This window comes from Saccopteryx bilineata, chromosome 1 (genome assembly GCF_036850765.1).
Source record: "Saccopteryx bilineata isolate mSacBil1 chromosome 1, mSacBil1_pri_phased_curated, whole genome shotgun sequence".
Taxonomy (NCBI): domain Eukaryota; kingdom Metazoa; phylum Chordata; class Mammalia; order Chiroptera; family Emballonuridae; genus Saccopteryx; species Saccopteryx bilineata.
This window is the reverse complement of record NC_089490.1, coordinates 153,928,924-154,071,443: the sequence shown is the minus strand read 5'-3', so window position 1 is coordinate 154,071,443 and position 142,520 is coordinate 153,928,924. Positions and strand designations below refer to the sequence as shown.

Sequence of the window (142,520 nt, the reverse complement as noted above, 5' to 3'; positions counted from 1 at the left end):
CTCCCTCTAGTCAAGAGATGGATCTTTGTATTCAAGAGCAAATGTGTATTTTGAGTATCCCTAGAAGCCCCAGATAAAATCTTTTGCCCTCCACTCTGCTGACTGAATTTGTCAATATACATAATGCTTTTACTTGGTCCTTGCTGGGCTGTTCAGCCTCTTGACTCTTCATAAATTTGGGATTTAATTTTGAAACACCAAAGAGTACTGCAGAACAATTTAAATAAAAGCACATCTTCCATTGGCATTACATGAAACTGGCTTGAATTGCTTGGTGCTGAGTTTTCTTTTCTTAGGGTTTTTGCCTGTTAAAAAACAACTTTGAAAGATTTTTGATGGACTGACCAAGCAGTAGCACAGTGGATAGAGCATTGTCCTGGGATGCAGAGGACCCAGGTTCAAAACCCTGAGGTTGCTGGCCTGAGCGTGGGATCATAGACGTGACCCCATGGTCACTGGCTTGAGCCAGAGGTCGCTGGCTTGAAGCCCAAGGTTGCTGACTTGAGCCCAAATGTCACTGGCTTGAGCAAGGGGTCACTGGCTCGGCTGGAGCCTTACCCCGCACCCCCAGTCAAGGCACATATGAGAAAGCAATTAGTGAACTAATGTGCCACAACAAAGAACTGATGCTTCTCATCTCTTTCCCTTCCTGCCTGTCCCTATCTGTTCCTCTTTCTGTCTCTTGCTAAAAAAAAAAAAAAAATTATTATAGTTGACAGACAATATTATATTAGTTTTAGGTGTACTGCATAGCGGTTAGACATTTATGTAACCTATGATCTCTGATAAGTCAAGTACTCACCTGGCACCATACAGTTATTGTAATATTATGACTGTATTCTCTATGCTATATTTTATATCCCTGTAACTGCTATATTTGTACTTCTTAATCCCTTTACTTTTTTTCATCCAGCCTCTCAATCCCCTCCCATCTGGTAGCCATCAGTTTGATTTGTGTATTATTCAATTTTGTCTTTTAGATTCCACATATAAGTGAAATCATATGGTATTTTTCTTTCTCTGACTTATTTCACTTAGCATAATTCCCTCTAGGTCTATCCGTGTTTTTGTAAATGGTAAGATCTCATCCTTCTTATGGCTGAGTAATACTCCACTGCATATATCTATCACATTTTCATCCATTCATCTGTTAATGGGCACTTAGGCTGCTTCCATATCTTGGCTACTGTAAATGATGCTGCAAGGAACATCGGGACACATATGTCTTTTCAAATTAGTGTTTTTGATTTCTTTAAATACCCAGAAATGCAATTGCTGGATCATATGAGTACTCTATTTTTAATTTTTTGAGGAACCTCCATACTGTTTTCCCTAGTGGCAGCACCAGTTTTCAATCCTATCAACAGTGCACAAGGATTCCCTTTTCTCTTCATATAGTACTTGTCAATACTTGTTGATATATTGATAACAGCCATTCTGACAGGTATGAGATGCAATCTCATTGTAGTTAAAAAATTTTTTTATTCATTGATTTTAGATAGAGGAAGACAGAAAGAGAAATATCAATTTGTTGTTCCACTTATTTATGCATTCATTGGTTGATTCTTGTATGTGTCCTGACTGGGAATCAAAACCGCAAATTTGGCTATTGTGATGACATGCCAATCAACTGAGCTACTGCTTGAGGGCTTGTTGTTCTGATTTACATTTCCCTGATGATTAGTGATAGCATCATTTCATGTCTGTTGGATATCCATATGTCCTCTTTGCAGAAATGTCTATTCAGATCCTCTGCCTATTTTTTAAATTGGATTGGGGTTTTGTTGTTATTGTTGTATGAGTTCTAGGTTTATACCATTGTGACTGAAAAAAATTTTTTTTTAAGTGGGAAGAGAGGAGATAGTGAGACATACTCCCACATGTGCCCTGACCAGGATCCACCCAGCAAGCCCTATCTGGGGCCAGTGCTCGAATTAGCCAAGCTATTTTTAGCACCTGAGGCTGACATGCTTGGACCAACTGAGCTATCCTCAGCACCCAGGGCCAATGCTCGAACCAGTTGAGTCACTGGCTGCAGGAGGAGAAGAGGGAGAGAAGGTGAGAGGAAGGGGAAGAGAAGCAGATGGTTGCTTCTCTTATATGCCTAGACTGGGAGGGAATTGAACCCAGGACATCAATATGTTGGACTGACACTTTATCCACTGGACCAACTGACTAGGCATGATTGATTATTTCAAACTTAAATTTATTGAAGCTTGTTTTGTGGCCTAACGTGATCTATCTTGGAAAATGTTCCATGTGCACTTGAAAAGAATGTATATTCTGCTGGTTTGGGATGAAATGTCCTAAAAATACTAATTGAGTCCATCTGGTCTTATGTGACATTTAAGGCCAGTTTTCTTGTTGATTATTCTGCCTGGAAGATCTATCCATTGATGACAAGTCCCTACAATCACTGTATGTTGATCTCTATCAAATGTCCGTCAATATTGGTATATTTATATATTTAAGTGCTCCGACATTGGGTATATAGATGTTTACAAGTTATGTCCTCTTATTGGATTGATCACTTTATCATTATGAAATGGCCTTCTTTGTCTCTTGTTACAACTTTTTTTTAATGTATGTTTATTTTAGAGGGGGAAAGGGGAGAGGGAGAGAGAGAGAGAGAGAGAGAGAGAGATATTCCTGTATGTGCCCTGACCGGGAATTGAACTGGCAACCTCTGTGCATTGGAATGATGCTCTAACCAGCCGAGCTATCTGGCCAGGGTGTGTAACCCATGTTTTAAAGCCTATTTGGTCTGACAGAAGTATTGCTACCCCAGCCTTTTTTTAATTTCCATTTCCATGAAATATGTGTTCCCATCCTTTTACTTTTAGTCTCTGTGTGTCTTTTTTTTTTTATGGCATTTATTTTTTTTTTTTTACATTTTTTAAAAATTAATTTTAATGGGGTGACATTGATAAATCAGGGTACATATGTTCAGAGAAAACATCTCTAGGTTATTTTGACATTTGATTATGCTGCATTCCCATCACCCAAAGTCCAATTGTCTTCCGTCACCTTCTAACTGGTTTTCTTTGTGCCCCTCCCCTCCCCCAACACCCTCCCTCTCCTTCCCCCAACCCCGTCACTCCCACACTCTTGTCCATGTCTCTGAGTCTCATTTTTATGTCCCACCTATGTATGGAATCATATAGTTCTTAGTTTTTTCTGATTTACTTATTTCGCTCAGTATAATGTTCTCAAGGTCCATCCATGTTGTTGTAAATAATCCAATGTCATCATTTCTTATGGCTGAGTAGTATTCCATAGTATATATGTACCAAAGCTTTTTAATCCACTCGTCCACTGATGGACACTTGGGCTGTTTCCAGATCTTTGCTATTGTGAACAATGCTGCCATAAACATGGGGGTGCATTTCTTCTTTTCAAACAGTGCTATGGTGTTCTTGGGGTATATTCCTAAAAGTGGTATAGCTGGGTCAAAAGGCAGTTTGATTTTTAATTTTTTGAGGAATCTCCATACTGTTTTCCACAGTGGCTGCACCAGTCTGCATTCCCACCAGCAGTGCAGGAGGGTTCCCTTTTCTCCACATCCTCGCCAGCACTTATTCTGTGTTGTTTTGTTGATGAGCGCCATTCTGACTGGTGTGAGGTGATAACTCATTGTGGTTTTAATTTGCATTTCTCTAATGATTAGTGTTGTTGAGCATTTTTTCATATGCCTATTGGCCATCTGTATGTCCTCTTTGGAGAAGTGTCTATTCATTTCTTTCGCCCATTTTTGGATTGGATTGTTTGTCTTCCTGGTATTGAGTTTTACAAGTTCTTTGTAAATTTTGGTTATTAACCCCTTATCCGACGTATTGTCAAATATATTCTCTCATTGTGTAGTATGTCTTTTTATTCTGTTCTTATTGTCTTTAGCTGTGCAGAAGCTTTTTAGTTTGATATAGTCCTATTTGTTTATTCTGTCTTTTATTTCACTTGCCCGTGGAGATAAATTGGCAAATATATTACTTCGAGAGATGTCAGAGAGCTTACTGCCTGTGTTTTCTTCTAAGATGCTTATGGTTTTACGGCTTACATTTAAGTCTTTTATCCATTTTGAGTTTATTTTTGTGAATAGTGTAAGTTGGTGGTCTAGTTTCATTTTTTTGCAGGTAGCTGTCCAATTTTCCCAACACCATTTGTTGAAGAGGCTATCTTTACTCCATTGTATGCTCTTACCTCCTTTGTCAAATATCAGTTATCCATCTGTGTGTCTTTTGATCTAAAGCAAGTATTTTGTAGACAGGATATGTAAGGAATTTTTCTTAACCATTCAGTCACTCTTTGTCTTTTGATTGGAGCATTCAGTCCATTTACATTTAAAATAACTATTGATAGGTATATAGTTATTGCCATTTTAGTATTTTCTGATCATTTTTGTAAGTTCTTCTCTGTTCCTTTTTATTCTCTTGCTCTCTTGTTTTTGTCTTTTTTTTGTTTTTTTTACAGAGACAAAGAGAGAGTCAGAGAGAGGGATAGATAGGACAGACAGACAGAAACGGAGAGAGATGAGAAGCATCAATCATTAGTTTTTTGTTGCAACACCTTAGTTGTTCATTGATTGCTTTCTCATATGTGCCTTGACCGTGGGGCTACAGCAGACCAAGTAACCCCTTGGTCAAGCCAGTGACCTTGGGTCCAAGCTGGTGAGCTTTGCTCAAACCAGATGAGCCCACACTCAAGCTGGCAACCTCAGGGTCTCGAACTTGGGTCCTCCACATCCCAGTCCAATGTTCTATCCACTGTGCCACCACCTAGTCAGGCTCTCTTGCTCTCTTGTGCTGATGACCTTCTATAGTGTTGTTTGGATTCTCTTTATTTCTTGTATATCTCTTGTAGACTTTTGATCTGTAATTACCATGTGCTATGTACATACCAAGCTATGTTTCCAACAGTCTATTTTAAGTTGATGGTTGTGAAATTCAAACATTCTAAAATCACTACAATTTTTACTCAACTCTCCACATTTATGTTTTTGTCATTATTTTTTATTTCTTTTGTGTGTATCCTTAATTTATTGTTGTAATTATACCTAATCCTATTTTTGTCTTTTTTGTTTTTGTATTTTTCTGAAGTGAGAAGTGGGGAGGCAGAGAGACAGATTATTGCATGTGCCTGACTGGGATCCACCAGGCATGCCCACTAGGGGGCGATACTTTGCCCATCTGGGGTTTTGCTCCGTTGCAACAGGAGCCATTCTAGTGCCTGAGGTGGAGGCCATGGAGCCATCCTCAGCTAACTTTGCCCAGGCCAACTTTGCTCCAGTGGAGCCTTGGCTGTGGGAGGGGAAGAGAGAGAGAGAGAGAGAGAGAGAGAGAAAAGAGAGGGGGAAGGGTGGAGAAGCAGATGGGCACTTCTGTGTGCCCTAACTGGGAATTGAACCTGAGATATCCACAAGCTGGGCCAATGCTCTACCACTGAGCCAACCAGCCAGGGCCAACTTTTGTCTTTTAATTTTTATACTAGCTTTACATTTGGTTGACCCATGGCTTTTACTATTTGCCCTTGTCAGTGAGATATTTTTCTATATTTTCTTTTTCTTCTTTTTTTTTTAAAGTCAGCTCCATTTTTTAAAAATGTTTTGTTTGTTTGTTTGCTTTTTAGATTTTATTCATTTTTAGAGAGAAAGGAGAGAGAGAAGGGGGAAGGAGCAGGAAGCAACAACTCCCATATGTGCCTTGACCAGGCAAGTGCAGGGTTTCAAACTGGCAACCTCAGCATTCCAGGTCAACACTTTATCCACTGCGCCACCGCAGGTCAGGCTCTTTTTCTTCTTTTTAAGTGAGAGGAAGGGAGATGAGAGACTCCCACATGTGCCCTGACCAGGATCCACTAGGTAACCTCCACCTGGGGCGGATGCTGGAGTCAACCGAGCAATTTTTAGTACCTGAGGCTGATGTGCTCAGACCAACCAAGTTATCCTCAGTGCTGGGGCCACACTCAAACTAATCAAGCCACTGGCTGGGGGGGTGGGGGGTGGTAGAGAAGCAGATGGTCACTTCTCTAGTATGCTCTGACTAGGAATCAGACCCAGGACATCCATATGCTCTATCCACGGAGTAAACCAGCCAGGGCCACTTTTCTACATTCTCTTTTTTTTTTTTTTTTGCCACAGCAACAGAGACACAGAGAGGGACAGAGAGGCAGGAAGGGAGAGAGATGAGAAGTATCAGTTCTTTGTTGGAGCTCCTTCATTGTTCATTGATTGCTTTCTCATATGTGCCTTGAGTGGGGGACTACAGCAGAGCAGAGTGACCCCTTACTCAAACCAGTGACCTTGGGCTTCAAGCCAGCAACCATGGGGTCATGTCTATGATCCCATGCTCAAGCTGGTATGTCTGTGCTCAAGCCAGTGAGACTGTGCTCAAGCTGGTGACCTGGGGGTTTCAAACCTGGGTCCTCTGTGTCCCAGTCCTATGCTCTATCCACTGCCCCACTGCTTGGTCAAGGTCTACATTTTCTTATATTTTTTTTCTAATCAAGATCCTTTAATATTTCATGTAATACTGGTTTGATGGTGATGAACTTCTTTAGCCTTTCTCGTCTGGGAAATTATTTATCCTTCAATTCTAAATGATAGCTTTGCTGCGTAGAGTAAGCTTGTGTATAGGTCCTTTTCATCCCTTTGAATATTTTGTGCCAGTCATTTCTGGCCTGCAAAGTTGCTGTTGAGCAACTCCCTTGTAGGTAACTAACTGCTTTTAAGATTCTGTGTTTAAGCCCTGGCCAGTTGGCTCAGCGGTAGAGCGTCAGCCTGGCATGTGGGGGACCCGGGTTCGATTCCCAGCCAGGGCACATAGGAGAAGCGCCCATTTGCTTCTCCACCCCCCCTCCTTCCTCTCTGTCTCTCTCTTCCCCTCCCGTAGCCAAGGCTCCATTGGAGCAAAGATGGCCCGGGCGCTGGGGATGGCTCCTTGGCCTCTGCCCCAGGCGCTAGAGTGGCTCTGGTCGCGGCAGAGCGACGCCCCCGGAGGGGCAGAGCATCGTCCCCTTGTGGGCGGGCCGGGTGGATCCCGGTCGGGCGCATGCGGGAGTCTGTCTGTCTCTCCCCGTTTCCAGCTTCAGAAAAATACAAAAAAAAAAAAAGATTCTGTGTTTAATCCTTTGGCATTTCAATTACTATGTGTCTTGGTGTGGGCCTCTTTGAGACTGTGCTTCCTAGAATTATGTCTATTTCCTTCACTAGGATAGAGTTTTCCATCATTTCTTTTTTTTTCTTTTTTCTTTTTGTATTTTGGAAGTTGGAAACAGGGAGGCAGTCAGACTCCCGCATGCGCCCGACCGCGATCCACCCGGCATGCCCACCAGCAGGCGATGCTCTGCCCATCTGGAGCGTTGCTCTGCCACAACCAGAGCCATTCTAGCGCCTGAGGCAGAGGCCATAGAGCCATCCTCAGTGCCAAGGCCAACTTTGCTCCAGTGGAGCCTTGGCTGCAGGAGGGAAAGAGAGACACAGAGAGGAAGGAGAGGGGGAGGGGTGGAGAAGCAGATGGGCACTTCTCCTGTGTGCCCTGGCTAGGAATCGAACCCGGGACTCCTGCACGCCAGGCCGATGCTCTACCACTGAGCCAACTGGTCAGGGCCTTCCATCATTTCTTCAAATAGGTTTTCAATCCTTTGTTCACTCTCTCCTTCTGGTACCCCTATAGTATTAATGTTGGTATGCTTGATGTCCCAGAAGTCCCTTAACTATCCCTACTTTTAAAAACTTATTTTTTTTTTGCACTGACCCAATTGGGTATTTTCTGCCACCTTGTCTTCCAAATTACTGATTTGATCCTCTGCTTCATCTAGTCTGCTGTGGATTCCCTCTAGTGTGTTCATTTCAGTTACCATATTCTTCATTCTGATTGGTTCCTTTTGTTTTCAAACCCCCTTTGAAGGTTTTAAATCTTTTTGTTGAAGTTTTGAGTTCATTTTTCCCCTAAGTTCACTGAACATCCTTATAACCAGTGTTTTGAACTCTGTATCTGACAGATTATCTCCATTTCACTTAGTTCTTTGTCTGGTGTTTTGTCCTGTTCTTTCACTTGGGACATGTTTGTCTTCTCAGTTTGGCTGCTTCCCTGTTTCTATGTATTATGTAGATCTGTTCACTCTCCTGTCTTGACAGAGTGGCCTTATGTAGTAGGTGTCCTATGGAGCCCAGTGGCATGGTCTCCGTGGTCACCTGAGCTGAGTGCTCCAGGGGTGTCCTGTGTGGGTTAAGTACATCCTCCTGTTGTAGTTGGGCCTTGACTGCTGCTGGCACATCAGTGGGTTGGGGTTGACCTGCAGTCTGATGGGCTATGAGGGCTGGTTGTGACTACAGTGTATGAGCTGTTGTGAGGGCCAACCCCTTGGGGCGGGAGTCACTTTAGCAGAGCTCTAGTCTAGGCTGAAGCCAGCCACATGGTGTGTTGGGTCTGGAGCCTCTAGGGAGGAGCTCTATCTAGCACAGGCCAAGATCAGTTGCAACCTGAGCTTGGCTTTGGGGCCACTTGGTGGGCGCTACAAAGTGGTATGTGGTAAGTTGCTGATTATACTGCACTTTGAGGCACTTGGGAGAGGGTATGCTATGAACTGAGGCTGGCTGACACCTGCACTGGGCATGGGACCCTGTGGAGGACACCACAGTGTGAGCTGAGGCCATCTGTTACTTGTGTCAGATTTATGAGTGGTTGGTTGAAGCTATGTTCCAAGCCAAGATTGGCTGCCATATATGGCAGGCCTGGGGCCACCTGATGGGAGTTAAAATTCAAGCTGAGATTGGCCATGCATTGTGCAGGGTTTGGGACCACTTGGAAGTCGTCATGATGCATGCCAAGGCCGGCCACTGCTTGTTTGGGATTTGCAGAACTTTGAGATGTCTGCAGCATGGGCCAAGGCAGGCTGCTTGTTGGGAAAGCTGCTGGAAGCAGATAAGGCTGGGTGAGCAAGTTGGATAGGGTGGGGCCTCAAAGTATCACCAGGGTGGGGTGAATGGTGTTAGCCAGGTTAATGGAGAACACAGGTTTGGTGCCTACCTGGGACTGCCAGTGGGGTTTAGGGGGAGCTCAACAAAGGAGCAGTGGTGTCTATCAGCATCCTACACTGGAGCTTAGTGAATGAGTGTGAGCAAATGAGTGCATTCTTAAGCCCTTGAAGAGCACTGCCTCTCTTTAGCTGCCCTTTTTCTCTCCTGGAGGCAAACCCTGGTTTTTATAGCCAGATGTGAAAACACTGGTACCCCTCGCCCAGTACAGGGATGGGACCTTTTGCTCCTCAAGGCTCCCCTGCAGTCAAGATATCCCTCCCAATTTTTTTTTCTTTACAGAGAGAGAGAGAGGGATAGACAGGGACAGACAGGAACGGAGAGATGAGAAGAATCAATCATTAGTTTTTCGTTGTGCATTGCAACACCTTAGTTGTTCATTGATTGCTTTCTCATATGTGCCTTGACTGTGGGACTTCAGCAGACCGAGTAACCCCTTGCTCAAGCCAGCAACCTGGATCCAAGCTGGTGAGCTTTTGCTCAAACCAGATGAGCCCGCGCTCAAGCTGGCAACCTTGGGGTCTCGAACCTGGGTCCTTGGCATCCCAGTCCGACGCTCTATCCACTGCGCCACCGCCTGGTCAGGTATCCCCCCCCAATTTTTTTTTTTTTTTAATTTTAGAAAGGAGAGAGAGAGACAGAGAGAGAGAAGGGGGGAGGAGCAGGAAGCATCAACTCCGTATGTGCCTTGACCAGGCAAGCCCAGGGTTTCGAACCGGCAACCTCAGCATTACCAGGTTGACACTTTATCCACTGCGCCACCACAGGTCAGGCCCCCCCCAATTCTTAATAGCCGCCACACATAGGTGTGGGACCTGCCCATTCCTTGTCTCTACCCTTCCTACCAATCTCAACATGGCTTCCTGTGTGTGTGTGTGTGTGTATTTTTCTGAAGTGAGGAGTGGGAAGGCAGAGACAGACTCCAGCATGAGCCTCACTGGGATCCACCCAGCATGCCCACCAGGGGCGATATTCCGCCCATCAGGGGCGTTACTTTGTTGCAACAGGAGCCATTCTAGCACCTGAGGCGGAGGCCACAGAGCCATCCTGAGTGCCTAGGCCAGCTTGCTCCAGTGGAGCCTTGGCTGTGGGAGGAGAAAAAAGAAACAGAGAAAGGCCTGACCAGGCGGTGGTGCAGTGGATAGAGCGTCGAACTAGGATGCGGAGGACCCAGGTTCGAGACCCCGAGGTCGCCAGCTTGAGCGCGGGCTCATCTGGTTTGAGCAAAAAAGCTCACCAGCTTAAACCCAAGGTCGCTGGCTCCAGCAAGGGGTTACTCGGTCTGCTGAAGGCCCGCGGTCAAGGCACATATGAGAAAGCAATCAATGAACAACTAAGGTGTTGCAATGCGCAATGAAAAACTAATGATTGATGCTTCTCATCTTGCTCCATTCCTGTCTGTCTGTCCCTGTCTATCCCTCTCTCTGACTCACTCTCAGTTTCTGTAAAAACAAAACAAAACAAAACAAAAAAAAAAAAAAAAAAAGAAACAGAGAAAGGAGAGGAGGGAGGGGTGAAGAAGTAGATGGGCACTTTTCCTATATGCCCTGGCTGGGAATCGAACCCAGGACTTCCACATGCTGGACCTATGCTCTACCACTGAGCCAACCAGCCAGGGCCTGCTTCCTTATTTTTTAATTTTTATTAATTTTAATTTATTGTGTTGACATGGATTCAAGTGTCCCACTGAATATAACACCCTCACCCCCCACCACTGTGTCCCTATTTATACCGCCTTTGCTCCCCTCCACCTAACTCCCCTCCCCCCTTCCCTCTGGGATTTGCTGTCCTGTTATCTGTATCTCTGTGTTATGTATATATAATTTCACTAATCCCTTCACCTTCTCTGATCCCATCTCCTCATCCTTCTTCCCTCTGACCGCTGTCTCTCTGCTCCCTGTGACCCCCACCTTTACCTCTATTCCATTCCTCAGTTCACTTTGTTCATTAGATTCCACATATAAGTGAGATCATGTGATATTTGTCTTTCTCTGCCTGGTTTATTTCACTTAGCATAATAATCTCCAGGTCCATCCATGCTATCACAAAAGGTAAGATTTCCTTCTTTTACATGGCCGTGTAGTATTCCATTGTGTATATGCATCACAGCCTTTTAATCCAATCATACACTGATGAACATTTGGGCTGTTTCCATATCTTGGCTATGGTAAACAATGCTTCAATAAACATAAGGTTATATATCTTCCTTAGAAGAACATTTTATTGGCTGCTAGTGCTTAGCTGTGGATTGTTGATGTCATCTGAGGCAGCAGTTGGGGTTACCAGAGTTGGTTTTTTCATAAACGTGTGATCAGATTCACTTTCTTCTTCGTACTTGTTCATTGATTGCTTTCTCATATGTGCCTTGACCAGGGGGTTACAGCAGAGCGAGTGGCCCCTTGCTCAAGCCTTGGGCTCAAACCAGTGACCATAGGATCATGTCTATGATCCCATGCTCAAGCCAGCACCCCTGCACTCAAGCTGGTGAACCCATGCTCAAGTCGGATGAGCCCGCGCTTTTTTGTGTCGAGATCAATGGCCTTTCTTTCCTTCTTGGCAGGCTGAGGCGTAGATAAAGACAATTTCCTCTTGGTAGACGTCTTGGGAGGGGTTTGGTGAAAAATATCCAAGAGACAAAAAACAAATTGCTGTACTGAGTCTGCGATAACAGTTGAAGTGGTGCACGCGGAGATGGTAGTGCTACCGGAAGCTGGTCCACACTGTTGCATACCCAGCTGGGCAATGTTTGCGCTGCCAGACGCAGAGCAGTCGTGGCTAGCGATTGTGGTCGTAAAGTTGAATGGTCGTAAGTTGCATAGGTCGTAAGTCGATCAATATCTGTATTGATCTCTGATCGTTATTATTTCCTTCCTTCTACTTCCTCTGGGCTTTATTTGTTGTTCTTTTTCTAGTTTTTAGGTGCAGGGTTAAGTTGTTTATTTGAGCTTTTTCTTGCTTCTTATGGTATGCCTGTAATGCTGTGAACTTCCCTCTCAGGATTGCTTTTGCTGTGTCCCATAAATTTTGAGTTGTATGTTCATTTTCATTTGTTTCAAGAACATTTTTTATTTCTTCCTTGATCTCATTGTTAACCCATTCGATATGCTATTTAGCTTCCAAGTGTTTGAATGTTTTTCAGTTTTTCTATTATAGTTGATTTCTAGTATCATGCCATTGTGATCAGAGAAGATGCTTGATATGATTTCAGTCTTAAATTTATTTGAAACTTGTTTTGTGTCCTAACGTGGTCTATCCTAGAGAATGTACCACGAGCACTTGAAAAGAATGTATATTCTGCTGCTTTGGGGTGAAAGGATCTGAAGATATCAATTAAATCCAGTTGATCTAGTGTGTCATTTAGGCTACTGTTTGTTAATTTTCTGTCTGGAGAATCTATCCATTTATGTTAGTGGGGTATTAAAATCCCCTGCTATTATATTATTGCTGTTGATCTTCCCTTTATGTCCATCAAAATCTGCTTTATATATTTCGGTGCTCCTATATTAGGCACATAAATATTTACACTGGTTATATCCTCCTGTTGAATTGCTCCCTTTATCATTATGTAGTGACCTTCTTTATCCCACACTATAGCCTTTGTTTTAAAGGCTATTGTGTCAGATATAAGTATTGCTACCCCAGGTACTTTTCATTTCCATTTGTGTGAAATACTTTTATCCATCCCTTCACTTTCAGTCTATGTGTATCTTTTATTCTGAGGTGGGTCTCTTGTAGACAGCATATGTACAGGTCCTGTTTTCTTACCCATGCAGACTACCCTATGTCTTTTGCTTGAAGCACTTAATCCATTTACATTTAAGGTTCTTATTGACATGTACTTATTTATTGCCATTTTATTCTTTAAATCTACATTCTCTTTTTCTCTATTTCTTTTTTTTTCCTTTGCTCTTTTTACAGCAGGTCCCTTAACATTTCTTGCAGTAATGGTTTGGTCGTAATAAATTTCTTGAGGTTTTTTTTTGGGGGGGGGGTATTTCTCTTTCAATTTTAAATGATAGCTTTGCTGTACATTCTTGTTTTGCATCACTTTGAATATTTCTTGCCAATCCCTTTTACCTCAAGTGTTTCTGTTGAGAAATCAGATGTCTTCCTTATGGGGGCTCCTCTGTAGGTAATTAACTGCTTTTCTCTTGCAGTTTTTAGTATTTTCTTTGTCTCTTAACTTTGGCATTTTAATTATGATGTGTCTTGGTGTAGGCCTCCTTGGTTCCTCTTTAATGGGACTCACTGTGCTTTTTTTTTTTTTTTTTTTTTTTTTTTATTTTTTGTATGTTTCTGAAGTTGGAAATGGGGAGGCAGAGAGACTCCCGCATGTGCCCAACTGGGATCCACCCGGCATGCCCACCAGGGGGCGATGCTCTGCCCCTCTGGGGCGTTGCTCTGTTGCAACCAGAGCCATTCTAGCGCCTGAGGCAGAGGCCACAGAGCCATCCTCAGCGCCCGGGCAAACTTTGCTCCAATGGAGCCTTGGCTGTGGGAGAGGAAGAGAGACAGAGAGGAAGGAGAGGGGGAGGGGTGGAGAAGCAGATGGGCGCTTCTCCTGTGTGCCCTGGCCGGGAATCGAACCCGGGACTCCTGCACGTCAGGCCAATGCTCTACCACTGAGCCAATTGGCCAGGGCTCACTGTGCTTCTTGAACTTGTGTGCCTTTATCCTTGATCAATTTAGGGAAATTTTCAGCTATGGTTTTTTCAAATAGGTACTCTATCTCGTTTGTTCTCTTCTTCAAGAACTCCTATTATGTAGATATTGTTTCTCTCCATGTCACAGGCTCTCTTAGTTTACTCAGTCTTTTTGCACCACTCTTCGTTGTGCTGCTCTACTTTTGTGCTTATGTTTATCTTGTTTTCTAAATCCCTGCTTCGATCCTCTGCTTTATCCAGCCTGCTGTTGATTCCTTCTAGTGCACTCTTTTTTTTTTTTTTTTTTTTTTACAGAGACAGAGAGTCAGAGAGAGGGATAGATAGGAACAAACAGGAACAGAGAGTTGAGAAGTATCAATCATTAGTTTTTTGTTGCACATTGCAACACCTTAGTTGTTCATTGATTGCTTTTTCATATGTGCCTTGACCGCGGGTCTTCAGCAGACTGAGTAACCCCTTGCTCAAGCCAGCAACCTTGGGTCCAAGCTGGTGAGCTTTTGCTCAAACCAGATGAGCCCACATTCAAGCTGGCGACCTCGGGGTCTTGAACCTGGGTCCTCAGCATCCTAGTCCGACGCTCTATCCACTGCGCCACTGCCTGGTCAGGCTCCTTCTAGTGCACTCTTAATTTCTGATATTGTATTTGTTATTTCTGACTGGTTCTTTTTTATTATTTCAATGTTCTTTTTGATGCTTGCTATATTTTTATTTAGGTTCTCATTATGTCCATTTATTATTGCTCTAAGATCCTTGAGCTTCCTAAAAATCATTATTTTAAACTCTGCATCTGGTAGTTTGGTTGCTTCCATTTCATTTAGTTCTTTCTCTGGGGATTTCTCTTGACTAATTTGGGTTGCATTTGTCTACCCATTTTGTCTGTGTATTAGGTAGCACTGTTTTTGAAATTTTTGTGGTGTCTTTATGAGGAAGACGGGCTTGGTGGTACTGATCTCCAGGCCACCTGTTTTCCTTGTTCTAGGAATGCTCTTGAGGGTATTATTTTCCCTCCTGTTGTGAGTATTGAATGCAGTTGGTCCTTTCGTTGGTAGTTATTCCTTCAGGCTGGCTGGCTCTAAGGGTCAACCTTGATCATGTGTATTATACATTTTACAATGTCTGTCCTACTGGGCGTATTTATTCTCCAGTGTCTGGTGCCTGCTAGACTGCTCCTATGCTGCTCGTGTAGCTACTGAGTCTAGGGTTGGTGCTGTCTGCCACCAACTACCTGTTGTGTTGGTTCTAGATCTTCTTGGGTTGGCGTCAGCTGTTGTTTGTAACCCACTGTGGGCTACTTGTCTGCAGCTACTGCTCTTTTCACTGTTTCTGCATTTTCTGTGCCTGGGCAGTGTGGGGATGGGGGGTAACCTGTGTATAAGCATCAGCTTCCTCCTGCTTAGGAGATGACAGCTGCTTTGTAAAAGCCCCAAGCTTCGTTTAGATTTGCCTCCACTTTTCAGCTGCTCCACCTCCTCTTGCAGCTGCCTGGTCTTCCCAGAGTCTTCTGTAGAAAGGCTGTAGTGAGGGCCCAGAATGGCCTCACCCAAACAACCCCTCTACAGGTTGCAACTTGTTTGTTGGGTTAGGGCAGCTGAAGTTGGGAATACAATGTTAGTGGGACCCCTACTTCAGGGGTCTCTTGGTCAGTAGCGCCGTTATGTGGAATGTGGCCCCTACTCCAGAGCCTAATCCTTCAGCTATTGCTGGATAATCATATTTTATTTCTCCCCAACAAAGTGAGCAGCAGGTCCAGATCAAGTGGGGCCGTCAGTCCCCTCTGCAGAACTTCTTACAGCTGGTGAGACCCTGGGGTTGACTGTGCCCCCCCCAGAAAGTGGCTAAGCCCCTTGACCAGATGCAACAATAGGCTCACAGGGACCCACACTTTAAATATCCATGCTCCAAGCCTCTCTCCCTTCCCCCTGTGGAATCTAGCCCAGCGGGGCAGGATATCCAGCACCCAGGTTGGCTGACTATGAAGTTCCACCTTATCCAATGCACATGAGCCACTGTACTGGTGCTTATCAGAGAGCAGAACTTGCCTCAGCTGGGCCAGGTGTGAGAAGCCCTTCCTTTGGATACCGCTCTAGCAAGGATTGTTAAGTCCTGAACCAATGCTTTCTGCAGCTGGCCACTGGATGTGCCAGCACTGGGCCTCCCTGGCTAGAACCTAGCACAGACCAGTGGTAGATACTGCCCTCAGCAGTATCTGAGGTAGCAGACTAGCCCTCAGCAACCTTCTTGGAGCTACAAGCTATCCAGAGTTTATGGCTGCCTCTGCTGGGCCCAGATACACATGGAAATACCAAACTGCACACCTAGGCTGGCTTTTACCCACACTGGGCCTGGGGGAAGGTTCCCTGACTTACACCTCCTGCAGCCTCTGTCTGCTGGCCACTTGTTGGGCTCAGCCACTGAAAAAACCTCTGGTAGAGTTGAGCCTGTGGCAATTCAGGGATTAGGAAGGGTGGTGGATGGGGTGTGTCTCCGCCCCTTGGCCCTAGTTGTATGTCCAGACTTTTTTCACAGAACTCAGTAAGGTGTGGCCTCAGGAGTCTGGTGCGTATGGCCTCTGAGACCCAGAGGTGTTGCCTACCCATACTCTGGATAGTTTCTACTGAGTCTCCCATGGAGTGGAATTATTAGTCTTGGACTCAGGAGCATGTGGGGGAAAGCTCTGGCTTTAGCACGAGAAAATTGTCATTGATGTGCCCCTTACTTCCTGGCTTCTCAGCACAGTCGCCATGACTGGAGCAGGAGAGACTCCCAAGGGTGGAGCAGTTGTTTCTCCCTAGGCTGATGCTGCTCAGAGGGGACTGCTCCACTTCAGAAAGAGGGCAACTGCAGTACTGGACAATGACTCAGCACAGGGGTTCCGGTGGCCATCCCCATACTTTCTCTCCCTGGGCCTCCAACTTTACATTCTCCTCATGCAACTCTAGTCCTCTCAATTCTCCCTCTGCCAGAGCCCCGGGTAAATGGCTGTGAAAAAGATTTTCTGCGCAGGCCCTTTAAGGTGGAGTCTGTGTCTCCGAGAGCTCCGTCTCTTTCTTGCAGACAGAAACCTGGCTCTTTTCACCTCCAAATGCTGTGTGAGCTCCTCTTCTAGGTTCTGGGGCTCTGGGCCTGGGACTGAGGACCCTCCTCTCTCAGGGCAACCCTCCCTGCAGTGAGAGTCCCTCTGGACCCTTAGCCACTGCTTGTTCCTAGGATCTGGGCAGTCCCCTTCATGTCTCTGCCCTTACTACCAGTCTTGATGTGGCTTCTTCTGTGATCCTTGGTTAGACTCTTCATTTAGTCCAAAGTTGGTTTTTCAAGATGATTCTTCTTAAGTTGTAATCCAGTTTGGTCCTGGGAGGTGGCAGTTGGAACATATGCCTACCCCATCACCATCTTGTAATCCTCTCAACATGGCTTCTTCACATATTTATTTTTTGTATTTTTTTATTTTTTGTATTTTTCTGAAGCTGGAAAGGGGGAGAGACAGACAGACTCCTGCATGCGCCCGACCGGGTTCCACCCGGAACACCCACCAGGGGCGAGGCTTTGCCCACCAGGGGGCGATGCTCTGCCCCTCCGGGGCGTCGCTCTGCCGCGACCAGAGCCACTCTAGCGCCTGGGGCAGAGGCCAAGGAGCCATCCCCAGCGCCCGGGCCATCTTTGCTCCAATGGAGCCTTGGCTGCGGGAGGGAGAGAGAGACAGAAAGGAAGGGGGGGGGTGGAGAAGCAAATGGGCACTTCTCCTATGTGCCCTGGCCGGGAATCGAACCTGGGTCCTCCACACGCCAGGCCGACGCTCCACCGCTGAGCCAACTGGCCAGGGCCTTCTTCATATATTTAAAGGAGTTTTGTTGGCCTGACCTGTGGTGACGCAGTGGATAAAGCATCAACCTGGAAATGCTGAGGTCGCCGGTTCAAAACCCTGGGCTTGCCTGGTCAAGGCACATATGGGAGTTGATGCTTCCAGCTCCTCCCCTCCGTCTCTCTCTCCCTCTCTCTCCTCTCCAAAAATAAATTAAAAAAAATAATAAAATAATAAAAAATAAAAAAAATAAAGGAGTTTTGTTTAGTTGGTCTTCAGGTGGCTCTCAAGAATAGTTCTGTAATTTTGATGTGGTTGGGGTGAGGAGTGTTTCCTATTCTACCATCTTGATCAGTTCAACCAGTTTTTGCTTTTCAAATTGAGGTTGCAGGTGAATGTTGCACATCTGTGGTCTTGCTCAGAGGTTTAACTTTTGCTGCATCTGGTGCTGTGACAATTGTCTAGTGGAGTGGCTGAGCTTGGCTTCTGCATGGCTAAAGTCAGGTTTAGTTCAGCTCCTCCTGACAGAAGGTCCTGGTACCAGTGTGGCTTTGTTCTTGAAAGTAACTGAAAGCTATATAAACATGCGTGTGTCACATGGGGGGAAGGGGAAGCTTGCGTCCAGAGATGTCCTCCTGTGTCCTGGTGCGCTGTACCCACTGTTCTGCATCTTTGGTGACACCCAGGGATTCAGTAGTGGTGACTGAGCTGAATGTGGAAAAACCCCCTTCTGTCTGCTGACTCCTCAGGCTCAGTGTCCAACTCCCAATTTGGCAGGAGGGCCTAGGCGGTCATCCCTTGGGCCCTATTGCAACCTGCAGTCAGCCAGGCTCAACCAACGAAGCTGGGCCATTCTTAGTTGAATGGCCTTCACTGTGCACATGTAGAGCCTTCAGAACTGCTCTCATCAGGTGGCAGAATACATGCGCTTAAAAGTTAAGGCTGGCTGATTCTCTTCCCTGAACATCATTAGGAACTGAGGTCCTTCTTCAATGGTTATCTGCTCTGAGGACAGATACTCTTCAGTCACACATCTCAGCCTAAAACTGGTCTAACTGGGCCCTGGCCGGTTGGCTCAGCGGTAGAGCGTCGGCCTGGCGTGCGGGGGACCCGGGTTTGATTCCTGGCCAGGGCACATTGGAGAAGCGCCCATTTGCTTCTCCACCCCCCCTCCTTCCTCTCTGTCTCTCTCTTCCCCTCCCACAGCCAGGGCTTCAATGGAGCAGGATGGCCCGGGCGCTGGGGATGGCTCCTTGGCCTCTGCCCCAGGCGCTAGAGTGGCTCTGGTCGCGGCAGAGCGACGCCCCGGAGGGGCAGAGCATCGCCCCCTGGTGGGCAGAGCTTCGCCCCTGGTGGGCGTGCCGGGTGGATCCCGGTCGGGCGCATGCGGGAGTCTGTCTGACTGTCTCTCCCCATTTCCAGCTTCAGAAAAAAAAAAAAAAAACTGGTCTAACTGCAGGACCCCTGGGCATGTGAACCAATGAGAGTTCACTCTGCTTCCTACAGGTGTGAGGCTTGGGTGGGAACCCTAATGTCCTTGGCCCACTGCTGCTCTGGCAAATGAGGCAGGCATAGTGCCCAGGTTCTCAGGTTGGCACAAGGTGAGTAAAAGGTAGACAGGCCTTCATTAATCCAACACAGTGATTCCAAATAGGAAGGACCCAACTTCACAGCTGCCATGCTTTCTTTTCCTCTTGTTTGCTCCTGAAGACATGGTCAGAGGTGAGGCTGGAGGTCAGACACCCCCCCCCCTCCCCCGCTGCCGTGCTGGGAGACCAGGACCCCTCAGAGGGCTAGGCCATTTTTGAGTTTCATTTATTTTTGTGTGTCTGTGGGTGTATTTTTTAATCATCATACTGCAACCTGGCTTTAAAAAGCTAAGGAAAGCTACCACCCAGATCAAGGGCCAGGAACCTTTTTCGCTGAGAGAGCCATGAACACCACATATTTTATTGATTTTTTAATTGATTTTTAGAGAGAGGGGAGAGAGAGAGAAGGGGGAGGAGCAGGAAGCATCAACTCCCATATGTGCCTTGACCAGGCAAGCCCAGGGTTTCGAACCAGCAACCTCAGTGTTCCAGGTCGACGCTTTATCCCACTGCGCCACCACAGGTCAGGCGAACACCACATATTTTAAAATGTAATTCCGTGAGAGCCATACAACGACCCATGTACATTACACATTATCCAATAAAAATTTGATGTTGTCCTGGAGGACAGCTGTGATTGGCTCCAAACACCCACAACCATGAACATGAGCGGTAGGAAATGAATGGGTTGTAATACATGAGAATGTTTTATATTTTTAACATTATATTTTTATTAAAGATTTGTCTGCCATCAAAAGAGCCATATCTGGCTCATGAGCCACAGGTTCCTGACCCCTGATCCAGATCATATGAATAGGTCTGCCCTGGAGCACGCACCCTCTGCCAGGGCCACCAGTGTGATGGGAGGGGTGTGCTCAGGGAGTTGCAGTTCCCAGCCCCAGGAGCAGGCTATGGTATGGCTGCCCGCCTCAGGGCCTCCTGCTTCTGTACCTACAGAAAAGTTGTGCCTGCAGATTCTGTGTCCTAGGGGACACAGCCTGCCTATTTCCAACAGAGAAGAGGAAGTGGGGATAGCTAGCCCCCCACTGTTGTCTACCAGGTGCCCAGGCTATGCAATTCCTTTTTAACTCTTTATTTATTTAAATACAAAAGAACATTTCATTTCTTCCCAGTTAGTGCGGAAGGTGGTCTCCTGGGGAAATTGTAAGAAAACAGCTGGGGTCAGAGGACAGTAGGACAAATCTTCCCCCGGCTGTCTGGAGTCTGGCCTGATCCTAAGAAGACACACACTGGCTTCAGCAAAGCTGTGGCCCCCACTCTATAACGGCCTCTCCTGGTTAAGACAAGCAGCAGGGCTCAGGCCCACACTCTGTGTTCAGAAGAACAAGGGGGCAGTGGGGCTGGGGAGTGTGGCAGGTTGGGGGAGGGCCCAGCACACCCTCACCCTCCTGCCCCCTGGACTTTGTCCCAGGGCATCAGCTACCCTGCAAACCCCTCCAAGGGGTAAAATCAGCTAGGACAGAAAACCCCCTAAAAAACCAATAATGTGCCAGCTCTCACAGGACTCAGCTCCGTTAGTACAGATGAGGGAAAGCTGTCCTCAGTAGGGATGCAGGTCACAGCTCACTGTGTGATGCCTTGGCCACGATCACCAGTTTGGACAGTTCAGCCTTGAATGCCCCGGGCCTGTGGTACACTGCAAAATAAGAAACACATGGTAGGCCCTCGTGACTCCACACCTGCTCCGGGGCCAAGGTGGGGCCCAGAGTGCTCTTGGCAGAGCAGGGGAGCAGTCCCCTTGGGAACTGCACATGAAAAGGACTCTAGCCCCAAAGGACTAAGAGGGCAGAGACAAAACAGAGGCGGAGAGGTTGGTGGGCCTGTCCTGAAGGCAGTGGGACTCCACAGGAAAGTTCAAAGTGGGGAGAACTATGGTCATTTTGCCACATTGACAACAAATGGGGGTTGAGGCCGAGCTGCATAACCTCCTGCTCACAATTGTACTTGTTCGAGGGCACTTTTACAGCAGGGCCAGGGAGTCTGCAAACACCACCCACCAGAGCTAGCCAGACCCTGAATCTCTATGCACCTTCTACTGTGCACCCTTGGGCTCATGGTCTGCCTGCCAACCAACATCCTCTGTCCTTAACCTCTGAAATGCGATACCCATGCCCTCAAGGGCCTGCACATGGGGCTCCATTCAGACCCAGGCTCCTCCTCCTCCCTAAAGCCCCTGCCCATGCCATCCCTTTCCCAAGGGTTTCATGCCTGGTGATGTCCACAGCCACATGGGTTCCTTTACCTCATCTTTTCCCTGAAACTCAGGACCCTCAGGGCTTCCCTCCACTTAACTAGCTTCTGTGTCCACTGTCCTAACCACTCACCTATCCGCCCTTGCTCTGGAATGCCAAGCCCCAATTCCAGAGCTCCTCACCCGTCTTTCTGTCCAGCTCTGCCCTTCATGGCTGAATGGTTCAGCGGACTGGGTGGGGGCTCTCAGGAGATCCCAATCCTGAGATTATTGCTGGTCACAGAGCCCAGGGCAGCCAGGCCGTGTGGCGGTCACAGCCCTCCCATAAAGCAGGATGGCTCTCATACTCTCAGCTATCTCTATCAGGGATTGTTGGCACAGCATGCTCTGCCACCCTTGAGGTAAGGGCATTTTAACATTTTTTAAATAGGTTTAACAAAAATCTAAAGAAAATGGTATTTTGTGATATGTCATTTATGTTTCCAAGTCCATAAAGTACTCAAGTTTTGTCTGAACACAGCCACACTCATGCACTGACACATGACATGGCCTTGGCCTGATGGAGACGGGTTGAGTCGTTTCAACATAGGCCATCTGCCCACAAAACTGAGAATACTTAGCCTGACCTGTGGTGGCGCAGTGGATAAAGTGTCAACCTGGAATGCTGAGGTCGCCGGTTCAAAACCCTGGGTTTGCCTGGTCAAGGCACATATGGGAGTTGATGCTTCCTGCTCCTCCCCCCTTTCTCTCTCTATCCTCTAAAATGAATAAATAAATAAAAATTAAAAAAAAAACACCCCAGAATATTTAATATGGGGTCCAATTCAGGACCAGATTGCAGATGCCAAGCCTACAGTCCAGATGTTCACTGCAACAGTAACCCTCACGGCCCTCTGTTGTCTTCTCTCACCTACCTCCCGAGTGTCTGGGTTCCATGGCCACAATCCATTGTTACATACCTGCTGTTTTGGTCACTTCAAATTCCTCGTTTTTCAGGGGAACGTCACTCTCTCTCTCAAATGCAGCTTTAGACTGAAAGGGAAAAAGTGAAAACTTTCCTAGCCAGGGAAGAACATGACTTGGTTTGCTTTCTGAAGCACAGACTATAAAGCCTTGTGCTTTTACTGAAAAGCCAGGTGACACTTTTTCTGAGCACATATGAGAATCCAGAAGTTAATCCATTTAAGAGATTGATAACTGGCTTAAAACTTCATGTTTTCACTGCAAATCCTAGGAATAAGGTATTAAAGTTTTTAATTTACAAAAATGAGATAAGCATAGCAGTCTCTTGAACATAATTTTTAAAAATCAGAATTGTGCATCTCTCAAATCAGCTAAAATAACAGTTTTAAAGAAAGGACCCTGGAAAATAATTAGTTCAAAGGTATGACAGTCAGTCTGATGTGTCTGTCACCTTGGAGCAGCCACATCTGTCACTAGGTACTGGTGCAAAGGTATTCTGTACATGTGATTAAAGTCTATCCTGAGCTGAGTCTTCTGGATGACCCAGGTAGGTCTGAATCAATCTTTGGGAACGGCTGTCAGAGCAGAGCTGTGGCTTCCCTGAAGAAGAAATCCCGCTTTGCCAGCCTGCCTGGCCTATGGACTCTGGAGTTGCCTCATCAGTCTCCTGTGGCAGAAGCCAATTCCTGGCAATACATGTCTCAATGCCCGTCTTCTACTTGTTCTGCTTCTCAGTTGAACATGGACTGATACAAGTTGTTTTCAAACCTTCTGACCCAAAAGCACAAAGAGTAGGCTCTGCAGAGTGGCTGCTTCTGTCAAGAGCTGTGAGGTCAGGAGCATGGCAGAGGATGCTGCCCAAGCCGTGAACCACAGATCCCTGGGTCCAAGGGATATGGGCCCCTACACACATCCCAGTGAGCCACACTGCCTGTCCCTCCAGGGCTACTGCCACCCTTGCTGTCCCTTTTTCTGTCCCAGAGTTGAGCATCAGGCCACCCTGCCCTCTAGCTTCCTTTTGACTTCCAATGGAGAGGGCACCAACAGGAGGCCAGCAGGCAGCAGGAGAGAGACACCAGTACGTCCACTTCCTGCTCTGCCTCCTGCCAGGTCTCTAGGGGACAGCAAGGTCCCTCTCTGGACACCACCTCTGCCTCTCTGTGCGCCTCCAGACCTGGAGGTCTGCAGTGTCCCATGTTCTTCTAAGTTATGTCCCTCTCCTCATCCTGCCTGAACTCCAAGGCTCTGAAAGGTGCTGCCCACAGTGGGACGCCCCAGCAGCTACCCCAGTGTGCACAGCTGATACTCACATAGGCCATGCCGTACTCAATCTCAGCACCCCGCACCTCTGCCTTGAACTGTGTGAAGTACAGGTAGGACTTGCCCTGGGGCCTGCAGAGAAAGGTCGGGTGAGGGGTCAGCCCTGGGCCATGTGTCTAAGCATTGCTGACTCTGGGAAGTATGGACAGGGCCCCTCAACATCGACCCCTTTCCTTTACCAGAACGTTCTTCTGCTTGTTCACTGACAAGCCTCTTTCCCTTTCTAGGGCAACTGTTCTAAGGTGGGGACCCTCATGCTCATTCACTGAATGCTTTTTGTCAAGTGCCAGCGACATCCAGGTATTGCAACTGGGGGCCATAGCAACATCCCAAAGCAGGGGTCCCCAAACTTTTTACACAGGGGGCCAGCTCACTGTCCCTCAGACCACTGGAGGGCCAGACTATAAAAAAACTATGAACAAATCCCTATGCACACTGCACATATCTTACTTTAAAGTAAAAAAACAAAACGAGGACAAATACAATATTTAAAATAAAGAATAAGTAAATTTAAATCAACAAAATGACCAGTATTTCAATGGGAACTATGGGCCTACTTTTGGCTAATGAGATGGTCAATGTCCGGTTCCATATTTGTCACTGCTAGCCGTAACAAGTGATATGATGCGCTTCCGGAGCCTTGACGCATGCATCCCGCGTCACCAGAAGTAGTACTGTACGTGAGCAACGCCGCTTTGCGGCGCTGCCACAGACAGTACTCCAGGATGCATCCTGTGCTCCTCTCACTGACCACCAATGAAAGAGGTGCCCCTTGCAGAAGTGTGGCAGGGGCTGGATAAATGGCCTCAGGGGGTTGAATACGGCCTGTGGGCCGTAGTTTGGGACCCCTGTCCCAAAGGGTGAGAAGTACAGGAGTTAACCCGGAAGGGGAGGGGGAGGGCTGGCCCGGGCAGAGGAAATGGTGGCTGCAAAAGTCCCTCAGAGGGTACAATTGGGGGCACTGAAGAACATGAGGTAGAACAGACAGAGGAGCCAAGAGGACGACTGGTGACAGCAAGGGGATGATTACATCTGCAGTGTGAAAGGCTCCCATTGGCCACGTATGTACAGCAGACAGTTATGGCGGTGGGAGTAGAAAAGGCAGCAGGGAGGCCAGGGAGGAGGTGGTGGAGATGGAAAGGGGGCAGGGATGGGGGAGAAGGGGGTGAGAATGGGGAGATGGTATTCAGGGAGCCTCCCAGATCCTCCAGGTCTCTGTGTGGACAGCTAGTCAGTCCAAGTCTGAAATCTGTAGGTTGGGCCCATTTAGGCTGGACCTCAGCTAAGTGGGTGGCCTGGGGCTTTCTGTGCCTGCCAGAGGGCAGCTGCTCACATGCCCTTTGAGAGGCACGGATCTACACATGGTGGAATTCAACTCTGTATGTAATGAGCCTTCCCTGAAATGAGGGCACCCCCTGCTCCTTCCTTTGTGATGTTTTTCTCTGAGACCAGGGGATCTGGTGCATGAGGTTGCTGGGCTCCCGGCCCCTGGGGGAGTTCAGCAAAAGGGCAAGGGTCTCCCCAATATCACTTAGTAAACACCTGCTGTTTACTAAGCACTGAGTAGGAGACTATGGGACAATGCCTGCAAGTTAAGATAAAAAAAAACTGTGTCCTTTAATTAATGTCAACATTAAAGTCCCTGTTCTCCCACTGTGTCCAATTTGTTGATTTGTCCCATGTAGACCCCAGTCCCTTAGGGTAGAGCTCAGCTTAGACTCTTTCAGTCAGGAACACAATAAATTCTCGAGAAAGCTTGAGCTGATACCTTCCAGGCCAAGGAGCCTGGGGAGAAGGGATACGATTCCATGCAGTCTCGTCACCCCGCTTCCTACCTGGAGCCACTCACTCCCTCTCCTTCATCCCTTCCCAGGCTCACCACTTTCTCCTCAAGCTGGGTACCAGCAATGGGAGTTACGACAAGGGTGAACAAAGCATCAGTCCTTGGTAGGGAGACTGAGTCCATGAACCATGATTGTGATTGAGGGTGATAATGGCAGGCGAGTATCTGGGGAGCCCAACTCCTCTTCCTGGTGCTGTGGCCACTGTCTGGACTGCACTTTCCCAGTCCGCCCATGCCAACTCCCAGCACAGTGTGGCACTTCCTCTGTTGCCCCTCCAGGGGTACAGGACCCTGTTGGTCTGCCTGCCCCCCCCCCACCATTTCCTTGCTCCCCAGAGCAGTGGTGCACTTGCCCTCAATAGCCAGAGCCAAGGCAACTCCTCCCAGGAGACCCCACCAATGGGACCCACAACTCACCTCCAGATGGTGCATGTGAAGTGCTGGTGGTCTTCGCTGGTCCCCAGACTCATCTGCCACTTCTGGGGAGAGGAGAAAGATAGGGGTCAGTCAGGGAGACACAGCCTAGCCATGCTCGGGCAACTCTGAGAGCTTCACGTTTACCTCCGTTTTTATAAAGTGAATGAAACTTTCCTGGGTTTCCCAGCTAGAGCCTAGCCTCAGGTAACCCCACACTCTGCTCGAGGCAGTGAGACTATATGACATGACAATTGTGAATACATCATTATACATGTGACCAAACCCACAAAATGCACACCAAGAATAAACCCTAATATCAACTATGAACTTGGAGTGGCAATGATGTGTCAATGTAGGTTCAACAACTATAACAGCCCTGGCCGGTTGGCTCAGCGGTAGAGCGTCGGCCTAGCGTGCGGAGGACCCGGGTTCGATTCCCGGCCAGGGCACACAGGAGAAGCGCCCATTTGCTTCTCCACCCCTCCGCCGCGCCTTCCTCTCTGTCTCTCTCTTCCCCTCCCAAGCCAAGGCTCCATTGGAGCAAAGATGGCCCGGGCGCTGGGGATGGCTCTGTGGCCTCTGCCTCAGGCGCTAGAGTGGCTCTGGTCGCAACATGGCGACGCCCAGGATGGGCAGAGCATCGCCCCCTGGTGGGCGTGCCGGGTGGATCCCGGTCGGGCGCATGCGGGAATCTGTCTGACTGTCTCTCCCTGTTTCCAGCTTCAGAAAAATGCAAAAATAAATAAATAAATAAACAAACAAACAACTATAACAAATGTCCCACTTTGGTTGGTGATGTTGATAATATGCATAAGAGGAAGGGCAAGGAGATACATCAAAATTTTTATGCCGCCCTGGTTGGAGAGCTCGGTTGGTTAAGAGCATCGTGCCGAAGCTCAGAGATTCCTGGTTCAGTCCCCAGTCAGGGCACATACAGGAACAGATTGATGTTCCTGTCTCTGCCTCTCTCATTAAAAACAAAACAAACAGCCTGACCAGGCGGTGGCACAGTGGATAGAGCGTCGGGACTGGGATGCAGAGGACCCAGGTTCGAGACCCCGAGGTCACCAGCTTGAGTGTGGGCTCATCTGGTTTGAGGAAAAAGCCCACCAGCTTGAACCCAAGGTCGCTGGCTCCAACAAGGGTTACTCAGTCTGCTGAAGGCCAGTGGTCAAGGCACATATGAGAAAGCAATCAATGAACAACTAAGGTGTTGCAACGCGCAATGAAAAACTAATGATTGATGCTTCTCATCTCTCTCCGTTCCTGTCTGTCTGTCCCTATCTATCCCTCTCTCTGACTCACTCTCTGTTTCTATAAAAAAATAAATAAAATTAAAACAAAAATACAATAAGTAAACAAAAAATAAATTTAAAAAATTTCTATGCCTTCTGCTTAATTTTTCTGTGAACCTAAAACTGCTCTAAAAATAATGTCTATTAAGAAAAATAAAAACAGGCCCTGGCTGGTTGGCTCAGTGGTAAAGCGTCGGCCTGGCGTGCAGGAGTCCCGGGTTCGATTCCTGGCCAGGGCACACAGGAGAAGTGCCCATCTGCTTCTCCACCCCTCTCCCTTTCCTTCCTCTCTGTCTCTCTCTTCCCCTCCCGAAGCCGAGGCTCCATTGGAGCAAAGTTGGCCCGGGCACCGAGGATGGCTCCATGGCCTCTGCCTCAGGCACTAGAATGGCTCTGGTTGCAACAGAGCAACGCCCCAGATGGGCAGAGCATCGCCCCCTGGTGGGCATGCCGGGTGGATCCCGGTCGGGTGCATGCGGGAGTCTGACTGCCTCCCCGTTTCCAGCTTCAGAAAAATACAAAAAAAAAAAAAAAAACAAACCAAAAGAGAAGCAGGGAAGATGGCATATTCATGTGTCCTTGCAAAGCATAAAGAAGCCCGGAAAAGACACAAGACTATAACAATCGTGGTTACCTAGTAGATGCGGGCAGGAAATGAATAAAAGGTGCTGTTGGCCCTGGCTGGTTGGCTCAGCAGTAGAACATTGGTTTGGTGTGTGAAAGTCCCGGGTTCGATTCCCAGCCAGAGCACACAGGAGAAGCACCCTTCTACTTTTCTACCCTTCCCCCTCTCCTTTGTCTCTCTCTTCCCATCCTGCAGCCAAGGCTCCATTGGCGTAAAGTTGTCCCGGGTGCTGAGGATGGCTCCATGGCCTCCATCTCAGGTGCTAGAATGGCTTTGATTGCAGCAAAGCAACGCCCCAGACGGGCCGAGCATCGTCCCCTAGTGGGCAAGCCGGGTGGATCCCAGCTGGGCACATATGGGAATCTGTCTGCCTCCTGCCCCCCTTTTCACTTCGGAAAAATACAAAACAAAAAAAAAAAGGTGCTGTCAATTTTTTACATGTTTCTCTTTTTGGATGATGTGAATGCATTAGCTTTAAAAAATTAAAATTTTTGGCCCTGGCCGGTTGGCTCAGCGGTAGAGCGTCGGCCTAGCGTGCGGAGGACCCGGGTTCGATTCCTGGCCAGGGCACACAGGAGAAGCGCCCATTTGCTTCTCCACCCCTCCGCCGCGCTTTCCTCTCTGTCTCTCTCTTCCCCTCCCGCAGCCAAGGCTCCATTGGAGCAAAGATGGCCTGGGCGCTGGGGATGGCTCTGTGGCCTCTGCCTCAGGCGCTAGAGTGGCTCTGGTCGCAACATGGCGACACCCAGGATGGGCAGAGCATCGCCCCCTGGTGGGCAGAGCTTCGCCCCTGGTGGGCGTGCCGGGTGGATCCCAGTCGGGCGCATGCGGGAGTCTGTCTGACTGTCTCTCCCTGTTTCCAGCTTCAGAAAAATGAAAAAGGAAAAGAGAAAAAAAAAAATTAAAATTTTAGCCTGACCAAGCGGTGGTGCAGTGGATAGAGCATTGGACTGGGATGCAGAGGACCCAGGTTCAAGACCCCAAGGTTGCCAGCTTGAGCGCGGGCTCATCTGGCTTGAGCAAAAAGCTCACCAGCTTGGACCCAAAATCGCTGGCGTGAACAAGGGGTTACTCGGTCTGCTGAAGGCCCACGGTCAAGGCACATATGAGAAAGCAATCAATGAACAACTAAGGTGTTGCAACGCACAACGAAAAACTAATGATTGATGCTTCTCATCTCTCCGTTCCTGTCTGTCTGTCCCTTTCTCTCTGTCTCTGTTAAAAAAAAAAATTAAAATTTTAAACTGGTTTCAAAACACACCACCACTATGTATAGTCTACTTTTCACAGCCTCTGAAAACCTGGCCAAATGGAAATGGAAAATCCAGTGTTACCTTCCAGGTTGCCTAAAGCACTTTCAGTTTGTTAGTAAAACGAGTTTGCAGTCCCCTCCCAAGAGTAATAATGGACTCCGATTACTGATACTCCCTGTCAGTATTGTCAGAGCTTTTTCATTAATGGGAACAAGGCCATTTTTGTGTAAATTATAATGGGAGTAAACAGTCACTTAGATGTCTTCTGCCTAGAGCATGGATGTAGGAACTAGTTTACATGTACTGTACAATTCACCCTTTTAAAGTGTACAATTCAAAATGCTGGTCCAAGATGATGATGTATGTGGACACTAAGCTCGCCCTCTCCCAAAACACATGAAATATTTAGAGTACTTCCTCCTCAGAGACAAACACGAGCCAATTAAACAGCTTTTGCACAACAAGCAAAAGATAGAAACCACAGAGAAGGTAGAGAGAGCACTCTGAGAGCCGAGACACCAGGACCACAGGAGCCGGTGAGCGCCATCATTTTCATTGGATGCACGTGGATCACTCCATCCAAGTTGTCTGGCCAAACTGTAGGGCACTGTATCAAGTCCTCAGCCAGTTCTAGCTAGATTCAGCAGGAATAAGAGGGTGCCATAGTGTGTATACAGGGGCCCCTCCGCTCTGGGAAAACTGTTTTAGCATGTACCCACTGGGCTGTGTGTGCACGTGGAGCCCCAACCTCAGGAGAGTGCAAAGCTAGCAAAATATTGCAGCACCCACCTACAGGGCTCACCCTGTCCAGAGAAAGTACAGAGATAGTGAAGTGCTACTGTGTGCTCACATGGGGTGGTACCAATGAAAATGTGGAGTCAGCAAAATGCTGCAGTACCCACACAAAATTGCCCCACGCAAAGTGAGTGGGGTACTGCTGTGTGTGTGGGTGTGCCCCACCCAGAGGGTGTAGAACTAGCAAAGTTGGAGGTATCTTGTACTCTAAATTCAAGTATACTGCCAAAGCTATAATCAGAACAGTATGGTACTGACACAAAAACAGACACATAATTCAATGGAACAGAATAGAGAGCCGAGAAATAAATCCTCACTTGTATGTGGTTAATTAATCTACAACTAAAGAAGCAAGATCACACAATGGGGTAAAGACGGTCTATTCAATATGTGGTGTTAGAAAAACTGGACAGATACATGCCAAAAAAGTGAAACTGACTTGACCTGTGGTAGTGCAGTGGACAGAGCATTGAATTGGAACGCTGATGTTGCTGGTTTAAAACCCTGGGCTTACCCAGTCAAGGGACATACAAGAAGCAAGCAATAAACAACTGAAGTGAAGCAACTATGAGTACTTCTCGCTCCCTTCCCTCACACCCCCAAACAAAAATTCAATAAATAAAATCTTTAAAAAAAAAGAAAGAAAGAAAAAGGAACTAAACCACTTTCTTTCATCATATATAAAAAGAAACTGAAGACCCTGGCTGGTTAGCTCGGTTGTTTAAGAGCGTCTTCCTAAAATGATAAGGTTACAGGTTTGATTGGTTGTGGGTTTGATCCCTGGTAAGGGTACTCACAGGAATCAACCAATGGGTGAACGACTGAGTGGAAAAACAAATGAATGCTTCCCTTCCCCCTCCCCTCTCTCCTCCAGCCTCTCTCTGTCTCTCTAAAAACCAATCAATAAATAAAACCCTGAATGGATAGCTTGGTTGTCTGAAGTTTGGTCCCCAGAGGTTGCTGGTTCAATTCCCTGGTCAAAGTACACACAGGAGCAGCTCAATGTTCCTGTCTCTCTCTTCCTGCCTTTCTCAAAAATAAAATAAAATAAAGAAACTCAAAATGACTTAAATGTTAGACCTGAAACCAAAAAACTAGAAGAAAGCATAGGCAGTAAATTCTTTGACATCACTCTTAATATCCTTTTGAATACATCTCCTTCAGCAAGGAAAACTAAAGAAAAAATAAAATAATGGGACTACATCAAATTGAAGCATTTTTGCACAGTGAAGGAAGCCATCAACAAAAATGAAAGACAACCTACTGAATATTAGACATTTCTGATAAGGGGCTAATATCCAAAATATGTAAGGAACTCATACATAACAAAAAAACAAGTGATCAGATTAAAAAATGGGCAGAGGGCTTGACCAGGCGGTGGCGCAGTGGATAGAGCGTCGGACTGGGATGCAGAGGACCCAGGTTCGAGACCCTGAGGTCGCCAGCTTGAGTGTGGGCTCATCTGGTTTGAGCAAAAGCCCACCAGCTTGAACCCAAGGTCACTGGCTTCAGCAAGGGGTCACTCAGTCTGCTGAAGGCCCGCGGTCAGGGCACATATGAGAGGGCAATCAATGAATAACTAAGGTGTTGCAATGCGCAATTAAAAATTAATAATTGATGCTTCTCATCTCTCTCCGTTCCTGTCTGTCTGTCCCTGTCTATCCCTCTCTCTGACTCACTCTCTGTCCTGTAAAAAAAAAAAAAAAAAGGGCAGAGGACCTGAACAAACATTTCTCCCAAGAGTAGATACAGATTACCAACAGACATAAAAAGATGCTCAACATCACTAATCATCATAGACATCCAAATCAAAACTGCTAAGAATATCACTTCACACCTGTCACATGGTTATCATCAACAAATAAGTGTTAGCAAGGATGTGGAAAAATGAGGACCCTTGTGCACTGCTGGTGGGATTATAAAGGGGAGCAGCCACTATGAAAAACATTTTAGAGAGTCCTCAAAAAATTAAAAGTATAGCTGCCATAACATCCATCAATTATACTTCTGGGTATTTAGCTGAAGAAAACAAAAACACTAATTTGAAAAGATATGTTCACTCTATGTTTTTTGGAGCATTACTAGTAATAGTCAAGATATGGAAACAGCCTAGAAGTCCACCCACAGATTAATGGATAAAGATGTGATGTGTACACACAATGGAATATTATTCAACACTAAAAAAGGGTGAAATCATGACACTTGCAACAACATGAATGGACCTAGAATGTGAAATACATCAGAAAGACAACATATGGTTTCACTTATCTGTGCAATCTAAAAAAAAAATATATATATATATATATAAAATAAAACAGAAACAAAACCACAGATAAAGAGAACAAGCTGATGGTTGTTACCAAAGGGGAGGAGATGAAGTAGATGGGGGAAAAAATGTCTGGGTATGGTGGGGCTGGGTCCTTTGAAGTCGCACAAGCAAAATCAAGGCACAGGCCAGATTGATTGTGTTCCCATTGGACCTTGGAGTCTTCTTCCAACTCTAAAGGTGGTGGCTGAATCAGTTCTTTGTGGTTTTAGGACTGAAGCCATTTTTCCTTGCTTCCAGCAGAGGCCACTTTCACTAAAGCCACCTGCACTCTTGCCATGTGGCCCTCTAAAAGCAGGCAATGTTACAATGTGCCCTCCTGGAGCTTGGAATCTATCATATCATACTTCCTCTTTCTCCACCAACTGGAGAAAACAGCCAACCAGCAAATGGGGACCTCAGTTTCACACCACAATGAACTGAATTCTGCCAAAAAATTGATTGAGCCTGGAAGATGAGAGCCCAGCTCATCCGACACCTTGATTCTGGCCCATGGAGCATCCACCTAAGTCGCCAAGACTTCTGACCTCCAGAACTACGAGGTTATTTTATTAATGGGTGTTGTTTTAAGCTGCTGAGTTTGTAGTGATTTGTTAGGCAGCATAGAAAATAGAGTACAATAACCTCTAATAGAGATTCATGGGAATGGAAGATTCATATCTCACATCCCTCCTTCTATCCAGATATTTGTTCACTCTGAGAAATTATGAGTGAAATCTACTACTACTATTTAACTTGAGAACTCTCCCTTTTATTGGTCAGGCACGAATAATTCAATGAGTGGAAGTTAACACACGCGTGACCCAACTCCACTATCTCTGTAGGGAATCTCTGTATAACAGATATTGTCATACTTAATTACATGGAATTTTGTACAACTCACCTCATTGGTCCCTCCTTGAGAAGCATAGGTGAATATACAAGTATATTTGTCCTAGAAAACAGAACAGAAAAGGCTTAGTAGGAGTTAATCTTTAGTGCTTAAAGTGCATGGTCTTAGGATATCTGAGATCCAGATCAAACAGATCCTGTTTTTGAATACCTACACTAAAGCAGAAGGAGGCAGAGCCAGATACCTCAGGTGGATGTCCCTGGAAGTCAGCCCTGAAAGGGCAGTGGCTGTCTATCAACCTAGAATTCCCCTGCCTGCCTCCCTCCCTACTAGTGCGTTTCTGGGTCAAGACAAACAACCCATGTGGCTTCTGTGGAATATAGAACAGGAAGAAGGTCACAGCCCGCTAGCACCTTTGGGACACCTGGAGGCTAACTTTGGAAGCAGAAACACCTGGGGCCCATCTCTGCGCTGCTGTGGCTCTTGGACAGGTGCAAACCGTTCTGAACCTGTTTCCCTCATCTGCAAAATGGGCCTAACATAAAGCAATCGACGCAATATCCAGCTGTAAGTTAGTATTCAACAAATAGCGACAATTGATATGGTCAAGAATATGGAAAAAGACAATGGGAGAGGCAGCGACTTGGTGACAAGGCTGGACTAGACGTAGGCCTGCTGCCTCGGAAAAGGAGGGCCTGGCCCTACACTTCAACGAAAAAGATGGGGGACCTTGTCCAATGGAAGGAAAGAGCAACATCTGTCCACTTCTTCCCCAGTCATAGTTGCAACGGGACCGACATTCTACGGGATCTGGAGGAGGCACGTACCCATCAGGCTCCAATTCCCTTCTCCCCAAGTGTATCCGCCCTGCCCTCCAATGGCTAGGAACTCTCCTGGGTCTGGGGAATAGAGCTGCATGGTCACCCTGGGCATGTGAGAGAAGACAGGGACTGAGGCTAGAGACTCAGCTCCGTCAAAGTCACCAGTCTTAAGTCCGCACGCATTCTCAAGTCCCGCCTCTGAAGTCCGAGCCTTCTCTTCCGGCAGCAAACCCTCCCCAGGCCTTGTCCTCAAGACCCCGGCTCACAGCAGCAGCATTTACCCCAGGGCCCACGTTCTGGGAGAAGGTGTGCACGACGCCGCCGGGCCGCACGTCAAAGGCCACCGTTGTGGGCTCGGACACCGTCTCTGCTGGTTTCAGGGCCACAGCCGTCAGGAGCAGCGCGGTCCACAAGCTCGCACCGCCGCCGCCGTTCCTTCTTTCGCTGGGCGCTGCCATCTTGGAACGGGGTCCGCGGAGGGTAAGGACGCCTGACCGGGCGCGAGGAGGGACACGTTGGGCATCTTCCGGTTGTCACGTCAGCGTTGGCAGGGACACGTGACCAGGCTCACCCCGCCCCTCTAGGGCCGCCATCGTGGGGGCGGAGCTTCCAAATCCGGGGAGAATCTTTGGGGGAGGTGGTGTTGCTTCTTTCCTGCCTAGTACATGACTGACCATTCAACTTTTGTACTTCGTGAATGTACAAGGAATAAGAGAAATGAGAAGATCTCCACTAAAATTCAAATTAATAAATGTAGACAGTAGGAGGGAAATGGAAGATGACCATTGGGCAGACACCTCATAATTGCCGCCGCCAAAATTCATTAATGGATGCTAAAAATTGGTGGTGGAAAAGGAGGTATGGTGAAAAACAGGATTATTACCTAGTCTCAAAGTGTTTTCCCTCGAGATACTTATTAATTACAACGAGAAAAAGGGTGATTTTATAATCGAGGCACCACTTGAGCCCAATGATCAAAGTTGGTATTGTGGACCAAAAAAATTTTTTAATAAATCAAGATGTGGGCACAAACTGAACCTTACAAGCTCAGGAAAAGCCTACACAATGGCATTGCAAACTCAGGGAACTAAAGTAAACAGGATCAGGGGTCCCCAAACTTTTTACACAGGGGGCTAGTTCACTGTCCCTCAGACCGATGGAGGGCCGGACTATAAAAAAAAAACTATGAACAAATTCCTATGCACACTGCACATGTCTTATTTTAAAGTAAAAAAACAAAACAACAAATACAATATTTAAAATAAAGAATAAGTAAATTTAAATAAAAACACTGACCAGTATTTCAATGGGAACTATGCTCCTCTCACTGACCACCAATAAAAGAGGTGCCCCTTCCAGAAGTGCCGGATAAATTAAATGGCCTCAGGGGGCCGCATGTGGCCCGCGGGCCGTAGTTTGGGGACCCCTGCACAGGATGGTCTAAATCAGACCACTAAAAGCAGTTTATGGTGGGTAGTCATGAGAGAAGAACTTTCCCTAAACAAAGGTAATGTACTCAAGCCTGTCTGCTGTCTTCTGCATCTAGGATGTACCTGATAACATGCCTTTGGAATGTAAGGGGTCAGACATCCCACCAGAACAGGAGCCAATACACCCCTCATTGTCATTGTTATGTGAACCATTAACTGTTAACTGTCTTGTTCCTGCCTCTGTAAAAGCAGTTTCAGCATATACACTTTTTACCCAGTCCCAGGGATTTTCGCATTTTTGCCTTCTCCTGTCTCCCTAATCTATCACTGATCAATTTCATGTGACCCCCCCCCCTTTGATTCTGATGTATAAAATAAGTGGTGAAACTGCCATTTTCCGGAGCACTTTCTCAATTCATTGAGACTGCTTTCCGGCAATTGTCCACAGTTTGGCTCAAATAAATTCATAAATACTGTTACTGCTTTGGAAGTTTTTTTTTACATTGACAATATCACCGGAAAATGAGACTGCTATATTGTGAGCCACCCACAAGATGCCACTGAAAGGACACACCTTCTCCCTGGCACTTCTGGAGTTCCTGCCCAAAATGTTCCACCTCAATCTAATTATAAGCAAACATCAGACAAACCTAAATTGAGGGACATTTTACAAGATAATCAGCAGCATTCATCAAAACTGTCATGAAAGACAAAGGCTGAGGAACCAGAATAAGGAGACCAAGACAAATACATGCAACATGGGGGTCTTGGATTGGCTCCTTGTTGGGCAAATAAGTTTATAAAATGTGTTTTTTAGCCCTGGCCGGTTCTCAGTGGTAGAGCGTCGGCCTGGCGTGCAGGAGTCCTGGGTTCGATTCTCGGCCAGGGCACACAGGAGAAGCGCCCATCTGCTTCTCCACCCCTCCCCCTCTCCTTCTTCTCTGTCTCTCTTTTCCCCTCCGGCAGCCTAGGCTCCTTTGGAGCAAAGATGGCCCAAGCGGTGGATCCCAGTTGGGCGCATGCGGGAGTCTGTCTGTCTCTCCCTGTTTCCAGCTTCAGAAAAATACAAAAAATAAATTAAATTTTTTAAAAATGTGTTTTTTAGGTTTCCTCGTTTATATTTTGCATTGGCCTGGGAAGCGCCATGTATATAGTCTGTGAAAGGCTGCGGGTTGCAGATTGCAAATTGTGGATTACCTTCCTGCTTGGGAGGGGCCATTGTATTGCTAATATTTGCTGGAGAAGGGATTTTTTTTCCCCCATTTAAGGTTTTGCAGGAAGGGAGGGAGTGCAGATGTGGAACCAGAGCTGAGGGGCTTTGGGAGCTCTGCTGAGGCTGGTGGGGGCCTTTGATTCCAGGAGGAACCAGAGATTTTCCAGGTTGTGGAACTGGAGAAAGCGTCAGGGCTTTGGAAGCTCTGAAAGAAAGGTGTAAGACCAAGAGTCACCATCATGGCCATTCACATGCAGGTTCCCATTGGATTCGGGCAGACAGTAAAGAAATGGCGGAGTCCGAGGATGGTGGGCCATTCTGTTTATTGGTGTCTCACCAAGACAGGCAAGCTACATGGGAAACCTGCTTTTCCCATGAAGGGCAAGGGATCAGGGAGGCTCCTCCAATGGTGATAGCAGGAACTGAGAGAGAGCAAGCTCCCAGTCTGCCCCCATTTTATAGTGTAGAAATCAAAACCTTTAATCCAATATACAAACAAGGAAGTCTCTGATACAAAGTCACTTATCTGAGGCATAATTGGATCCCTCATGAGAGTGCACCAACCCACATCAAAAAGGGTGGGAAAGGCTTAGTCCTAAAACCAAGCACCAGGCTACAAGGATCCTGCCTGCCCACAGCCCGCCCCCAACACACATTAATATAATCACACCCATCCCAAGCAAGAAGGGCAATTAATATTATCACCTGGGCGATGGGCTTCCACGTGGGCAGTGCCATCTTTAACAAAGTGATCATAATATATTTTATCTGCCCAACAAGAGGGAAGTGGTCTTCCCTGCTTGTTTGCTCGTCTGCCCCTATGAGAATTTTTTTTTTTTGTATCTTTCTGAAGCTGGAAACGAAGAGGCAATCAAACAGACTCCCACATGCGCCTGACCGAGATCCACCCAGCATGCCCACCAGGGGGCAATGCTCTGCCCCTCTGGGGCATTGCTCTGCCACAATCAGAGCCATTCTAGCGCCTGAGGCAGAGGCCACAAAGCCATCCTCAGTGCCTGGGCAAACTTTGCTCCAATGGAGCCTTGGCTGCGGGAGGGGAAGAGAGAGACAGAGAGGAAGGAGAGGGGGAGGGGTGGAGAAGCAGATGGGCACTTCTCCTGTGTGCCCTGGCCGGGAATCGAACCTGGGACTCCTGCATGCCAGGCCGACGCTCTACCACTGAGCCAACCGACCAGGGCGAGAATTTAATAAATGGAATGGCCCACCATTTCTTGGCTCCACTGTTGCTTTACCTTCTGCCCGAATCCAGTGAGAACCTGCATGACCACGACGGCAGCAGTCATTGGCCTTACCCTCCTGTCTTAGTTCTGGTTGCTATAACAAAAATATCATAGACTGGGGGCTCGTTGGCAAATAAGTTTGTAAAATTTGTGTTATTTGATTTTGCTCACGTTTATTGTTAAAAATGGCTGTCCAGCCTGACCAGGCAGTGGTGCAGTGGATAGAGTGTTGGACTGGGATGCGGAGGACCCAGGTTCAAGACCCCGAGGTCGCTGATAGATATGTGTATTCCAAACTGCCGTCTTGATGTTCCGCTTATCTGTCAGACCTCACTTTTACTGAACTATCGCCCTGAGACAGAGGAATTCCAAAAAGCTGACAAGCCGCCCCAAGGAGGGGCTCCGGACATACCAGGACTTTTGATTCAACACCCACATGCTCGAAGCCCCCCAAAGGAGGAGCATTCCAGACATACCAGGACTTAAACACTATATAATTTGCCCCTAGTCTGTAACTGACGCTCTTCTCTTCAGGAGAAGTGCCCGGCAGGGTTCCTTTCTTCCTTTCAATAAAGCCTGTTACTCTGGTCTTTCGGACTCCCATGGATTCCAACATTTGGTGCCGAAACCTGGGACAGGTTACTAACTGCCTGGACAATCTGTCTTTGCCGTTCAAACTTACAACCAGGGAAGCAATGGGCGGCAGCAGCTCGTCCCGGGCTTACTCCCTGATTCTGTTTGGACGTGTAATTGTAGGTTGATTGGCCGGCAGTCTAACCCTGTCCTGAACCCCTGCCGGACCAGGATGGTAAGGAGTTTCTCCCTCCCTTTCCCCGGTTGGCCTCTAAATTTCTCTCTAAAAACAACCCTTCCTGGTCAGACGGTTTTGACTTCGGACCCCATATCTACGGGTGGTCTGCCTCTACTCTTTTATGGACTTCTACGAAAGTCTAGGCACGCCTAGCCAGGCCCCTCTCCTACGTCCCAGGATCTCAGCCTTGGGGTGACTACCTCTTGTCTGAGACTCTCTTTCTACGGAGATTTTCTCCTCTTGGAACTGTGACTGAAGGTGGGGACGCCCCCTTCTCTCACCAGTCTCCTCTACTGTGGGCTCCTCTCAGTCCAAACCGTCCCGCCAGACTCCCCTTGGAACACGGGTTCCTCCCAATCTCAGGCTCAGAGACTACTCCCCTACTCCTTCGGGACTCACTCTACTCCTTCGGGACTCACTCTACTCTCTGAGGTTCACAATTTGGGAGGTTTCTACTCCGAGCTTCTACGGACTTCCTTGAAAGTCTAGGCACCTAGCTAGGTTGCTTTCTACTACCATTACAATATCCTAAGAGATCTTGACAATTTCTGCCACCGGATGGGGAGGGCATCACAAATTCCTTACACGCAGGCTTTTCTTCTCCCTTCTCTCCTGTCCTTAATTTCTGTACCTTCTGTTCTACACGCAGGCCGTTTTGGCCAAAGAAACCTCACCTAAAACCTCTGCTTCTAATCTTTCCTTCTCCACGGACTCCTCTCTCTTTCTCCTCCCCTGCTGGCTGGGGGCCCCTCCCTTCTCCACTGTGTTCTTCATCCCCTCCCCACTCCTTAGAAGCTGTGGCTCTGGCTGCGGTGCCTGTTTCTTCTCTGACCCCTCCTCCCTCCTTACAAACTGTGACTTTGCCTCTTTCCTCCTCGCCCTCTCCCCTCTCCTTAGAGCTCTAAATCTTTTTTGACTCCTCTGACCACGTAGCACTTTAATCTGCTCCTCCTCTTGCAGATTCTGACCCTCCTTCTTTCCATCCAGCTGCTTATACTTCTCCATCCATCTGCTTTCTCTCTTCCTCCCTTCTATGCTGGCAACTCCCTGCCATCTCGAAAAACTTAAAAAAACCAAAATTGTATATTAAGCTATGTGAGTAAGTAATCCGTCTTGTCTCTTTGTTTGTCAGAAAATATTTCTAGTATAATGTGAACTGAAACAAGTAAAGCATGCTCATTTAAATTCCTTAATTCATAAATTTTATGTAAAGTATTTGTTTAATGTGTAACTGTGTCTGTTTCTAAGGCTTTAAACCAATAATTACCCACCTCAAAAATCAAGGCTTACTCATCCCCACGGACTCTTCCTGCAATACCCCCATCCTTCCTGTTCAAAAACCTTCAGGGGCTTATCGCCTCGTATAAGCCTTACACCAGGGGTCTCAAACTCGCGGCCCACGGGCCGCATGCGGCCTGCCGAACAATTTTGTGCGGCCCGCAGACTAATCCACGAAGTTCAAAATATTTTGGATAAAATTAAGTAAGCCCGTGGATTAGTCTGCGGGCCGCACAAAATTGTTCGGCAGGCCGCATGCGGCCCGGGGGCCCCGAGTTTGAGACCCCTGCCTTACACCTAACCAATGAGGCAGTAGTTCCCTTCTATCCAGTAGTCCCTAATCTCTATAAGTTACTGTCACACATTTCTGCAAACAACATTCACTTCACAATCCTAGACCTCAAGAATGCTTTCTTTTTTTTTTTTTTTTTTTCATTTTTCTGAAGCTGGAAACAGGGAGAGACAGTCAGACAGACTCCCGCATGCGCCCGACCGGGATCCACCCGGCACGCCCACCATGGGGCAGCGCTCTGCCCACCAGGGGGCGATGCTCTGCCCATCTGGGTGTCGCCATGTTGCGACCAGAGCCACTCCAGTGCCTGAGGCAGAGGCCACAGAGCCATCCCCAGCGCCCGGGCCATCTTTGCTCCAATGGAGCCTTGGCTGCGGGAGGGGAAGAGAGAGACAGAGAGGAAAGCGCGGCGGAGGGGTGGAGAAGCAAATGGGCACTTCTCCTATGTGCCCTGGCCGGGAATCGAACCCGGGTCCTCCGCACGCTAGGCCGACGCTCTACCGCTGAGCCAGCCGGCCAGGGCAAGAATGCTTTCTTTACCATTCCTCTACACCCTGACTTTTACTTTCTCTTTGCCTTTACCCAGACACTAATGCAGCCCAGCAATTTATGTGGATTGTCTTACCCCAGGGGATCAAAAACAGCCCACACCTGTTTTGGCAGGCACTAGCTCAGGATTTAGCAACATGCAATCTCAAAACTAGTACTCTCATACAATATGTAAATAACCTACTCCTCTGCAGCCCCTCCCTGCCTGCCTCAAGGAGACACACCGCCACCCTTCTTAACTTCCTCAATGTGCAGGGATATTGTGTCTTCTCTGCTAAGGTTCAACTTCATTCTCAGTCTGTAGTCTATCTAGGCATTACCTTAACACCCACCACCTGAGGTCTCACCCTAGATCGAACTCAGACCCTCCACAGTGTCCAACCACCTACCACCACAAATCAAATCCCTTCTTTCCTTAATCTAATAGGCTTCTTTAGACACTGGATTCCCTGTTTTGCTCTCTTAGTCAAGCCCCTCAGTGAGATCTTCTGGGCATGGCTTTTAAGGTCTATAATGGCCAAGGAAGTAACAGAAAAGGCAAATAAGGCCCAAAAGAAGTCAGGAAATACCAGTTTTTGGCATACGCTCTAAAGGCTCCAGCACCCTAAAGGGCTTCATAGGATTCCATCACGGCCCTGCTCTAGAGTGGAAACAAAGGTCACTGAAGCCTGCCAGGCTTCCCAGCCCCATCAAGGGACACACCTCTGCTGTGGAAAGAGGGACACAAGACGGTAAGCTTCCCCCTTGCTCCATGGAGTGAGGGTTCAGTCTCTTCTAGCCCTGCTCCAGCTACCTATGACCTGACCTTGCCCAGCATGCTGGGAATTGCCACTAAAGACCCAAGGACATCATTCATGAGCCTAAGGTATTTCTTCCAAGTAGCAGATAAGCTGATCTCATTTCTTTTTTTTTTTTTTTTTTTTTTTTTTTACAGAGGCAGAGATAGACAGGGACAGACAGACAGGAACAAAGAGAGATGAGAAGCATCAATCATTAGTTTTTCGTAGCGCGTTGCGACTTCTTAGTTGTTCATTGGTTGCTTTCTCATATGTGCCTTGACCGCGGGCCTTCAGAAGACCAAGTAACCCCTTGCTGGAGCCAGCGACCTTGGGCCCAAGCTGGTGAGCTTTTTGCTCAAGCCAGATGAGCCCGCGCTCAACCTGGCGGCCTCGGGGTCTCGAACCTGGGTCCTTCCGCATCCCAGTCCAATGCTCTATCCACTGCGCCACCACCTGGTCAGGCTGATCTCATTTCTTGTAAAACACACGGGCCATCTACTATGCCTTGCCTGAATATTTAAATTTTATTTATCCCTCAAAGATCTCTACTATGGGTATTGACAGTCTGAGTTTGTTACTTTATTTAATGTATAGTATCTCCTTTATTCCTCTTTTCTCAATGCCCATGCCTATTGTAGGCTGGGACCTGCTGCTTATTCCAGCTAGAAGCAGTGGTCAATAGGACTTAAACTCTAACTGCAAAGTGTAGGAATGTAACCACCCTTTCCCTAAGTACTTACAGGATTTACAGGTTACTCAGCAAACTGTTCAAAGACTGTCCAAGAGGTGCTTCCAGCATTACATCACCCAAGGACTGACTTTCACATGGACAGGTCCACACAGGTGATCCTGACAACTCCCACTGCTGCTAAAGTAGAAAAACAGCATGCCTTACTCCAATCACAAACCAGAAGCTGGTTGGTCTATGTATGGCAAATATATGAAAAAACTAAGGACTCTTTTAAACAGGCTTTGGGAAAAGGGAAACTAGGGTAAAAAGAAAGTCAACTTAATTGTTACTAAAGGTTAAATTTTTTTTTTTTTTTTTTTGTATTTTTCTGAAGCTGGAAACGGGGAGGCAGTCAGACTCCTGCATGCGCCCAACCGGGATCCACCCAGCACGCCCACCAGGGAGCGATGCTCTGCCCATCAGGGGGCGATGCTCTTCCCCTCCGGGGCGTCGCTCTGCCGCGACCAGAGCCACTCTAGCGCCTGGGGCAGAGGCCAAGGAGCCATCCCCAGCGCCCGGGCCATCTTTTGCTCCAATGGAGCCTCACTGTGAGAGGGGAAGAGAGAGACAGAGAGGAAGGAGAGGGGGAGGGGCGGAGAAGCAGACAGACGCCTCTCCTGTGTGCCCTGGCCGGGAATCGAACCCAGGACTTCCGCACGCCAGGCCGACGCTCCACCACTGAGCCAACCAGCCAGGGCAAATGTTAAATATTTTTAAATCAAGAGTTCTGACTAGAAAGGAATCGTATGGCTTTGATAATAGAAGGTATAAGGTATGAAAATACTTTTGAAAGAAAAAGGAAAAGCAAGTTGTTATGAAGGCCAGTTATTTCTAGATAAGAAAGTACATGAAAGCTGAAGGTTTATGTAAGTTGTAGAAGGTTTGTGCAGGTTGTAGGAGGTTTGTACTGAGAAAAAAGAATTTGTACAGTCAGAAAACTGGTTTTCAAAGAATGTTTAATTAGTCACCCTAGCTAACAATCCTCTACTCTCCCCACTTATTGGGACAACTCTTTCCTCCACCCTGACCATCTGAAGCTTAGAAACAGAGAAACAAAACCGACCCCTTGTCCTTCTATTTTCTATTCACCTCTCAACCTACCTCATCTAATCAGGGACTTTCTACTCGTGTGGGACCAACACCTATATATACTTCCCTACTAATTGGACAGAAACCTGTACCCTAATCTATCTCACCCCAAATATCAACATAATCCAACCCCATGAGCCTCTTTTAATTCCTAGTACACTACCCATCAATCTAAGGACCAAACGAGCTATACTGATAATTCCTCTCCTTGTTGCTTTAGGAATTTCTATAAAAGTAGGTCTAGAGGCAGGGGGACTGTCTTATTCCTTATCCCTGTCTTATTCCTACTCTCTCTCTCTCTCTCTCTCTCTCTCTTTCTGAAGCCTAGCAAATTTGTATACATGGAATCAGTGGTTTCACACAAACTGGTGTCTTGACAATTGCCTTCTATTGGTCCACTCACTCTCCTATTTATTTTTCTAACTTTTAGACCCTGCCTCTTACATTTGTTCAACTAGTTTCTTACAGAACCACATTGTTGGTCAATTAAGTTTGTAAACATGATATATATGTTTGCTCGCTTGTGACTTATATTGGGTGTGGGGGACAGGCTATAAGCAGGCCAGATCGTTGTAGCCTAAGGTTTGGTTTTGGGACTAAGCTTTTCCCCACACCCTTGACTGATTGTATGATCTGGGTGGTGCACTCTCATGAGGAATCCAATTATGCCTTGGATAAGTGACTTTGTATCAGAGACTTCCTTGTTTGTATATTGGATTAAGGGATTTTGATTTTCTACACTATAAAGTGGGACAGACCAGGAGCTTGGACACACAGTTCCTGCTATCACAATTGCAGGGGCTTCCCTGATCCCTTGCCCTTCATGGGAAGAGCTGGTTTTCTGCTTTTCCCTTGTCTTCTTTTGTGGTTTGCCTGTCTTGGTGAGACACCAATAAATAGGATGGCCCCCCCATCCTCTGACTCCGCCATTTCTTTATCGTCTGCCCGAATCCAATGGGAACCTGCATGTGAATGGCCACGATGGCGGCTCCTGGCCTTACACACATATAGACCTTCGCCAATCAGAAAATTGGAAAAATCTACCTAACCCTATACACCAACCCTGAAACCTGCCCTCGCGAAACAGAAAAATCTGAAACCCTATATCAGCAAACCTCCTAAATCCTATCTTTCAACCCCTACAGGTCCCCTAACCCTAAAGCTCTCCTGTATCCCTGAAGAACTAGGAGAATGAATAGCATTCACCTCTTAACACTTCTCAGTCTTTTTACCCTTCATATAGTAAGGGGACAAGATCGCTGGGTCTTCTTGGCTGAAGAAGGGCCTACAAACAGACATGAAACATTTCTTTCTTTCTTTTTTTTTTTTTTGTATTTTTCTGAAGCTGGAAACAGGAGAGATAGTCAGACAGACCCCCGCATGCGCCCGACCGGGATCCACCTGGCACGCCCACCAGGGGCAATGCTCTGCCCACCAGGGGGCGATGCTCTGCCCCTCCGGGGCGTAGCTCTGCCGCAACCAGAGCCACTCTAGCGCCTGGGGCAGAGGCCAAGGAGCCATCCCCTAGCGCCCAGGCCATCTTTGCTCCAATGGAGCCTTGGCTGCGGGAGGGGAAGAGAGAGACAGAGAGGAAGGAGGGCGGGGGAGGTGGAGAAGCAAATGGGCGCTTCTATGTGCCCTGGCCGGGAATCGAACCTGAGTCCCCCGCACACCAGGCCAACGCTCTACAGCTGAGCCAACCGGCCAGGGCCTGAAACATTTCTTTTAGCTCAAGCTAACTGCTCTCTCCAGGGCTGCCAGGAAAAAATATCTCTAACTTTAACATGGAAGAACTTTCACCCCAGCTATACAACCCTCCTTATCTCTGCATTCCTGATCTCCAAATACCTGCCTTCTTCTTTATCAAGTTCCTACAGGCCTGGATAAGAGAAATCTCTAGGATTACCTACAATCAAATGCTCCTACACTCCTATTCCCCAATACCCCAAGGAGAACTTCACGAGGGAAATATCAAATAGGTAGGGATGACAGCAGGATGAAGCTGCCCCTCAGCCCGAGAAGTTCCCTCCTGAATGTTCTCCAAACCCCCTTCCTTTTAAACCACACATACCCAGTCCTTCTATAAACTTACACCAATAGGTTCCCTGTCTCTAAAAATCTCCACATGTCCTCCCATTCGAGAGGAACCAGACCAGCACATCTCATGAGGCTCATCCAGGAGACCATGTATCACCATGTCACTCTGTCCACTCAGCACTCGCAGCAAGCAATTCACAATTATTATCTCGCAAAATTTTCTACTTCCTCACTCAGGTTTTCGAGGACATCGCCTGGTTCAGACCCTACAGCATGGAAATTGACGACCTCCTTAACTGGATGAGGCACTTGACTTGGCAAGGTTCTCTTCTTGAGTTCTCTCCAGAAAAAGCAATAATTTTCCAATTTTTTCTCCTCATCATACCTCACCGTATATTATAAAATTAATAACTGCCTTTCTTTTATATGTAATCACAGAGTTGAGAAATGATAGATATGTATATTCTAAACTGCCCTCTTGATGTTCCGCTTATCTGTCAGACCTCACCCTTACTGGACTATCACCCCTGAGACAGAGGAATTCCAAAAAGCTGACAAGCCACCCCAAGGTGGGGCTCCGGACACACCAGGACTTTTGATTCAACACCCTCATGCTCGAAGCCCCCCAAGGAGGAGCATTTCGGACATACCAGGACTTTCGCCTCAGCACCCCTTCAGGCTCTCCCAAACACTATATAACTCACCCCTAGTCTGTAACCGGAGCTCTTCTCCCCAAGAGAAGTGCCCGGCAGGGTTCCTTTCTTTCTTTCAATAAAGCCTGTTACTCTGGTTTTTCGGACTCCCATGGATTCCAACAGTTGTCAACTTGAGCGCGGACTCATCTGGCTTGAGCAAAAAGCTCCCCAGCTTGGACCCAAAGTCGCTGGCTCAAGCAAGGGGTTACTCGGTTTGCTGAAGGCCTGCAGTCAGGGCACATATGAGAAAGCAATCAATGAACAACTAAGGTGTCGCAACGAAAAACTGATGATTGATGCTTCTCATCTCTCTGTTCTTGTCTGTCTGTCCCTGTCTATCCCTCTCTCTGACTCTCTCTCTGTCCTTGTTTATAAAAACAAAAAAAATGGCTGTCCATATATGTGATCTGTGAAACTGCTAATTACCTTCCTGCTTGGGAAGAAGCTTTGTTATGCTAATGTGACTAGAGGAAGGGATTCACACCAAAAAAGTTTGTGAAGAAGAAAAAGAAGGCCATATTTTTGCAGAGAGGCAGCCAAGATGGCAGGGTGCTGAAAGAGAAGCCAGTTTGTGCAGAGAGAAGGAGATGGGGAATCAGAAGGGACTGAGGCTGGGGGCAGGGGGCTTTCATTCTAGGAAAACTCGGAGAAGATTCTCCTGGTTGTGGAACCAGAGAATGTGTGAATGGGTTTTGGTGCCCTGTGTGTTTTTACTCGCCTGCCAGGTGCCAGGCTAGAATTTGCTCCGCAGTTTCATTATCGTCTGACCAATTTAAATGGGAACCTGCACATGCCTGGCTGTGATGACTGTGACTACTGACCATACAGGGCTTAAATAACACATTTATTTCTCACTTTTGGGGGCTGGGAAGTACAAGTCAAGGATCTGGCAGATTCCATGTCTATTGAGAGCCCACTTCCTGGATCATAGACTGCTCTCTTCTGCCTGTCCTCACATGGCAGAAGGGGTTTCAGAGCTCTCTGGGGTCTCCTTTTTTTTCAACTTTAAAATTTATTTTAGAGAGAGAGGAAGAGTAAAACATCAATTTATTGTTCCATTTATTTAAGCATTTATGATTGATTCTCTTTATTTTTTCTTTCTCTTTTTTTTTACAGAGACAGAGAGAGAGTCAGAGAGAGGGACAGACAGTAATGGAGAGAGATGAGGAGCATCAATCATTAGTTTTTCGTTGCGACACCTTAGTAGTTCATTGATTGCTGTCTCATATATACCTTGACCATGGGGCTACAGCAGACCAAGTAACCCCTTGCTCTAGCCAGCAACCTTGGGTCCAACCTGGTGAGCTTTGCTTGAACCAGATGAGCCCGCGCTCAAGCTGGCAACCTCGGGGTCTCAAACCTGGATCCTCCACATCCCAGTGCAATGCTCTACCCACTACACCACTGCCTGGTCAAGCAATTCTCTTTTATTAAGATTTAAATTTTATTTATTTATTTATTTATTTATTTATTTGAGAGGAGAGATGGAGGGGTGACAGTGTGAGGAAGAAGCAAGAAGCAACAACTTGTAGTTGCTTCCCATATGTGCCTTGGTCAGGCAAGCCAGGGACTTCCAACCGGTGACCTCAGCATTCCAGGTCAATGCTTTATCCACTGCGCCAACACAGGTCACACTATGGTTGATTCTTGTACATGTCCTGACGAGGGATCAAACCCACAACCTTAGTGTATTTGGATGACACTTTAACCAACTGAGTTGCCCAACCAGGTGGGGTCTCTTGTATAAGGGCACTGATCCCATTCATGGGGCTCCACCCTCATGGCTTAATCAACTCCAAAGACCCTGTATGGCCAGGGGCCGCCATCATGGCCATTCACATATAGGTTCTCATTGAATTCGGGCAAATGGAAAAGAAACAGCGGAGTCAGAGGATGGTGGGCCATTCTGTTAATTGGTATCTCACCAAGACAGGCAAGCCACAAGAGAAGCCAAGGGAAAAGGCCTCAGGGAGGCCTTTGCAATGCTGATAGCAGGAACTGAGAGAGAAAGCCCCTGGTCTGTCTCATTTTATAGTGTAGAAAATTAAAGCCTTTAAGTCAATATACAAATAAGGAAGTCTCTGATCTGAGGCAAAGTCACTTATCTGAGGCATAAATGGGATTCCTCATAAGAGTGCACCACCCCCTATCATTAATAGTCAAGGGTGTGGGGAAAAGCTTAGTTTTCAGAAGACTTTAGTATTAGAAGGGAGGGAAAGGCTTAGTCTTAAAACTAAGCCTTAGGCTATAATGACTTTGCCAGTTTACAGCCTGTCTCCCACACCCAAAGCGAGCAAACATATATATCATATTTACAAACTTATTTCACCAACATTCCACCCCTTTTTCTTGCTTTACAATCTAAACCACAGGTTTCTTCCATGATGGTCACTGTGCGAGGAGTGGGGTACATTGCATAAACAGAAACAGTACAAACTACAGCAATAGAGTTAACAAATCAAAAGCTATGGGCAAAATGAGAGAGCTGTCAGTGGCACCAAGGGAGGCAAATCTTTTCCCTCTGGCAGAATACAGGCCAGAGTTTTGTCTGCAGACAGCACAGTAGCTGGTACCAGAGGCCACCCTGATTGGGCATACCAAACCTTATTGGCCAATACACCAGCATCTGCTGGTTCTATGTGTAGTAAAATAGGAGAACTCATTATTGGCCATAAAGAAATTACAAAGGTGCCCTTCAGAATGCTGTCCCCCTGAGCACTCAAGGGATAATACACTTCTACATTAGGTGGCCAGATGCTGGTTGCCTAAGGAGTTAACTGGAGGTCTAACTCTAGCCCCTTTCCCCATGGTGCCAACAAGGCCACCCACATGGGTGGCCTGTATGGTTCAGGGCCAAGTTCATTGAAGCCGTTGGCCTTTAAGGAGGGCTGTTGGGGCAGACAAGAGCATGTTGCCCTGCTGTCCAAAACCTGGCTTGAGTAAAATGTCCTTGGTGCGTATCTGCAACTGAATGGGGGCAGCTGCCTGATGCAGGAGGGCTTCCACCGGAGCTGGGCTCCCCCGTTGAGGTCTCTCATTCAAAATTCAGAGTACTATACATAAGCAGCGTGTCCATCCAGTAAGGGAGCTGGTGCCTCTCTCCTGTTGCAGTCCCTGCTTTAAAAGTCCATTATAGCCCTGGCTGGTTGGCTCAGTGGTAGAGCGTCGGCCTGGCGTGCAGGAGTCCCGGGTTTGATTCCTGGCCAGGGCACACAGGAGAAGTACCCATCTGCTTCTCCACCCCTCCCCCTCTCCTTCCTCTCTGTCTCTCTCTTCCCCTCCCGCAGCTGAGGCTCCATTGGAGCAAAGTTGGCCCAGGCGCTGGGGATGGCTCTATGGCCTCTATCTCAGGCGCTAGAATGGCTCTGGTTGCAGTGGAGCAACGCCCCAGATGGGCAGAGCATCACCCCCTGGTGGGCATGCGGGGTGGATCCCGGTTGGATGCATGTAGGAGTCTGTCTGACTGCCTCCCCGTTTCCAACTTCAGAAAAAAAAAAAGTCCATTATAGCCTGATCAGGCGGTGGCATGGTGGCCAGAGCATCGGACTGGGATGTGGAGGACCCAGGTTCAAGACCCCGAGGTCGCCAGCTTGAGCGCGGGCTCATCTGGTTTAAGCAAAGCTCACCAGCTTGGACCTAAGGTCACTGGCTTGAGCAAGGAGTTACTCGGTCTGCTAAAGGCCCACGGTCAAGGCACATATGAGAAAGCAATCAGCCTGACCTGTGGTGGCACAGTGGATAAAGCATCGACCTGGAAATGCTGAGGTCACCAGTTTGAAACCCTGGGCTTGCCTGGTCAAGGCACATATGGGAGTTGATGCTTCAGCTCCTCCCCCCCTTCTCTCTACCTCTCTCTCTCCTCTCTAAAAATGAATAAATAAATAAAAAAATAAAAAAAGAAAGCAATCAATGAACAACTAAGGTGTCACAACAAAAAACTGATGATTGATGCTTCTCATCTCTCTCCGTTCCTGTCTGTCTGTCCCTATCTATCCCTCTCTCTGACTCTCTGTCTCTGTAAGCAGCAAGCAGACTGGTGGCAGTATCTACGTAGGTACTCTTCTGACTTTGGTAAGGATCCCATGATGTCTATCTGCCATCATGTCAGTGGAACATGACCCCTCTGGATCTGTCCAGGTGACACTAGTGCTCTCCAAGGAACACACTGCACATTGTACACAGGCTGCAAGTACCTCTGCATAGGACAGAGGCAAGTTCCACACCTTAACCGTAGCCCACAGTTTTCTGTCCCGCATGGAGTGAGTGCCGGTAGAGCCACTGTACCATATCACCTGCAGGCACAGTCTCCAACCATCGCACCCTTGCCAATGTATCTGCCTCATCATTCCCAGGATGGGCTAGAGGGGCATTCCCCATGACATGATATACCGTCACCTGCTTCTGGTGTCCTATTTCCCATAAGTCCTGCCACATGGCCTGGCCCCATAGTGGATGGTGCATTACCATCCACTGGTTAGTGTGCCAAGTAGCAATCCAAAGGGTCAGTCCACAATAGACAGCCCAGCTGTCAATGCAGATCACCAGAGGTGAAGGTTCATTATTGTCAGCTAGTCATATGGCTCTTAATTCTGCCCACTGGCTATTTGACCTATACCTCTGTCCATCCAAATAGTCTCAGTGGCCGGATAGAAGACTATGGCCTTTCACTTGGCCAGTTGAGCCCTGCTAGAATCATCAGTATCCCAGGCATCCTCGGGGATGGGCACCCGCCCCTCCTGGTAGGGACTGACTTCAGGTTCTGCCTCCTGAGCCCCAGCTGCACCTGACTCTAAGGTCGCATAGGTGACTGGACCCAACCAAGACTTCCTGCAGTTCTGCCCTCAACAGGCTGGTGCTAAGAGCACAGTGTTGCTGCAGGTAGGCACCCCATTTGGCCAGAGTGGACATTTGGGCATTACCACTATGTGGTTTGGTCGCCCAATCTCTCACCCATCCTGCAATAGGGTATGTTGTCTTGACTATAACTGGTGTTGTGGTCGTAATACTCTCAGTGGCCAGGAGGGCAGCATACACAGCTGCCAACTGCTTCTTCACTAATGAGTAACGGACTTCAGCACCTTTCCACAATTGGGACCAAAACCCAAACCAATAGGTTGCTGTAAGCGCTCTGTCCATTGCCACAAGCCCCATCCAAATCCCGAGGTTATATGAACATCCAGCTCACGGAGCCTGGCAGGATCAAACACATTCAAGGCCTGTGCCACCTTGACAGCTCTCTTAGCAGCTGCAAATGAACCTTGCACCTGCTCAGTCCAATCCCAACGAACTCCCTTCTGAATAAGGTTGCACAAGGGGCGTAGTAACTGAGCCAAATGGGGTATAAATGCTCGCCAATACCCCAACAAACCTAATAATTCCTGTAACTGTTTTACCGTAGAGGGCACGGGGTTTGCTTGGATCTTATCTATAACTGCATCAGGGATAACTGTTGTCTTACCTGACCAGACAGCTCCCAAGAATTTAACAGATAACCCAAGTTTTTGTAATTTGTTCTCATTGACTGCCCAGCCACATGCTTTCAAATGGGATAGCAGAGTAGGGACTGCTTGCTCCAATTCTGGAAGAGAATCAGTAGTTAACATAATATCATCAATATAATGGTACAGCCCTGACCGGTTGGCTCAACGGTAGAGTGTCGGCCTGGCGTGCAGGAGTCCCAGGTTCGATTCCCGGCCAGGGCACACAGGAGAGGCGCCCATTTACTTCTCCACCCCTCCCCCTCCTTCCTAGAGTTCATAATAGTTCTGGACCCAAAAAATGACATTACAGAGATGTTGGCCAAATAAGTTTGTAAATATGATATATAGATTTGCTTGCTTATACAATAGTTTGCATTGGGTGTGGGGGACAGGCTGTAAGCAGGCAGGGTTGTTATAGGCCATGATGGCGAACCTTTTTATAAAAACCGCCCACTTTTTCAGTGCTGGTCAATCTGGTCCCTCCCACCCACTAGTGGGCGGTCCAGCATTTGTGGTTGGCCAGTCGAGCTGGACTGTCCACTAGTGGGCGGGAGGGACCAGGTTGACCAGCACTGAAAAAGTGGGCAGTTTTTATAAAAAGGTTCGCCATTACGGCCCTAAGGTTTAGTTTTAAGACTAAGCCTTTCCCACCCTAAGTGACTTTGTATCAGAGACTTCCTTGTTTGTATATTGAATTAAAGGTTTTGATTTCTACACTATAAAATGGGGCAGACCGGGAGCTTGCTCTCTCTCGGTTCCTGAGATTAGCATTAGAAAGGAGAGCAGAGAAAGGACACGTGGAGGAGAGGAGAAGCAGCCAAGATGGCGGAGTGCTAAAGGAGATGGGGAACAGAGGTGAATAAGGCTGGTGAGCTAGAAACCTTTGATTCTAGGAAACTTGGATAAGTCAGTGGCTTTGGGAGCCCTGAATGGAAAGGGAAGTGTTTTTCACTGTGTGTATTTCTTGCCTGCCAGGTACAAGCTAGGATTAAAGCTAATGACCCACCAGTTCTTGGCTCCGTTGTTTCATTACCGTCTGTCCGAATCAAACGCGAACCTGCATGGGCCAGGCGGCTGTAATGGTGGCCCTGGCTACTGGCTTTACAAGAGAGAACTGTTGAGATCCAAGTAAGGTCTGTATATGTATGTCACAGGATTGTACTGATGTTAATTTTCTAGCTTCAATAACTTGGCCTGTGTCATGTTAACATTGGGGAAGACAAGGAAGGGACATCAGTGAAAGTTGGAAACCATGGAGTGGCACAAAGAACACGAAGTCAAAATGTATTAAAAGTAAAGTTTAATAAAGACTCCCAGGTGCAAGCAGGCTGACACAGACTAAGCCATATCATCCCTGAGCAGAGAAAAGGCACTTTCTTTACTGAAAGTTGGGGCACGGGGAGTTTATCAGCAGGTGGATTTTCTGGTTAACTCCCTAGTTTTCAGTTCCTGGCCCAGCATGCCTCAGTAACTGTCTTAAATGGTCTGTTTTCAAATGATTGATGAACAAATTTTTCCCGCAGGATTCACTGACTGCCCAGCAGTAAAACTGATTTCTAGATATAGAATGGGAGTGAACTGCCTCTATGTACCTTACAATCAGGGAACTCTATTTAAAAATGAAAAACCTGAAATAATCATTACCTTAGGGTTTCCAGGAGGATTAACTGAGGGAATGCAGGCAAGAACTAAATTCTGTTACTAGCATTAGATGCCAATAAAGAAATCCCAGGTTTTCAATTACAGAAGGATTTTTGTTTGTTTGTCACAAATTGCTTAGAAGTTCAAGAAAACACCAATGGCTAGGACTAGAGTGTCTAGAATTAAGCCACTTTCTCTAGTCCTTCCTGACTTCAAAGACTAGAATGCAGAGAGAAAATGTCACAGGTAACCTCTAAGCTGGGCTGTATTACACTCCTTGAAGAACTCAAATCTCTCTACCCCACTCTCCTCCCACCACACACACAGGGTGAAGGTCAGTTTCAGGAGGTCAGGAGGGTCCTGTAGAAGGCTGACTGCTCCACAGATTCATGCTCTTTGGCAGCGACAGCCTGTCTTAAATTGGGATACCTGCTTGTGTTAAGAAATTTCCTCCAGGCCCTGGCCGGTTGGCTCAGTGGTAGAGCATCGGCCTGGTGTGCAGAAGTCCTGGGTTCGATTCCCGGCCAGGGCACACAGGAGAAGCGCCCACCTGCTTCTCCACCCCTCCCCCTCTCCTTCCTCTCTGTCTCTCTCTTCCCCTCCCACAGCGAGGCTCCATTGGAGCAAAGATGGCCTGGGCGCTGGGGATGGCTCCTCGGCCTCTGCCCCAGGCGCTGGAGTGGCTCTGGTCGCAACAGAGTGACGCCCCGGAGGGGCAGAGCATCGCCCCCTGGTGGGCGTGCCGTGTGGATCCCTGTCGGGCGCATGCGGGAGTCTGTCTGACTGTCTCTCCCCATTTCCAGCTTCAGAAAAATACAAAAAAAAAAAAAAAAAAAAAAAAAAAAAAGAAAAGAAATTTCCTCCAGCTCTGGCTGGTTGGCTCAGTGGTAGAGTGTCGGCCCGGCGTGTGAATGTCCTAGGTTTGATTCCTGGTCAGGGCACGCAGGAGAAGTGACCCCTCCCCCTCTCCTATCTCTCTCTCTCTCTCTCTCTCTCTCTGTCCTGCAGCTATGGATTGATTGGTTCAAGCACATCAGTCCTGGTCACTGAGGATGGCTCTGTGGAGCTTCTGCCTCAGGCGCTAAAAATAACTCGCATCGCCCCAGATGGGCAGAACATTGGCCTCAGATGGGGGTTGCTGGATGGATCCTAATCCGGTGCACATGGGAGTCTATCTTTCTATCTCCCCTCCTCTCACTTGGAAAAAGAAGGGGAAAAAAAAAGAAATCTCCTTGCAATTGGCTGCTCTGGATTTATTCGAAATTGGCTCTATAAATTAGAATGCTGTCCTGGTTTCTTTGGTGTTTTACACAGCAGCATGGTTCATGTCTTTCCTATTCTCATCCCTGTGTCTCATCTTCAGCCTGTCACTAAGTGGTCAAGAGCTATTGCTAACAAGACACTGGATTTCTTTCTTTTTTTTTTTTTTTCATTTTTCTGAAGCTGGAAACAGGGAGAGACAGTCTGACAGACTCCCGCATGCGCCCGACCGACCGGGATCCACCCGGCACGCCCACCAGGGGTGACGCTCTGCCCACCAGGGGGCGATGCTCTGCCCATCCTGGGCGTCGCCATGTTGCGACCAGAGCCACTCTAGCGCCTGAGGCAGAGGCCACAGAGCCATCCCCAGCGCCCGGGCCATCTTTGCTCCAATGGAGCCTTGGCTGCGGGAGGGGAAGAGAGAGACAGAGAGGAAAACGCGGCGGAGGGGTGGAGAAGCAAATGGGCGCTTCTCCTGTGTGCCCTGGCCGGGAATCGAACCCGGGTCCTCCGCACGCTAGGCCGACGCTCTACCGCTGAGCCAACCGGCCAGGGCGACACTGGATTTCAATTGTGAGCTGACTAGGACTCCTAATGAAAAAGGGTAGCGATGTGTGTGTGTGTGTTTGTGTGTGTGTGTGTGTGTCTTCAGAAAGAATGAACCCCAAGTCTTTTCTTTTTTTGCCTCATTAAAAAAGGCACACTGAATGGATTACAAGAAAAAACTATCATTCCAAACATCCTGCTTTGTAATCATGACATGAAATCTAGCAGTCCTAAAAGAAATGACTGCCTGACTAGGTGGTGGCACAGTGGATAGAGTGTTGGCCTGGGATGCAGAGGACCCAGGTTCGAAACTGGAGGTCACCAGCTTGAACGTGGAATCACTGGCTTGAGCACAGGATGGCTGGCTTGAGCAAGGGGTCTCTGGCTCCGCTATAGCCCCCCAGCGCCCCATCAAGGCACATATGAGAAAGCAATCAATGAACAACTAAGGTGCCACACTATAGAACTGATGTTTCTCATCTCTTTCCCTTCCTGTCTCTGTTGCTAAAAAAAAAAAAAAAAAAAAAAAGAAAGAAAGAAAAGAAAGAAAGAAATGACTGATGACACAAATAGAATGTACTTCTCTGTCAGGACACCATAACGGGGTAGGTGTGGATATAAAGGGATTGCACAAAGGAACTCTGTTGTGTTGAATAAACAGTTCTATGCTTTGATTGTGGTGGTTACAGGAATCTGCTCAGATGACAAAGTGGGACAGAACTGCACACAGACAGACACACAGAGAAATGAGTGTACATGAAAGCTGATAAAATATGAATAAGGTTTAGAGACTAATTAGTTGCATTGTACTGTTTCCTGGTTTGACAATGTACCATAGTTAAGATGTAAGCTGGGTGAAAGGTATGAGACTCTGTGCTATTTTGGTCACTTCCTATGTGTCTAGTTATTGTTTTTTTGTTAATTTTTTTTAATTTATTAATTTTAGAGAGGAGAGGGAGAGACAGAGAGAGAGAAGGGGGGAGGAGCTGGGAGCATCAACTCCCATATGTGCCTTGGCCAGGCAAGCCCAGGGTTTCGAACTGGTGACCTCAGCATTTCCAGGTCGACGCTTTATCCACTGCGCCACCACAGGTCAGGCCTAGTTATTGTTTTAAAAATGCCATAAACACTTAGCGGTAGAGCGTCGGCCTAGCGTGCGGAGGACCCGGGTTCGATTCCCCGCCAGGGCACACAGGAGAAGCGCCCATTTGCTTCTCCACCCCTCCACCGCGCTTTCCTCTCTGTCTCTCTCTTCCCCTCCCGCAGCCAAGGCTCCATTGGAGCAAAGATGGCCCGGGCGCTGGGGATGGCTCTGTGGCCTCTGCCTCAGGCGCTAGAGTGGCTCTGGTCGCAACATGGCGACGCCCAGGATGGGCAGAGCATCGCCCCCTGGTGGGCAGAGCATCGCCCCTGGTGGGCGTGCCGGGTGGATCCCGGTCGGGCGCATGCGGGAGTCTGTCTGACTGTCTCTCCCCGTTTCCAGCTTCAGAAAAAAGAAAAAAAAAAATGCCATAAACATGTTTGAAAGGCAGATGACAAATTAGGAAAATATCTGTAACTGATATGACACTGGGTTTTGTGTCTATCACATACAGGTTCTTGCCAGTCAGGGAAGAGATGAGCACTTCCACCAGGAAAGCAATTCAGCTCGAGCACAGGGAATCTCAAATCCGCTGATGGAATCCCCACCAGTGGTGGAGGAAATAAGCAGCCACATATCAACCTGGAAGTACAGACATCTTTAAACTGCCACCTCTGAGATACTGAAACCTTTCGTTAGCAGACACTTGTACTTCTGTAGCTGTCCATCATTCATTCCCCCTTCCTTCTGGCACCCCACTTCCCTTCCTGGACGTCAGAGTTGGGGCAGGAATGTGACTAACTCAAGTTTGGCCAATGAGTGCTGCCTCACGTCAGTCTGATTGTTGGCTGAATGAGGCAGGGGTAGAAGATGCTGATGAAGAGTTCCTGCTTTGAGGTGATTGAGCATTGCCAATTGCCAAAGCTCCTGAGGCAACCCCAGTGTTCCCTATCTCACCAGTTTCTATCATTCTGTGATTTACGAGTAGTTCCATCGCCACTTAATTTCACAGTGGATTAAGTGAAAGACATCTCATTCCTGAGATGACTTTAAACATTCATCCGCTGAGCTTACTATCCATAAAACATTTGGAAATCAGCAACATACTTCAACTTGCAACCTGTATGACAGTGGACTAATTTCCTTCATATATAGAGGGTCTACAAATCAGTGAGGTCAATAGATCAAAAGAAAGGTGTGCAAATGATTATTACTAGCAAATAAGTGTCTTAAAACATGAAAAAAGCCCTGGTTGGATAGCTTGGTTGGTTAGAGCATCACCCTGATGCACAGATGCTGCCAGTTCGATCCCTGATCAGGGCAAACACAGGAACAGATCGATGTTTCTGTCTCTCTCTCTCCTGTCCTAAAATCAGTCAATAAATAAATAATTATAAAAACCCCAAAACCATGAAAATATGGCCCTGGCCAGTTAGCTCAGTCAGATAAAAGTGTCGTCCCAAAATAACAAGATTGGGGGATTCATCCCTGGTCAGGGCACACATGGGAAACAGCCAGTAAATGCACAACTGAGTGGAACAACAAATGAATGCTTTCCTTCCCCCTCCCCTCTCCTCTCTGGCTCGGAAAATAAAAAAAGAAATGAAGCCCCGGTGGAGAGCATTGTCTTGAGCATGGAGGTTACCAGTTCAACTCCCCGGTTAGGGCACAGACAGATGCAGCTCTTCGTTCCTCTTTCCCAGCCTCTTTCTACAAATAGAAAAATAAAAATTCCCACACATAAAAGAAATTTTTTGAGTTAAAATTACAATGAGATGCCATGTTTCACCTCTAAGATTGGTGAAGGTAAAAATGTTTGATAAGGCCCTGGCCGGTTGGCTCAGTGGTAGAGTGTCGGCCTGGCGTGTAGAAGTCCCGGGTTCAATTCCTGGCCAGGGCACACAGAAGCACCCATCTGCTTCTCTACCCCTCCCCCTCTCCTTCCTCTCTGTCTCTCTTCCCTTTCCACAGCGAGGCTCCATTGGAGCAAAGATGGCCCGGGCTCTGGGGATGGCTCCTTGGCCTCTGCCCCAGGCGCTAGAGTGGCTCTGGTCGCAACAGAGTGACGCCCCAGAGGGGCAGAGCATCGCCCCCTGGTGGGCGTGCCGGGTGGATCCCGGTTGGGCGCATGCGGGAGTCTATCTTTCCCGTTTCCAGCTTCATAAAAATACAAAAAAAAAAAATGTTTGATAATATATAATACTGGTAAAGGAACAGAGAAACTGGCACACTCCCTCCCTCTAGGCAAAAGCGTACAGTGAGGTGTTCTCTTTGGAAGGCAATTTAGCAGTGTTCTTCATTTCTTTAAAAATGAATATGCCTTTTGAAATTCTAGGAATTTGTCCAATAAACTCAAACATATTCCCAAAATATGTACAAGGCTATTGGTTGCAGTATCATTTATACCAAGGGTTGTCCAATTATAGCCTGTGGGTCAAATCAGGCCAGCTGCCTGATTTTATAAAGTAAGTTTTATTGGCACACAGCCATGCCTACTCATTTACATGTCATTGGTGGCTGCTTCTGAACTACAACGGCAAAGTTGAGTAGTGGGAACACAGGCTATCTGGCCCACAAAGTCCAAAATATTTACTATCTGGCTCTTCACAGAGGAGGCCAACTGACCTGATTTATACTGATTAATACAAAAAGCCCAGAATAACTTATATTACCCCTTGATCGGTGCAAAATCAATTATAGCACATTCACAAAGCCAAAGAGACTGAGGGGCAGCTATTAAAACTAGAGACTGAGGAGGAGTTACCTCCTGGGAAGGAGGGCAACTTTCCTCTTTGTCCTTGTGTACTGAAGTGTCTTTTTTTAAGCCATTAGAAATAAAAGTGGAGCTTCCCAAAGAATGGAAAGGGAGATCACACTCAGCAAGGCCATCCTGCTGTCAGAAACTCAAGTACCATGCGTGTTGTCTCCAGTTTCCTAGGCCTCTCTGTTATTGGGACAAACATGAAGAGGGGGCTCTCCTAACCGCTGAATTAGTCAAGCCTCTGGACAAACACAGCAGCAAAAGGAAGTAATGGTGGACCACAGAGCATTCAGCCAAAAAGATGCTGCACCTTAAGTTGTGCAGTTGTCTTGGGTAGGCTTGAGGGGCCATCTGGTCCACCTGCCACATCCTATGCTGGGTCCCCAAGTGACATCAGGATGGCTGGACTGTCCTCATTGGACCACTCTGAAGGGAGTGGGGACATCTTCCATTCAGGGCACGGTGCCCCTCCCCCTTTTGTGCCATGGCAACTGGGGCTGACTGCAAAGACTGCTGTGCCTTGGGCTCAGTCACCTGCTGGACCCTGTACCTTAGGAAGATCCCCACTACCACCCCCAGGGCTTAAAAGGAAACTCAGGCAGGTGGCAACGCTTCCAACTGGAATCGTTTAATGAGCCTACTTCTTACACGCATAATTATAAAAGAATAAGAATCGACAAAAATATTTTCTTTCCATAATATGTAGAGGTGGTTTGTTTCTGGTGGGGTTTTTTTTCCTTCTTTTTTTTGCCCGCCCCTGGAAGAACTCTTGGCAGGGAGGGAAAGGAAGGAGGAAAGATAACCCTGAGGCGGGGATGGTTCCACTCCCAACCCCGGAATCTGGTCTGTGCAGGCCAGGTAGACATGTGTGGCCAGAAGGCTGTGGAGTGGGCGGCAGCCGCTGGCCAGCAGAGACCGAAGCTGGATGAGTTCAGAGCCTGCCTGAAAGCTGGGGAGAGGCGGGCCCAGGAGGGCTGCCCTTCGCCACGTGCACCATCTCTCATACCTGCTGGCCACCACTCCCCACTCAGGGCTTTAAAAGAGGTGGGGCTCACTAGGTGCTGGCTGGGCTGAACCCCACAGCTCAGTGGCAGACCCCAATTCTAGATTTGGGCACCCCTTGCTTTGTCTTTTAAATAATTATTAAAAACATCCCCAAAACAAAACACAAGTAGGAAGTGGGGGGGGTTTAGGAAAGGCAATCGCATGCTTCTGTGCTGGGTGCAGAGTGGGTCAGGGCCCAGAAGGCAGGCCCAGCCTCTCCAGCGCCCGGTGGAGTTCAGGCCTTCTGCTCCTGGACAACGGGGAGAGGAGCGGACGGCTTTAGGAAGTGCCTCGTGGATGTCAGCCTTATCTCTCCATCTTGGCAACCAGAAGCAGTAGGTGAAGAACCCAGAAGCATTTAAAAAAATGATAAAAGGCGTTGAGTCATGAAGGCAGTGGCTCTTGGGCCTGGGGCAGTCCAGCAGAGGCTGTGGAGAGGGTACTGTGGGGTGGGGAGGCCTGCAAGGCCACTGGGTCCTTCCCGCCTGGTCCCCTGGTGGTGATGGCAGCAGCGGTGGTGGTGGCGGCGGCAGGGAAGCCACTTGTGCTCTAAATGTGCGGCCGAGTGCCCATGGGCCCTCAGAGGTATTCTTGTAGAAAGTGCAGCAGCGTGACTTCATAGTGCTCACCGGACTCGGGGCAGCGAATACTGTGTCTCTCGTTGGGGTAGATCTGGGGAGACAGAGAACACAGGGCTGGTGGCACCAAGGGACCCTGCTGGAGTTGCTGGCTTAATCCTGCACTCTGGAGCCCCTCTCCCTTTCTGGCTCAGGACATCTCCCCCAGGGGCAGGTGTGGGTCACCAACCCCTCCTGGGTGGAACATAAGAGCACAAGGCCTGTGCTGACAAAACTGGATTCTAATACCCCCTTCTGCCAGTTGACTCTCTGTATAACCAGGCAAGTGACCATCTCCATGACTGCAGCTGTCCCCCTCACTAGTTGGGGGGAAGAATTTGGACCTTGCAGGTCTTTCTGAAGGTCTCTAAAACAGAAGGCACTTACATATATGAAAAATTTAAGAAACGGTACTGCCATTCTGTTCCCCAAACCTAAAGAGGTGCCACGAACCCATCTCAGTGGAGAGGCCAGAACTCCAAGCTTCAGGAGCCATTTCCACTTTATGAAAAGGCCACCTTTGGATTACACACAGTAAGGGCCCCAGCATAGCCTCCTCCCAGGCTTTGCCAAGTGTTTTCTGGGTCCCCTGACCACTTTAAAGGGGATCATCCCCAGAGAAGGGCGGCACATGTTGGTGCCAAGGGCCATGCCCAAGGAATCACCCAGTCCCTGAAACATGACTGAGGTGATTCAGTTCAGGCAGCCCAGCAACAGGGGCACAGATCTTGCTTCTTACCCCATTCCCACACTCTAATAGCTCCAGATGGACCCTAGAGGCTCATGGGATATTCATGAAACCTGTTCCAGGCTCTCCCAAAGAACTTAGCTAGTACTAGGGCCAGAAGGCCTACTCCTCACTTCTTCTATCCAGTGAGGTGGGTTTCTACACTAAACTATTCCTACCTCTCCAGGCCCATGACCACTGTCCTAGCCCATTACCCTGGAAATGCATCAAACTGCCCAGCGTTCTCCCTTCCTCCACTCCTGCCTTCTTTAATCCATCCCTGGATGCATCGTAAGTCTGATCGGACTAAACCCCACCTCAGAGCTCTGCAAGGACTTGCTAGCCTGACATCAAGACCTGGCCTCCCGGGTCCTGCTATCTCACAGACCCCAGTGTATTCCCACTGGGGCACTGGCACTACCTAGAACAGACTCTGCTGCCCTCATCCCTTCACACCACCATGACTTCTGGTTGCCTGGTTACTTCTTCCTCCTCTTGGGCTATGAGGGCAAGAAGAGGGTCTGTCTGGCTCCCCACAGTGCTGCCAGGCTGAGCCCAGGGAATGGCACATGACAAATATGATGCATGAACAAACAGCGGCTGCCAGCCTCCCAGTCCCACTGTGTCATGTTATCTGAACCAGAAGACAGGGTGCCTTCCTTCTCCATCAGGGGGTACCCCGTTCCCACACCCAACTGACTTGTTATCTCACTTTTAGCCTCTTGGGGATATGGGGGCTCAGAAAAAGTCCCATGTGTTAAATGTTTTCCCTGAGAGAGCCCATTTGGCCCTCACAGCCTCACCGGGAGGCGGTGTTGTCATTTCACAGATGAAGAAGTGAGGCCTGAGGTTAACAGACCTGCCACCTACAACCACATGGGAAGGAACAACTATCCCACCTAACTGGCTCAAGATTTCAGGCTCAGAGGGACATCTGAGGTCCCATCCTGGTCCTATCTGACTTTTGCCCTGATCTACAGCTGCCTCTGGCCAATGTACGGGAGCATGTGTGGTTGGGGGTGGGGCTGCTGAGAGGTGCTTCAACAGTCCTTCACCCCAACAGAAGCTCTGCCTGACTCGCTCCTGCCAAGTCTGGCAAGTGTGTGCCCAGTCACAGTCCTGCTTCTGGACACCAATCCTGATCTTTAGAACAAAATTCAGGCAAGGTTCCGCTCCCTCACCCAAGGCCCACCCCCTTACTACTAAAGCACTGCCCCTCCCCCCACACCCTCCCTCCCTGGTCTCCAACTCCTCTCTAACTTACTCCAGTAGTCACCCTAGTCTTCTGTCCCTGAGCTGCTCCCTCCAACTAGTTTCCTATGTCTGGTGTCCTCCACACACCTTCTCCCCCTACCTGGGCCTGGCTGACCCCCCACTCAGTCACCTCAGGGAATTCTTCTTAGACATCCTGGTCAAGGTAGCACATCACCTAGGTGCTTTCAAAACCCTGGAAAGTTTCTTGGTTTAAAATAAAACCTATGTCTGTAACAGTTTCAGTAGTATTGACCTTGCTCCACTAGGCCCCAGGCTGGGGCGGGTCTAGCCATGCTCTCCTGATGTTCCCAGCACTAAGGGCAGCACAGACCCTGAGTGATCAACCCATGATTGCTGAATAAATGACAAATGAATGTTGGATACAGGGAGACCAGGGAGGGGATGGAGGCGGGCAGTGTAGGGTGATCACAAATGCCCTGGGGATAGTGGCAAATGCAGTGGAAGGTGATACCACCCCAATCACTACTGCCAATGCTGCCAACTCTTGAGAGGGGCCAAAAGCATTCAGGGGCCACCCACCTGGAGCTGGTAAGGTTTTCCGGCTCGAATCAGTTGGGAGACAAGAAAGTTTGTGTGGAAAAAGTGCACGTTCTCATCCAGGAAGCCATGCAGGATGAGCAGACGGTTGGGCCTGAAAGACAAGGTGGGTGAAGATTAGAGGCAGGACCTCCTCTCCTGCCCTGAGGCAGTTAGTCTGAGTCCCTCTCCAGCCCAAGGGTAGCAAGGATAGAAGCAACATACAGTGGCAGAACTTTTGAAGTGGCAGGGTGGTGTGGGGAGGCACAACTGGTGGCTCAGGGAGACCCCCCTCATTTCCTTCAAGGGGAGAAGGGTGTTCTTGGCTGTGTGTACAATGCCCTGAACCACAGGAAACTGTTAGAGCAGTGTGTCCCAGAGATACTCTGGGATGATAGAATGTTCTAGACCTGACCAGCCCAAAGGTAACTACCATCACCATTAGATGTGGCTACTGCACACTTTAAATGTGGCAAGAGTGGCAGAAGAACCATATTTTTAAAAGTTTTGGCCTTGGCCAGTGGCTCAGTGGAGAGCGTCAGCCTGGCATATGGACATTCTGGGTTCAATTCCCAGTCAGGGCACACAGAAGAAGTGACCATCTGCTTCTCCCCGCTCCCTCTCCTCCTTCTCTCCCTATTCCCCTCTTGCAGCCAGTGGCTTGATTGGTTCGAGCATGGCCCTGGGCACTGAAGATAGCTCCACTGGAGTACACTGGCCTCAGATGCTAAAAATAGCTCAGTACTCAAGCATTGGTCCTAGGGTTGCCAGGTGCCTGGTCAGGGAGTATGGGGGCATCTGCCTTGCTGTCTCCCCTCCTTTCTCTCTCTCTCTCTCTCTCTCTCTCTCTCTCTCTCTCACACACACACACACACACACAAATTTTAAAAAATAATTTATTGAGGTGAAGTTCAAATAGCTTAAAGTTAACTCTTTTATCATTTAGTTCATTCACAAGGTTGTACAACTATCACTTCTACCTAGTTCCAGAACATTCCAATACCTCAAAGCAAAGTCCTATGCCTATCAGCAGTCACTCCCATCTCCTAGCAACCAACAATCTGTGCCTGTCTTGGTGGACTTATTATGTCAGTGGATGTGAATGAATGTGAACTTAAAAGTGGATGGCTTATATAGAGCAGGGGGTTCTAAGTTTGGCTGCAGGTTGGCATCCCCAGGGAGCCCAGGTCACACTTCAGACAAGGAGAGGAACCTCATGGAGAGAGGGGCCCAGCAGGGGTCAAATAGTAATGGGAACCCCAGCATGAAAGGCATAGAACCACAGGATATATTCAGACAGCCACAGCAGCAAGTGGCAACTCTGATTTCTGTCAATCAGAGAATCAGACACCAATGCCAATGACCTGGGATCCGGATTGGCAAACTGAGGCTTGCGAACCACATATGGATCTTTGGCCCCTTGAGTGTGGCTCTCCCACAAAATACCACATGTGGGCACTATCTCGATAAGGAATGTACCTACTTATATAGTTTAAGTTTAAAAAATTTGGCTTTCAAAAAAAAATTTCAATCGCTGTACTGTTGATATTTGGTTCTGTTGACTAACGAGTCTGCCAATCACTGACTGGGACATCTGAGCTGGTTCAATGAACCTGATGTTACAACCACATGGACCTGAGTTCCAAACCACAGAGTGTCAACACCCACAAGACAGAAGCTATTCAAGCTGAAGACAAACTGATGGGCCCCTGGTGGACCATGTGTTTAGGCAGTGAGGGTACCCTCACTACCTTATCTAGAACCTTCCTTTGAGCTTTCTGAGGGCAGGGCTGGGGCCTCCCTCCCAGAGCACCCAGGTACCCACTTTCTGCAAAGAGCAGAGCAGACAGGGCTACAGGACGGGCTGCGAGGCTCAAGCAGAGAGAGGGAGGAGCATAAGCCATAGGAGCACAGCATCAGAGGCAGGAGGGCCTCAGTGACACAGAACTTCCAGGGCAGGTAGGGGCCTTACTCGTTGGGCAGCTTCTCCACATGCAGGGCTACGGAACCCGCCTCATAGCCAAGCTGATTGTTTTCCGGGATGTCCATGTAGCGTTCCGTATACCCTGTGTCATAGGCCATCCAGACTGTGACTGGGGCACCTGCAATGGCCACCTGAAGGCCACAGTGGACAGACAGGGCAGGGAGACAGAGAGAAAGGAGAGGAGAGACACACGCACACAGGTCAGGTTCCAGGAGCCCTTGTTCAACTGGCTGTCCTGGGGCTGTCCCCGGAGGACATGAGAGGGCATGCTCATGGGGATGGGGGGGCTGGCAGGGAGGGGCCCTCAGACCATGTACCCCCATGGACCGTGTGCTACTGAGGGATGGTGAACTGAATGGGCACGTTTAGGCCAGAATCGGCCCCTCCCTGGTCCCACTGCCTTTCTGCCTCCTCCTCCTCATCGCCGCCCCGCGGTGCCCGGACAGTGCCGCCGGCCTGGGGGCCCCTCCCCCGATGCTCTTCACACCATGCCCCACCTCTGCCCATCCGAGGCCGGGGTCCCAGGCTCAGCCTCCCACAGAGAGCTGCTGGTGGGGTTTTGTGCAGCCGGATGCCATCCTGGGGTCAGCAGTGGCGGGCAATGAGGAGGGGGGCTCGGCCCCGTGGGGCTGCTGCGGGGAGAAACAGCCACGTGGCAAAGCCCCTGCCGAGATGCCTCCCCCAGGAACTCCAAGGGGCATGGGCGGGTGCTGGCAGAAAAGAGGGAGGGGGTGGGGGCGGTACCCACCTTGAACACTTGGGGCTTGTGGATCAGCCCCATGAGTGAGAGGAAGCCTCCGTATGACCAGCCGTGGATGGCCACGCGGCTCAGGTCAATGAAGCCATACTTCTCAGCCACGAACTGCAGACCTTCCACCTGGTCCTCAATCTCCACCTGGCCCTGGGGGATGAGGCCGGGAACCTCTCAGTGGCCTCCTCCCAGATGTGCACCCTGCTGTCCCACCTCTGTCCCTTATGAATATCCTCTCCCTCTTGAACCAAAGCAGCTTTCTAGAAGATACTCCTTTCTCCGGGCCCCATTCACACTCTGCCTGCTCTCTCACGCAGTGGTCAGACAGGCCCAGCACCAACCCTGCCCTGCTATTTCCTGGGTGGTAACTCTGAGAAAGTCACAAACCCTCTCTGGGCCTCAGTTTTCATATCACAAAAATGAGAGTGTTAAACCAAAGAGGACCCATTTCACGGTGGACACAAGGGTGACACAACATGGTGAATGTCCTGCACACAGAGGCCTGGCCAATGAATCAACATCATCATCTCCACCCTCCTCCTCCCACCTCACCATGATTACCATCACCACCTCATCACCATTATCACCACCATCATCGCCATCAACACAGCCATCATCATTAGCACCTCTTCTACAGCCACCAGCCCCTGCCCGGCCCAGTCCTTGGTGCTTCCTGCTGAGTGGGCCTATACTGACATGTCTGGCTATGTCTGGTTTCAGGTACCAGAAGGGTGTATATCTACCCCCCATGGGGTGAAGCTCAGAGGTGAGCAGCAAAGCAGATATTCCCCTTGGTTCCAAAAAGACCCTCCACTTATGCCTGGCATCCTGGCCAGGATGGTCCTTGAAGGAGGTACCCCAGAGCCACCCCAAATCCTGAGCCAACAAAACCTAGATCTCCCTTCACCACAAGGAAGGGCCCAGAGACTGGGAAGGGAAGTTACCATTTGGTTTTTCAGGGCCCCTTCAAACCGGAGCCCTCGCTGACATGAGCCCCTGCCATCAATCACAACCACGGCGTAGCCCAGAGATGCTAGCGTGTTGAGGCGCAAATACTTGATTCCTTTGAAGGAGTTATTTACCAGCTGCACCTGTGGGGGAATGCAAGCGAGGACATGGGGCTTTGGGCAAGTGGTAAGAAATCCAGCATGAGATGCAAGACAGAATGGGCTAGATGGCCCCGATGCCAGCATGACAGCCTAATCAAGGCCTCTGTACTGAGGTGATGAGTGTCCCAGAAGGGTGTTCTGGACACGGGGGAGTGGAAGATGAGAGTGGCCTACGCCGCACCAGGCCTTGTGCCTACTGTGTACTACAGAAAGGAAGGCCCCTATCAAGCTCTCTTCTCAGTTAGGCCCTCCCTGAAATCTTCTCTTATTTCTTTAGCCATATTCTGCCTCTTTTTTACCCTTCAGTTATCTCTAAAAAGCAGATACAAAGCTGGTGGGGGAAGCAGCTAGTGACAACACCAGTTACTTTCTCTGAGGAATTTGACTTAAACTAGCTACTCACTGTTACTACTCAGGGCCTTATCATTCTGTAGGAAGGGAAGGGGGCATCCTGGGCACTGGAGTGTAGACAACATTCCTGGGCTTCCACCCATCGATGCAAGGAGTGTTTCCCCCAGTTGTGACAACTACAAATGTTCCCAGACATCATTCAGTGTCCCCCCATGACAGAACACCACCAAGTGAGAACCAGTGTGTAATACCAAAGGCCTAACACAGCTGCCCACACACTGTCTTAGATGAACCTGCCAGGTTGGCCCTGTCCTCTTCTCAGAGAACTGGGCTTCAGGCCCCTGGCCACCTCTGTCTCCATACTGGTGACCATGGGTGAGAGTGGATCACTACTGGGCAGTTGGCTCAAATGAATACATGGGCGTGAGGAAGGGTTTTCCAAAGGGACAAGGGAGCATCAGCAGGAGAAGGGGAGCAGGAGGTCATCAGGGATAAGGTGGGGCACCTGAGTCCTGGCATGGAGGGAGGCGGTGTGGGGAGCAGGGCCAGCACCCACCTGGGGGCCTCCGTACACAAAGAGGACGGTGGGGTGCTTCTTCCCTGGTTGCACAGAATGTGGCTTGTAGATCATGCCATAGAGCCGAACATCAGACCGCGTTTGGAAGTTGAAGATTTCCGGGGGCACGTAATCAGGGGGGCAGCCTGCAGAGACAGAGATACCATACTAAACAGGCAAGAGCCCATAGCCAGCCAACACTCACACTCTACTGCCTGGTCCCCACCCACTGAGGATGGGCTGGAAGCACCCCATTCTATGTTTCCCAAAGATTTTTTAAATCAGAGGGCCAGAGTGACTGTACCCTGTGGCTGCTTGTGCACCAGGATACAGCCTGGCCCAGAATCGGCTTCAGCAGCCCGATACTAGCCGATCCCTTATGGAAGTGACAACAAATCTAGAATTTGACTAACAACCAGTTTCATGGTCTGCTTCTCTCTGATTTTTTAATTTTTAATTTTGAGAGAGAAAAGGAGAGGAGAGAGATGGAGAGATGGATGGATGGATGGATGGATGGAAGGAAGGAAGGAAGGGAGGAAGGAAGGATCGTTGTTCTAATTATTTATGACCAGTGATCAAACCCAAATCTTGGTGTTTCAGGATAAATCTTGGTGCTCTAACCAACTGAGCAACCTGGCCAGGGCTCTCCCTGACTTTTATAATTACTTTCATTTTTGCAAAGCAACACTGGTGTTTGGATCATGATGGTGATAAAAAGCCTTTAAAATAATTTTATTCAAGTAAACAGTATTGATTTAAGAGTTAAATAAATAAGTAGCCTGACTGGGCGGTGGCGCAGTGGATAGAATGTTGGACTGGGATGCGGAAGACCCAAGTTCGAGACCCTGAGGTCGCCAGCTTGAGCACGGGCTCATCTGGTTTGAGCAAAAGCTCACCAGCTTGGACCCAAGGTCGCTGGCTCAAGCAAGGGGTCACTCTGTCTGCTGAAGGCCCGCGGTCAAGGCACATATGAGAAAGCAATCAATGAACTAAAGTGCCACAACGAAAAACTGATGATTGATGCTTCTCATCTCTCTTCGTTCCTGTCTGTCTGTCCCTATCTATCCCTCTCGCTGACTCTCATTCTGTCTCTGAAAAAAAAAAAAAAAGTTAAATAAATAAAAGAAAAATAAGTGTTAATGTATGTTAAGGGTTTTTGGGTGCTTTCTGGAAAGAGGTGGAAAATACTTTTGTCTTTTTTTTTTTTTTTTTTGTATTTTTCTGAAGCTGGAAACGGGGAGAGACAGACAGATTCCCGCATGCGCCCGACCGGGATCCACCCGGCACGCCCACCAGGGGGGGCGCTCTGCCCACCAGGGGGCGATGCTCTGCCCCTCTGGGGCGTCGCTCTGCCACGACCAGAGCCACTCTAGCGCCTGGGGCAGAGGCCAAGGAGCCATCCCCAGCGCCCGGGCCATCTTTGCTCCAATGGAGCCTTGGCTGCAGGAAGGGAAGAGAGAGACAGAGAGGAAGGGGGGGGGGGGGTGGTGGAGAAGCAAATGGGCACTCTCCTATGTGCCCTGGTCGGGAATCGAACCCGGGTCCCCCGCACGCCAGGCCAACGCTCTACCGTTGAGCCAACCGGCCAGGGCCTACTTTTGGCTTTAAATGCTGAGACATTCTGTGTCTCTGTGGAAACAACTCAGCTGTTGCGGCCCTACGGCGGCCACAGACGATACAAATGACGGGCATGGTGGGATTTGGCCATACTTGGCCAACTACTCACAGAGGTTGCCTGCAAACATGGTATGAATGGCAGTTTCAGAAAACAGTGCCCTAGTCTACCTGCTTGCAAACTTGGCTGAGCACCAAGGCACCAAAGTGCCCATCACTGCTCCTCTGCTGCAGTGCAAGACCCTTCCTCATCCATGAAACCAGGGCTGACGGTCCTGCCTTGTCACGTCCTATGGTGACGTGAAGAAAGTCATGGACTGAGCTACTGGTTGAAGAGGGCTTTTATCTACTGAGGTCCCAGGAGGTGATGATATAACAAGATGCTTTCTAGCCCATAAAATACTGTAAAAATGCCAGCGCTTCTCATTTCCCAGTACATCTGAAAATCCTGCAAGTGGCAGGGAAGGGCGTCCTTCTTAGGGAGAGAGTCTTGTGTGTACTGAGGGTTTGAGTTTCATCCTATGAATGGATGTTGTACCATTTTGTAGACAAAGGAACATGTTAGGAAAACAAGTTGACTTGCCCATGGTTCTGCAACCGGAATTGAAACCTGGGTCACCCCAGCAAAGTCCAGGCCGCCCTCCAGGCTCCTGGGCAAACTGACAAGCTGCCTCCTGTTTCCCAAAGCTCCACTTGTGACTGACCCTCAGACTTCCTCTACGAAGGCTTCAGAACATCTGCTCTGAGCCCCTGGAGACAGCTGCCCCTGAGGACAAGGTAGCAGGGCCCACAGGACAGTTGGGGCCACGGGTCAGGTTTGATGACAAGTTCTTGGGGCTGCTGGGAGGGGCCAGGTGTTAAGGAGCCTAACACTCAGGGTTCCAGTCTACTCGCTGCTTCATACCCTCCAGGACAACCTCCTCTCATCCATGTTATTTAATGGGGGCCCATCCATTTTATAGATGGGCAAACTGTGTCTCCCAAGGGAAAGAATTCGGTCAGCGTCCCAGGGGATCTGGGGCTACTCACTGGCTGCCTCCATCATGCTGGCCCAGAACCAAGGCTGCTTGTGTAGAGGGTCATCATCAGGGCCGCTTAGCTTGTAGACATGTACACAGGGTGGTGTGCCCACGCTGCTGTAGTGGCTGATGAACATGTCGAAATTCTGCAGGTAGGACAGGGGCCTGAGCACCTCTCCCCACACCAATTCTGTGCCCTTGTCCCACCACCCACCAACTTTCACTGAATATTAATCATCTTTACTCTGTATGAGTGCTCAATTAAACCTCAAAACTCTAGCCTCTGCTATTACCATCAACCCAATTTTGAAGATAAGTAAACTGAGGTCAAGAGGGATCTATCCTCTGGCCAGACCCAGATTCTTCTTATGTTAGAGGCCACTCATCTCACTGGTTCTACAGTCAGAAAACTGTTACCAAGTGTTTGCCCTGGATGGAGAGTGGCCCTATACTCAGCTGCTGCCTGATGTTTTAGAATGTTCCAAGAGGCTAAGGGCAGGTACAGGGATGATGCCAAGTGCACTGGGACTCAGGGAGTACCCACCTGGCTCATGGAACAGCTGTGGGAGAAGCCAAGTGTGGTGAGGCGCACAATCTCACTGGAAGACTCATAGCTGACCACATAGAGGTGATGCTCCAGGGGCGTGTCCTTAGTGCCTTGGAAGTATACCAGCTTCGTTTCCTCATTGACCCAGATCTGTGGGGATACAGGGATTCCTTGTGAAGCTGCCCACACTTCCTGTGCCCCCCTCCCTACCGCCACAGAGAGGGCCCAGTGCAGACAACAGGGGACCCGTTATGCCCCAAGTTGTCTGGAGAAGTGTCTAGGATAGATATACTTCTTGGGCCCTGTGGGGCAGGAGCAGATCCCGATCTAGTTGGGCTAAGTCAGAATCAGAACCCTAGATGATTACTCTGGGCATGCCCATAATCTTGGGTGGGAGCTGAAGGTCCAGTTATTTGGACAGAGGCTAACATCCTGGGCCCAAAGGCCTGCCAGCCCCAGGCCCTGGTCCCAAGTAGGGTCAGCTCACCTGTGTGACACAGATGGATGGGGTTAAGAGCTGGCACCTCCCTGCCTCACCTGCTTCTTGGGGGAACCCCCATCAGACCCCATTTCATTCTTAGGTGATGTCCTCAGAAGGAGAAGAAAAGCCCTGCGCTGGGGATGGGAAGAAGCCCTGCCTTCCTGGGGCAACCTGCCAACATGGAGGCAAAACACTTAAAAAAGGTGCATCCTCTGACCTGGCAATTACATCCCTGGGAGTTGTTTCTGAAGACTTCACCTGGGAGGGGATTTCAAAATAGAGGGACAAACATGCTCAAAGTGCTCTTAAGACTAAAGAAAGGTGACAACTTGACTGTTCAAAAAGGTGGTAGTTGTCCCGTAACTATGGCATAATTCTCTGTGTCCATAAAAAATTGTATTTTCTAAAAAATCTCTAGAAATCCCCTAGGATGATGTGTGCCAATAAGAAAGACCTGCAGTGATTTCTCTCTGGTCACTGCCAAGGAGGGGAAGAGGCTGCAGGGTCCAGCTGGAGGACCGAAGGGGATTCTGACTTGAGTCTCATCTAGAATGACTAAGTTATTATAACAAAACTGACATATTCACTTTTGCCATACTTTTTAAATAAAGGTTTTCTGCACATAAAATCTTAAACCACCCAGAGTGAAGAGCTGGTTTTGTCACAAGGATAATGTGAGAAGGTGCAGGACCGGGAAGTACTCCAGGCACAGGACCCACAAGGCCACCATCTTTCCAAAGGGAGCACTGAAACAGGCCAGCGGCACACAGCCTCGGCCAGGAGCAATAGAGGGTCACTCTTTCTCTTTTTTAATATTTAAAATGCTGCTGCTACTTTTGGATTTTAATTTCTGGGTAAAAAAAAGACGTGCCAACACAGTGACACACAGTGACAGAGAGAGGTGATGATTGGGCTTGTGAGTGTGCCAGATGCCACATATGCCAAGGGCTTCAAATTACTTTAAAGCAGGGTCCTCACCCAGGGTGATTCTGCCCCCAGGGGACACCGGGCCACTTCTGGGGACATCTCTGGTTATTACTACTGGGAGTACTCTTGGCAGAGGCCAGGGATGTTTCTCAAAACCTTCAGTGCCCAAGTTGCCCCCACAGAGAATCATCTGGCCCTAATGTCAGCAGTGACAAGCGGGAGAGACCTGCTGTCAAGATGAAAGAATCAGATAGTCTCATTTCACATATGAGGAAACTGTCTTAGTACCCAGCTACCCCTTAAGGGCCAGGGCTAGGCTATGAGCTGGGGGATGGGGGACACCTCCAGCAAGACTGGCCGTGACCACAGCACAGCCACAGAGTAGCCACCTTTTAACCTCTGGGTGCCCAATCTTGTCTCTTTGTGTGCCCTCTTGCTTCATACATAAAGATGCAAATGTGAAATCTGACAGAATCAGGACTATGATCCATGCTTTTACAGCTTGCTTTTTTTCAGGACTGACCTGTGGTAGCACAGTGGATGAAGCATCAGCCCAGAACATTCAGAATGAGGTTGCCCTGGGCTTGCCTGGTCAAGGCATATATGGAAATTGATGCTCCCTGCTCCCCCCTCCTTTTTCCCCTTACCTCCCTGCTCTCTAAAGTGAATAAAGTCTTAGAAAAATGATAACTTGTTTCTTTCAAACAATTTGTAGTGATGTCTTTACAAGTCAGTGACAGGGCATTCCAACAGGTGTGGTTACATTGTAACCAACACGGTTATCTACAGAACCTGGGCCTGCCTGTGTCACTCCTAGCTCACTTAAGTGTTTCTTGATTGCTATTCCTTACCCTGTGAAGAGCGCTGTGAGGTGTACACGTGTGCTAGCATTTTTAATGTCTTTGGCCCAGGAGGCATATATGCTGGTGTAAGGTAGGGAGCCTGGAGGTCTAACTAAGAAGGCCCTCTATAAAATATGGAATTTTGTAGACCTGGACCCCAGTGAAGACACAGTAGCCAGAGGCAAAGTCTTGCCCTGTTTTTATGATGGTGTGTTTGGGGGAATGGAAGGTTTTCCCTGTGGCCACAGCCTTTGTTCCTAACCTTCCTGGGGGCAGGTGTTAGGGTAGGCCCTAATCAGAAGCTGTGAGACAACCACAATGGGCATCCCATAAATTGTTCTTCCAGGGACAAATGGTTTCAATAGAGTGGAAGGATAACAGAAAGCTCCAGGTAACCCTGAAAATGAGCCAAGCCTTACCCATCAGGATCCAACAATGGGTGCTCAGAACAGGCCCTGCATGCTGGACCCAGGGTGTCTCTAGCTGGTCAAAACCTAGCCCTGGCCGGGTAGCTCCATCAGTGATAGTGGGTTTGATCCAGTTAGGGCGCACAGAGGAAGTGACCAATGAATGCACAATTAAGTGAAACACAAATGAATGCTTCTCTTTCTCTGTGCCTCTCTCTCTCCCTCCATCTCTCTGTCACTCTAAAAATCAATCAATAAATTTAAAAGGGCAAAAAAATTAAAAAATTAAAAAAACAAATCCTGCTTCTTGAGTTTACTTCTAAAAGAACAGTAACAAAAAACCACCACAGTCCCTGCAGCCCTGGGCCTGCTGGAGCTGTGGAGGGAGCAGAGCAGAGCAAGAGGGAGGAGTGGCAAGGCAGGGACAGGTAGAGCCACAAACAGGAGAGGGCTGAAGAGGGCCCTGAACATGTGTATCCGTGCGCACGTGTGTAGACAAGTGTGCATGGAAACTCTGGTACCTTGGAGCCGTGCCTGGCCAAAACCTCCCATTCACCACTGGTTAGTGCGATCTCCTCCTTGATGGGGCACTTAAATTCATCTGGAGATAAGAAAAGAAAAAGAGGTGAGGGAGACTCCAGGACACTGATGAGGACACAAAACACCAAGACCCAGTTCACCACAGCACTTACCCCTAAGCCCACACTTCCAAGGCCGGCCCCCACAGCTCACCAAATGCCTGTCTACAGCCTGCATCCCAGGCCAGCCCTGCCCCTCCTCAAGTCTCCTGCTGCCCATGAGGTTCTCTGCTGAGGCATGGGCTATGGCTAAGCCGGCTGGACCCCTTGCCTCACTCCAACCCATTCGGAGCCCTGTGTCCCCCTTTCGCTCTCGAGTCTTCTCAGCCATCCAGATTCACGCCCATGTTTCTCCTGACCCGGAGGGTCCTGCCGACCACACCTGCAGGGCCCTCTCTGAAGGACTGTCCTGTTCCTCATGCATTCCTCCAGGCTCCCTGCCTCACTCCCACTTCACCAGGACACTCTGATGTAGCCTTTAAAGATCTCACTCCTGAGCTGAAGTGATGAGATTATGCCTTCTCATCTGTTCAACTGCAATTGAGCAGATGGGAGACACATGACAGGAAGTGCGAGATGGGGACTCAGTTGGGCTCCTCAGCCTCCCAGGACAGATAGGCAACCCCAGTGTGCCCAGCTCAACCCTGGTGTGCCCAAATCAAAAGCAGGAGGTCTCCTGAGAGGCACCTGCTGCTAGCTCCACTCAACCACCACCATGTGAAATTCGAGCTCTCAAGCCTATTTCAGGAGGTAGAAATGAAGACTTCTTAAGTGACTCTTCTCAAGGCTTGGTGGGGTCAGTTAAGTCAACAGACAAACCAAAAAGTAGAAACACCAACAAGCTAAAGAAAACTCTCCTTAGTGACAGCTTGGCTGACCTGTGATGGCCGTATTAAACTCTGAATGACAACACCCTGAGCTGGCAGTCACTCCTCAGATCCTGCCTTACTCAACCCCTCGTAGCTGACACTCCGGCTACCCTTGGCTCCTGGCCCCCTGAACACATACATCCTCACTTGAGTCTCTGCCCTCTGTGCTGGTGGCTGCCTGAGGCTCTTTTGTGGGCTCTTCCTCTAACCTGTACGGCAATCCTGGATGGCCAGGAACATCTATTGTTGTCACGACTGGGGAGTAGACAAGGGTCAGGGATGCTGCTCAATCCTCACAGTGCCCACGACAACCACCACAGATGATGACCCAGCCCTGATGTCAACAATGCCCAAGAGGAAACCCTTCTTTTTTTTTTTTTCTTTTTCTTTCTGAAGCTGGAAACGGGGAGAGACAGAGACTCCCGCATGCGCCCGACCGGGATCCACCCAGCACGCCCACCAGGGGCGACGCTCTGGGGGTGATGCTCTGCCCCTCCGGGGTGTCGCTCTGCCGCAACCAGAGACACTCTAGCGCCTGGGGCCGAGGCCAAGGAGCCATCCCCAGCGCCCGGGCCATCTTTGCTCCAATGGAGCCTTGGCTGCGGGAGGGGAAGAGAGAGACAGAGAGGAAGGAGGGGGGGGGTGGAGAAGCAAATGGGCGCTTCTCCTATGTGCCCTGGTCGGGAATCAAACCCGGGTCCCCCGCACGCCAGGCCAACGCTCTACCGCTGAGCCAAACGGCCAGGGCCAGGAAACCCTTCTTGAAGCTTGAAGAGCCCCAGCTTAACTCTGGACCACACTGCTGTCCTACCCAGGCTTAGTCCTTTGGAGATCCATCCTGTCTTGGGGCTAAGATGCCATCCAAGTGCAAGGATGGCCACTCTCCCATCACAAATACATTCTGCTCCCCAAAACTCCAAGCATGAAAACCTGCCCACACAGCTTTCTCACTACTGAACACTTCACCTTGAACATGTCCAAAACCCACCTCTTGGTTTTTCTCCCCTAAAACTGTCTCTTTCAGAGTCATTCTGTCTCAGACTAGACCTCCAATAATCTTCCAGGTTTCTGTGCCTTCTTCTACCTAGCTCCACATCCAAAATCCACCACAAGCTATGTTGGCGTGGTACTCAAAGTGCATCCAGAATCAAATCAGCCCCACTGCCTGACCCCAGTCCCTGTCTCTTCTCCTTGTCCCTTAGGCTACACTATACACAGCATCTCCAGGAATCATCTTAAACTGGTATAAGATCAATGATAACAGCCCAAGTCCTCCCCAAGATCCACAAGGCCCTGTACGACCTGCTCCATCCCCTCCCTGCCCTCACCTCCACCTTCTCTCCCCATCACTCTTTTCCAGTCACATTAGCCTCCTTGCTGTTCCCCTAATCTGCCAGTCACAGCCCTTCCCCAGGACCTTTGCATGGGCTGCTCCAGGGCCTGAAGCGATTTGTGTGGCTGCCTCTGCCACTTTTACCACATCTTCCAGGTCTCTGCCCCATGGCACGTTATCCAGAGACATCCTCTTAACCAGCCATTCTAGAAAGAAAGCCCCTCATTCTCTAACCTTGATCGGCTGCATTTGCCTTCTCATGCTCATCACACCTGGCACAGCATCTTTCACTGTTTTTGGATCATTACTCAACTCTATACTGTGGCGCAAAAACGGCCAGAGGACACATAAATAAATGGGTGTGACCATGTACCAATAAAACTTCACAGAAACAGGCAGTGGGCTGGAACTGACCTGCAGCTATAGTTTGCCAACCCCTAGTATTAGAAGGGCCTGGTGCTTAATCACTACTGATGGTTGAGTGAACAAATAGCTAACTAGGATAACCCGCCAGGCTGTGAATAACATGTAGCAAAGGCCTGCTTCCTTCTCATGGGTGGCTCAAAGAGTGGGATCAGTGAACAAACAGTTCATTGAATCACAGATGGCTGCCTTGATGAGCAATGGTGTTAGTCAGACTTTGCTCACCTTCCCCAGGGCTGAAAGGCTCGCTCCAGTCGTAGCCGCTTGGCTGCAACACGACAGTGACCTTGTACAAGTGGCAGAAGCCGGTCTTGCTTTCATTGGCACGGATGAAGCAGAGCTCATCCTCTCCCTCTGACTGGGGGAAGGGATAGAAGATGTCATGAACCTGTTCGGGCAGAAGAGAGAAGACACGTCAGGAGGGGTGGCACACCCTGCTGAGGGAAGGTAAGGCTCTGACAGCTGGCCGAGTTTAGCGGAGGCCAAACCCCATCCCCCGTGGATGGTCTCCCTCCTTGGCCAGGGGATGGCCTGTTTGCTCGCTTCTCCATGTGGGGTGCTCGTTTCTCCACGTGGGGTACCTGGGATGCACACCCAGCACCTCCCCACCCTTACGTTGATCCACACGTTGGTGACCTCCTCGTACACCACGTATGGCTGGACATTCCTGGGCACGGCTCTGGCGAAGGCCACTCGCTGCTCCTCATTCTCAGTGGTGGGGATGAACAGGGCCGGGGGCAGGAAGACAAGCTGAAGCCGCTGCTGGGGCCGGTCCAGGAGCATGGCCCAGGCACTGAGAGGGCAGAAGAGAAACCAGCAGCCTCAGGGGCCAGCAGAGGGAAACCAGTGTCTAACATCACCCCTGCCCCTCTGCTGACCTCACCAATATCTGACTAAGTAACACTAAAACACACAGGTCTCCCAGTTGGCATGTGTGCTGAGGAGAAGACAGGAGAGCTGACAGAATTCCATAACCTGATGTCTGGAAACGTTTCACATCATTAAATCTTAGAGCAGCGTATTGAAAATGCCATTAATTTCTGCCAAATCCTCACCCACACACACCATCCTTGACTTCATACTTTGCTGTAACTTAGTAACTTTTAACTTACATGTATTTGAAGTGGGGACTGTCAGTACGTTAAGTGAAAATGCAGCATCTCAACATAAATGGAGCAACTTAGATCAAATCGAAGAGCAACACTGCAGGGATGTGGGAGTCCAGCAAGAGCCTGTGGTCTGACAAGGCGCTGGACCTGAGTCTAGCTGTTTCTGTTATGTAGGGGATCTGGCAAGTGTTTAGAGCAAAGGAAGCACACCCTTTCTGTAAAGGGGTCAGTGAGTCAGTATTTCAATTCTGAGGGCCACAAGTTTTCTTCACAACTATACAGCTCTGCCCTTGTAATGTTAAAGCAGCCACAGACAAGCTGTATGAATGAATGTGGCCCTGTGCCAAAAAGCTTTATTTATACACACCGAAATGTGGATTTCTTACCATTTTCATGTGTGAAATTATTATTCTTTGAAGTTTTTCATCCCTAATAATTTAAAAACATAAAAACCATTCTTGGCTCCCAGGCCTCACACAAAAAAAGAGGGGGGATGATGGTGAGGAGGCCATGCTTTAGGACCCTGGTTTGAGATGTCTGTCCCTGATATAAGCAGGAGGGAAATGGGAACCCTTCCACTTGGTGACTCCATGATTTTTTTTTAAACAGAGACAGAGAGAGGGATAGAGAGGGACAGACAGACAGGAATGGAGAGAGATGAGAAGGATCAATCATTAGTTTTTCATTGTGACACCTTAGTTGTTCATTGATTGCTCTTTCATATGTGCCTTGACCATGGGGCTATAGCAGACCGAGCAACCCCCTGCTCGAGCCAGTGACCTTGGGTCCAAGCTGGTGAGCTTTACTCAAACCAGAAGAGCCCGCGCTCAAGCTGGCGACCTCGGGGTCTTGAACCTGGGTCCTCCACATCCCAGTCTGATGCTCTATCCACTGCGCCACCTCCTGGTCAGACTCCATGATTCTTATGATAGGAAATGGGATGTGGGGGTGGGATTAGGAGAGCGGTTAGGGGAGTGGCCCACCTATCATCCTGAATGTAAATGACTTAGATCCCATCAGACAGACTCACTATTTGCCGTCCCGGGTCCATCCGGCCCGGGCGATGTACTCCACCTTCGGGAAGAGAACGCTGAAGGGCTGTACCAGCTCTTTCTCTTGGGTCGAGATGATCTGAAGGGAAAACAGACTCGGGTCACACTCCAGCCTCATCACATGCTACTCAGAAATAGACAGCGGCTGTTAGGGGCATATTGTGTCTCTCCCCACTCCCAAATCCATATGTTCAAGTCCTCACCCTGGTACCTCAGAATGGGGCCTAATTTGGAAATAAAGCAGCTGCAGGTATAATTAATTAAGATGACGTCATACAGGAGAAGGGTGGCCCCAATTCAATAGGACTAGTATCCTTATAAAAGGGGGAAATGTGGCCACAAGCATCACATAAGGAGAGTGTCTTGTGACAAAACAAAGGAAGAAGGTGGCCGTCTATAAGCCAAAGACAGGCCTGGAACAGGTCCTTTCTCATGGCCTCCCTCAGGAAAAACCAGCCCTTCTGACACCTTGATTTCGGACTTTTAGTTTTCATAACTGAGACAATAAACTCCTGTTGTTTAAGCCACCCAATCTGTAGGCCTTTATTATGATAGCCTATTGTCTAGAAACCCAGGGTTCTGATGTGAGCTGTCACTGCAGACCCAGGTGGCCCGAGGCAAGACAGCCTCTGAGCCCACAGCTTCCTAGATCATAAATGTGGCCATCAGGGCATCTCCCCAGGACTGAGGGGAGAAAAGACAGATAGGGTCTCCGCATGTCCCACACCCCGTTGGACCACGACGCCCACAAGCTGCCTGTTCAGTTGGTATAACCCGTGCCATTGCAAAACCATGTTCATCTGACAGAGCCAGGGACTGGTTAAAACAAAGCCACTTAGAGTATATTTGTGTCAAATCTACGAGAATACTCTGGTCAAGAGTGGAGAAAGGCCCTGACCTGTGGTGGCACAGTGGATAGAAGTCAACCTGGAATGCTGAGGTCACCAGTTCGAAATCCCAGGCCTGCCCGGTCAAGGCACACACATGAAGCAACTAAGAGTTGATGTTTCCCACTCCCCCTGCTCCGGCCTTTCTTTCTCTCCTCTCTTTAAAATTAATAAATAAAATCTTTTTAAAAAAAAGTGGAGAAGGGGTTTGGTTAGAGCCTAACTGTGCCCAAAACAAACAGTGACTCCTCAATTACAAAAATAAGTGTATTTTATTGTACGCTTTGTTTTTTCTGAAACATTACACAAAAACGTATTTTGGCAAAAAACATGCGAGGGCTTTCTCAGCTTGTCTAAACTTCAACCTCTGACATGTGGGGCCTGGAGTCCCTGTCCCCACAGCCCTTCTCAGCCACAGCCTCTCTTGCCCTACTGACTGTGGAGGCCTGAGCAACAACTCCCTAAGTGATTAGGACCTTGTCATTTCAGAGTAGGTGGAGAGCAACAGGAGGTGGCAGAGCCCGGCCTGGAAGTAGAGCTCTGGGCAGTGCTTTAGGATCCAGTTGGCCAAGAGGGACACCTGCCCTGGGGAAGGGGACAAGCAGCCTGCTGATGCTGCTCAACTATCTAAGAGCTTGCAACACATACCCCAGGCTCTCTTCTCATCCAGAAGCTTTGCCGGGGCTTGCCAGCCCCTCTTACCTTGCCCTGACTGTCGGTTTGAAACTCGGCCAGCTTCAAGGCGATCTTGGGATTCTTGCTACCTGCAGAAATGAAAGTGAGGTGAGCCGAGCAGGTGTCACCCATGTAGGGTGAGAGCAGGTGTTGGGGTGGAGAATGCAGGGTGATGCCTACAAAAAGGTGACAGCTGGCACTGGAGGTAGGGAAAGGAGAGGTGCCCAAAGGGCACATCACCTTCTCTAATCCAGGCACAAAGTCCTTGGGACTTCCTGACTTGGGGCCAGGACCTCATTCCAGACACAAAGTGATATTGATGAGGAGGTCATGGGGAATACATACACAAGGAAGACACCTGCCTGCCTTTGGAAAGCCTGAAATCTGGCTGGGAAGACAGGCACATCTATAATAAAACCAATATGCAGAAAGGTGGCACACATTCCATGTGACACAGCCAGGGCCCCAACTCACTGGGAGGCACGTGGCTTATAGCTTGGGACAACTAAGGCATGCTTCCAGAGGTGCAATTCAGTTCAGGCTCCAGTTATTTCTATGACAAATCTCAACTGGCAGCCCTGCTGGTTGGCTCAGTGGTAGAGTGTCAGCCTGGTTTGTGGACATCCTGGGTTCAATTCCTGGTCAGGGCACACAGGAGAAGTGACCATCTGCTTCTCTACTCCTCCCCCTCTCCCTCCTCTCTCTCTCTATTGCTCTCTTCCTCTCCTGCAGCTATGGCTCAGTTGGAGCAAGTTGGCTCTGGATGCTGAGGATGGCTCCATGGGCTCACCTCAGGCGCTAAAAATAGCTGAGTTGCTGAACAACAGAGCAATGGCCCCAGATGGGTATTGCTTGGTAGGGAGCTTGCTGGGTGAATCCCAATAGGGAAGCATGCGGGAGTCTGTCTCTCTGCCTCCCTGCTTCTCACTTAATAATAAAAAAAAAATCTCAATTGGCATTCAGGGCTTAGCACTCCAGGCAAGGAATGTCTTTGAGCCTCGGTGTTCTCATTTGTCAAATGGGGAGGGGAGAGACTGATTTCTCCCATTTGCATTAGGGATGGGAAATAATACCCTCTAGGAAGGCTCTGTCTAGCATGGCACACAATAGGAGTTCACTGAAGGTTAGCAAGGACAACTCCTTCATTTGCTTTGATGAGGTGAAAACAAGAGGCCTGCAGGCTGAACCTGGCCCACCGTGTATTTTGTTTTAATTCATTTTAGAGAAGAGAGAGAAAGAGAAGGGAAAGAGATGGGGGGTGGAGCAGGAAGCATCAACTCCCATATGTCCCTTGACCAGGCAAGCCCAGGATTTTGAACCGGCGACCTCAACGTTCCAGGTCGATGCTTTATCCACTGCACCACCACAGGCCAGGCTCACTAAGTATTCTCAAACAATTTAAGCGACATTTAAGAATTGGGAGATTTTGCCCTGGCTGGTTGGCTCAGTGGTAGAGTGTCGGCCCAGCGTGTGGATGTCCCAGGTTCGACTGCCAGTCAGGACACACAGGAGAAGCGCCCATCTGCTTATCCACCCCTCCCCTCTTGCTTCTCTCTGTCTCTTCCCCTCCCACAGCCAAGACTCAACTGGTTCAAGCAAGTTGGCCTTGGGTGCTGAGGATGGGCAAAGGCCCCAGATGGGTAGAGCATCACCCCCTAGTAGGCTTGCCAGGTGGATCCTGGTTGGGGCGCACATGGGAGTTTGTCTCTCTCTGCTTCCCCATCTCTCACTAAAAAACAAAAAACAACAAAAACCAATTGGGCAATTTCTTGAATCGAGTCTGGATTTCCAGCTTCTCTTGAGAAACAGGCAAACTTGAGTCTGTATTCTTACAAGGTGGTAAGTGTCTGATGCACCCCAGGATGGGCGCACATCCCGTCACAATTTCCCTGCGGCTCCTTCTGTCTCCTGGGCCCTGAGGCGGTGCTGACCCTACTGTTGTTCCCGAGCCCAGCCTGCTTCTCTGGGTACTGTGGGTCCATCTAGTTGATGCCTCATCTTGCTGCTCCCTGAGGACTCAGACCACTGCTCAGCTGCCCAAGCCTGTCCTGAGCACTCACCTGTCCGAGGATATCGGTATGAATCTGTCTTCCTTTCTTCTAGTGCAGGAGAGGGCACATGAATAACCTCCACCTCAGATTCATCGACTTCCTCATATAAGATTCTCAGTGTCTTGTGGCCTTCTGAACCTGGGAAGGAGCAGGGGACACTACTGAGGGTGCCGGGAGTCCCACCCCATCCTGTACACATTAGGGACTCTGCTCTGCCACAGCTGGGCCTAGACAAGAGCATGAGTGCTGGTGCTGGAAATCGGGTCTGACCTTTACTAGACTTCAGCCAGTCACATCTCCTCTTGGGGTCTCAGTTTCCTTACTTGCACAATGGGGACAAGAACTGAGCTATTCCCACACAAAATGGCATGAAAGATGGCTGTGTGGGAGTGGTTTATGAGCTAAATGTGTATGCTCCTGTCAAATCTCTGTTGAAACCCTAACCTCTAAGACTCTGAATGTGACTGTATTTGGACATGGGGTCTTCAAAGAGGTGATTAAGTCATTAGGGAGGGCCCTAATCCAATAAGACTGGTGTCCTTATAAGAAGAAATTAGGACACAGACGTGCACAGAGAAAACACCATGTGGGGAGACAGGGAGAAGATGGCATTTACAAGCCAAGAAGAGAGGGCCGATGCCAAGTAGAGAGGGCCAAGGTGCTGATACCTTGACCTTGGACTTGCAGCTTCTGGCATTATGAGACAATAAACATCTGGTAAGCCCTCAGTCTGTGGGAGTTGGTTCAGCAGCCCAAACTGATTAACACATGGCTCAAGAAGAATTACAATAAAGATCATTATGAGAATAAGTAAGTCACTGGGTGGTAACAGCTCAGAAAGGAGCATGGTGACTGGCAACGCTGACGTCACAGACACAGAGCCCATAGCTGTTCCTTCCTCAAGCCCTTTCCCTCCTCAGCTACTGAGAAGGTTCTTCACCTAGTGCTTTCCGTACCCTCACCTAAGACTCACTGTGCACAGACCAAAGATGTCACCAGAAACATCCACACCTGCTTTATGGGTGGACACTGGAAGCCCAAGAAGCTGAGGGGCTGGCCTGAGGCTGTTGCTGGTTTGGGAGTGGCAGCACTGAAGTTCAGACTCAGCTGTGACAACCACAGATGACTCCAGACATTGTGAAATGTACCCTAAAGGCAGACTGAGAACCACTGACATACTCTCAGATCACCCACCAGGATCTATGAGTAAAGATGTTCATAGGACTATTGTTTATGACAGCAAAATAAATACAAAACCCACAACTAGGAATGACTAGTGTCTGTGTAGGATTAGTTTAACCCTTCGAGAAGTACGAATGCTCATGTACATCCTCGTGCCTCCTGACCATCCAGAGTACGAGATAACAAAAATTTTTATTTTAAAAATGTGTAAGGCAACGTTAAAAAAAGGCAAATTATGTTCTTCTTGTTTCTATAAATTGGTTATCAGACAAACATAACTTTAAGTTAATAAAACTGTAACATTTAATTTTTTGAAAAAAACTCACTCCCAGGGGTCAGTGAGCATGAAAAAAAACTCACTACTGAAAGTGTTAATAAACCATGGCACATTCATGCTCCACAGTCAAGTATCATTATTAGAGTCCTCTGTGTGCTGATTGCAATAGACTGAATGTGTGTCCCCCCCCTGAATTCAAATGTTAAAATTCTAACCTCCAATATAATGGCATTACACAGTGGGGGGCCTGTGGGAGGTGATTAGGTCATGAGGGTGGAGCCCTCATGAGTAGGATTAATGTCATTATAAGAGACCCTGCCACATGACAACACAGCAAGAAGGAAGAGGTTCTCACCCAAATCTTCTGGAGCTTTTATCTTGAACTTCCAGCCTCAAGAAACATGAGATATAAGTGTCTGCTGTGATAATAAGCCCCCAAACTGTGGCACTCTGCTATAGCAGCTCAAACTGACTGAGACACTGATATCGATAGAAAGGTAGTTAAGGTTTCTTTAAGTGAAAAGTGCAAAGAGCAGAAACGCATATACTCTGTTAATAAAAGAAATGTGTATAGAAGCATTTTTCTTTTTAATGGAAAGGGACCTACCCTCCCAAGAGGCTGTGGGACACCACCAATAGCCAGTGAAGCGATCAAATTCTTCCTGGATGACGAATGTGGCCACGCCTGCAGATTTGGGGTCCTCGAGAACATTGGATAAACCTGTAGTAACGAGAACGCAGGGCGAGAGATGAGGAGTCTAGTTTTAAGCAGGTTTCTCCTCCTCGGCACTGCTAACAGCAGAATAGGCGCCCTCTGTGGGGGCCACCCTGGGCACTATGGGGTGCTGAGCGGCATCCTTGACCTCCACCCACTCGATCGATCCCAGAAACATCTCTACCCAATTATGACAACTAAAAATGTCCCTGGACATAGCCAGTGTCTGAGTTGCCCTCAGCTGAGCCACTCAGGTTTAGCACGAAGGCCCCAGGGCTATGGGGCAGGGCAGGGAGGCAGGTCTGAAAAGATGCTGGGTGTAGAGTCCCATAGACATATGCAGAAGAGGAAGGTCACTTCCATCAAGGAAAGGCATGAGGGACAACCTGGGGAGCAGGTGAGATCTGAGCTTGACTCTATGGAGTCAGACAGGAGAGTAGAGGTCAGGGCTGAGTAAGCAGAGGTACAGAGTAAGTGCCCGGTGGGGGAGGCCACAGAAGGCCACGCACAGGAGGGTGGTCTGCAAGAGCAGGGTCGAGGAAGGTGCCTGGGGTCAGGGTTAGTAAATTAGGGGCAGGGTATTTTCTAGAAGCTGGACTGGTGGCTTTGATGGCTGTCCCCAGAAAGTGCTAGCCCAGGCCTGGCCCAACAGACCACATCCCTGGGTGCAGGTTCCCGTCCACCCTGGCCAGGAGTTGGCGCCTGCCTCACCCCTGTGGCAGAAAGTCAGCCGCTGCTCCTCGCTTGTCTCAATGTTGGCCACCCACAGGTCATTGTTGTTGATGAAGGAGAAGAAGGCAGGGTCAGCAGGGCAAATCTTGGGGTCCATCCGAGGTCCAGAACACTGGGTCTTAATTTCCAATGGTTTCATGGGGGACACCTGGGGACAGAGAGGCTTGGCTCAGGAAGGCAAGATGCCATCCACCTAACAACCCCACCCACAGCCAGAGACGGGGACTTACCATGAAGCCGTTCTTGCCTCCATCCCGACAATGGAAGAGGCTGTTGCTGGCCTGGAAGAGGAAAAGGCCGCTCTCGCTGTGGAAGTCATAGGATGTGATGCCAAAGACCCCCAGGCGCTTCCGCTCCCGAAGCAGCTCCTCCTCCCGAGAGTAGACCCCATGGTGGGGAGTGGCCTGGGGATAGACAGGAAACAGATGCCAGTGTCAGTAGCCAGATGCCCTGGCAACCTGAGCACTCCCAGGAGGAACCTGACCATCTGACTTATGTCCACACCAGAAGGAATATTCTGATGGGCAGAGTGGTACCAAGCAGAATGGGAAAAAGAGCCCTTGTCCACATGGTCGGAGTGCCCAGGGTTGCCTGCCAGGCTTCTAGGCCTTACGTGGAGTTCCTCCCTCTCCGTCCATCTCTGGGCTTCCCTGTGCCCCTTTCCATATGGAATCTCTCCAAGGCAGACAGGACTGTCCTCTGCCCCACAGCATGGAGGGACACTGTTGGACCACTCTTCCCTGGTTCCCAAGGCCAGTCCTACAGACACTCCCTGCACTCTTCACCACCCCTTTCTGCCAAGAGCATTCAATCTGAACCCACGCAAACATTCATGCTTTCTATACAGCTGTGGGGGGGAGAGGGGGCAAATTCAGGACCACCTGATCACCAAAACACCCAACCCCGGGGGGGTCTGGGCAGTTAAACTATTGTAGGCACCACCACAAAGCTGTCTCAAGGACGATTCTGAAGATGATATGGAGATGCAAAGGAATGTTAATGACAAGAAATGCATTGGAAAAAAAGCAGAATTACCCCCATGCTGAAACAAAAGCTATGTGAATATAAGCTCCTTAGCTTGGGGACTAAATGGGGCAGGCAAAAGGGAGAACTGTTGCATTGGCATGGAGAAATTCAGAGTATGTCACCCCCCCACTCCCTGCTATTGTCATATTACTTTTACAGTCAAACTAAACATAAACCAATGAAAAAGGCACCCTTGTCCCTCACCCACCATCCTTCTCCCTGGAATCAAGCCAAGTCTGGATAACATTAATTATTAGCCAAGTCTCCATAAAAAAGCCCAGGTCCAAGTCAGTTCAATTCCTTGGTGAGGCATTTAAAAGGAAGAGATGCTTTGATAAGCATTCTTATCAGAAGCCTAGGCTCTGGGGCCAGGGCACAGAGCGACAGTGAGCCAGAAGGTCTTCTCTGAGGGTGTGCATAAACTGTGTGGCTGTCCTGGGCTTCTCAGGGGTTGAGGGCCCACAGGAATGGTATACAGCCTGATGATGTGTCCTGTGCCCACATGCCTCACTCACAGGCAGGACCCAATGGGTGCAGCTCACCTGGAAATGGTCCAACATCTGCTTCCAGGACAGGAGTAGTAGAGCTTCTTTCCGCACCTTCCTGGGGATCTCAGAATAGAGGAGGGAGTTCTCTCGGCTGCCGTAAGGCATCCCTTGGGGAAAAAGGAAAAACCAGAATGGTTCAGGACAGGGAGGGGGCCAGCCTCAGGTTCCCCACAGCTGGGCCCAGCTGGTTCCTTCTGCTTCTATGTCATCCTGCCAGCGCATCCTGGCTGCAAACCCCTCCCCAGAGAAGCTACGACCTCTGGTTTAAGCATGTCAGCAGTAGTACAGGGTCTTCCACTGCTGAGGTGTTTGTGCTGAATAGGTTGGCCTAAATTACGTAAGAAAGAGGATACAACAGAATAAAAAAAGGGTGGTCAGAGCTACCCAGCTCTCAACAGGGGAGGCTCCAGTCTTCAACATCCTTTATTAAAGGCTTTTGCAAAAACCACAAATTAATCTAGGATTAAAGCAAATGTGTGTCTAATCAAGCATTTCTCCCCTCAGCACTGGTGACACTGGGGCCTGGTCACTCTCCATAGGGCTATCCTGGGCACTGTGGAGAGTGAGCAGCATTCCTGGCCCAACCTATTCGACGCCAGGAGCACCCCCAATTCTGTTGACCACAGATGCCCCCAGATGCTGCCCAGTGTCCCCTGAGGGCAGGACCTCCCTGACAGAACCACTAATCTAACCTTACCTATAAAATGATAGCAGCTGCCCCCTGGGGAGTCAGTTTGGATTAAATGAGGTAAAAATACAAAGCACTTAGCACAATGCCCAGGAAATGTCATTCAGTGATATCAGCATAATTCCAATAAATTGCAATTTTTCACATTCTTACACCTCTGAAATCCAGATATGTCTTATTGATGACAGTGCTGTCCTGTTCTTAGTGGCAAATAAAGTAACGGCAGATCTTCCAACTGGTAGTGTCTTTGGATGGATGATAGTACAATTGTTAATACAGTTAATGGCAGAGCAAACTCTCTCCAATAAGCCTTAGGTCCCCCTGCACCCAGCTCTGTGCAACAAGATGCTGGGCACCAGGTCAACACTCCTCGCAGTGTGGAAGCCACCAGCAGTTGACAGAATATTCCTTGGTAGCCCAGGAATATGCTGTGAGCTAACAATCAATCACAGAAAGTTGAGTCCCTCTCTGATGCCCTCCCTCCCTCTCTCTTTCTTTATTTCTTTCTGTGTAAAGATTTTATTTATTGATTTTAGAGAAACAGAAAAGCAGGGAGAAGAACAGGAAGCATCAACTCATAGCTGCTTCTCATATGTGCCTTGACCAAGCAAAGCCTGGGGTTTCAAACCAGCAACTTCAGCATCCAGGTCAACACCTAACCCACTGCACCACAATAGGTCAGCACTGATTCTCTTCCAATCAGAGTTTCCCCAGGAGAAATCTCAATCTGGTACTGGCCTCTTCTCAGGACCCCCCTCATACGTTCTCCCAATTTTAATGCTGGGAGAACAGGCAGGTTCCACATTGGCTCCCTTAACAAATAACATCTGTTCTGCTTACAATTATCTTTATAGGTAACTTCTCAAAATGGCAAGTGACATGGGTTTTCCGCTTATGATAAAGTTGCTCATGAAGTATAGTTAGCAAAATAAGAGCCTACTTAAAGAAAATTACTAGGTTAGTAAGTGTTTCTTCAACACTTGATCTTAGCCAAAAGCCCAAGAAGTAATTTATAAGGGTTCCTTTTAAAGCAGATTTAAGGAAAATGCAAAGTTCACTTAGATGTGCAGGTGGGAAGTACTCTCAATTCGATTTCTAAGGATGCTTTAAGGTGCTTCTTTTGTCTCATTCCCAGTTAGAGGCACAGACACGACACTGCCAGTCCAGGCTGTCCACGGCGTGTGTAGAGGCACAGACATGACACTGCCAGTCCAGGCTGTTCACGGCGTGTGCTCTGGACAACCTCTGCCTGCAGGGCTCTCTGGGACAGCTGGAGCTTTCCAAATGGGAAGTCAAGGGGGGTGGCCTTGCCAAGGATCAGGGCTGCCTCCCTTCCCAGCTGATTAGTAAGAGAAGACACCAAATGGCCTAAGCTAACACACTGCCTGGATGAGCTGCCCTCAGCACTTGTGATGCTGACGATTAGCATGCAAGGCAGGGGTCTGAGGTGACCAATGACTACTGCTGATTTCTGTCATTACTGTCCCTCCTGTCTTCTTGTTTTAGCTCTGCAACCCCATCTCCAATGCAAGCACCAACTCCACCCCCATGCTCTGTGGCCTGTGTGACTAGCCCAGTAGGGGATTGGGAGCCTTGATCTGGACACAGGACACAAGGACACAGTGGTTGTGTATTTCTCTTCCAAGGAACCCTCAAAGCTGGCTGGGGCCCTGCACCCTCCCTGTCCAACAAGATATGCCCATGTGCAGTGGGGAGGAGCAGGAGAACCAGAGAGGAGGCTTTCCTGACTCTGCAGTTTGAGCCCTGAAACCTGAGCTGCCGCTATCCCATCCTCCTGGCAGCAGCAACAGGCAAAGTGCCTTTCCTGCTACATCTCAAGTGCACTGGGCTTCATCAGGCACATCTGAAAGAGCCTTCACTGAGGATCCAGTACCTGACTCCACATGCCCCAAATGGCCAAGCCTGGTGCCCACCAAGGAGGTAGGGGCCCCGGGGGGAGCAGGGCAGCAGATGGCTCTTAAAGCAACAGACTAGGCATCATCCTCATCCTTGGAGGTCCCTTCTGTTCTATCCCCAAATCACTGCCTGCCAGCATGTACTCAGGTGCTGGGCTAATGTAAAACCATATTATAAATAGTTGGGTGCTCTGGGAAGGGCTCCCCCAGGAACTTGGACATGAAGTGAGCTCAAGGGTACCCTGAAGTGTTGAGTGATGGAGACTGGGTAAGTTCAAGCGTGATCAGTGTCACTCTGAAAGAGGCAGCACAGATCTAAACTGTTCTAGGCACACTTTGGGGTCTTTGCCGGGTCCATAGCCTTTGTCTAGAGCAGGCGTCCCCAAACTACGGCCCACAGGCCACATGTGGCCCCCTGAGGCCATTTATCCGGCCCCTGCCGCACTTCCAGAAGGGGCACCTCTTTCACTGGTGGTCAGTGAGAGGAGCACTGTATGTGGCGGCCTTCCAACGGTCTGAGGGACAGTGAATTGGCCCCCTGTGTAAAAAGTTTGGGGACCCCTGGTCTAGAGCCACCCCAACCCACTGGGGTAGGCCCTCAGAGTGTCCTGTGAACCTCAGGTACCCAGCCACAGAACTGTGCACAGACTGCAGTTGACTGGACAAGTGGACATCTGACCTATGTTGAGCCAATCTGTTTCCTTGTACCAGAAATCTGGAGAAAGCTCATCCATTTCTGCTGTTGACTAGAACCCTGGATGACTAACCCCAGGAGCCAAGGGCAGCAGGGCAATGAAGGTAGACCCATGGAGAAGAATATACACAGGGTAGCTGCCTGGGCTCCACAGGCTTGGGGTGCCATATCATGAAGTGCAGGGTGGGGGTTCCCTGAGATGCCCCTGCAACCTTACTACAAAGTGCACACGGTGGCTCAAAGGAGCTCAAAGGATTTCTGTCCCTTTAGCATCTCTGCTGTTGGCTGAACAAAGGCTCTCAAAAATGTACACATCCTAATCCCCATAACCTATGACTATGTTACCTTCTGTAGCAAACAGGATTTTGCAGGTGGGATTAAATTAAGGATCTTAAACTGCGGAGATTAGAGTAGATTATCTAGATGGGCCCTACATCTAATCACCTGCCTTGTAAGAGGGAAGTAGAGAGAGCTTTCAGACACAGAAGCAGAGGCAGCGAAGTGACCAAGGAGGCAAAGACTGCAGTGATGTAGCTATAAGCCAAGGAATGCCAACAGCCGCCAGAAGCTGGAAGAGGGCAGAAACGAATTTTTTCTTAGAGCCTCTGGGAGGAGTGTAGTGTATACCTGCCAATACCTTGATTTCAACCCAGAGAAACTGATTTCAGACTTCCGGTCTCCTGAACTGTGAGAGAATAAATATTGGTTGTTTTAAGCCACCTAATTGGTGGTGATTTGTTATAGTAGCAGTCCTAGGAAACTCATACAAGTGCCTCGACCATAATCGAAACCTGAACTTGAGTGAGTGGCCAAAGAAAGGAGGGGAAAAGTGTTTGGGGTGGGCCACAAAACTGCAGGAAAAATAGAGGCAACAGCCCATCCAAGTAGATCAGTATTGGCCTCTTTCAGTCCTAACAGGCAAGCTCTTCATTGGCTAAATGAAGCTTGAAGTACATCCAGCCCTAGGCCAGAGCTGGCAAACTGTTTTCTGTAAAGGACCAGCTAGTAAATATTTTTAGCTTCGCGGGCCATATGATCAGCTGCAACTATACTCAAAAGCAGCAATAGGTGGAAATAAACAAGTGGGCATGCTGGGCATCAGTAAAAATAGATTTCCAAACACAGCCTGCTGTTCCTGATGACCCCCATTCTAGACCATTCCTTTAACTCTGTGCTTGCTGCTTGCCAAACCACTCTGGTTTCCATGAGGGTCTCTATGAGGAGGGCCTGCTTTGACTGTGGGAAGGGGAGAGCAATCTGATGTCACAATCATTAGCATGGAGTTAGCCTCCCGCACCTTCATTTGTTCATTTCATCGCTCATTCCACTATTGACTGAGGACATGACCAGGAACAGCCACTATTCCAGGGGCTGAGGATATAGAAAGACCCAGATCCAGAAGTTGAGACACTGAGAAAAAAAACCCACCTTGGGTCAGCAATCATGTGGCATGCTGCTTTCAAACACGCTTGGAACTGTTCCTACCTGCTCTATGAGAACTTTAGGTAAAGTAGGGCAACATTCATTTGCTCAGCAGATACTGACTTTCTACCTACCAGGAGCCAGGCTGTGGCTTGGCTGCTGAGGGTATAAACACAGGAGGCCACAGGTACACAAGGCCTATGTCATGCCCTGAAGGTTCTCACAGGGCCTGGCAGGGAACACAAACACGTAACAACTACAGATGTGTAGAAAGTGCTGCTCCAGAGGCATACCCGGAGGAGGAAGTGATTAGCTATTAACCAGCTTATCCGGGTATCCAGGGCAGCTATAGCAAAAATGTGGCAGGCCACCTTTTGCTGTTTGCCCACAAGGCATACAGTTGTGCAATCAGAGCAGCTTTCCATGAACCTCAGCATTCTTCTTAACACTTCACTTCGCAGCCTACTGGAGTTTCTTATGACTCCCACTGCTGAGGGAGCCCCACATCTCATAAGCCCAGCCCATGGGGCTGAAAAGGAATTCAGGGTCAGGCCCAACTGACTGGTATGAGAAATAATCTCAGTGGCTCAGGCCTATGCCCTAGGCCTGAATCATAGCTCTGTGTAACTGTGGGTGGCACGACAGTTCACTGGAGGCCTGGCCCATCTATTTAGACCTCCTAACTGAGAGGACTAACTGAGCTCTGAAAACTAGAGGATTTAGTAACAGCTATTCCAGAAACATTGCCCAGGTCAAGGTCAGCCTGCTAGAAGGCTTACCTAGGTAGTAGAGGCGGTGGGAGTGGGGACCTGACTCGTCGGTCTTCTGCACAAACTGGAAGTCATGCGGAGCCTTGTTAACAATCAGGCCTGAGTTCTTGCGGCTGCCGTGGATGATGTTCCGGAGCCCTTCCCACGAGTGCTTCTGCACCTGGAAGCGGGATGCCGCATCCTCCATCTCAACTGTGTCGCCTGGGTCAGATGTTGGTGCCCCAGTGGCCATCCTCTCTGCCCCCTCGGAATTCAGCGAGAAGCTATGAACAGGAAGGGACAGGTGGGAAGAAAGTGAGAAGGGAAGTGGTAACCAAGTTCCACATACAAGCTGCCTCCTCATCAGACACTCTCATACCGAGCCCCATACCGTGCAACCTCCCCTGCCCCCTAAATAATTCTTAAATTGTTACACTTCTCTCAAACATCATGACTGCTAAGACCCAAGCCACCATCACCTCTCAGCTGAATGATGGCAACTGTCTACCAACTCAAAAACCTTGCCTGGTTTTCCCTAGGATGAAAACCAATCCTCACCTTGGCTTTCAACGTTCTGTCCTCTGACCTCTGCCAGACTCTCAAACCTCACTGTCTGTTGTCACTATGCCCCAGGCGGACTGGCCTTCTCTTGGCTCCTCAAACAGGCCGGTCTCCTTCCTACCCCACGGCCTTTGCTCATACTATCCTTTCTGCCTGGAACACCTTTTTCCCTCTCTTTGCTTAGCTAACTTCTAATCAGATCTCTGCTTGAATATCTGTCAGGTTTTAGAAACTCTCTGCCCATCCATACCAAAGCTGGTCTCTCCATTAATCTTTCACACTCTCAGAGAATTCATCACAATGGTCATCTGTCAATCGCCTGTCTCCCCCATGTCTGTCCTGTTCATGGCTGTGTCCCCAAAACTTCATGTGGCACCTGGAACAGTGGGCATTCCAGAAGGCCATAGAAGACACATTTGCCCATGCACAGAAGCCTGAGCACAGAGAATTAATCGCCCACCTCCGCCATCAGCTTGCTGTCCAGCAGGGAAAATTTGTGCCTTACTGGAGACACTCAGAGAAGCAGGCAGATATTCACTGTGAACGTGAGAACTCCAGGTGAGAGCACAGATGTACCCCCCCTCTTCAGGCCATCCCACTCAGGAGCAGCTGCAGCCGTGCAAAGGCTACCTTCCTCCCCTCTCCCACTAGCTGCTGAGCACACTTCTTGATCAGGCGGGACTGGCCAGGCAAATATTTGTTTTAGGGAAATCTAAACACAGCCATGGTGACCCGGCTGTGGAAGAGCCAGGGTCGTCTCTTGAGGCCAGCTGAAGTGAGTGGGCTGGCCCTGCTTTCCTCTGCAAGCACCAAATGTCCGAGGGCCTTGCAGGACACCAGGACAGCAGGCGCCAGGATTAGCAGTTATGCAAACTGAAGTCTGCATTCACTTGTCAGAGTGGGACTTGAAGCTACTGCTGCGCCCACAGCCAGAACAGCATGGACCATGGGCTTTAGAGAAGTAACAGGCAGATCTCTGCTCCTGCCTCCTTCACTCAGGTGCCCTCCAATTCACAGAACCCATTGACCCCTGCCAGTAGCAGACTTCACAGAATGACCAACTGAGGACAAAGGACCCCTGCCTGCCTCAAGAGGCAAGGTGAAAAAGAAACAAGAGAAGAGAACCCGTGGCTTTTGAGCATCTACTGTGAGCTGATTTTCCAAGTTCTAAGGAAATTGAGTTCTAACTCAATTCCTTAACAGAGGGGAGGAGAAATGCCCCTCCTTGCTCAGTCTGACACAACCCTGCCAGAGCCTGCATGCACAATGAGCTGGCATGTTCTGTCCCCTAGTCAGAAGGAGCACAGTAAGTTCAGCTCCGCCTATACTGGCTTTGCAGCCACAGACCACAGCCCAGCAGAGCCTTCAGGGCCAAAAGAGGGTTAGGCGGGGGCCAGCTGAGCACTCCAGAACCCACACGGCCCCAAGCCTTCCTAGCAACAAGCCCAGAAAACCGAGACAGGAGAACAAGTGTCACCACCTAACCCTCCCAAACTCTGCCACCACAATTCAAGCCTTGCTCATAACAGAAAAAAAAAGAGTTTATGACCTCCAGGGCCCCTAAAGGGGACCCCAAAAGCAAAGAGCCCAGGGAAAGAACTCACAAAATTACACGGCTTATTTCCACAGCAAAGAGTGATAAAAATGATCTTGCCTTAAATCGCTACAGATAGCCCAAGGAGCAAAAATGTGATCCAGGAGATGAGAAATGAAATGAAGCATCATGAGAAACTTCCAGGACTCTTCTAGATGCAGTGGGGCAGCCTGAATTCCCAGACAAGTTAAGGCTTGGTGCAACAGCCTGACCCTCCACTCACTTATCTCCTCCCCAGAGGCAAAGCCCTGACTGCAGGAAGAGGCTAGAGAAAGAGAGGCAGGTGGACGAAATGGGTTGCTGGCGAAGCAAGTCTGTGCTAGCTCTATCCTATCCAGCACCAGCCTGTGCTGGGCTTCTTGAGTCAAGAGTTTACACAGTTGGGAAATAAAGTGGATTGCAAGCCTCTTAGGCCAGGTCCACCTACACTTTCCTTCTGCCAATTGGTAGGACACCTTCACAGCCTGTGACACCACCAGCAAACAGCATAGGACCTCCCAGTTCAGTCATTGCCAAGGCCCGATAGGAGTTTTATGATCTCTAAGCTGGTGCTCCAAGAGCTGGGGCCACCATGCCCTGAGGCACCTGCCGGAGACCCAAGTGGGGCCTGTGATGAGAGAAGCAGGCTGAAGGCAAGAGGAACTATGGATTCTCAGCTCTGGCTGCAGGTCTTGGAGAGTTCAGGCCAACCAGAAAGATATGAAAGAAAGGCAAGGGCTGGGTAGGTGCTGGGCAAGGGGAGGTGAGAAGCTAGGAAGGGGATTCATGATCTCAAGGGAGTGGCCTTCAGGACACTTGATATGTCCCTACAGCTAGGGGTTCCCAAAAACAGCAGGCCACCCTCTGCCCTACACATGCTACTCCTGGCACCACTGTGGCCTCCAGCTTTTACAACCAGCCTTATAGAACCAGTTTGCAGCCCAGCCTGTGCCCACCCAGAACCAAAGGCATGAGAGGAGAGAGACATGGGTTCCCATCACTAACTGACCTCCTGACACATTCTCGCATTAGACACGGAGACTGCATGTTCTCAGAACCTGCATCTTAGGACCCAATCACACCTGTTTTACAGAATCATCATGGGGTGTTTTTTTTTAGTGAGAGGAGGGGAGGCAGAGAGAATCCCATATGCACTCCTACTGGGGTCCACACAACAAGCCCACTGAGGGCAATGCTCTGCCCATCTGGGGCTGTTGCTTCATTGCTCAGCAATGGAGCCATATTTTTAGGGCCTGAGGCAGAGGCCATGGAACCAACCTCAGGGCCTGAGGCTAACTAGCTCAGACCAATCTGTGCAGAAGGAAGGGGTGAGAAAGGGGAGGGGTGGAGAAGCAGATGGTCGCTTCTCCTGTGTGCCCTGACTGGAAATAGAATCCAGGACATCTACACACCGGGCCAACACGCTACCACTGAGTCAACCAGCCAGGGTTACCATTAATTTCCTTCCTGCCTCCCCAATCATTTGTACTTACTAAAAGCAAATGAGCCTAAGATTGTTAGAAAAATGATACTGACATACGTCAACTTGGTCAAGGAATTCCTGTGGTCTCTTTAATTCATGCCAGGCCCCAGACATGGAATTTACCAAGTGCATGAATCTTGTGCAATTACCTTCAGTCCTCACTGTAAGCTTGGGAGTAGAGTTCCAGAGTCAGCTCCATCTGGGAGACTGGAAAGTGGGCTCAGAGAAGTCAGATGACCCAACCAATATCACTACACTCTGTTAGATTAAAAACTCACATCCTGGCCCTGGCTGGTGGCTCAGCAGTAGAGCATCAGCCTGGTGTATGGATGTCCCGGGTTCAATTCCCAGTCAGGGCACACAGGAGAAACGCCTATCTGCTTCTCCACCCCTCCCTCTCTCCCTTCTCTCTCTCTCTTCTATAGCCATGGCTTAGTTGGAGCAAGTTGGCCCTGAGCACTGAGGATGGCTCCATGGATTCACCTCAGGTGCTAAAATAGCTTGGTTGCTGAGCAACAAAGCAATGGCCCCAGATGGACAAAGCATCACCATAGGGGGCTTGCCAGGTGGATCCCGGTTGGGGTACATGTGGGAGTCTGTCTCTCTGCCTCCCTGCTTCTCACTTAAGAAAGAAAAACAAAACAAAACAAAAAAAACCCTCACAACCATGTTCAACTAGGCTGATCCTGTCCTCAGGGGACACTGGGCAATCTTTGGAGACACAGGTTGTCATGATTGCAGGTGTTCCTGACATCAAGTGGGTAAGGCCAAGGATGCTGCTCAATACTTCACAGTGCCCAGGGCAGCCCCACAGAGAATGATCTGGCCCCAATGTCAGCAATACCAGGGCTGAGAAACCCTGCACTAACCCATGCTGCCTCCTCATGCAAAACAGCCAGCCAGAACTTCACTTTAGGGAAATGAAGAATTGGAGAGGGATGGGAGGAGCAAAGGAATCTTCCCAGACCTAAGACTATGCAACATCCTCAGGAATCAGGGCTCGTGAGGCCATGCCCCTCACCTCCTCCAACTTCCTGTGTTTGCGTTGTCCAGGCGCAGCTTCTTAACCGTCTGCATTAACCACTTGGCTGATCAGGAGGGTCGGGGAGCCTGCAAAGGGAGAGACCACAAGGCTGCAACTCCCAGCAAGCAATCCAAGGGTGCAAACTCTCACCCTCTTCTCCCCTACCAACTTCCCAGGCAGTCTTCCATGCCTCCGGGGAGCACTCAATGCCAAGGGTGTTCTGATGAGGCAGACAGTTCAGACTCTGCCCTGAAATCTGAGAGGGTGCCTGGCACTGCTACAAACAAGCATCTTTTTGCAAAGTAGTTCTCCCAAGGTGAGAAGTCCCCGAGAAGATGGGAGTATCAAATGACTCCAAGGATGCTACCCACAGACACTTGCCAGAAATGGAATAAAACCAAATTCCCTATTGTGGCTGTTCCCTGATGGCCTCCTGACCTCACCTGCTCCCTTGCCCTTTACCATGATCTCCAGCACACTGGCCTTACTCTCCCCTAAACACACTACTCGGTCCTTCTGCCTGGGACACCCTTTCCGTGTTTTGGTTTTTGGGGTTTTTTTTTTTGTATTTTTCTGAAGCTGGAAACAGGGAGAGATTGTCAGACAGACTCCCACATGCGCCCAACCGGGATCCACCCGGCACGATGCTCTGCCCACCAGGAGGCGATGCTCTGCCCCTCCAGGGCATCGCTCTGCAGCGACCAGAGCCACTCTAGCGCCTGGGGCAGAGGCCAAGGAGCCATCCCCAGCGCCCGGGCCATCCCCGCTTCAATGGAGCCTCAGCTGCGGGAGGGGAAGAGAGAGACAGAGAGGAAGGAGGGGGGGGTGGAGAAGCAAATGGGCGCTTCTCCTGTGTGCCCTGGCCGGGAATCGAACCCGGGTCCCCCGCATGCCAGGCCGACGCTCTACCACTGAGCCAACCGGCCAGGGCCCCTTTCTGTGCTTTTTATACTAGCTGCTCCCTTTTATCCTTTAGGTCCCAATATTACCTCTTCAGAGGTCTTTCCTAGCATCCAGTCCAAAGGTGTTACCTTGTCACCCTCATCACAACACCTGATCTTTCTGCACATCACTCATTTTAGGAGAGAAGCTCTCAATGGGGGCAATTCTGCCTTCCCAGACAGAACATTTTTGTTTGTCATCACTGATGGGGGGGCTGGGGTGATACTGGTATCAAGTGGGTGAAGGTCAGGGGTGATGCCCAACAACCCACAGTGCCCAGGGCTATCCCCCAGAACAGAGAATGATCTGGCCCCAATGTCAGCAGTGCTGACAAGAATACTCTGCATTCATTATTTGAGGGAAAAAATTAGATCCTTAGGTCACGACAGCAGAATAAATCCCTGATGGCCAGATGGTATAAACCAGAATGACCCCCAGGGTCACCTCCTTTCTCCTTCCCCACTCAGTTCACATATTTAAATGTGTTCCACACCCTAGGACCTCAATAGGTCAAATGTACAGAATGCAGTGTCTCCTGGCAGGGAGGAGTTAATGGAATTCCTTAACCCGGGGGCTCTCAAACAGTGCCGATTCTGGTCCCCAGGGGACATTTTTGGTTATAACCAAATGTCACCATGACTGGAAGGTATGCTACTGGCAATCCCACAAAGCAAAGGATGGCTCCCTCCCCCCCCCCACCCCCCACCCCCCCACACACAAAAAGACCTGGCCAGAAATTTCACTAGTTCTAAGGCTGAGAACCTCTCTTCTGGGTGAATGAGCACACCTCACTGGGATGTCAGCTCCACGAGGGCAGACCCACATCTGTCCTGTTCCTGCTGTACCTTGAGTTCAGAGCCATGCCTAGCACATAGGAAGCACTCAATAAACATTTTAGGATAAGTGAGCTTGTCACTGCTCTTACTTGAATGTTGTCTCAAATCAAAGGGACCTCTGGTTTGGTTAGCACCCAACCACATCGTCGATGAGCTAGGTCCCAGGACAACAGGCAGGTGCCAGATGTTTAGGGAAAAAGAAAACAGGATGGAGATCCTGTGGAAGAGGTGAAACAACATGTCACTGTAAAGAAGCACTGGCTTTACTCTCAGTGCAGTAGTGAAAAGGGCCCTGGTGTCAAGAGAGATATGGGTCCAAATACTGGCTCTGCCACTTCTGGGCTGTGCAATCTTGGGGAAGACACTTAACTTCTCTGTGCCTCAATTTCCCCAGCTATAAAATGAGACTACAGTAGGGCCACTGTGAGGATTAAATGAGGTTGTACAAGTAAAGTGCCGACACAGCAGAAACTACATACATGACACTAAGCAAATTATTTAAAACCACACCACGGGGAGAATCGGGCTTCAGAGACAGAATCCACACCATTCACTAACTAAACACCAGGCACTGTTAGGTGTGGGAGGCTGCAGCCACGCCTCCACTAAATCCATCTGGAATCAGCACTCTCCCCTTTTCACCCCCAGTCTTTCAGGGGGTTCATACAGGCAGAGCTGGAGGAGGATGAATGTTGGATGGAAAAAAAAAAGTCTCCAGCAACAGCACACAAAGCTGCAGCTACTGGCCTGGGTCCCAGCCAACTGTCTCTGTGGGCAGTGAACCCAGGGTTGAAGGAAACCACTTCCTGCCAACTTCTAAATCTTTTAGAGCAGGCAAGTGAATCCCACCAACCCACACCCAGCTTCCCTGGCTGCCCCGCCTCAGCACAATTGACCTTCTAAAGGGTCCAGAAAGCCTCCATTCTGGCTGCAGGTATAGGACACAAGGCTTGACAGAGTGAATGTCAATAACATGGTGGGTTAATGGAGGGGCTGGCTAATCACTCACTCACTCTCCTTCCACTGGGGAGTCCCAAGTACCTTATTCTCTCTACCTGGTATCCCAGCCCTGTATGTCCTGAACCACACCTAGGAGAAAAGTCCTCCCAGGACCCAGTTCCCCCAGGACCCAGCCAGGGATGACGGAGATTAGTGAACACAGTGCACATCTGGGCTTTAGTCCCAGCTCCTCGAAAGCAGGTTGGTTCTTTCCCCTGAGGCAAAGAACTTTTTTGCGGTGGGGGATGGGAGGATTGACAGGGGTAATGGCAAGGGGAAGGGGCCACTTCCGACGGCTCAGCGGCAGCATCGATGTCAGGAAGTATCAGGATGGTCTGCGGCTGTGTGGAAAGAAGGTGACCGGCCGGACTGGCGGGGTGATGGGGGGAAGCTGAGAGAAGTGGCTGGACCCTGAGGGAAAGTGGAAGGAGGGAGGCCAAGCGCTGGGGAAGGAACAGCACGCGGGTCAAGAAGATAGCTTCTGCTCTCATATTAGAGGGCATGTATTTGCATGGGAGGTGGAGAAGGTGGGGACGTCCAGAGCCTGTAAGGAAAGGGGGCGTTCTTGGGTTGCGGCCACACCCGGAAGGGGCCAGAGCCAGGTGACTCGGGCAGCGACGGGATGGGTGGGGAGGCGAGGCCGGGCCACGGAGAGGCTGAGAGGTGGCTCGAGCAGAGAAAGGGCGGGAGGGGAAGAAGGGGTGAGGAGACGAGGCGGAGAGGAAACCAACACAGGGACTGGAAAGACCGGGAGTGAGGTCCACAGTGGGGCCGGAGTGTACGGAGGCGGGAGCGGAGGGTACCGGGACAGGTCACTGACGGGTTCAGAGTCGCGGCTGAGGCAGGACGGGGCGCGCGGGCGCTGCTCACCAGGGCTCGGGGCTGGCGCAGGGCGGCGCCCAGGCTGGCCAGGACGTCCCGGGGCCGGAGGCGCCTCAGACTCGCGGGTCCATGCCCGGGACTGCGGCCCCGGAAGTGGCGGGCGCGGGGGACTCTGAATCTCAGGTTCCTTTGACCCGGAAGTCGAGCGGCCCAGGGGGCGGCCTGGGATTGGTCACCGCCCGGCCGGCACCAAGGCTTCCGCGGCTCTGGGGGGACCTGCGGGCGCGGCCCTTGCGTGGGACATCTCATGGACGGTGTCTTCCGATGCACTGAGAGACGCCAGGCAAAGATATCCCCATATAATTTGGTATCGCCTAACCACGCGAATATATTTCCTACTAAAGGAACCTCGCCAAATCACATCTGGCAGTAGCGTTGGTGGTATAGTGGTTAGCATAGCTGCCTTCCAAGCAGTTGACCCGGGTTCGATTCCCGGCCAACGCATACAACGGTATATGTTTTGCACTTAGTGTGGTTTTTTTTTTTTTTTATAGCAAATAATGGCTCGAATTAGAATTTCAGTTAATTTCAAATAATCTTTTAAATTAAAAATTTTCAAAAAGACAAGAGATAGAAAATTAACCTAACCAAAATTTCCATTATAGTTACTTTGAAGTAAATATTAAATTCCTGCAATAAAGAAAAGTGAGCGTACTCCACCCGGGATGGAATCCGGGATCCTTTGCGTGTGAGGCGAATGTGATAACCGCTCCACTAAGAAATCAGCAGACTGCAGATCTTTTTGGATTGCTATAAATAAATGATATTACAAAAATTATTACATGAGAGTTTCTGAAATGAATACTGTATCATTTGATTGGGGTCATCCAAGATGATTTCTGTTCTTCCTAAATACTCTGTTGGATGCAGTGGAAGCTGGTGAGAGGAAACATCCAATCAACACACATCTTTATTATTACTTTATCTTCAACACATGTCCCATTAAAACAATCAAAGACTGAAATTGCTCACAAACCCATGCTGAAGGCAATGTTTCATTAGTTCTTCTAATACAATCTTTATTGAAAATATCACCTGTCTACATGTTGCTTCAGCCCAAACCACTTGCTGCAAGAACTTTCTGTAATTATCATCTGCACTCTAGGTTCAATAAATTCGGAAGGTAAAAAAAGTCAGACATAGAAGATAATTAAAGTGACTTTTCATCTCATTACCCAGAGCTAACATGTTTGTAGTTAGACCAGTTTTCATTTTCTTTTTTAAGATAATAAAAGGAGAAGAAGGTTATGGCAGGAATTTAGGGTCAGACTCTAAAATTTGTCAGCACACCCCTCCACAGGCCCAGAATTAGAGTGAGGAGAGGAAGGCACTGACCTCAGGTGCAAAATTTAAGGAGGCTCCAAAAAACTCAATAATCAAGATAAATATTATTTTAATGCACTACTCTAAATATAAAATTAATAGCAAAATAACTAATGAATAAAATATCAAAAATTTAAATAAAGACAAATTTTGCCAATGCTTTGCCAAGCCTTATTAGAGTCTGAGATCAGTGGGGAAAAAATGTGTGCCTCTCTATAACTGTTTTTTATGTATTTTAATGGCTATCCCCTACCCCCAGAATATTATTAAAAAGATATTAAAACTTAAAAGTAGGTATGTTGAATTTCACAACATTAAGATCTTATTACAATTTTGCTTTCCTGAATTTAATGGAAGCAAACACTTTATAACATGCTCAAACTTTACTTCTGGAGTAAATTTAGCCATTAAAAATTACATAAAACAGCCTGGCCAGGTGGTGGCACAGTGGATAGAGTGTCAGACTGGGATTCAGAGCACCCAGGTTTAAAGCCCCAAAGTTGCTGACTTGAGTGTGGGCTCACCAGCTTGGTCTGGGTCAGTGGCTTGAGTGTGGGATCATAGACATGACTTCATAGTTGCTGGCTTGAGCCCAAGCACACTGGCTTGAGCAAGGGGTCACTGGCTCTGCTGTAGCCCCCCCCCCAAGGCACATATGAGAAAGCAATCAATGAACAACTAAGGTGCCACAGCAAAGAATTGATGTTTCTCATCTCTCTCCCCTCCTGTCTGTCTTTGTCACACACACACACACACACACACACCCAAAAAATTACATAAAACATATACGAGAGGCACACATTTTCCCTTTTGCCTCAGAGCCCAGTATGGTCTAACAGGTCACTGTCACATGACAATATATACTAATACTTCTGTATTAGTTTCCTACTGCTGCTGTGACAAATTACCACAAACACTGGCTGGAAATGACACAAATTTATTATCTTACAGTTCTAGAGGTCAGAAGGCCAAAAACTGGCCTTAGGATGCTAAAATCCAGGTGTGGGTAGGGCTGGACCCTTCTAGAGGCTCTAGGGGAGAATCCATTGCCATGCCTTTTCCAGTTTCTAGAGGTCATTGTATTCCTTGGCTTGTGGTCCCGCACTACTCCAACTTCTGGTTCCATTGTCACATCTCATTTTTTTATTTGACTTTCTTGCCCCCTGTTATAAGGACCCCTGTGGTTACATTCAGGCCCACCCAGATAATGCAAAATAACTTCCCCCATCTCAAGATCTTTAACTTGTCCCTGGCTGGTTTCTCAGTGGTAGAGTGTCAGCCAGGCTTGTGGATGTTCTGGGTTTGATTCCCTGTCAGGGCACACAGAAGAAGTGACTATCTGCTTCTCCAACCCTCCCCTTCCCCTTCTCTCTCTCTTCCCCTCCTGCAGCCATGACTTGATTGATTCTAATGTGTTGGTCACAGGGGCTGAGGCTGAGGCTGGCTCCCTGGATCCTCTACCTCAGGTGCTAAAAACAGCTCAGATGGGCAGAGCATAGCACCAGATGGGCAGAGCATGGGCCCCAGATGGGAGTTTCCAGGTGGATTTCTGTTGGGGTGTATGCAGGAGTCTGTCTCTCTACCTCCCCTCCTCTCACTTGGAAAAGAACGGAGAAAAAAAAGATCCTTAACTTAATCCCATCTGCAAAGTTCCTTTTGCAATATAAGGGAGCACAGTCACTAATTCTAGAGATTAGGATGTGGGCTTGGGGAAGTGGCATTATTCTGCCAACCACAATTACCCTCCTCATTAAACATCCTCTTGTAACATTACTTTTGACAGCTAATATATATTATAATATCCCATCCATCTGTCCACCTATCCATCTATTCATTCATTAAACAAGTATTTACTGACTATCTACTTTGTGAACTTGAGGTAGGGGAGAGAAACAGGGACAGAAATTCAAGCTGGGGCTGGCAACAAGGGGCTGTCTGAGGGATATTAAACACTAATTTTTATTTATTTATTTATTTTTACAGAGGCAGAGATAGACAGGGACAGACAGACAGGAATGGAGAGAGATGAGAAGCATCAATTATTAGTTTTTCGTTGTGACTTCTTAGTTGTTCATTGATTGCTTTCTCATATGTGCCTTGACCACGGGCCTTCAGCAGACAGAGTAACCCCTTGCTGGAGCCAGCGACCTTGGGTCCAAGCTGGTGAGCTTTGCTCAAACCACATGAGCCATCGCTCAAGCTGGCGACCTCGGGGTCTCGAACCTGGGTCCTTCCGCATCCCAGTCCGATGCTCTATCCACTGCACCACCACCTGGTCAGGTGGTGGGCTTTTTTTTTTGCTCAAACCAGATGAGCCCACGCTCAAGCTGGCGACCTCAGGGTCTCGAACCTGGGCCCTCTGCATCCCAGTCCAATGCTCTATCCACTGCGCCACTGTCTGGTCAGGCTGTCTGAGGGATATTAGAACCTCATATTGACGGGACTTACCACTTCACACCCACCAGGATGACTATAATCAAGAAGACAGACAGTACAAATTTTGGTGATGATTTGGAGAAACTGGAACCCTCATGCATGGCTGGTGGGAATGTAGAATGGTACAGCTGCTGTAGAAAACAGTCTGGTGATTTCTCAAAAAGTTAACTGTAGAATGACCATCTGACCTAACAAGTTCACTCGCTAGGTATCCATCCAAGAAAACAGAAGACATACATCCACACAAAAACTTGTCCACAGATATTCACCACAGCATGATTCATGACAGCCCAAAGATGGACACAGTGTGGGGGCTCATGAGGTCGGTTAGATGTACTGGTGGAGGCTACACACTTAGAGTTACTTTGGATGAAAAGGATGATAATTCTGTCTTTCCACTAGATGTCAGCAAGAGCATGGCCAGCAGAGCGTGGCACAGTGCCCTGATCCCCCCCAACACTACCCCTTCCCTGTTGCCCACCCCATCCTCCCTTCTAGTTTCACTCTGAGCCCCAGACCTCACCATCTCAAAGTCAGACACTTTTCTCCCCCAACACACATCCCAGTATTTGCAGAAGTGTCTCTGTCCCCAACAGACTGCCTCAGCAGGCAAGGGTGCTGGCCTATCCTAATAGGTGTCAATGCAATCTAGGGGTCTGCAGCAAATGGTGGAGGGAGGAAGAAGAAAGAGGAAGAAAAGAAGATCAATGCATAGACATTCAATATCTCCAGTCTGGAGAAGCTTTTCTTGCAGGGCTTGCTGCATCTGATTCCTGTGTATGTCTGAGAACAATATACATGGAATACTGAAAGTGCATGCTGGGAACTGTTCTAAGAAAATGAAACATTTTTAACTCATTGAGTTCTCCTAACAATGACCCAGATGCTATCAACATCTTCAATGTCCTTTTAATGGGTGAGAAGACCAAGGCACAGAGAAGTTAGTAACAAGCTCAAGGAGACACAGAGAAGTTAAGTAATTTGCCAAAGATCACAACGCTTATAAATAAGAGAATTGCAATTCAAAGCCAGTTGGTCTGGCTCCAAAATCCACAGCACAAGACTAGACTACCTACTACATAGATCAAGTTCAAGGTAATCAAGATACCCTCAAATAAAATAAAGGCTATGAATCTAAACCAACCATTAGAATATTGGCCTGGGCCTTCAGGATCATAAGTAGAATAAGACACAGTAGTCCAATAGGTTTCTGAACAAAAGAACATAAACAGCCCAAATGTCCACCCACAGTTTGGAAAGGCCATAAAATGAATGAGTAGGCCCTTTGTGTTTTGAATGGGGCAATTTGAGGAAGTGTATATCATATGTGGTTATTTATAGAATTCATGATCCAAAAGGAGATATATAGATAGATAGATAGAAATGTGATTGGGCATATGCATAGAATATCTCTGGAAGGAATTCATGAAATGAGCAGTAGAGGTGGCTGGCTGGCTATGACTTTTGGGTAAGGCACCTGGGAGGCATGGGGACTTAGACGGGACTGACTTTCCACTCATCCACTTTTATGCAAGTTGAGTTTCTACTTTCTAAACTATCCCAAACATGCAGAAAACCATGTGGGGTAAGAGAGTCATGGCTTTAAGATCAAAACCTCTTTTCTTCTACAATTCATTGGGCTAAAGAATGATACCCAGAATATGGGAGGGAGCAAGAAGGATGGGCTGATGTAAAAAAAGCCCCCCCCTAAGACACTTAAAGTTAAAAAAGCAAACAACAGATGGGGTTGGTTGTTCTTTGCACAGGCAGACATGTGAAAATACACTTGTGAAATTGCTAGAATCAAACAGGAGACACCGTAATTTGTAGCAGTAACTAAATTAGTCTGCCTCTATACAGATGAAGTTCAAGGTAATCAAGATAACTAAAAACAAAATAAAAGCCATGAGGCCCTGGCCGGTTGGCTCAGTGGTGGAGCGTCGGCCTGGCGGGCAGAAGTCCTGGGTTCGATTCCCGGCCAGGGCACATAGGAGAGGCGCCCATCTGCTTCTCCACCCCTCCCCCTCTCCTTCCTCTCTGTCTCTCTTTCCCCTCCCGCAGCGAGGCTCCATTGGAGCAAAGATGGCCCGGGCTCTGGGGGTGGCTCCTTGGCCTCTGTCCCAGGCGCTAGAGTGGCTCTGGTCGCAACAGAGCAAAACCCCGGAGGGGCAGAGCATCCCCCCGGTGGGCAGAGCGTACCCCCCTGGTGGGCGTGCCGGGTGGATCCCGGTCAGGCGCATGTGGGAGTCTGTCTGTCTCTCTCCGTTTCCAACTTCAGAAAAATACAAAAAAAAAAAAAAAAGAAATTATTTTCAAACAGGTAAGAGAGAGCCTCGCTTTTCATTATATACCCTTTTATCATGTTGAACTTGGATGAGCCAAGCATTTGTTTCATAATTAAAATCCATTAAAAATGTTAAGAATATAGACTATTTGCTTTGAGTCTTTTTAAAATCAATAAATAAGGCATTTCTGGCCCTGGGCGGTTGGCTCAGTGGTAGAGCGTTGGCCTGGCGTGTGGGAGTCCTGGGTTCGATTTCCGTCCAGGGCACACAGGAGAAGCGCCCATCTGCTTCTCCACCCCTTCGCTTCTCTTTCCTCTCTGTCTCTCTCTTCCCCTCCCGCAGCCAAGGCTCCATTGGAGCAGAGGTTGGCCCAGGTGCTGAAGACGGCTCTGTGACCTCTGCCTCAGGCACTAGAGTGACTCTGGTTGCAATAGAGTGATGCCCCAGATGGGCAAAGCATCGTCCCCTGGTGGGCATGCCGGGTGGATCCCGGTCGGGCGCATGCGGGAGTCTGTCTGCCTCCCCATTTCCAACTTCAGAAAAATACCAAAATAAATAAATAAGTGCCTGACCTGTGGTGGCGCAGTAGATAAAGCATTAACCTGGAAACGCTGAGGTTGCCGGTTCAAAACCCTGGGCTTGCCTGGTCAAGGCACATATGGGAGTTGATGCTTCCTGCTCCTCCCCCTTCTCTCTCTCTCTCTCTCTCTCTCTCTCCCCCCTCTCTATAATGAATAAATAAAATCTTGAAAAAAAAATAAGTAAGGCATTTCTGATATAGTTGATGTACTCTGTCAGCTGGTATCAATTTTTAAATAAAAATTAGTTAATAAAGTAGTGATAGTTAATGACTTAGTTAAGTAGCAGTTAGATGATGATAGTTAAAGTGCCAGGTCCCTACTAGGTGTTTTATTTATTCATTTTAGAGAGGAGAGGGAGAGACAGAGAGAGAGAAGGGGGGAGGAGCTAGAAGCATCAACTCCCATATGTGCCTTGACCAGGCAAGCCCAGGGTTTCAAACCAGAGACCTCAGCATTTCCAGGTCGACGTTTTCTCCACTGTGCTACCACAGGTCAGGCCCTACTAGGTGTTTTAATCACTTCTTTATTATAACCAGACCCTGTGGTATTTGGGACTCTCATGCCCATTTTGCAGTTGGGGAAACTAAGGCTCAAATTTAAGCTACTCTAGGAGCTATGTAACAGAGAGAGAGAGCAGAGAGTGAGAGAAAGAGAGATTTTATAAAGACTCTCCCTCAATTCACTGCAACAGCCCTGCATCATCTAAGAGGAATCTTTTGCTATTGACAAATACTTTTTTTTTCTTTTTTTGCATTTTTCCGAAGCTGGAAACGGGGAGGCAGTCAGACAGACTCCCGCATGCACCCGACCGGGATCCACCTGGCATGCCCACCAGGGGGCGATGCTCTGCCCATTCGGGGCATCGCTCTGTTGCAACCAGAGCCATTCCAGCGCCTGAGGCAGAGGCCACAGAGCCATCCCCAGGGCCCGGGCCATCTCTGCTCCAATGGAGCCTTGGCTGCGGGAGGGGAAGAGAGAGACAGAGAGGAAGGAGAGGGGGAGGGGTGGAGAAGCAGATGGGCGCTTCTCCTGTGTGCCCTGGCCGGAAATCAAACCCGGGACTCCTGCATGCCAGGCCGACGCTCCACCACTGAGCCAATCGGCCAGGGCCGACAAATACTTTTAAATTAAATTATTTATCCCTTGGTGTTATAACAACAAAAATCATGTTTATTCTCAATGCCATGGTTACAATTCTTTGATTGATCACCAGCTGAGCTTTGCAGTAGCTGGAAACTCCCAACTCCACCATATCTTTGTCATTTTCATTGATTTATGCCTTTTGTCTGAGGCCATGCTGGAGTCCACTCCCAATATGAGGACCCTTAAATTCTACCTCACACACATCAATCACCATAGCCACATTAATAGATAACATTTATTGAAGACCTACTGGGCACTGGGCACTCTTCTAATGCATTTCATCTTCACTACTACCCTATAAGGTGTGATTTAATAACTAAGGGCCAAAAAGATGAAGCCACACAGTTGGCCAGTCAGAGAGCGGGGATTTTAACCCTAGCATTGTGACTCCAGAACATACATTTCTAAACCTCACCGCAGTTAACCAAGTGCTAATAAATACAGAAATGGCTTCCATCCCAAGGGATAGTGGTTAGCTCAGTCAGTAAAGAGCATTGTCCTGAAACAACAAGGTTGCAGGTTTGATCCCAGTCAAGGTACACAACAGGAAGCAACCAAAAAATACACGGCTGAGTGGAACAACAAATCCCTTCTCTCTTCCTTCCTTTCTCTGTCTCTCTAAACTTCCTTTCTCTGTCTCTTTAAAAATCAGTAACCTGGCCAGATAGCTCAGTGTTGGAGTGTTATCCTAGAGCGCATGAGGTTGTTGGTTTGATTCCCACGTATAGGAGCACCAGCTCAATGTTCCTGTGTCTCTGTCCCTGCCTATCTGAAAAAAAAAAAAAAGATGGTGACAAAGTAGTCTTGTTATTTTTGCCATGGGGATGCAGGAATGGTAGATAAATGAAGGAAGCAGTTGGCAGAAGCTACAGGAGGGGAAGACTTGGGGGAACACACATGAGGGGTGAGAATTTCCTCCCTCCCTGCCTCCTTCCTTTTTCTCTTAGCCACTCGCCACTCATCTCTCTGCATCTGGAGTTCACTTTGCATTGTATTCATAGTTTTGCACAATCAAATCATCACCCATATGAAGGCGAAATGTAGGGAGGGCTAGGACATCAGAAGGGAAGTGAGAGAAGGGACATGAGAAAACTCTTCTTATTTCCCACATCTGTGTGTCCACCTCACTCCCCCCACCCCCCCACCCACACACACACACTCATACAGAACCTACTGGAATTTCTCCAAGACTGCACTTTGCTCTCAGTTTCTCTTGGTTGGCCTGGTAAACTCAACCTCACTGTGTGACGCTGGGCAAGTAGCTTTCCTTCTCTGAGTCTTAACTTTCTCATCTGTGAGTGGGGTAATAACAGTGCTAATCTCATGGAGGGTAATGGAAGGATTAAACAAAATAAGGGCTAACCATGGAGCTTGGCACATAGCAGGTGCCCAATACAGAGTATTCGTGGTTAATTTTATTTGACCTCGGACCCCTCTGGGTGAGGACACTAATGTGGGTTCTGCCATTGTTTATAAATGTCATCCCATGAACACATCTCAGGGCTTTAGATCTAACATGGAGATTCTCTCTCTCTCTCTCTCTCTTTTTTTTTTTTTTTTTTTGTGGCAGAGACAGAGAGAGAGAGGGAGAGAAGGATAGACAGACAGAAAGGGAGGGAGATGAGAAACATCAGTTCTTTGTTGTGGTTCCTTAGTTGTTCATTGATTGATTTCTCATATGTGCCTTGATGGGGGGGGGGGGTAGAGCAGACTGAGTGACCCCTTGCTCAAGCCAGTGACCTTGGGCTCAAGCTGGTGAGCCTTGCTCAAACCAGATGAGCCCGCGCTCAAGCTGGCGACCTCAGGGTCTCAAACCTGGATCCTCCACATCTCAGTCCTATGCTCTATCCACTGCGTCATCGCCTGATCAGGCAGAGATTCTCATTCTTGATGACTTCATGGAGTCTACAGTGGAAAAGTCTCTGACACTAACTGCTAACCAGGCTGAGCCATCATGTGACAACTCACATTATAAATTGTCAGCCAAATTTCCAGTTCTTTTGCTGCACATTCTTTGTGCACCAAACCTGTTCCTTGCCCCCTTTCTCCTGCCACACCACTGCAGAGTCATAGAGAAAATAAAGAGGCCAGGCATTCCAACAATCACAACTGATTTTTTTGGGTGCCGCTGAGGTACTGGGCCACAGGTCAGAATCTGGTGCTAACCTCAGCATTAAATGGGCTATGAGGCACAGGATTTTCTGGGCAAGGCACCTGGCATCTAGTAAGTCAGTGGTACTGCAGTTGCTCCTTCACCTGTTGCTCAGCCTGGCTCTCTCCTCAGCTGCCCCTTAAACCTGTCCCCACTCAGGCAGAGAAACACTAAGGTCTACAGATCGTCCCTTTAGAAATTTTGCCATTTCTCCTTTTCCCCAAGCCAGGTCAACGTGTCTTAGCCATTGGTCTGGCCACAATACACAATTTGTGGTGTTCAGGAAAGACATTAATGAAATTTAATGAAAGAAAGAGGGAGAGAGAGAAAGGAAAGGAAGGGAGGGAGGGAGGGAAGGAAGGAAGGAAGGAAGGAAGGAAGGAAGGAAGGAAGGAAGGAAGGAAGGAAGGAAGGAAGGAAGGAAAAAAAGAAAAAAAAACTTTATTGACTCCCTTCTAAAAATCGCTTTTCTTTATTTAAGGAGGTAAGGCCAACTTGCCCAAGAGCCTACTACATTTGTTCAATATTCATACCATAAGGCGCTATAGCAGGGGTCCCCAAACTACGACGGCCCCGCGGGCCTCATGTGGCCCCCTGAGGCCATTTATCCGGCCCCTGCTGCACTTCCGGAAGGGGCACCTCTTTCATTGGTGGTCAGTGAGAGGAGCATAGTTCCCATTGAAATACTGGTCAGTTTGTTGATTTAAACAAACTTGTTCTTTATTTTAAATATTGTATTTGTTCCGTTTTGTTTTTTTACTTTAAAATAAGATATGTGCAGTGTGCATAGGGATTTGTTCATAGTTTTTTTTATAGTCCGGCCCTCCAACAGTCTGAGGGACAGTGAACTGGCCCCCTATGTAAAAAGTTTGGGGACCCCTGCACTATATAGCCTAGTCATTAGGCACACAGGCATTGGTACCTGAGGTCAAATCTCAGGCTTGCCATTTAATTGCTGTATGACATCAGATAAACTACTAGCCCTCTCTGTACTTCAGGTTCTCATTTATGAAGTCTGGGTGTTATGAAGGGTTGAATGAGCTACTCCTCACAAAGAGTGGTTTAATGTGAGGGCTAATCTTATGTGTCAGCTTGACTGGGCCACGGGGTGCCCAGATATCTGGAGGCATAAAGTCTTTCTTAAGATTCTCTTCAGAGACTCACTATCTGCTTCCTCCCCTCACCTTTATCACCCCTATCCCTATATATTGCTGGCCCTGACTGGGGGGTGGGAGTTGTTGTTTCCCCTTAGCCCTGCCCAAACCTCTAAGTCAATGAGCCTTGTGTAGAATTCTCTTTCAGTCTCCATTTAGAACAGGCCAGCTCTGTCCTGCCAGGACCCTGACCCACGTTGAACACCCCCCCAAACTTCATCACAAAACTTGAATTTGAGGCAGAGTGTAGGGAGACTGAGTTGGGGGAAGAGAAGACAGGGTGTCCAGAGGGAGGGATGGGAGTGGTGTCTCAGGACATAGGGAAGGGGGCTGATTTGAGCAGCAGGCTGCCCAGCCCAATAATGAAGGGAAGATAGGCAAACACAGTCTAGGGACCAATTCTATAATCATTTTCTAGATGGCAAAACCAAAGCATGGAGGGCCTTTCTGTTCTTCTGGCCCTCCCTTGTTCTGGGGAGAAGTAGAGGGAAGCAGGGGTGGAAAGTGAGGGAAAGGAGACTAAGCCGAGTAGGGGTCTGTTTATTAGCTCTAATTGCTGCCTCCCAGGCTGAATTAGACAAAATTACAGCAGTCCTTAAGGACAGCGGGCTCCGGGCATTGTCTGTTGGAGCAAGCTGGCAGTGGCAGGGAGAGGGCAGGGCCTGGGGGGCCACCTCTCCCTAGTGGAGCCCTCCAATTAGCCAGGCAGGAGGCAGTGGGGGAAACTGTGGCCTTGTCCCACCTTGCAGGATTGTGTGGAGGCCCAATGAATTCAGGACTATAAAAACCAATTAAAGATGACAGGGGGCCAAGTTGGCCACAAGGGAAGGGGAAGAAAATAGAAGGGAAGAGGGAGGAAAGTGACCACCCTGCTTGATAGGGACTATTGGGAGAATACAGATGAGGAAACTGAGGCACTGAGAAGACAATGACTTGCCCAAAGTCAAGAATAAGTCAAGTCAGTGTGATCCCAGAGGACAGGAGAGGGGGTGGGAGGTCTCATCTACAGAAGAGGGGTGGAGAGGCCTCTACTCTAGCTCAACATGGAAGGCCTCTTAGAAAAATGAAGAGCTCAGTTTCTTGGGTTGGAGGAAGCTGGTCTCAAACCCAGAACCTTCTCGCTCCCCAGTTCACACACACAGGCACACACAAACATGCACATACACACACACCCCACTTCTGATTCTTCAAAATCAAAGCACCTGTGAGAACTCAGCTCAACCAAGAGACCTCCCTGCTTTCGCCTGGCTGGTATGTGCATGTGACAGAAGACTGAGAAAAGGTAGAGCCACAGCAGAGAAGAACAGAGAAATCCAGGGACAGAGGCAGGCAGAGGCAGGCAGACATGGAGAACTGGGGAGGGCAGGACTCTTCCTTCTAGTTCCTCTTCTAAGCTGGCATCAGATCATAGTCCTCCAAATAGGCCTTTGAGGAGAGGACTGTTATGACCGAATTTTCTAGAAGAGAAGGTAGAGGCTCAGGGAGGCCAAGAGATTGCCCAACTTGTGGCTGGGGTTCCTTTGCAAATTGGAGGTTGGGATCTAGATCATCATCCAGCTGGTTCGAGCTGCACACTGTTTATTTTCTTTTTCATTGTAAGTAGTTTTACATAGAGATCCAGAAGGCCAACTGCTCCAGAAAACATGAGTGGCTCAGGCCATGCTGGGCTGGCTTTCCTGGGCAGCATCACACATTCATTGGTGGAGGCTGGAGAGGACTTAGCATGGCTGTCTGTGGTTGTGAGTATTTTTTGTAACTGTTGTGTCTATTTCAACATGTGCTTGTGTGTCTGTGAATCTGTGAGTCTGTGTGTGTTTTCATGATAGTTTGTGCCTGACCATGGGTATGAAGGTAGGTGTAAGAAGGTAAATTCCCAACCCATACGCATTGGTATTTGGAAGCTATATGCTATCATTCATGTGCAGCCAGTAAGTGTGTGCGTGGCTGTGTGTGAGGCCGTTTATTCACTTGCGAGTGCATGCCCTTGGGGTTCTTCATGCCTCCTGGTGCAGTGCGTGTGAAGCACAGTTTGCTTGTACTCTGTATGTGTGAGTGTGTAAGTGTGAGTGTGTGAGTGTGTGCTGTCACCTGCCCATCTGTGACTGTAGATGAGGGTTCTAGGCCTGTGTCCTGCCTGCTGTGTGGTTGTGTTTTTAACATCTGTGATCATGTGTGTATGTGGACATGTGACGATGTATAACCATGTGTGCATAAGTGTAGACATGTGCCTGTGAATGTGCGTGTGGTTGTATTTGTAATATGTGTCTGTGACAGTGTGTGGCATGTGTCCCTGTGTGTAATTTTGACACGTCTCTGTGATCATGTGTGTGGGCATGTGGACATGTGCTTGTATCTTTATACACATGTGTGAGAGCATTGTGTGGACATAAGTACATCTGCCTGTGTTCATGTAAACATATATGCTCACATGTGCATATGCCTGTGAACAAGAAAGTATGCAGTGAACATATGTATAGACACATTTGTGTGGCTGTGATGCTCTGTGAGTGTGTGGGGACATGTGCCCGTGTGTCTATGACTGTGTGTGCTTGGCTGAGCTGTGTCTCCTATGTACTGTTTCTCTGTGTCAGATCCTGTGCAAAGACCTTTGCACGTGGTCTCAGGTACTTCTCCTGGGATGGCTGTGTCCATGGCCCCAGCCTGCATGTTTGTGGCTCTGGGGCTGTACTTTTTGATTCTGTGGGACAGTATCCCAAAGACCTGGAAGGGGGGGTCCCAAGAACTGCCTGAGAAGCATAGGGGTGGCTGTGATTAAGGGTCTGTGTGGCCCTGGGGTGCCCCTGAGTGAGAATGTGCAGTATACAAATGTGTGTGAGAGTCCTGCTCCTGGCGCCAGGATCCAGCCTCCTGCTCCCTCCAGCCAGCCCAGTGAATTTCCCCAGACACTCCAGACCTGAAATGGAGCTGCAGCTCCCACTTCATCTTCCCCCACTTCTCCCCCTCCCTCCTCCTCTCACTTCCTACACCCATCTCCCCCGTCTCCCTTCTCTTACCCTTCTCTTTCCCCCTTCTTCCCTTTCCCATCCCAACTGTGAAAGCAGCCAAAAGAAATGGTCATGGGCTACCATTAGCTCCAAAAGGCTTAAGTGGCCCAGTTCCTGCACCAGTTGGGTGCCCTTGGCAGATACTATAAGGGTAATGAACCTGCAACCCCTCCTCAGCCCCAGTGCCCTGGCAACCAAGGTGGTGGGGTGGGGGTGGGGTGTCCCCAGACCTACAAAGCTGCAGTTCCCTCCTGTTTGCACTTAAAAGGCATGGAGGTGGCCAGGAAGACGAGACAGAGAATCTCCAGAGAGGCAGACAGAGGCCGGAAGACAGAGACAGATATGAATAAACTGACACACAGAGGGACAGAAAAAGAGAGAGTGAAGGGCAGAGGGAACAAGATCGAGCTCAAGACACACTGAAAGTCAAGAGAGGAGGGAGAAAAGAAAATGAGACAGAAAGGGAAAGCTGCTTAACAGATAACAAATAGGTGTAGAGTCACCGAGGGGGAGTCAGGAAGAACTGAGACAGAACGGAGAAAGGGTGAGGACTGAGGGAGAAGAGAGCAGTAAGAGAAAGAGAGAGAGAGACAGATAGACAGAGGCTGAGACAGATAAAGGAAGGTGGCAGTGGGAGGGAGGGAGATGTGTGTGTGTGTGTGTGTGTGAGAGAGAGAGAGAGAGAGAGAGAGAGAGAGAGACCAAGACAGAGACAGAAAGACCTAAACAATCAAGCGTAAAAAAAGCAAGAGGTCCAGGCCCAGGCATCCCACCCACCCCACCCCAGGGCATTTGGCTGTACAATCAGTAGTTATAGGTATTGTATGTACCAAGCACTGTACTAAGCTCTCCATGGACCTCACTTCCTTTCTTTAACCTAACAAATATTTGTCCGGCACCTGCTACATGTCAGGCACTGGGCTTGACCCAGGGGACACAGTAGTGAAAAAAAACAGGGAATTCCCTGTCTTTGTGAAGCTGATATTCTAGTGGGAAAGGCAAACCAGCAATTCTATAAGAAACAGACAATGGTTAAAACTAGGGGATCAGAGCACCACCCTTCTCAACAAATTAAATGTGAAGTTGCCACGTGACCCAGCAATTCCAGTCCTGTCTATACCCGAGATAAATGAAAATGTGTGTTACCTGACTGGTGGTGGTGCAGTGGTTGGAGCATTGACCCTGGGTGCTGAGATCCCCAGCTGGAAATCCCGAGGTCACCGGCTTCATTGCAGGACCTCTGGTTTGTGCCCAAAAGCCTCTGTTGAGCAAGGGGTCACTTGGTTCTGCTGGAGCCCCCCAGTCAAAGCACATATGAGAAGCAATCAATGAACAAATAAAATGAAGCAACTATGAGTTGATGCTTCTGATCTCTCTCCTCCTTCTCTCTCTCCCTTCCCCCATCCCCATCAATAAACAAACAAAAAAAGAAAATGTGTGTTGCTTCTCTGTGTCAGATCCTGTGTAAAGACCTTTGCACATAGTCTAAGGCACTTCTGAAATGACTGTGTCCATGCCCCAGCCTCATAAAAATGCATACACCCATGTTCATAGAAGCACTATTCAAAACAGCCAAAAAGTATAAGCAGTTCAAATGTCCATCAACAAATGAATATGATCTATCCACACACTGGAATATTATTACTCAGCCATGAAAAGGAGTGAAACACTGACACTCACTACTACATGGATGAACCTAAACACATGATGCTCAGTGAGAGAAGCCAGATACAAAAGGTCACACAGTACGGGATTTCATTTATGTGAAATGTCCAGAACAGGCAAGTCCTCAGAAACAGGCAGTGGTTGCCAAGGGCTGACAGAGAGGGATAGGGAGTGACTGCTAATGGGGACAGGGCCTCTTTCAGGGAGACGAAAAAATGTTCTAAATTAGATTGTGGCAATGGTTACACAACTCTGTGACTAGACTAAGAACAGATAAAAAGTAATACCAGGCCTGACCTGTGGTGGCGCAGTGGATAAAGCATCAACCTGGACTGCTGAGGTCGCTGGTTCGAAACCCTGGGCTTGCCCAGTCAAGGCACATATGGGAGTTGATGCTTTCTGCTCCTCCCCCCTTCTCTCTCTCTCTCCCTCTCACTCCCTCTCTCTCTCTCTCTCTCTTCTAAAATGAATAAATAAATAAATAATTTTAAAAAACTAATACCAGTATGAACTGTACACTTTAAAGGGGTGAATTATATGGTATGTGAATTACATCTCAATAAAGCTATTTTTTTTAATTTTTTTTTATTTATTCATTTTTTTAGAGAGGAGAGAAAGAGATAGATAGATAGGAGGGGGGAGGAGCCAGAAGCATCAACTCCCACATGTGCCTTGACCAGGCAAGCCCAGGGTTTCGAACCGGCGACCTCAGCATTTCCAGGTTGATGCTTTATCCACTGCGCCACCACAGGTCAGGCTCAATAAAGCTATTTTTAAAAATCCCCAAATCCAAGCTGGAACTCACAAGAGTGCCCTGAATACCAGCCTTTGCAGCAGCTCCTGAGACAGAGATCAGGGACAAACAGTGTTTGTGGGAGCAGAGGAAACTCAGGAGAGAGGGTGAGGAGTGAGGTCAGGCAGGGGAGGAGTGATGCGGGGGTGATCACCATAGGCAACAGAGGCTCATGCCTGCTGGTCACTTAAGAAGACTACATCGTGTGTTCTGAGAGTTGTCCCTCCCTTTATCCATCAACTGCCATGTCCCATTGGTTCAGGGGCCCTACTGGGGCATTGGCTGCCTCCCCTCCCACACACACACTCATATGCTAGCCAAGCTCAGTGTCCTGACCAGAGAATATGATCAACTTGCAAGATTCAGGAATTGATAGCAGGTGACTCTGGATTGGCCTGAGGAGACATGGGTGGAACACCTACAGTGTCTACATTAAAAACTTGAGAATCATTCTTTTGGCTTGACCTTCCAAATCTACCATATGCTAAAATCAGTGAGCAAACATCTGAGTGTACACATACATGCATGGTCTCAAAGTATCGATCTGTCCCAAGATACTTATGAATTACAAAGGGGAAAATGGTCACTTCCAAGTGGAGATGCCTGGTCTGCATCACTCACCATAGCCAAGGGGTCAAGGTTATCATCGATGATGAGACATATTGACATCATGTACCTTTTGATACAATGCACTGAGAACACATCATTTCTATGGTTTCTTTCCCCAAAATGCATAACCTCAATCTAATTATAAGCAAACATTAGACAAACCTAAACTGAGGAATATTCTTCAAAGTATCTTACCAGTTCTCTTCAAAAGTGTCAAGGTCGGCCCTGGCCGGTTTGCTCAGTGGTAGAGCGTCGGCCTGGTGTGCAGGAGTCCCGGGTTCAATTCCCGGCCAGGGTACACAGGAGAAGCGCCCATCTGCTTCTCCACCTCTCCCCCTCTCCTTCCTCTCTGTCTCTCTCTTCTCCTCCCGCAGCCAGGGCTCCAATGGAGCAAAGTTGGCCCAGGCGCTGGGGGTGGCTCTGTGGCCTCTGCCTCAGGCGCTAGAATGGCTGTGGTTGCAACGGAGCGAGCATCGCCCCCTGGTGGGCATGCCAGGTGGATCCCGGTTGGGTGCATGCGGGAGTCTGTCTGACTGCCTCCCTGTTTCCAACTTCAGAAAAATACAAAAAAAGTGTCAAGGTCATGAAAGACAGGAAAAGACTGAGGAACTGTCTCAGACTGAAGGAGACTAAATGCTATGTGGGATCCTAGGCCAGAATCCTGTTCATATTTAATAGAATGAATTTTATTATTTCATATTAATTTAATTTTAATAAGAGGATTAATAATATTAATCCCATTAAGAGGAGAACTGGTAAAATTTGAATAAGATCTGTATAAATAAGATCTGAATAATTTAGTTAAAATGTATTAAAGCAGGCCCTGGCTGGTTGACTCAGTGGATAGAGCATTGGGCCAGCGTATGGACATGCAGGGTTCGATTCCCAGTCAGGGCACATAGGAGAAGCGACTACCTGCTTCTCTCCCACTCTCTTCCCTCTTCCCCTTCTTTCCTTCTTTCTCTCCCACAGCCAATGGCTGGATTGGTCCGAGAGAGTGCATTGGCCTCAGGCACTGAGGATAGCTCAGCTGATTGGTTGCCAGGTAGATCCTGCTCCACTTGCTCCCTTCTCCTCACTTTAAAAAAAAGTATTATATCAGACACCAATAGGACAATTAGTAAAATTTTAATAAGGTCTTTAAAATTTTTTTCAGTTGCAACATAATTGACAAGTAACATTGTGTAAGTTTAAGGTGTACAATGTTTTGATTTGATACATTTATATATTGCAATATGGTGACCACTGTAGGGTTACCTCCATCAAGTCACATCATCACGGTTTCTTTTTTGTGCTGAGAACAATTAAGATCTAGCCTCTTAGCAACTTCAAAGTTTACAATACAGTATTGTTGTCTATAACCACTCTGCTGTGCATTCCATCTGCAGGACTCATTTATTTACTGGCTGCAAATTTGTGACCTCAGACAACATTTCCCTAATCTCTCCCATCCCAAGCCTCTGGTGACCACTATTCTACTATGTTTTTTTAGGTTCAGCTATTTTAGGTTCTACACAGAAGTGAGATGATACAGTGTTTGTCTCTCTGTCTTATTTCTTTTTTAAAAAAAATATTTTATTTTTTATTTTAATAGAGAGGAGCTGGGGGGGGGGGACGCAAAGTTATTGCTTTACTCTTAGCTGTTAATTGGTTCCTTGTGGTATGTGCCTTGACAGGGCAAGGCCAGGGTTTTGAACTGGCGACCTCTGTTTTCCAGGTCAACGCTTTATCCACTGCGCCATCACAGGTCAGACCTCTCTGTCTTATTTCACTTAGCATAATGCCCTCAAGTTCCATCCATGTTGTCATATATAGCAGGGTTTTTTTCTTTCTCATGGCTGAATTATACACTTTGCTCACAAAAATTAGGGGATATTTTATTGTTTCATATTAATTTTTAAATATCCCCTAGTTTTGTTTTTTTGTTTTTTTGGGGTTTTTTTGTATTTTTCTGAAGCTGGAAACGGGGAGAGACAGTCAGACAGACTCCCGCATGCGCCCGACCGGGATCCACCTGGCTCACCCACCAGGGTCGATGCTCTGCCCACCAGGGGGCGATGCTCTGCCCCTGGGGGGGGGGGTCGCTCTGCCGAGACCAGGGCCACTCTAGCGCCTGGGGCAGAGGCCAAGGAGCCATCCCCAGCGCCCGGGCCATCTCTGCTCCAATGGAGCCTTGGCTGTGGGAGGGGAAGAGAGAGACAGAGAGGAAGGAGGGGGGGTGAGAAGCAAATGGGCGCTTCTCCTATGTGCCCTGGCCGGGAATTGAACCCGGGTCCCCCGCACGCCAGGCCGATGCTCTACCGCTGAGCCAACCTGCCAGGGCCAATATCCCCTAGTTTTTGTGAGCAATTTATATATATTGATATATATAAAATCCACTTACTCATTTGATTAATATTTATTGAGTGCCTACAGCGCATGTAGTGCACAAAGCAATTAAAAATCACTGCCCTGATGAAATTTACACTGCAGTGGGAGAGGTAGTTAGGAAATAGTATCGGTACATAAACTATGTCATATTAGATGGTATTAATAAAGCAGGGAAAAAATGGTGGCAAAAAAAGGATGGGGGTTTGTCAAAAAATTTTATTGTGACCAAAGTAGGCCTCACAGAAAAGTAAACATTTGAGCAGAGGTAATTTTTGTGCCCCAGGATCCTGGCAACATCATCCACTGTGTGCCCTTCCTCCAGAAATTCAGAGTGAGCTGAGGTTTTGAAGAAAAGCATCGTCTGCCTGATCAGGCAGTGGCACAGTGGATAGAGTGTCGAACTGGGATGCAGAGGACCCAGGTTCGAGACCCTAGCGTTGCCAGCTTGAGCGGAGGTCGCCAGCTTGGACCCACCAGCTGGCTTGAGCAAGGGGTTACTCGGTCTGTTGAAGGCCCAGCTCAGTTGCCCTTTGTATGCAGCCGCATGAATGTGCCCAGGCAAGAACTGCTCAGCCAAACCACAGAACCGTAGAAATCATGAATTGATGAAGCCTGTAAGTTTGAGATGGTTTGTCACACGGAAATAGGTAACTGATACATTACTGGCCTGCTGAGAGAAAACCATTGAATGGACCAATTAATTGATCCATGCTTTTATTTATTTTTTTTTAATTTTTATTTATTTATTTTAGAGAGGAGGGAGAGAGAGAAGAGAGAAGGGGAGGAGGAGCAGGAAGCATCAACTACCTACGTGCCTTGACCAGGCAAGCCTGAGGCCTCAAACCCAGGACCTCAGTGTTCCAGGTCAATGCTTTATTCACTGCACCACCACAAGTCAGGCAATCCATGCTTTTAAGCAAGCAGAAAATGGCTTAATAGAGGCAGCAAATGTTTACATGATTTCTTTATGTCTCTCCCTCTCTGTCTCTGTGTCTGTCTTTGTCTTTCTCTCTCTGCTTTTCTTTCTCTGCCTCTCTTTCTTTCCATCTGTCTATCTCTCACGGTCTCTATGTGTCAGTGTGTGTGTGTGTGTGTGTGTGTGTGTGTGTGTGTGTGTGTATGTGTGTGTGTGTGTGTGTTCCCCTGGACTCTGTCTCCCTCCCTCCCTGACTCATTATCTCTCTGCATCTCAGTGTCTCTGCCTCCCCACTCTGCTTCAGCCCCAGATCCTGGGGTTTATGGAGGACCCCCACAGCAGCAGGTGGTCCGACAACCTGACACCCCTGGGGATTAGCTGCTTTGTTCCTCACTCTCTTGACACCCCAAGAGATTTAATGCCACTGACTTTTCCACACCACTTTGATTAAATTTCCTTGTCTTTACCTGTGAAGTCCCGCACATTTGCTAATGCGCCAGATTCTAAACTTCACTCTGTAGGTTCCCAGTCCCCTCCCAGGTCTTCCTGAGTCACCAGCCAGCCACATGGCTGCACCTGCCTGGGTTGGGTCTAAGTCTCCTTACCCTGCCCACTGCTCCCAACACACATGGAGCCTGAATCACAAGCCCCACCTGGTAGATTTAGGGCATCAACCATTCCCTCAGTTAAAAATCTTACGTGAAATAAATCATAGATTGGCTGCCTAGATGTTTTGCATTTTCTTCTGATTGCTTTTTGAGTTTTTTTGAAATTTTTTTTTAGATTTTATTTATTCATTTTTTTAGAGAGAGGAGACAGAGAAAGAGAGAGAAGGGGGGGAGGAGCAGGAAGCATCAACTCCCATAAGTGCCTTGACCAGGCAAGCCCAGGGTTTTGAACCCGTGACCTCAGCATTCCAAGTTGAAGTTTTTACCCACTGTGCCACCACAGGTCAGGCTTCTTCTGATTGTTTTAAGGAGACACAAAAGTGTGTGAAATGTGTTTCTCGGTTCCAGATTTTTAAAACCTTTTATTTAAAAAATAAGTATAGGTTCCATAGGAAGTTGCAAATATAGCACAGTCGACCCCTTGAACTTCCCGCAGCTTCCGCCAATAATGACATCTTACATACCTCTAAAACCATTCTCAAAATCAGGAAATTAATATTGTTACAATACTGTTAATAAGATGACAGATCTTCATTTCCCGATTTTTACCTTAAGCTCCCATCATGCACACACTCCTAAATGTGTGCATACTCACTTCTGGAGTCACACACATATGACCAATGCATGTACACCCCTACATCCAAGCGCACAAGTCACTCACACACAGCATTGCATGCCCATATACATCCAATCGAACTCAAATACCTATATGAATGTAGGTCACTGGTTCTCAAAGTGTGTGCCAGGGTGCACTGGTGCGCCCTAGAAGATTTCCAGGTGTGCCCTATGGTATTCCAGAGAAATATGTGCCTGTTGGGGACCAGAAAACCAACAGAATTTTTGGAGTTTAGATTTTGGGGGGACAGAGGTGTGAGGAATTGGCTGTAAGCTGACAGTCTGCCCAACTCCCCACTTCACTTTCCTGATTAGGTTGCAAAATGCTGTTAAGCTGTGGTGCTGGATTGTTTACACTACCCCCCATATTCCCTGGAAAGACTGGAGGCAAGTTTCTTCTATCCTTTGTTTGATGTAAAGTTAAGATGATAAGTATGGTGGGGGTTTTCTGTACTCAACACAATTAAGAGTAAAGAGAAAGGAATTCTTCAATATATTGATGAGGAAATGAGAGTTTGCCTTTCAAATATATGCCCAAACATTGAAGAAATCACTAGGACACATCAGGCTCATGTTTCTCATAAACACAAGAATGAAAAAACACATTTGTGCCGGGACCTGCCGAATTTACTAAATCTTACTAAGAATGTATCTATATATATAAAAAGATAACTTTTTTGTCATTTTTTTACTTTTTAACACCTTTTTTACAAATTCTAAAAAGCATAACTCAAAAAATGTAACATAAAAATGTTTTTTAATGTCAGAATAAATTTAATTTTGTCATATTTATTTCATTTAATTGACATAAAAGCACTCTTGGACTTTATATTGTTTTCTTTAATATTTGACTTTATTATTATAACATATTTCTCAGAAATCTGTATATAGTGTGCCTACAGTTATTTGTAGGATTTTTTTTTTTTAGATTTTATTTATTCATTTTTATTAGAGGGGGGGGAGAGAGAGAGAGAGAGGGAGAGGGAGAGATAAAGAGAGAACAGGGGAAGGAGCAGGAAGCATCAACTCCCATATGTGCCTTGACCAGGCAAGCCCAGGGTTTTGAACCGGCGACCTCAGTATTCCAGGTCGACGCTTTATCCACTGCGACACCACAGGTCTATTTGTAGGATTTTAAATGCATCCTGGCCCTGGCCGGTTGGCTCAGCGGTAGAGCGTCGGCCTAGCGTGCGGAGGACCCGGGTTCGATTCCGGCCAGGGCACACAGGAGAAGCGCCCATTTGCTTCTCCACCCCTCCGCCGCGCTTTCCTCTCTGTCTCTCTCCTCCCCTCCCGCAGCCGGGGCTCCATTGGAGCAAAGATGGCCCGGGCGCTGGGGATGGCTCTGTGGCCTCTGCCTCAGGCGCTGGAGTGGCTCTGGTCGCAGCATGGCGACGCCCAGGATGGGCAGAGCATCGCCCCCTGGTGGGCAGAGCGTCGCCCCTGGTGGGCGTGCCGGGTGGATCCCGGTCGGGCGCATGCGGGAGTCTATCTGACTGTCTCTCCCTGTTTCCAGCTTCAGAAAAATGAAAAAAAAAAATAAAAAATAAAAAATAAAAAAATTAAATGCATCCTGACTTCAAAAAGTTTGAGAACCACGGATGTATTGTAGGTACATGCACAGGGGCACAAAGCTGATTACAGAAATGCATGTAAAGGAACACTTGGACACACACAGGACTCATTACCTGCCCATATGCAGCTCTAAACCCCTATGGAAAAGTGCACATACCTGCAGCACACTCGTGCATAACACACACACAGAATCATGCCTGCAACTCATGTATGCAGTCACTCACGCACACACATTTAGACACTGACGCAAATATGCACACACAGCCACAGCACACATGCATGCATCTGTACTTGCACGCACACATACACAGGCTGCCTTGCCCTTTTAATAATTCATGCTGGAAAAATCCACAAAGAGAATTATTATTAATATCATCCCCCTCCCCCTCCTAAGTTGTACTTGTCACTATGGTTTCAGGATGATGTTATCTGCCCTTGCCAGTCTCTCTCTCTCTCTCTCTCCCCTCTCCTCTCCTCTCCTCCTCTCCTCTCCTCTCCTCTCCTCTCCTCTCCTCTCCTCTCCTCTCCTCTCCTCTCCTCTCCTCTCCTCTCCTCTCCTCTTCTTTCTCTTCTCTTACCTTCTCTTCTCTTTCTCTCTGTCTTTCTGAAGGAAACATTTGCTACATTGGTATAAATTTTTCTGGCTTTAAATTTAATAGGCATAGAAATATATTCAAAGTTCCAGAAGGGGAGAGAAAGAAGGCTGTACGAAGGCCTGCAATTGTAACCCTCCCAGACCCTTCCCCTGGCTATGTGTTATTCTACATACTATTGGAGAAGGGGGTCTTCGTGGTGGGGTTGGGGAACTTGGGGCTGGTTTACCAGGTCCCAAAGCAGGTGCTTGACCACTAGAACACCTTGCCCTTCACGTGCGCCTCCCCCTGGTGGCACTATTGAAACTCTGAGTTCTTCTCCCAGCCCCTCACTCACTTTCCACCTAACTGCTTGATCTCCCCCTGAGCTCCCCAATACTCACAGATATTTTGATGCATCCAAACCTGAACTTATGATCCATCCTCTATAAACCTAACCCTCATCAAGCCTCACCAGCATCCATCCTGCTTCACAGACCAGAATCTTTGGGAGTCCCCTTGACACTTTCTCTGCTCCTAACTCAAATTCTACCTCCCCACACCCAGCTTAATTCTCACACCAGTATCAAAATCAGGGCCCTTCCTGGGACATCTCCAACTGGGATCCCCCTCCCTCCCTTTCTTCTACACATATCTGGTTGCAGTACCTAGATGGGTCACGTTACCTCCCACCTCAGAGCCTTTGCACATGCTGTGCCCACCTCCTGAGACACTCTTTCCTCTCTGTGTCTCTTAGTTGTATCAATCCATCCTTTGGTCTCAGGTAAAATGTCTGTAGGGAAGCCTACCCTAGTTACCTGTTATATGTTCATTCATATTGCTCTATGCTTTTCTTCAACACCCTGTGCTAGAATGCTTTCTTGTTTAGTGTCCATCTCCCTTTCTTTCTTTCTTTATTTATTTATTTATTTTCACTTTTCTGAAGCTGGAAACAGGGAGAGACAGTCAGACAGACTCCCGCATGCGCCCAACCGGGATCCACCCGGCACGCCCACCAGGGGCGAGGCTCTGCCCACCAGGGGGCGATGCTCTGCCCCTCCGGGCCGTCGCTCTGCTGCGACCAGAGCCACTCTAGCGCCTGGGGCAGAGGCCAAGGAGCCATCCCCAGCGCCCGGGCCATTTCTGCTCCAATGGAGCCTTGGCTGCAGGAGGGGAAGAGAGAGACAGAGAGGAAGGAGGGGGTGGGAGTGGAGAAGCAAATGGGAGCTTCTCCTATGTGCCCTGGCCGGGAATCAAACCCGGGTCCTCCGCACGCCAGGCCGACGCTCTACCGCTGAGCCAACCGGCCAGGGCCTTTATTTTTTTAAAGAATTTATTTCTTGCCTGACTAGGCCGTGGCACAGTGGATAGAGTGTCAAACTGGGATATGGAGGACCCAGGTTCGAGACCCCAAGGTCGCCAGCTTGAGCGCGGGCTCATCTGGTTTGAGCAAAGCTCATTAGCTTGGACCCAAAGTTGCTGGCTTGAGCAAGGGGTTACTCGGTCTGCTGAAGGCCCACGGTCAAGGCACATATGAGAAAGCAATCAATGAACAACTAAGGTGTCACAACGAAAAACTGATAATTGATGCTTCTCATCTTTCTCCGTTCCTGTCTGTCCATATCTATTTCTCTATCTGACTTTCTCTCTGTCTCAAAAAAAAAAAAAAAAAAAGAATTTATTTACTGATTTTACAGAGACAGGAGAGGGGAGGAGTGAGAAGTAAGAACTCATCGTTGTTTCACTTTAGTTATTCATTGCTTGCTTCTCATATGTGCCTTGACCAGACAAGCCCGGAGTTTTGAACCAGCAATCTCAGCATTCCAGGTCAATGCTCTATCTACTGCACCACCATAGGCCAGGCCCGTGTCCCTTTCTTTGTAGGTTATAAACTCCATCTTGTTCATCGCTCATCTATAACAATGTCTCGCACACAGCGGGTGTTCAATAAATATGTGCTGAATGAACAAATGTGGACATTTTCAACCCTCAGGTTACACAACCAACAGAAAAATGAAAGTCAGGTGGGCCCAAGCTTTTGATGTCATTAGAACTGAACCAAGAAGGAACAAAGATGAGCTTACTCATTTTAAAGGGGATTTTATGGTTAAAAACAGAGTGACCTCAAATTTTGTAGAAGTGAACATCATGAACATAGGTTTATGTCCATACAGAAAAAAATCTGGCAGGATGTACTCCAAATTGTTAAGAGACATTGCATTAAGTGGAGGAAAAACTGAAATGATTACTTTTTCTCTTCATGTCCTTCTCTAAGCTCTTTCACAAACTGCATTTTCAAATTGTTTTATAGTTGATTATGCAATGATCATCTGCATTGCAGTTGTAGGTAGTAGATAAGAATACTACCTACAGCCTGACCAGGCGGTGGCGCAGTGGATAGAGCGTCAGACTGGGAAGCGGAGGACCCAGGTTCAAGACCCCGAGGTTGCCAGTTTGAGCGCGGGCTCATCTGGCTTGAGCAAAAAAAAGCTCGCCAGCTTGGACCCAAGGTCGCTGGCTCGAGCAAGGGGTTACTTGGTCTGCTGAAGGCCCACGGTCAAGGCACATATGAGAAAGCAATCAATGAGCAACTAAGGTGTCGCAATGCGCAACGAAAAACTAATGATTGATGCTTCTCATCTCTCCGTTTCTGTCTGTCTGTCCCTGTCTATCCCTCACTCTGACTCTCTCTCTCTGTCTCTGTAAAAAAATAAAATAAAATAAATAAAAATAATTATAAAAAAAAAGAATACTACCTACATTAAAAAATACTCTAGCCTGACCTGTGGTGGCGCAGTGGATAAAGCGTCGACCTGGAAATGCTGAGGTCGCCGGTTCGAAACCCTGGGCTTGCCTGGTCAAGGCACATATGGGAGTTGATGCTTCCTGCTCCTCCCCCCTTCTTTCTCTCTCTCTCCTTTCTAAAATGAATAAATAAAAAAAAGATTAAAAAAAAATACTCTTAAACAGACACACTTACTGACATGGCAATTCTACTTCCAACCACTTATCATAAGAAAATAAATGTGAATATGTACAAGGATTTAGTCCCAAAGAGCTCTATCACAACGTTGCTTTAGCCCTAAATTGTAAACAACCAGGAAGCCCTAAAACTGAACAACCAGGAAGTGTCCAATGATGGGATGCTTGTTACTAAAACTGTGGAGCAGCCAATGATGGGATGCTTGTTACTAAAACTGTGGAGCAGCCATATCAGCAAATATGATATAAAGAGAATTTCAAGACATGAAAAGATGTTGCCCATCTATTAAGTGAAATAGTGTGCTGGATAATTCCATTTTTGTAAATATGTGGATGAGAACACAGATACATTGGGGAAAAGTTGGGAGAGGATAGTAAAAATATATTTTTGTTTGTTTTGTTTTTATTAAGTGAGAGGCAGGGAGACAGAGAGACAGACTCCCCCATGCACCTCGACCAGGATCCACCTAGCAAGCCCCCTATAGGTGATGTTCTGCCCATTTGGAGCAACCAAGCTATTTTAGTGCCTGAGGTGAGGCCATGGAGCCATCCTCAGTGCCCAGGACCAACTTGCTAGAACCAATAGAGCCATGACTGTGCAAAAAGAAGAGAAAGAGAGAAAGAGGAGGGGGAAGGGTGGAGAAGCAGATGGTTGCTTCTTCTTTGTGCCCTGACGGAGAATCAAACCCAGAACTTCCACATGCCAGGCCAACGCTCTACCACTGAGCCACCTGCCAGGGCTGTAAAAACTGTTAGCAACAATTTTCTCTGCATGGGGCCATTTTGGGTGACATTCATTTTGACTGGTGTTTTTCTCTGACTTTTAAACTATCTACAGGGAATATGTACTCATGTAATAAGAAAAAGACAAAACAACAACAAAAAAGACAACAAATAAAATTCTTTTTGAAAAGATGAAATGAATGTATTGGTAAATGGTTGTGTGTGTACATGCATGGCTGGAGATTGAGTAAGTGTGTGTAGATGTGGTCCTGACCCCTTTCCTAACACAAACCAGTGTTTCTCTATCTCAGCATTATTGACATTTGGGATGATGAGCCTTGCTTGTGAGCAGGCCATCCTATGCATTGTAGGATGTTAGTTAGCAGTATCCCTTGCCTCTATCCATTATATACCAATAGCATCTCTAACCAAAATGTCTCTAGACATTACCAAATGTCCCCAAGAGGCCAAACCCCTTTACCCAGTTGACAACCACTGGTGGAGATAGACACATGGAACACAACTTTGTATGATTAATTACCCACAGAATCTCCATTTCTTGGGTCCCTGAGCTGGCTGTCACAGGTGAGTAGGACACTCTCCAAAGGGCAAGAGTGACACAAGGATTATCAGGCTTAGGCTTCATCAAAAAGGACTCACTCCTAAGCCCCTCACCTGCCTAGAAGGGCCTCCCAGCAGCTGTCCTGAGCTGAAACCTGAGCCCCTGTTCTCACAGTTGGTATCTGACTATAGGGGCTGGGCTGGTAGGCAGACCCAGATTCATGCAGACACAGCAAATGAGCCAGGGGTGGTGCTCCAGGGGCCCAGGCAGGCTAGTTGGCAAATGAAGTGTCTGACTACTGCTTGGGAAATCTTGCCCCTGTGAAACCAGAGACCCTAAGCTCAAAGATGCTTAGAAAGGAACGTTAGACTCATTAGTATCTTTCAACTATTAGTTGTATGGGTATGGAGTGTTTGCTCTTTTAATTATAGATTGCTTCAATCATTGTCATTCTTTAAAGTCACATATCATAGATCACTTATACCCACCTAGAAGTAAGTCTCCTCCCCTGAGGATACTGGGCAATATCTGGGGACATTTATGGTTGTCACAACTTAGGGGAGTATGCTACTGGCATCAAGTGGGTGGAGGTCAGGGATGCTGTTCAGCATCCTACAATGCACATGACACCCCCCACACAAAGAATAATCTGGTCCCAATGTTAGCAGTGCCAAGGAAGAAGAAAAACTATGAACTAGATTCGCAGAATAATAAAAATTGCAAGTTAACTTTGTTGTGCACTCGATATTTACCAGTCTAGCCATGTGTAGTCCCATTAACTTTTTTCAGATCCCCTTTAAGTGGTTAAGACTAGAATTGTCACATTTTCCAAATGATGAAACTAAAGCCCAGAGAGGAAAAGTGTCCAATGCAACGTCACACAGCCAGTGGATGATAGAGCCAGATGTTTGGTCAGGAAGGGCTGGATATCTCAAAACATCACTACCACCTATCCACTTGATGGTTTTATCATACAACCAGGAAGTCCTGTTTGCTTCTGGGACACCATCATCTAGCATGCAGTAAGAGCTCCATAGTGTTTGTTGAATGAATTAAATGAATTAGACCATAGGACAAATCCAAACCAAAAGCATCTATGAAACAACTTCTCTGCTTTCTTCAAATGTCATGGAAGACAAATAGAGTCAATTCAGATAGGAACACCAAATGCAACATATGATTCTGATTATATGCCATATCAAAAAAGAAAAGTATTATAAAAACATGATGTGGTAGGTCAGCAAAATTTGAATATGGATTATCTATTGGATAAAAACATTAAATTAATGTTTAATTTCATGCATTTGTTGCATCCTGATTATGTAAGAGAACAGTCATTTTCTTAGAGGTGCCAAGACTCTTAAGGTGACAATGACAAGATGTATACAGTATATTAAAATGTTAAATATTATTTTAAACCACTAAGTTTTGGAGAATTTGTTACACAACAATAGCTAATACACTATTATCATTACTATGATTATTAGAGTATTTTTTTCCATTGCTCTGAGAGAGAAAAAGGTAGAGGAAGGAAGAGAGAGAGAGAGAGAAGCATCAACTAGTTCCACTTAGTTGTTCCACTTAGTTGTGCACTCATTGGTTGCTTCCCAAGTGTGCCTGATCAGGGATGTAATCTACAACCGTGGTGTTTTGGGTTGACACTCTGATCGACTGAAATAATCTGCCAGGGCCTATTAGAATAAGTTTTATAAAATGAGTAAGTATGCAGGCTTTAATAGACCCTGCGGAAGGTGGAGTTCCCTGCCTCCTACTTAGGTGCTGGCCCCATTCTGAGCCTGAGTTTTCTTATCTGTGGAATGAGATTCAAACAGGATGTAATGAAGATGAAATGCTGGTAAAAATGTTTGGCTAAGGCACTGCACATGGGAGAGGTCAGGTGTAGGGGCAACTGTGGTAAGGATGATTTTGGAGACAGGGACTGTCTCATCTCTCTTGTCTAGTGTCATTCCTCTCTGAACAGTCTCTGAGCTTAGAGGGCCTTTTAGCAACTATTTGTTAATGTAAGATCTGTATATCTGTATTCGTCTGTACCCCCTTGTCTGCGCATGGGGGAGACCCTGGGCCCCATCTATGGCCTTAAACCTGTTGTGTACACCCACCCGGATGCCAGGTCTATGGGGGCGCCATGACGAGTGAGTTGGGGACTGGGGCCTTGGAAGAGCTAGAGGAGGGAAGTAACTTGCTTCCCTCTCCCGATTCCCCCTCTTCTCTCTCCTGCCAAGTCTCCAGACCCTGGGCACAGCCACTTCTCTCCCGCTCTTGGCAGAGGGGACGCGCTGCAGGCGTTGCCTTGGCAACGCCGGGATGCCCAGCAACAAGGCCACAGCGTGTGTCACGTGCTCAAAGTGGACCAATCCGAGGGCCCGTCTGGAAGCAGGTCAGCCTGGGCCAAAGTCCGCCTCCCTTCCTCCTCCCTCCCGGGCAAGAAGCTCGGAGCTAATTACCGTAATTGCAGTGGGAGAGCTCTGGGTGCGCGGGGGCTGGGGCTGGGGGCTGGGCAGGCCCGGAGGAGCTGAGGGGGAAGGGCAGGGAAGCAAAACTTGAGCTTCGCTGCTGCTTCTATACCTCCATCAAAGAGCTCATTGAGCGCCTTCTGCATACACTTTTTGTAGGGGAGGAGGATTGGAGCACTATAGTGGGAGTGGGAAACCAAAGCCTCCGGGCGCGAATCAGACCAATGGGTTTAATTCTTAACATTTGGGGTCCCAAAAGAATGGTTCAATCGGTTTTAACTGTATTGACTCTCTCTCTCTCTCTCTCTCTCTCTCTCTCTCTCTCTCTCTCACACACACACACACACACACACACACCACATACCACTTTGTCTCAGTTCTTAGTTTCCCCTCGTGCAAAAATACGGAAAATACACTCCTGAAGGGAATGTATTTTCTATTAAAAGACTTAGCTCTGAGCAGATTGGGTTCGAATTCAGTCTCTGCCATTTATCTCTCTGTGGCTGTAGATGAGTCCTTTAACTTCCCTGAGCCTCTGCTTCCTCATCAAAGAACAAAAAAAGAGGGGGGCCCAATATTTATTCGTGGGAGTTGTAAGTATTTATTGAGAGAATGTATATGAAGCATACAGTAGGCATTCAATAAACAGAAGTTCATCATCATCACGGTCCCAGCCCTTAGCTATAAATTGTGAGACATTCAAGTGTCATTTAAGGGCTCTAAACTCAAGTTTTTTCCACAGATAAAAGGAAGAGACTGGATAGGCATGTGATTTGGCAGCCACTGGGGTTTATTTCCTCCTATGATTTTTAAAATTTATTTTTATTTTTATTTCTCCTATGATTTTTTTAAAGATCCCCTGCATGAGTTCAAGTTTCTGATTTCTGGACTGGCTAAAGTCCCTTCCAGTTCTTTATTTTGTTTATTCTTTCATCAACAAACATTAATTGAGCACCTACACACCTACTGTGTACCTGGCTGGCTGTTGATCTGAGTCCTCAGCCTCCTCACAGGGAACACAGTCTCCAAGGACCAACTTTATCATTGATCACAGAAGTGGCCCCAGATCTCAGTGGACAAAAGGATGGATCTGAGCTTCTTTCAGGTTCTCCAAAACTGCTTCCCACCTTCAGGCCTTTGCAACTACTGTTCCCTTTGCTCCTATTATTCCCTCTGCCTGACAGGCTCTATTCACTGATTGGCTCTTTCTCACCTTCCCTGACTCGACACATATGACACAGCCTTAGAATGGCCTCCCTGACACATGCACACCTTATTCTCTTCCACTACTGTGGCTGCCAAGAATTCTGTTCCTGTCCCTTTCCCCACTGCTAAGATGGGTAGTCAAACGAAGGACAATTGCTGGGGAAGGTTGTACCAGGAATTTTGTCAATACATGAAGCACTTCTAAAGCTCAGAAGGGAGAACACATTGTTTGGTGTTCATTCAAGGTCCTTTCAGGACTCAAGGCTGGACAGGAAACGAGGTCTGTAAAGGCTTGGCTTTCCTCATCGATTCTGCAGCCTAAGAGCCACTCTTTGGAAACTGGGAGTTGGTCCCACCCAGGACACAGAAGCCAACCATACAATGTGGCTACAAGTTAGGGCTCTGGTTTGAAGCAACAGTTCCTCCTTCTCTGTTGTGTGAGCCTAGGCAAGTGTCTCAATCTCTGTGCCCACTTCTGCTTTAGGGGAATGGGGTTAATAGCACCAAGCTTGGTAAGGATGAGATGAGGCAGAGAGACCCCTCACCTAATAGGTCAATAAATGGTAGCTGATGTTACAACTTAAAGAGGAAAGGAGTTTATTGAAAGGATGTTGTGAAAACCAACAGGAAAGCTAGAAAATTGGTTTTGGAAACTGGCAGGTGTGAAAAAGGAGTCAGTCATTCAGGGGAGCAACAGGATGGCTTGGGGGTAAATATCCAGCCCCAACCAGCCACCGTCCTAAGCCACCAATGTGGCCTCTGTGCACTTTCATTTTATTTTATTTGTTGTTTGTTTAAAAATTTTTCTTAGGTGAGAAGCAGGAAGACAGTGACAGACTCCCACATTCGCCCCACTGGGATCCCTATAGCTCTGTTGCTCAGAAACCAAGCTATTTTAGCGTCTTAGGCCAAGCCATAGAGCCATCCTCAGTGCCCGAGCTGACTTGCTCCAATAGAGCCATGGCTGCAGGAGGGGAGAAAAAGAGATAGAGAGAGAGAAGGGGAGGGAGAGTGGTGGAGAAGCAAAAGGGTACCTCTCCTGTGTGCCCTGACTGGGAATTGACCCCGGGACATCCATATGCAGGGCTGACGCTCTAACATTGAGCCACTGTCCAGGGCTGTCCTTTTACCCTCAGGGACAAAAGTCCATATCCTGGCCTCCTGGACAGATTTGAGATCAGAGCAGATCACCTGAAAAGGGTTCCAGAAGGTTCTGGAAGGCCTAAACCTGGTAATATCACATCATCCATTAATATCTTCTTTTGAGACCCAGTGATTGTGGGACATTGTATTTGTTGTCAGGGATGCAAGACAATATGGGAAAGCCAAGGAAACAAGTGCCAGAAGAGGGATGGGAAATAGTATTCTAGTCCTGGCTGGGTCCCTGACATGCTTTTTGAACTGGAGAAAGTTGCTTTCTCTCTCTGGGCCTCATCCAAATAAGGGTTAGGGAACTCTGTAATAGAAAGACCTCCTATCAAATCCCTCCTGTGCTCACTACTTGATGAGTGTCCTTGGGGGAATAACTCCATTTCTCTGAGCCTTGGTTTTAACATCTGAAAAATGGACTTATGCTGCAGGGTGGCTGTGAGAAGTAAATTAGATCATTCATTCGTTCATCTTTCAATGACTGTCAATTCTAGCATTGGGAAATACAGTGGGATTAAAATGGGCAACATTCACCCTGGCTGGGTAGCTCAGTTGGTTGGTGCATCCTCCTGATGCTCCCTTGTGGGTTCAGTCCTTGGTCAGGGCACATGCTGGAATCAATCAGTGAATGCATGGATAGGTGGAACAACAGATTGATCTCTCTCTCTCTCTCTCTCTCTCTCTCATCAATAGATTGCCCTTTTATGATACATAAGGCTCTTAGACAAATAAATGAGCATCAGCATTATAATAATTATTATATCAATACATAGTGTTTCAGTATACACTTATACATAAAATGTGCAGTGCTTAGCACTAAATAGATGCTCAGGAAACAGTAGCTGGTATTATTGCAATAATTCCAGGATACACACTGCAAGATTCTCTCCTCTCTTCCCAGGTCTGAAGTGTTAAAGTGCCTGGGGTGATTCTCACTGGGGGCAAGGTACTGAGACCTTCATTAGGGATTCCCTGGAGGCCTCAGGTGAGGAGAGTGGCCTATGTGTGGTCCTGTTTGTGTGTTCTGCCCCTTCTGGGTAAATGCCTTTATTAATCTCCCACTGCCTGGGCTGGAGGGTCAGGTTTCAGGCCCAGGCAGATGTTGTCCAGGGTAGCTCTGTTTCCTTAATCCTCAGGGCTCTAGAAACTGTCCTTAAAAGAGAGAACAACAGGCTTGCTGAGGCCACCATCTGTGCAGTCTTGATTTATAAATGCTCATGAGGTGGCAGGAAAGAGGTCTCTATAGTAACGGCTGAGGAAGGGGCTGTGTGTGTGTGTGTGTGTGTGTGTGTGTGTGTATCAGACAGGGAGGAGGAATCACCCAAGACCCTTATTCCTAAACCTTTATTTTCTACTGTGAGGAGCTATTAATTAATACTCATTGCTGGCTTATTATCCTCTGAGATAATTAGCTACTGTTTCGAACTGGAGCCTCGTGGGGGACATTCTAATGAGACTCATTCATTTCTGCCCACCTGCATCTGCTTTTCTCCCAGGACACAGGCAAATGTTGTAGATTCTAGGAACCCAGGGGGGAGAAAACAGAGCAAAGGGGACTCTCTCTGAAGCTGCAATTGCCAGTGAGATGACAAGGACAGAGCCCAAATTACCAAGGGCACAGTAAGTGATTAAAAAACACCAGCTATGACTATTCTGGAAGGCATAATGAAGGCTCCTAAAGTGCCAGTGTTTGCAAGAGAAAGTTGCTGCCTCTGTTTAAATGGACCAGTTAGACTGAAATGTAGGCAGAAGAGGGTAAAAGAGGAAGGACTCTGCAATCAAGTGATCCTGAGTCTAAATGTGCCGAGTCCAGAGTCTTCTCCTGGCCTTTGCACATGTTCCTTCTATCAGGAACACACTACTGCAACTTCACCCAGCTCACTCCTTCTCAGCCTTAGGTTTCAATTTATACAGTAGTGCCTCCTCCAGGAAGCCCTCCTTGGTTTCCCCCCTCCAACAACTTCCTCCACCCGGACTGGGGCAGGTGACTCTTTTGGGTTCCCACAGTACCCTGAGTCTCTTATATCACAGCTTTGTTTACTCTGAGCTGTAATAGCCTGGGAGTGTTTCTCTCTCCAATTAGACTTTTTATTGAGGATTACATAAGATTGTATTCTTCATATATACTGTTAAGTGAAAAACAGCATGTTTTGCATTGCAAAGTGTACATAGAATGCTACCTTATGTATTAAAAGGAGGAAAAGATACTGCACACTGCTTAGGTGGCTAAAAAAAGAAAAGAAAAGAAAAGAAACTGACAATAGACAGTGCTGGTGAAGATGCAGAGCAACAGAAATGCTCATGGAAGGTCAAAGTGATGTGGACACTTTGGAAAAAATGTTGGGCAGTTTTTTAAAAGTCAAACTTACCCTTACCATAGGGCCTAGATATCCCACTCTTAGGTATTTCTGGACAGAAATGAAAACATACTGTCCACACAAACACCTATACATGAATTTTTTACCAGCTTTATTCATAATCCCCAAACCTAGAGATGTCCCTGAACCCAGTGTCCCTGCAATGGTGAATGGCTAAACAAACTGTACTCCAACCACATTATAGAATGCTGCTCAGTAATATGAAGAAGCTAATTCCTGGTCCACACAACATGGATGAATCTCCAATGTGTTATGGAGAGTGAAGGAAGCCAGTCACCAAAAGCTGCATACCATGTGATTCCATTTAAATGAGGTTCTGGAAAAGGCAAAACTATAATGATGGCAATCGGATCAGCAGATACGAGGGATTAGGAATGGGGGTGGATATACTATACAGGGGGCATGAGGGAACTTTTTGGGGTGAGGGAACTGTTCTGTATCTTGATTATGGTGTTGGATACATAACTGTGCATTTATCAAAATTTATAGAACTGGGCCTGACCTGTGGTGGCGCAGTGGAGAAAGCATCGACCTGGAAATGCTGAGGTCACCAGTTTGAAACCCTGGGCTTGCCTGGTCAAGACACATATGGGAGTTGGTGCTTCCAGCTCCTCCCCCCCTTCTCTCGCTCTGTCTCTCCCTCTCCTCTCTAAAATGAATAAATGTAAAAAAAATTTATAGAACTGTATACCTAAAATATGAATGTTGCTGTATATAAATTATACCTGGCTTTAAGACTGAATTCTTATGTAGAAAAAAAAATGAAACAAAACTGAATTTTTAAAAAAGAAAATAAATAGACTATGTGTGGGGAGAATGACATATAAGAAGGGGACAGGGAGGCCCTGGCTGGTTGGCTCAGCTTAGAGCATCAGCCTGTGTGTGGAAGTCTCGGGTTCAATTCTTGGTCAGGGCATGCAGGAGAAGCGCCCATCTGCTTCTCCACCCTTCCCCCTCTCCTTCCTCTCTGTTTCTCTCTTCCCCTCCAGCAACCAAGGCTCCATTGGAGCAAAAGTTGGCCCCAGCGCTAAGGATGGCTCCATGACCTCCACTTCAGGCGCTAGAATGGCTCCGGCCGCAACAGAGCAACGCCCCAGATGCCCAGATGGGCAGAGCATCGCCCACTGGTGGGTTTGCCGGGTGGATCCCGGTCAGGAGCATGTGGGAGTCTGTCTGACTGCCTCCCCCTTTCTAACTTTGGAAAAATACAAAGAAAATACAAAGAAGAAGAAGAAGGAGGAGGAGGAGGAGGAGGAGGAGGAGGAGGAGGAGGAGGAGGAGGAGACAGGGAAAAGAATAAACAGTTGACAAGAATTTAGATCTTGGAATCAGCAGGTGGGGGTCTACATCCCAGCTCCAACCCCCAATCACTGCAATCCATGGAGAAGGGGGCTTGCCTGTGCCACATCTGTAAAACAGGGCATGTCAAACCTGCTCTGAAGCTTAGAAGAATTGACAGGAGAATCTCAGCATCCTAGGTGTAAAAGCTTTCTCAGCTCTCCAGGAGGTGCGAAGGAGACCACAAATGAAAGCAATGTTGAGAGTGGGGAGAGTGTGAGGAGCATGAGCTTTGGAGCCAAGAAACAGAGCTGTGTTTAAATCCCAGCTCTGCCTCTTTCTTTCCAGGTGGCCTTGGACTAGTTCCTTAGATCCTCAGTTTCCTCATCTGCAAAATGGAGACAATAATGATAGCTATGTTATGGGGTTGTCCTGAAGCCTTAGGAATACTTGGCATGTGAAGTATTTGACATGAAGCCCAGCACAAAATAAAAGGTGAAGAGGGGAGAAAAATAAAGGGGAAAAGGTTTTCCTGTATGGTCTGCTTCTGGCCTGAATGATTAGACCCTTGGCCACCTCTCTCTAAGTATATCTCCTACAAGTCCCCTCCCTTAACTATCCTCTGAGACACACATCAGGGCTTGTCACACCCACACACGCATTCTATGAACTAACTGTTCTTATGAACAGTAACCCAATGAACTTGCTGTTCAGCCTGATATTTGTCCTGTAAATTTTCTCATGGATGTCTTTTCACCTTTCAGGTCTCAGCTCAAATGGCCCATCCCAGAGAGACCTTCTCCAACCACCCAGCCTACTTGTATGTGTCTATCACCAGGCAGTCACATTTTACTTCAAGGATCAGAAAACTATAGCCCCCAAGGCCAAATGAGATGCCACTATTTTTATAAATAAAGTTTTACTGGCACACAATCACATACATTTATTTATATATTCTCAAAGTTATCTCTTAGCTACAACAGCAGAGTGGAGTAACCAAGACAGAAAACAGTTGGCCTGCAAAGCAGAAAATATCTACTTTCCAACCCTTTACAGAAAAATTTTGCAGACTCCTGCTCTACCACATCCCCCGGGTTGTTTTCTTTTTCTAGCTGTCACTATTGTGTGAGTCTATTTTGTTACTTTATTTATTGTCTGTCTTCTACACTAAATGGAGGACAAAACTCAGATCAGCTTTGTTCTTTGCTGTATTCCCAGTGCCTGGCACATAGCAAGCACTCAAAAATATTTTTGTTGTAGAGTGAGTAAGTGCATAAAGAAGGTTTGGGGTGCATATTTCTGGCTATGTCTTTCTAGAATGTTGGAAAAGAAGGTGACTTAAAAATCCTCTAAACAAACTTTTATTGTAAAAAAAAAATTATCACACTTCCAGATGCCAAGTTATATACTACAAGGCCATTGTACTCAAAACAGCCTGCTACTGGCATAAGAACAGGCATATAGATCAACGGAACATAAAAGAGAACCCAGAAATAAACCCACACCTTTATGAACAATTGATATTTGACAAGGGCGATAATAGCATACAATGGAGTAAAGACAGTCTCTTTAACAAATGATGTTGGGAAAATTGGACAGCTACCTGTAAAAAAATGAAACTAGACCACCAACTTACACCATTCACAAAAATAAACTCAAAATATGAAAGACTTAAATGTAAGTCATGAAACCATAAGCATCTTAGAGGAAAACATAGGCAATAAGCTCTCTGACATCTCTCGCAGCAATATATTTGCTGATGTATCTCCACGGGCAAGTGAAATAAAGGACAGGATAAATAAACAGGACTGCATCAAACTAAAAAGATTTGCACAGCTAAAGACAATATGAACAAAATAAAAAGGCAAACCATACTATGGGAGAACATATTTGACAATACGTCTAATAAGGGGTTAATAACCAAAATTTATAAAGAACTTGTAAAACTCAACACCAGGAAGATAAACAGTTCAATCAAAAAATGGGCAAAAGAAATAGACACTTCTCCAAAGAGGACATACAGATGGCCAATAGGCATATGAAAAAATGCTCAACATCACTAATCATTAGAGAAATGTAAATTAAAACCACAATGAGATATCACCTCACACCAGTCAGAATGGCGCTCATCAACAAAACAACACAGAATAAATGCTGGCGAGGATGTGGAGAAAAGGGAACCCTCCTGCACTGCTGGTGGGAATGCAGACTGGTGCAGCCACTGTGGAAAACAGTATGGAGATTCCTCAGAAATTTAAAAATAAAACTGCCTTTTGACCCAGCCATCCCACTTTTGGGAATATATCCCAAGAACACCACATCAATGAGTCAAAAGGAGGAATGCACCCCCATATATATAGCATTGTTTACAATAGCCATGATCTGGAAACAGCCCAAGTGTCTGTTAGTGGACGAGTGGATTATAAAGCAGTGGTACATATACACAATGGAATACTATGGGGTCATGAAAAAGAAGGAAATGTTATCTTTTGCAACAACATGGATGGAACTGAAAACTATTATGTTAAGTGAAATAAGCCAGGCAGAGAAAGAAAAATATCATATGACCTCACTCATCTGAGGAATCCAACGAACAATATGAACTGAGGAGCAGAATAGAGACAGAGGCGGGATCAAAGGATCCAGAAGGAAAGCAGACAGAGGGAAAGAGGATGAGAGGCTGATAGGATGGGATGAGAGCAGAAAAGCAAATCCTGGAGGAAAGGGGGGAGGGCGTTATGGGGAGGGGGACAAGGGGGGTGTACTGGGGAACACAGGGAGGGGAGCATGAATTTCGGGGACACTAGAATCTATGTAAACACAATAAATTAATTAAAAAAAAGAAAAGGAAGGAAGGGGGCCAGGCACTGTGGGGAGTGTATACTCTCATTGAAGGCAGTGAGCAAGACAGATCTCTGAGTTGAGAGGAGAATCCAGAGGTCTAACAGATAGAGTTATCTTGTTACTACAAAACCCACCTCTCTGCAAAAGAGAATGAAAACACAGGACAATGAATTGCTTTGAATGATCTTGAGCTAAATCCCAACTTAGGAAGAAATGCCACAAAGGAGAGTATTGAAGCAATTGGTGAAACTGGGATGTGGACTAGAGATTAGACAGTAGGGTTGTCACAATTTTAACTTCATGGTTGCGATTATCGCATTATGGTTACATAAGAAACTGTTTTTTACTTTGGGGGAATGCATGCTGAAGTATTTAGGAATGAAGAGACAGTTGTGTCTGTACTTATATGATTGAAACAGAGAGAGACAAAGATTTATGTAGAAAAAAGACAAAGATAAAGTGAATATGGCAAAATATTAACAATAGGTGTGTAAATCTAAGTAAAGGTTATATGGAAGTTCATTGCACAATCTTGCAACTTTCCTATGGGTTTGAATTTTGTTTTCAAAATAAAAAGATTAAAAGAAAAGGAAGGGGAACAAATAAACAAATTCTGCAATTCCAGGCTACATTCCCATTTCTTCTTCATTCTTTGGTAGCAAGTTCCCTGCTCCTTCTTTGGAACTGTGAAGCCAGAATGAGCTTCTAAATGAAAGGTACAATAGAGAAGTTAGTGTTTCATATGAGTCATGCACATGACAGTGAATTTGTTGAGTACCTACTATGTGCCAGAATTCTAAATAGCTTCTATGCCCATTCTCCATGGGTTTGACTGAACTTTTTCTCAGTGCATTGATGGAGATAAACCTTGGTTTGGGTAACTTTATTGACAAACCTTATCTGACATTCTTGGACCCATGCGTGATCTGAAGGCAGCTCATTTGTTAGCTCAAATTCCACAAATAAACGTCACTTTAGGGGACTTTCATACTGGGGAGAGTTCAAGCTAGGGCACAAATCCCTTTAATATTACGCATACTATATTTGAGAAGGGTTACTTTTTCATGTCTTCACCCTCCCTAAGGAAGGTTAATTGCTCAATTCATGAATGTGCTCCCCACTCTATGATTAATACAATAAAGGTGTTTTGAGTAAGTGGCTGGAATGTCTCAGAAAACAATAATAGCTACTTTATTGGAAAACTTACCAGGTTTAGACATTATTTCTTATTCCATGGCAAGCTGCATTGGAGATTGAAGCAAAAAGAAAATCAAGAATGCAGATCCTGTCTTTATTTAAAACATTATTAATATTTTGTTTATTGTGAATTTTTTGCATTAATTTTTATTTTTTATTTTTTTAAGATTTTATTTATTCATTTTTATTGGAGAGAGAGAGAAAAGGAGAGAGAGAGAGAGAGAGAGAAGAGGGGAGGAGCAGGAAGCATCAACTCCCATATGTGCCTTGACCAGGCAAGCCCAAGGTTTCAAACCAGCGACCTCAGCATTCCAGGTTGACACTTTATCCACTGTGCCACCACAGGTCAGGCTAATTTTGATTTTTTAAAACATTGCATTGAAATACTATTTTTATATATACATATATATTTTTTAAGTGAGAGAGGGAGACAGATAGGGATAGATAGGCAGGATGGGAAAGAGATGAGAAGCATCAATTCTTTGTTGCAGATCTTAGTTTTTCATTGATTGCTTTCTCATATGTGCCTTTACCAGGGGTCTCCAGCAAAGCAAGTGACCCCTTGCTCAAGCCAGCGATCCTGGACTCAAGCTAGCGAACCATGGGGTCATGTCCATAATTCCACACTCTAGCCAGTGACCCTGGGTTTCAAACCTGGCTCCTCAGCAACCCAGGCCAACGCTCTATCTATTGCACCATCGCCTGAGCAGGTGAAATATTATTTATCTTGATTACTGAGGTTGTTTTGGTGCCCCCCTAAATTTTGTACCTGAGGTAAATTTTGTACCTCACTCTAGTACTGGCCCTGATTATTTACTTCCAACATGCAATCCACACCAAAGCTTTAATTCCTCACCACAATGCTCTGAGAATATACTATCGTTATCACCACTTTATACTGTAGTTGAGGAAACTGAAAAGCAGAAAGGTTCAATTGTGCCCAAATTCCCACAAAGGAGGAGAAAAATCTGGACTTGAACCAAAATTTGTGTGTTTTTTGGCTCAGAGCCTGCTCAGTAAAGCAAAACAATAAACTAAGTTATGAGTTAGGTTTTGAGTCAAGCAATCAGAAGGTTTAGGCTTGAATCCCACCTCTGCTCCAGGCTTCTTTGAGCCCTTCATTCACACATCCCTCAGTTTTCCAATCTGGAACTGGACTTAAATATTCTGAACC

The 142,520-nt window shown here is 47.8% G+C and overlaps 3 protein-coding genes and 1 non-coding gene across 11 annotated transcripts in view; 2 read left to right on the top strand and 2 right to left on the bottom strand.

Annotated features, from left to right (window-relative positions):
* TNFAIP8L1 (TNF alpha induced protein 8 like 1) overlaps window positions 1-3,062 on the top strand; it is a 15,159-nt gene extending 12,097 nt beyond the window's left edge. For all 4 annotated transcript variants that reach the window (XM_066275259.1, XM_066275286.1, XM_066275278.1 and 1 more), the window contains one exon: window positions 1-3,062. This exon is cut by the window's left edge and continues 2,215 nt beyond it. The gene's annotated coding sequence lies outside the window, so the exon portion shown is untranslated.
* Window positions 3,063-20,160: 17,098 nt separating this feature from the next.
* On the bottom strand, window positions 20,161-34,310 carry MYDGF (myeloid derived growth factor). 2 transcript variants are annotated; one of them, XR_010731210.1, is made up of 7 exons: window positions 34,067-34,310; window positions 33,016-33,066; window positions 25,839-25,900; window positions 23,569-23,650; window positions 22,255-22,327; window positions 20,605-20,740; window positions 20,161-20,318 (listed from the first exon to the last, which is right to left on the bottom strand). XR_010731210.1 is itself a non-coding variant. In XM_066275369.1 (6 exons), exons 1-6 carry the CDS (start codon window positions 34,241-34,243, stop codon window positions 20,661-20,663), a joined length of 525 nt encoding a protein of 174 aa, XP_066131466.1. In that variant the 5' UTR covers window positions 34,244-34,309; the 3' UTR covers window positions 20,161-20,660. The 2 variants fall into 2 exon arrangements, 1 of the variants encoding a protein (XP_066131466.1); XM_066275369.1 differs by having other exon boundaries at window positions 20,161-20,740; window positions 34,067-34,309.
* A 25,000-nt stretch (window positions 34,311-59,310) lies between these two features.
* DPP9 (dipeptidyl peptidase 9) lies at window positions 59,311-100,814 on the bottom strand. Of its 4 annotated transcripts, XM_066275218.1 has the most exons (21): window positions 100,680-100,814; window positions 97,030-97,118; window positions 92,422-92,675; window positions 86,917-87,029; window positions 85,579-85,752; window positions 85,328-85,496; window positions 84,509-84,622; window positions 82,452-82,580; window positions 80,419-80,480; window positions 78,808-78,908; window positions 77,284-77,461; window positions 76,894-77,056; window positions 73,987-74,066; window positions 70,806-70,958; window positions 70,272-70,407; window positions 67,629-67,774; window positions 66,557-66,703; window positions 65,610-65,762; window positions 64,850-64,992; window positions 62,881-62,992; window positions 59,311-60,414 (listed from the first exon to the last, which is right to left on the bottom strand). In XM_066275218.1, exons 2-21 carry the CDS (start codon window positions 97,083-97,085, stop codon window positions 60,322-60,324), a joined length of 2,676 nt encoding a protein of 891 aa, XP_066131315.1. In that variant the 5' UTR covers window positions 97,086-97,118; window positions 100,680-100,814; the 3' UTR covers window positions 59,311-60,321. The 4 variants fall into 4 exon arrangements, with proteins under 4 accessions (XP_066131315.1, XP_066131333.1, XP_066131325.1 ...); XM_066275236.1 differs by lacking the exon at window positions 97,030-97,118; XM_066275228.1 differs by lacking the exons at window positions 97,030-97,118; window positions 100,680-100,814 and adding an exon at window positions 96,976-97,007.
* A 249-nt stretch (window positions 100,815-101,063) lies between these two features.
* On the top strand, window positions 101,064-101,135 carry TRNAG-UCC (transfer RNA glycine (anticodon UCC)). Its single transcript has one exon. It is a non-coding gene; the product is annotated as a tRNA-Gly (tRNA).
* Window positions 101,136-142,520: the final 41,385 nt, after the last annotated feature.

Bases quoted from the DNA above. Each gene is read 5' to 3' on its own strand.
- MYDGF (XM_066275369.1), bottom strand. From the start codon at position 34,243: ATGGCAGCGCCCAGCGAAAGAAGGAACGGCGGCGGCGGTGCGAGCTTG. The intron at 33,067-34,066 runs GTAAATGCTGCT...TCTGTTTTCTAG, and splicing joins CCCAGAACGTGGGCCCTGGG to GACAAATATACTTGTATATT. The intron at 20,741-22,254 runs GTATGTAACAAT...CTTATTTTGCAG, and splicing joins TGAAGTGACCAAAACAGCAG to TGTACCACAGGCCCGGGGCA.
- DPP9 (XM_066275218.1), bottom strand. From the start codon at position 97,085: ATGCAGACGGTTAAGAAGCTGCGCCTGGACAACGCAAACACAGGAAGT. The intron at 85,753-86,916 runs GTGAGCTGCACC...GTCTATCCCCAG, and splicing joins AGATGTTGGACCATTTCCAG to GCCACTCCCCACCATGGGGT. The intron at 85,497-85,578 runs GTAAGTCCCCGT...CTCTGTCCCCAG, and splicing joins GAGGCAAGAACGGCTTCATG to GTGTCCCCCATGAAACCATT.